Genomic DNA, 143,434 nt, shown 5'->3' on the forward strand with positions numbered 1-143,434 from the left:
ATTGCAATTACTATAATAGTATGTACATGGGTGACAGGACTGTAGGAAGCGTTGCCATTACAGTAACAACGATTGTTTTGGCTTTACCGCAGCTCTAGAGTAAAGTTTATTGTCCAGCTAAAGTTAGTTTTGATTTAATCACATCTGTCGCAAAGATCATTAGTTGTTAACATAGGGGCCGCTAACATGACACCGTTCTATCTGAAAACCCTTTATGTGCTCTGGCCCGCTCATCCGCACAACGACAGTGCATGGCGGCTCAAGAATGAAAACCCTGAAATAGGTTCCAAGGTGAAAACCTTAAAAAAAGGTTATCTCTGCACAAACTTCAAAAACACAAACCTGCGAAAACGCAGATGGCTTAGTGTTTAGTCCATAGGTACTGAATGCACGTTTAATATATATGTGCACAGGCCTGTAGTTCTTCTTTACAAACCAACCCTCAACAAGCTACTTGTCTGGCCTTAAATATGTATAATACAGAATTATTGATCGCTTCCACATACCCATGTGAACCAAAATTATCCCGTGAAGCGATATATAACTTTTTATCTGTACAGAGGTAAGGGATGGGAGGGAGGGTTTCACAGTTGACACTTCAGGACTGCGTTGTCGTTTTGTCCAGGCGAAGGTCCTTCATCAGATCTGGATATGGCCTGGATCCGGCAGACTGTGGGAAAGACTAATATAGATGCCATTCTTTTTATGATGTAACGAGTACATCAGGATTTCCTGGTTCCGACTGACTCATCTATACAGCCTAACATTGAATTATAGAAGTTTATAGTGTGTTATGTGTATGCGAGGTCAAAGAGATGTTTTTTTTTCTCATTACATTTAAAAGTAACGCATTACTTTACTCGTTACTTATGTAATCAGATTACTTTTTTAAGTTGCATTACTTGTAATGTTACCCCACAACTGCCTTTATATTATATTATGTTATATTAAGTTATGTTTATATCTCACCCAAAGGATTATTAGGAACACCTCTTCAATTTTTTATAAATGCAATTATCTAATCAACCTATGACATGGCAGTTGCTTCAATGCATTTAGGGGTGTGGTCCTGGTAAAGACAATCTCCTGAACTCCAAACTTAATGTCAGAATGGGAAAGAAAGGTGATTTAAGCAATTTGGAGCGTGGCATGGTTGTTGGTGCCTGACGGGCTAGTCTGAGTATTTCAAAATCTGCTCAGTTACTGGGATTTTCACAGTAGCTTTCATTTCTAGGGTTTGCAAAGAATGGTGTGAAAAGGGAAAAACATCCAGTATGCGTAAATGCCTTGTTGATGCTAGAGGTCAGAGGAGAATGGGCCGACTGATTCAAGCTGATAGAAGAGCAACTTTGACTGAAATAACCACTCGTTACAACCGAGGTATTCAGCAAAGCATTTGTGAAGCCACAACACGCACAACCTTGAGGCGGATGAGCTACAACAGCAGAAGACCCCACCGGGTACAACTCATTTCCACTACAAATAGGAAAAAGAGGCTGCAATTAGTGAGAGCTCACCAAAATTGGACAGTTGAAGACTGGAAAAATGTTGCCTGGTCTGAGTCTCAATTTCTACCATTCAGATGGCAGAGTCAGAATTTGGTGTAAACAGAATGAGAACATGGATCCATCATGCCTTGTTACCACTGTGCAGGCTGGTGGTGGTGGTGTAATGGTGTGGGGATGTTTTTTTTTTGGCACACTTTAGGCCCCAAGTGCCAATTTTTGCATTGTTTAAATGCCACGGCCTACCTGGGCATTGTTTCTGACCATGTCCATCCCTTTATGGTCACCATCTACCCATCCTCTGATGGCTACTTCCAGCAGGATAATGCACCATGTCACAAAGCTTGAATCATTTCAAATGTGTTTCTTCACTGCATTAAATGGCCCCCGCAGTCACCAGATCTCAACCCAATAGAGCATCTTTGGGATGTGGTGAAACGAGAGCTTCGTGCCCTGGATGTGCATCCCACAAATCTCCATCAACTGCAAGATGCTATCCTATCAATATGGCCCAACATTTCTAAAGAATGCTTTCAGCACCTTGTTGAATCAATGCCATGTAGAATTAAGGCAGTTTTGAAGGTGAAAGGGGGTCAAACACATCATTAGTATAGAGTTCCTAATAATCCTTTAGGTGAGTGTAGATATTTCAAGCCTTTCTTTATTATAATTTTGATGATTATGGCTTACAGCTATGAAAACCTTTTCACAATATTCTAATTTTGAATTTGGGGTGTTCATTAGCTGTAAGCCATAATAATCAAAATTATAACAAATAACATAATATAAAAACAGCAAAATATCTCACTTTGCATGTAATGAGACTATATGATATATTAGTTTCACCTTTTAAGTTGATTTTTTGAAATAAAAGAACTTTTGCACGATATTCTAATTTTTCGAGTTTTACCTGTACAGTGAGCAGATTAGATTTTCAAGTCTTTTCACCATGACTTGAAATGTTAGACATCTTTCAAGGCTCTGAAAATAAAGCCATGTGGTTGAAAAGGAAACTGGCTTAAATTAACTTATAGATTTCTTCATGATTTTAGGTAACTGAGAATGTGAGGTGGATGTCTTAACAGGGTCATGTTTCATGACCTTTCGTATCATCCTCAGATAAATAGTGGCTCAAAATAATTCCTTTGTAACCGGAATAACTTTATTGATGTCAGAACCTTTGGATCATGGACTCATGGAAGGAAACTCTCAGCCCCAAATTTGACTTTTGACTGTCAAGGTTGTCTTTCTGAACAGTTTTCATTGAAATGCGATACATAAATGCAGATGTTCATCCAGTGGAGCAATGAATGAGAAGCTAATAGGCATGTTTTGATCACCAAATTCAACAGAAATCCGTCGGTAAACATGAACATAATAAACAGAGAGCGATTCAGTGAAGCACTTGAAATGACAATGTTGACAATGGAATAAATAGAAAAGCTTTCCATTTTAATAAATTATTGACAGCCCTTCATTGCTGTACATATCCTACATTCAGTGATTTTTGTGCATGCGCCCAAAATGTAAACAAATGGTCAATAATTAAATGCAAAGGACAGTCCTTGTTTGATTTGTTTAACGCGTAGGCCTACTCGGTTGCGACACTGACCAAATGAACAGACAGTGACAACTGCTGTCTCTTTAAGACCTCATCTTCCCACTTTCAGTATTCAGCCTCCCCCATCCAGCCCCACCTTGTCACCACCACCAGCTCTCAGTGTAGATGTGCTGGCCATTAACTAAAGTCCCCACTGCCTATCCCGGTGCCAGTGCTCCCATCAGCACAGGCGCGCACACACACTCACACACTACAGAGGGAGCCGTGTGCTTCCACTGACCAACCTCTCACTGGTGGACTTCAACATACTAGGTAAGACTAAATGTCACTTAATACTGGTTTTGTAACTTAATTATTTAATTTGACTGGGTTTCTAGATCAGCAAGTGTGAGATGATGAAGCAGTGAGTGTGTGGTTTGCATTTCTTAACCCATGGATTGCCACAGATGATTTCATTCCTGCCACTATTGCCTAATACTTATTCGTATATTGCTCCAAAATATCACATGATAATTAACTTTAAAATTAAATTCCGAATAACTCACGTACCCGTTAGCCAAATAGTTTTTAAATAAACTGGCTCTGAAATTGATTGTCTCTCGAAGTGGCAAACTGGCAACCACCCAGTGTATCCTGTGGCTTTAAATAGGTGGGAATCTTATGCTGTGACGAGGTTTACTTACAAAAAAAATAAAAAAAAAAATAAAGAAAGTTTGCTAAAATAGTAACTAATAAATAAATTTTTAATATTTATGGAAAGTAGATAATTGTAAACATATTTGTTTATTTATTATAATATGTGCCTTTTAAAATGGCAGAGCACACTATTCTCATTGATATTTTACGAGTCTAATTAATGCATGCGTATTATTACAAATCTGTGACTGCATCCAAATATATCAAACTACTTCAGTCATTTTGATAATTGAGGAAGCTGATAGCCAGAACCATTTCAAGCGCGGGTGACTTGATTAGGTAGGCGTAGACAAATGTCAAACTCTTTTGATAAAAATAAATTAGCTTCATACTAATATACTATATAAATGAACGAGAGACACATTTTACTCATTTCTACGCTGGAAGACAGCATATCTTCTGTTAAAAACTCTGAACTGTTTCTTCCCCCCACCCCCTCCATCCAATTGTTGCCATGCTCTCAATATCAGTATGGGTGTGGTAATCGCTGTGTGAATTGCCTTGAATCTAGTAAATTTGGCGCCCTATGCCTTGTTTTGGATTTTAACGAAATGACCGCGCTAACATCGTGAAAAAGAAAACAAGTCTGCTAACCCTTACACGCGGCAGGAGGATCTTGTAGTGTTTTTACATCAGGTAATGTGTCAGTTGTGTTTGTGTGGTGGTCTGGAGTAACTGACATGATACAGCCACCGCTCGCTAGCCACCGTGCTAACCAAACTAACCAAATCATAAAAACTCTCCGGTTAACTGTACGGATGACAAGTCCACAGAGAAAGGGTCTTTTATACCTTTTGTCGCATAAATACTGGATTATATAGAGGTATCTGCCTCGTGCAACATGTGGTATTGAATTTGTTGTGAAAACAGTTGGCTAGCTTCGATTAATATGAAATGTACGGTAACTGTTAGGTGAACACCAGTATTAAATTAACTGTTACACACTACGTTTGATCGCATTAAACCCGGTGACCAGTTCAAATTTAACAGTTTAATGTTTGTCCCTATGTGGATGTTTAATTTACAACTGCGTTTTACGAGTTTATCGCGACAAGCTTTAACAAGCTTTGAGTGTCACAGGTTAACGTTAAATGGGAGATTAGCACATCTGGATTAAGGATTAAAAATCCCCGGATGTACATATTAAATGTAGGATTAAAATAGATTTCATATGCCCGAACTAGCTGGATTTACTCCCCCCCCCCCCTCTTGAGAAGATGCTCCATTATTTAAATCAACCTGCGCTTTTTGTGTGTTATTAATATTTCATATTATAATGTTGTCAGTTAATGTAACGTTACAATATTTTATGATGGAAATCTTGTTTAAACTGCATACTGATCATTGCTTTTCCTGTAATTTGGCTGCTAGGGTTAAGACAAGTAGTCTTCCTGTTTTTAGCAACACTGCTTGCAATCATGCTACTGTGCTTCCCTAAAAAACAAACAAACAAAAAAACGTATGCTGAAATGTAGAGATTTCACTGAGGTCAGGGTAGTCCTGAACAATCTCTAGGGGTGTTCCCATATGGTGTCAAACCATATTCAAAGTCATATTCAGTTACTCAGCATTTGCTGTTAGGCTGCAATAGACATTTTAAAATTATAATTTCCAAACCTTGACAATCAGACAGTCTGAGAAAGTGTCGGAAATAGAAGTTATGCTCGGCTCGAAAATAATCTGGCTAACGTTAGAAAGAATTTAGTTTGTGTTACATTTTTATTCTAAAAGTATTTTTTTTAAATAATTTGTAATATTACTACTATTTGTTGTCAAAACAGTTGGCTAACTTCAAATAATGTGGAATGTAGGTGAACATCAGTGTTATCGCATTAAACCCAGTGACCAATACAAATTTAACAGTTAAATTTTCATCCCTGTGTGGATATTTAATTTACAACTGCGTATTTTGAGTTTATCGTGTCACAGGTTAAATAAGAGATTAGCACATCTGGATTAAGGATTATAAATGTCGCCCGGATGTATATATTAAATTTTGGATTAAAGTGGTTTTCATATGCCCGAACTAGCTGGTTTGACTTTTTTCAAGATTAATTTTTTTTTAAACATTTGATACATTTATATCATTACATTTACATTTAATTTGACATGCCTTTGAATGAGTGTTGTTTTGTTTCCCTGGCTGTTGAGAATCATACTGTATAACCTCTTAATGTTTAAAAGAATTTGAGTAGCTGTCTTTTTATGTGCTGTTGTTAGCAATATCTTTAGGGAAATGAACTAGTAGGCAGTGCCAAGCAGTGTTGCCCCTCATTAAACAAAGGAGCGGAGCGTGCCCAGCTCTTCAGTGCTATAGCAGGATGGTTTGGCCCCTTCGCTGAATTATATGATACAGCCATTCAGTATTGTGAAAACATTGATGGACCACTTTCTGTGTTCACCACATATTGTATCTAAAGGCTCCATCTCAGTGTCTTGTGTGACCTGACATGACTTAGTTTCTAATGAATATTGTTTGTGTGAGTGGCTTGCATTATTGATCCATCATGAGTGCTCTGTTTTACTTCCTTGATTGACTACTTAATGTGACTTTGTGTTTTCTGTGTGTTCAGTATTATCAACGCTGGGAAGTGAGTGAAACACCTGGAGGACCATGAGTGAGCTGGAGCAGTTGCGGCAAGAGGCCGAGCAGCTGCGCAATCAGATCAGAGTAAGATCTCGTAACTTTTCTTTTCAGCCTATCAGATCAAAGTAAGATCTCGTATCTTTTCTGCTCCACCAATCAGATCAGAGTAAGATCTCATAACTTTTCTGATCCGCCAATCAGATCAGAGTAAGATCCCGTAACTTTTCTGCTCAGCCTATCTGATCAAAGTAAGATCTCGTAACTTTTCTGCTCGGCCAATCAGATCAGAGTAAGATCTCATAACTTTTCTGATCCGCCAATTAGATCAGAGTAAGATCCCGTAACTTTTCTGCTCAGCCTATCTGATCAAAGTAATATCTTGTAACTAGTGGTGCACGATATATCGGCCGCCGATATAATATCGGCCGATTTGGTCAATTTTTTACACATCGGTATCGTTCCGATGTCAAAATAGGGCCGATGTGAACAGGCCGATGATCATACCTGTGTATTTGACGTGCGTGTAGGTGTGAGTGTGGGGGCGGGGATGTTTGTTTTTGCACGCGTATTAAAAGCGCAAGTGCGTTTAAACATCAAGCCACGACTGGAACTGGTGAGCTGTTTTCTGCCAGCCTTCCTAATGCGTATTTTTGTCCCGCCAAAGCCATATTTGACCGGTAAGTGATGTAGATGAGTGACTGCTGCGCTTGTTTAACTGAGGGAACAAGAGAGAGTGAAAGCACCGGTTGCGCGCCGTCTTCAAAATGTCTTGCGCTTGTTTAACTGAGGGAACAAGAGAGCGTGAAAGCACCGGTCACGCGTGCCGTCTTCAAAATGTCTTGCTCTCTCTCTCTTCCTCCCTCCCTCCCGCATGTTTATGAATTGAGTTGACTGAATATCTTTGAGAATACACGACGGTAAAAGCTCGGAAGACCGAAGTTTTTTTTCTTCTGAACTACTGGTTGTGAATTGTGAAACCACACTTTCAATAAACCAAAAAAATCTATCTGTTGATGAAATGTTTTCTGTGTCGACTGTCGAGACCATAGACTGTAAAAATAGGTCGAGACAAATCTCGTGCGATGTTCTAAACTGCCTGGATAATCACAACGTGTGCCGTGGTTCCGTTAATGACGCATCCGATTCGCGAACTAATGACTCCTTTGAACCGATTCACTTTAATGAATGGTTAAAACAACTGATCTGTCCAACATGAGCTCAAGATACATAAATCGGAAACACTTTACAATAAGGTTCCATTTATTAAAGTGTACATTAAATGGAACCTTATTGTAAAGTGTAAGGTTAATAGATTAATAGAATGTTAACAAATTTTGTTAACATTCTATTAATATTAGTTTCTATGCAGATTTACTCCATGACAAAACTACCCCAGTCATTCTAGAATGATTCATTCTTTCCAAATAGAGCAATTCAAGTAATCTGGTGAAATTGTTTTTATATCACAATATATATCGCAGAAAAATAAAATATCACAATGTCATTTTTTACCAATATCGTGACGTGCAGCCCTAATCCTCGCTATGTGTTTTCTATACAGGGATATCGACATCGGTAAATATCGGTATCGGCCATAACAGCAATGTTAATATCGGTTATCGATATCGGCCACAAATTTTCACATCGGTGCATCACTACTTGTAACTTTTCTTCTCTGCCAATCAGATCAGAGTAAGATCCATTAACTTTACTGCTCCGCCAATAAGATCAGAGTAAGATCTCATAATTTATCTGGTCCACCAATCAGATCAGAGTAAGATCCCATAACTTTTCTGCTCCGCAAATCAGATCAGCGTAAGATCCCGTAACTTTACTGCTCAGGCAATTAGATCAGCGTAAGATCCCGTTAATTTTCTGCTCAGCCAATCAGATCAGCGTAAGATCCCGTAACTTTACTGCTCAGCCAGTCAGATCAGCGTAAGATCCCGTAACATTTCTGCTCAGCCAATCAGATCAAAGGATGGCTCCTGGGGTCATGTCGATATTAGGGATGGGCGAAACCACTTATTTTGTTTTTCGATACAGATACTTTAAAAGGCCAGTATCGTCGATAACGATGCCTCTACAGAACTTTAAATTATTACGTTTATTAAATTACTTGGAGTAAAATGTTTTATGATACCCACTTAACATGATATAAATATATTTGAAAGTCATTTTATCATTCAATACGCCAATGTTTACTGTTGTGGTAACCATGAAAATCTACAAATACTCTAGTTGAACTATGGCCACTGTAATAAAACCATGGTTCATTTATAGAATCCATAAAATGTAACCTTTTTAATCTGTATGATTTATTTTTACATTAGTTACAGGATAGAACATGATCAATATGAAACTTCACAAACTATGTCAGCTTAAATTTTGATTTGATTATTGTGAAATACCTCAAAGATGTTTCTGTCCTCTGATAAGCAATATGTTTGGGCTGTTTGAATGCAGTGTCAGCAGTGAGCGAACGCTCTCCGTGATTGATTGGTTTTCCCTTGCAGTGTTTGCTTGTGTTCAGATGAGCCTAAAAATAGTTCTACTACACAATTATTCGTTATAGTTTATTTGTCCAGTTCAATGCATGTTGAAGCCTATGCATTACAATTCTTGTTGATCAAAAATCAATGTAAAAAACAAAAACACCGTAGTATCTATTTTTTTTTGTTGAGTATCTATACTTTTGATAGATCAGTATCGATGCACCCATCCCTAATCGACATTTCTTTACACAACAACATACATATTGGTACATACATTGCCTTTCGAGAGTTTGGGGCAACCTTTTTTTTTTTAATTCAGCAAGGATCCATTAAATTGATTATACATAGTTCTCACATGACGTCACATACGGGCATTTGCCGACTCAGCGCCATTGCTGAGGGCAGAACATTAGAAGAAGCAATATGAGTTAATAAACAATGTGAAATGAGTTTCGTGCTAAAAAGTGAAAATGGTCATCTCCTGCTGGGTCAGTGGATGTTAAAATCGTGCCGGAGGTTCAGTTAAATTGGGATTTTACAGTATACCCGTCATTAGACTCCATGAATGTGAGAAGACTAAACTTTTGTCAGAACAACGGGTCACATGACATTAATTTGCCTGTGGGAACGTTGTATAGTTGGCAACAACTTTTACATGGTTACAAAGAATTACATTTCAAATAAATGCTGTTCTCTTAAACTTTCTATTCATTAAAGAATCCTGAACAAAAATGTATCACAGTTTCCACAAAAATATACTACATCTTAGATAATTTAACATATTGGAATAAAAGCATATAGAATGATATCTGAAGGATGATAAGACACTGAAGACTGGAGTAATGATGCTGAGAATTCAGCTTTGCCTCACAGGAATAAATTACATTTTAATAAAATAGACAGTACTATTGTTTTTACTGCATTTTTGATCAAATAAATGCAGCCTTGGTGAGCAGGAGAGACTTATTTTTTTATACGCATATTTTTTACCAACCCAACTTCAGAACGGTGGTGTGTATATAAGTATATTGATTAATTAATGAATTGCAATGGCCATTAAAGGGATACTCCACTTTTTTGGAAACAGGCTCATTTTACCACTCCCCAAGAGTTAAACAGTGGGGTTTTTACCGTTTTCTAATGTATTCAGCCGATTTTTTTGATATTTATAAGAACATCGGTAACCAGACAATTTCTGGTCTCATTGACTTCCATAGTATATTTTTTTCCTACTATGGAAGTCAATGAGACCAGAAACTGTTTGATCACTGATATTCTTCTAAATATCAAAAAATTGGCTGAATGGATTTGAAAATGGTAAAACCCAACTGTTTAACTCTGGGGGAGTGGTAAAATGAGCCTATTTCAAAAAAAAAGTGGAGAATCCCTTTAACCTGTTAACTGTCACCCCCCCTTTTTTGAATAGACATGAAAATGCACATTTCGAACTTAAATGGTTGTAATTCAAGAATGCTTTGGAATATAGACATATGATTGGTCTTGTTTTAAAGAAGACATTTGGCAGATTTTTGTAGAAGTGAAATAAATTAAGAAAGTGAAACAGAAAAAAAGTTATAGAAGTTTGAGTTTATGGAAATGTACAATGTAAAAATATTAATTATTCATATTTTACATAAAATATATATTTTCAAAACCTGGGCTAGTCTAAAATGGCAGAAATATCAAAGCCAAAAATCTGAACAAGTTGTGTTTCAAATTTTAGGTTGATATCTCAAAAAATGAGCTTTCAGTAAGATTTTGTTTGAGCGCAGTACCAAACATTTACACTAGGGCACAATCAGACTCCATTACTGCCCATATAAGGGCGCCTGCATTTCAATTCGTGTTTTGAGTGATATGAACCATTATTTTCACAATTTTCATACAATTTCTGAAGTAGAGATCCTATTCAGAAGTAGCATGGGAAGTTTGGCAGATTTTGATATGAATTGAACCTCTAAGAAACACATACAAAAGAACACGCATGTAAGTCATAGCTAGCTGACACGTCACAAATGGTGAATTTATTATTTTTTTCTTGATATTTCAAACTTTTCATACCTTTTTTTTCCAAAATAATTGAATGGATTCTATCTTTTGAACTTTTGGCATGAAAACAAACTGAGGTATCTACCATTTTTTCATGATTTTTCATGTTTACTGCTATTTTAAAATAAAGGTCTGAACACGCCTTATGAGTATGAAAATATTCTTGTTTTATATTGATAAATTATGGCTCCTCTGTAATATATTTTGAAAATCAGTCACCAAATATGGAAACTAGAGATTGTAAGCTTTCAAATGATATATAGTTTGTCAATATTATTTAAGGTATTTACTGAGATATTATTGTTTTAAAAATATAGTGGCAAACGTCCCACCTGTGGGACGGTGACAGTTAATAACGGTGCCTGTACAGCTGATGTAATCAAGTGGAAGTTTTCCCTAGTGCTAGATTTAACTACCTTTTCAGAAACCATCTAAATCAAGGGTTCTCAACCTCTTTTGGGCTGTGAACAAGTTTTTTTTTACTATATTAAAACTCTTACAGCTGTAGGATCTATAATTTGCATAACTGCCAAAATACATTCTTAAGAATAACCACACATTTAAATATGGTACTGTTTAGTAGTAATTGTAGTTTTATTGACTGATTTCAAGCATGAGATGCATTTTATTTATAGCAATTTGTTGCCTATGCCTATAAAATATGCGTAACCTCTTTAAAAATATACTATAAAAGAAGATAAATATTAATGTCCTGTTTCTTCATTGTTGAAGGAAGTATTTTGTTAAATTATGTATACAACTGTGCCCCTCTCTTATATTGGTTGCCCTGCTTTGCACAATATCAGCTTTGGTTACTGGGATTTTGGTTATTTTTCAAACGAACCCGAGTGCCGGCCAACAGATGTTCTTCTATATGCACTTCCTCAGCCCTGTTCAGTAGAAAGACTGCTCTCTCTGACATGCTGCTGTTCTCGTTGCAGGATGCCAGGAAAGCATGCAGTGACTCCAGCCTGTCCCAGGTAAGCATCTCTGCTGGGTCCCCCCTCCATCATGAGAGAGGCACTGGTGTAACCCAGCTCATCTATGGAGGTTCCCACTCTCCTGTTCTCTGAGCCCAGAACAGACATGCAAAATAGCCACTGACGTACATGCTGAACACGCTCATAAGTGCACTGAAATATTAAACAGCCCTCCATCAAAATTTAAACGTGCGGTGCAACCCATGCCCGGGCAATTTTTGTGACTGATGTCATCATTTCTGCTTGTCTTCACTTCAGTCCTTGCTGTTGATTTAAGATGATCACTGTAACTCTGAAATTGCGTCTGTTTGCTTTGTGGCATCACTGTAAATGAGGATTTCTTTTGTGTGTTCAGATTACAGCTGGGCTGGATTCAGTTGGAAGGATCCAGATGAGAACAAGGCGGACCCTCCGAGGTCATTTAGCCAAAATCTATGCCATGCACTGGGCCACTGATTCCAGGTCAGTTGACAGAGAGAGATTGAGGGGGCTGGAGGATGGGCCCTCTCAGAGGAACCCTGCAGCTCTGTCAGTGTACACTCAATGAATAATACAGCAGGCCTCTCTCAACCCAGGGGTGTTCTGGGATTATGAAGGCTGCCTTCTGCTCCTGTCTCTCTTTTCCTCCCTCCGTCGTTCACCTTTTCTCCGTCCGCTCTAGTGCTTTAGGGAGGAGACGCAATTGTTAGTTGGTTGGAGTTTGTACCCATAGTTGCCTGCCATGTGTTTGTCATTTGAAGAATATTATCACAAGCATTTGCGTTCCATGATGTGTTTTCATATTATAAGCTGCAGTCATTTTCTACATGTTCACCGTGTTGAATTTTTAATCTGTGACATTTTGTATTATCAACAGAGGTTTATTCTTTAACCCTTTTTCTGTGTTTGTGTTTTTTTTTTTTTACATTAAGGTTACTAGTTAGTGCGTCACAAGATGGCAAACTCATCATTTGGGACAGCTACACCACAAACAAGGTTTGTCCAGCTCAACAAGTGAATATAGATATAAAAAGCACAGTTGTTAAAGGATGTATGAATGAGATCTTCCCGTGTAATTGATCCGTCATTTTTAAAGGATAATAAACTATGAAGTCAGTGTTAAAATTCAATTCACTTAAACTTTTTTTTTAACTATAATGCAAATACCATTAACTTTAAAAGCCATCAAAGTGGGTGGGGTAGTCTGCACAAAATCATATAGTTATTCAAGTTAAATATTGCACTTTTCACAATGCACATTGTTGCAAAGATGAGAGCTGGGTGATAATGCGGTTTACATTTGGTGATGAAATAAACCAAATCAGGCTGTTGCAATTTGTTAATATACTGTATAAATCACTTTGTTATACTATTCTGTATGCATGAGCAGTGCGATAAAAAAAGTTATATTTTTGCAATGATATAAACAGTCATGTAGCCCAGTTTTGCTATACAGTATATATATCTTTACACATGCATACTGTATGTTTGCAGGTAAGATAGGATGTGCTATATATCCAACTTAGCCTCTTGCTGCTTGAAACCTGTAGGTGGAGTTGTAGAACATCCTAATCCTTGTTCTGAATTCAAAATCATATACTAGCATTACTATTTTTACCATTTCGTTACATGGCAAAAATAACAAGAATTGTTTGCTTAGTATGCTGTTCCAGATTCTGCACTGGTCTCATTCTGTATTAAAAAAGGGAATAGCAACTTTTTTTTTTTTTTCCAGATGCATGCCATTCCATTAAGGTCATCATGGGTGATGACTTGCGCCTACGCTCCTTCAGGGAATTATGTTGCCTGTGGAGGCCTGGACAACATCTGCTCAATCTACAGCCTTAAAACCCGTGAGGGCAACGTCAGAGTCACCAGAGAACTGCCTGGACACACAGGTAGACCTTGTCAACAGCAATATTAGCATCATTAATCGCCATATCCATCATGCATGGATGAAGTGGTTTTTTTACACTTTTTTTTCCCCCCCAAACTAGGTTATTTGTCATGTTGTCGCTTTTTGGACGATAGTCAGATTGTCACCAGTTCTGGAGATACTACATGGTGAGTCCATCACAGCTTTAAATGACTATTTCAATTAATTTCCCCCTCAACAACATTTTTAATTCTTTCATGAATGGATTACGTTTATCACATGATGTATTGCTGAGCTAGAGGCCATGAGAAATAATTGAAGAATTTCACAGGTGGGCATTTCATGACATTGTGTGATAATTGTTTGAATGATGCCGATTTCTAAGTTAACTGAAACAAATTTATTTGGGCTAAGGGCAGGAACTTTTGTAAATTATCTTACATTTAATGGGTTTCTCAACGTTTAGTAGTACTGTTAAAATAGTTCAGATATATGAATAGCTGTTGTGTCTGCTATTTTATTATATATATGCATATTATATATTTTTATACATACAGTACTGTCTTAGGCAAGGAAAACATTATATATACACATTATATATAGGGGTGTAACGGTTCACAAAATTCATGGTTCGATACGATACACTTGTGTCACGGTTCGGTAGCAAAAAGAAAGAAATGCCAGAGAAATGTCCATGATATAATTTTTAAATGATATTTTTATTAAAACTAACATCATGAAGTTTCATCAAGAATTTTTTAACTTTGACCAGTGATGGAGCTATACTTGACTTCTCTTAGGAGCATATAAAACAAAACAGCCCCTTGGACAAAATGAAATGTAGTATTGTATTAGTTATAAACTAAGGTTTATTTTATTTCAGATTAACATTTGAGGGCAGCAATTGTATTCATAATGTCACAATAAAACTGACGTAATGTTACTTGAAAGCATTATAGCCAACTATTAGTGTTACTACAGTAAATCCATGGTGAATGTTGTTGATCTGTGGACACTGATTAGTTCATTCATGGCACAATGTTTCTCATGGTTTCCACATCAGCGCGGTTTGATCCGTTAACGGAGAAATGTGAAATGGATTTGGCTGTGTAGTAACAGTGCTGATGATCAAGATCGCCTCGCGCTGCATTGGTCCAAACTGATAAACGTCAACCACACAATAACGAGTAGCTCAGTTTTGCTCTGCTAACATTACATCTGCCATTTGATGTTGGGCAATGTTGTCACTCTTACGTTTAGTGTGCTTGCCACACGTGACATGCCTACATTTGAAATATCGAAATGTTAGTCGGCAGGAAAAAATGGTCCAACGAACCGTTCGGTTTAAAAATGTATCGTACCGAACGGTTCAATACGAATACGTGTATCGTTACACCCCTAATATATATAAATATATATATATATATATATATATTTAATGCTGCAGTGTCAGTAGGGCATATTAGTTTCCAAAACACTATTTTTTCCATGAATTGCAATAATGAGATTTTTGTAAGCACAAGGAGTCTGACATCAGCCAGTGCTTCACACAGAGATCTGATCTCACCATCATCGAGTCTGGGAATATACTGTACATGAAGAAACAGAACACACTGAGAATGACTAAATCCAGAACTGCAACAAGGTCTCTAAGATGCTTGAAGAAACCGACCTTTAAACAGAAACCGAAAATTTACAGGATATCTTTGCTTGGGGCATTTGGAAACAAAGCCAATTGTCTATTTCCGAATGTAATTGCATGCATCTCTGATGATTATACTGTGTGTGTTGGAAACAATCACAGATTAAACACACTTGCAAGTCGCAAGTGCGACATTATAGTTTTGCTGAGCTGAGTTTTGTCGCTGTAGTGGACATGTACCGTTAAAACAATCAGAGGATGGCGGGCCTTATTTACCCAAAACAAAACTGAGCATTTCGCCCTCTTCTTAGAAGTACCCAGATGTATAACGTATATCGTCATTAAGCCATATAAAAATATATGAAAGATTTGTCCAAAGTGCCCAGCCCTACCCTATGCAATCCTGATTGTTGAGCTCTGATAAAAGAGTTCATACTGCTAAGATAAAGAGTTGAAAACCCTTTTCTCAAGGTCTGTTTGATCTTGTACTGAATGTGAACCAGCTGTCCTCCCTCTTTGCAGTGCTCTCTGGGACATTGAGACCGGTCAGCAGACCACCACGTTCACAGGGCACAGTGGAGACGTGATGAGCCTGTCCCTCAGCCCTGACTCGAAGACCTTTGTGTCCGGTGCCTGCGACGCGTCCTCCAAACTGTGGGACATCCGAGACGGGATGTGCAGACAGTCTTTCACCGGACACGTGTCTGATATAAATGCTGTCTGTGTGAGTTTCAAAAAGGAAAAGTCCTCAGCATTGTCTGATGCTGGTTTACTTCTTATTGAGCCTCTGCAATGCTTTCATAATACTTGTTCAAAATTGTGCAAATGTTTACATCATCCCGTTTTAATAGTGCTCTCGTTTTTTTTTTCCAGTTCTTTCCAAACGGTAATGCGTTCACCACGGGCTCGGACGACGCGACTTGTCGTTTGTTTGACCTTCGTGCGGACCAGGAACTCATGATGTACTCGCATGACAACATTATCTGCGGCATCACCTCCGTGGCCTTCTCCAAGAGTGGCCGTCTACTGCTCGCTGGCTACGATGACTTCAACTGCAATGTGTGGGACACGCTTAAAGGAGAGCGTGCAGGTCAGTACTTCACACAACACTTTGACCACACGGGGGGAAAAACTCATTGACGGTTACCTAATCTGTGGAACCTGTTTGAGTTCTAGTGAAGCCATTCTGCTTTAAAGCACAGTAGAAAAAAGTCAAGTGGTCTCATCTCAGACAGTCCTCACTTTCGAAGCGGCATTGAGGCCATTTGTCATGGTTTTACTTTAGTAACACACCTTGGTGTTTTCACAAATGTTGTGTTAAAGAATCTCTTATGTGAATGAGGTAGTGATATTAGAGGAGAAACTGTCTTTATTTGCCTTCAGATATTCTAGGAGATGACTTAATACCTTGAAGCGGAAGCAGAAAACTTGAGCTTGCACCATCTGTGCTTGGGCCCTAATAAACTAGATGCTTGCATTATGATGATCCTCAAGCGAGGGACCTTCCTAGAATATTTATTGGCAGCTATTGTGTAAAACGTCAATTATAGGGACCAGGTTTCAAAATTAAATCTATTTTTATATTGTCATTGTATTAAAATACAAAGAAATTATGAAGATATCTATAAAATATTTAGTTTAGTTAACTATATCCCCCCCCACCGCTTTTACTGTTACATACATATGCATGCAGTTTTCATGACACTTTTTACAGTACTTTTTGTTCTACTATGGTTGCGTAACAGTAGTGAGGAAAGTTAGTTTGTTGCAAGAAAGGGATTATTTCCCACAAAGTGAGAAATATAGGCAGATTTACTGTAAACAAGCAAAAAATAAAAAGCAGCAGCTATTTGCACTGTGTAAATAACATATTTTACATGATAACAATAGATGCTATTTACACTAAGTGACAATAGCAAGACATTCTATTTACACTATATACAAGTAGTTGTTAGAATGTATACTTATAAATATTAGTGGCCAATACTATTTACACCTCAGTATTGTAGATGAACAAGATGCAATATAACAGTGTAAATTATTATATTTATTAAAAGGGTGCTGCCTTATTGGGACAATATACAACTATTTCCAAGAATGTTGAAATTAATTTCCTATTGGTTCGAATAGCAGCAGCAGTATTGTTAAATCGACTGTCGACAAATTTGTAAAAAAAAAATTTGTAATAGTTTTTCATCAACATTATTTAATTTCTCTAAACTGATGTTTTTTACTTGTGGAAGTTCAATAAACTTGCATTTTTAAGTTGTATTTTTTTGCATTTCAAGAGGTTGTAACAGTTACACAAACACATTGGCCCTCATTTATCATTCTTGCGTAGAAACGGTCTATGTTGGCGTAAGATTATGCTTACACTCCTCTCACCGCCTGATTTATGAAGCTGTGCGTACCTTTGACATCCAGGTGTACGCAATGCTTGCCCTTGATAAATCCCGCGGCCGAAATCGATCGTCATTAGAATAACACGCCCCTAAATGTTTAAGTCTCCGCTCCCCCCACGCCCTCATTTTACGCCATGGACACACGGAAGACGGCAAAGAAGAGAAACTTCTCTGACGTGATGCCGAAATGACCTATCACAACAATGCATTATTTTACAACACGTCTTTTGAATTAGCGTTCAATTTAGAATCGCTTCACATGTATTGGGATGTACAATAGTGATGATGATGATGATGATGTGATGTGGAGTACCATTCATTCACATTAATAATTGCATGACAATTTTCAATATTCTTCTTCTTATTATTATGATTTGTATTATTAATGGCGCTTGTTATTTAGAAGAAGAATGGCGTTATTATTTTTGTATTATAATTATATGTAAAAGAAGAGGAATGTATTTTTTATTACTTTGTCAGTCTGAATTATTTTTTGGTCATTGAAAGCCTTTCATTATCGAACCCAGTCCGTGCGCACCTGCCGGGGCTTACCCTGAAACGGCAGGGTAAAGTCCACAGGCTCGCAACTGAAGGAATGCTTACTAATCAAATGCCTTGGTAAAGTCTCACAAATTAAACATTGAAGTCCATGTTGCACAAAAATAAATACTGAAGTTTATAATTACTATGTTGTTGTTTTTTACACTGGGTCATAATATATCATATATTTTAGTTTGCCAGTGCGTTTTGTGGTGGTAGGAATTTTTCTGCGCATTTCCGCACTAACTCAAAACGTGCGTACACCACCTCCTGAGCTGGTGTAGGATTTGAGCGTACGCCAACGTCCATATTGATAAATCTCAAAGTCTCCGTGGTTTTGGGTGTACGCTGAAAATTTGGTGTACGCACTTTTGATAAATGAGGGCCATTGTGTACATACTCGTTGAAATCAAAGTTCACTAAAGAGAAAACTAATCACTCTGATGGAGACTTGAAATATTACTACTTTTACAACAAAGTGTAATCAGAAACTCTACATGCAGCTAAAACATTTAAGTATGAATAACAAATATTTATGGCATAATCCCCCATGCAAAGAATTGACCGTTCTTATAACCCTGTTCGTTGGACCTGCATTGGTTTGCGTCCCATGCGTTCAGCGGTCTGTTGCTAAGCATCTAACCTTCTAACAGCGCATTTTCACGCTGTACATGTTTGGCACTGCAATGCGGGGTTAATCACTCCTAAGCAGGGGTTCATAACCCTGGGTAAAAAAGCAGTGGTAACCCCGCTTTGAAATTACAAGTGTGAAACGTTCCTCTACCCAGGGTTAAATGCAGAGTTTAGAATGAAAGATAACCCAGGGTTAAGTCTGTAAAATGCTTCTGTTATTCATGCCTGCTGTTGTGTTTTTGAAGGCGTTCTGGCTGGGCATGACAACAGGGTCAGCTGTTTGGGGGTGACCAGTGACGGCATGGCTGTGGCCACCGGTTCTTGGGACAGCTTCCTAAGGATATGGAACTGACCTCACTGGACAGTACTTCGGGGAGCCACTCTTTCTGATAACAAGAGTCACTGTAGTGCACCACTGCCACACAGGACCCCTCCCTCTCCTTCCCCTCCTTACAGATGACCTGGTTTTCTTCTCTCCGCACTATCCCACTATCCTACAGTCAGTCAAAGAGGTGAGGACCAGCAGTGAAGAGCCTCCGCTGGCTCTGTCTGTCTCTCGGGCTTCACATCTCGACTCGAGAGGTGCGGAACAGACTGTGTTGTATATATCCGCCATTCTTTATGCTTGTATGTATAACATATGCACTTCTGACAGTGTTTGGATGTTCTGGTGTTTGGATACTCGTGATGGGTGTCTTAGCTGTGCCTGTTTTTTTTTTTCCTGCGTAATTTTTTTTTCTTAGTTCCCAATCACAGTGCTATTTGCCACACACAATGCCACACCGAAGGATGATGCTGCCACAGTGTTGTAGGCCATCAGTGTTTGACCTTAAGTTTAGTTTGCTTTGGCTAGTATCGTCAGTTTTGGCCTGTTCTGTCATAAATGGTTCAGGTTGGTTGAGTGTAGTTGTGTGAGAAACACTGATGTCACTGAGCTTGTGTTCGCCATCCTCGAAGCCTGACAGAAATGTTTGGCATGTTTCATGGTATTAGACTGTATTACTGACTGCACAGAAGGACTTACCATCAGCCTGTCTGTCCCTTCTGTCTTTACTATCACTAGATATACTCTGAGATTTGCTGCTTTCCATACTGATCCAGCTGGACTTGTGTGATGCATTTATGGTTAAAGGGATAGTTACCCACAAGTGAAAATTGACGTCATTTACTCACCATCATGTTGTTCTTCTATGACTTTGTTTCTTCTGTCGAAAATAGAAAAACTCAGAAGAAGACTGTGCTGTTCTTTGTTTTCCAAGCAATGGCAGTAAATGGGGACTGATGCATTTTTGCTTCAGAAACAGGATACAGACGACTTGTGCTCTACATTCTAAGTCTTCTGAAGACGTACAAGAGACTGACTAAGAAACGAACTGAAATTTAATTTGATTATCTACATTTAACCTCTGCATCCAGTTCAAGTGGGTTGAACTCAAGAACTGAATCGGCACAAAGCAATTCATGACCCTTCCAGGAAGACCTGGTGCATTTGCCATTATCAGTAAATAACGGCTTCAGATCTGTTGTTCCTGTTTGTCGGCTTGTACAGCTTAAGATGACATGGGGTTTGGCCTGTAAAACATTTGGTCCTTGTTCATGGTGCTTTTAAATCCGTGTGAGCACAAAAAAATGATAATTATTTGGGTTTGAAACAGTTTGAGGGTGAGTAGATGACGCATTCTGAAGGTTTGGTTTAGTCATAATTTGTTTGAATTCAAACACCAAGCATGGCCTTGATGCTTTGTGACTCTTTGCCATTGGTTAGCAGGCTGGAAGTGCAACCTAATACCTAACAAGAGGCCTTGGTCACTGCCACTCTGACATTGTCTGCCTTCCTACACACACTATGAGCATCTGCCCTTCTTAGATGAGGAACTAGCTAGGACTGTATGCTTTTGCACTAGAAAATAGTCACGCAAAACAACACACATTGGTGTTTCTGCATGTATTTGAATTAATGTGCTTAGATTCTATGACAAGAAAGCTGAAAAGCTGTTGTGGACCACAAGCTACACTGTGCATTTTTCACAAATGTGAGAATTGAAGGTATAGAGCCGTCTACCTTTTTGTGTAAAACAAAACCTTACAGTCAGTAATCACCTTAATTTTGTGCCAATCAGTATGAATGAATCTACGGACTGGCTTAGTGAGCATAAAACAATGGTATATGTATTTATTTTCCTGTTTAGTTGTTTAGTTGTGGGCTTTGTCTTTTTTTTTTTTCTGATACATTACAAATACAGGCAAAATGAATCAATTTTCAATACCAGATTGCATTCAGTATTCTGAATAGATTTGTTTCTTTTTTGACATTACTGGTAAACTTTTGTAACGCAATTATTTTGAGTTTTCTGTTGAATCATCCAGTTAGTTATGATATGCAAGGATATCCGACAAATGTTGAAGTAATGTTCCTCAGTTGTTTTTTTTTAGTGTTTACAACATTTAGAATGTTGAATTAAAGGTATAGTTCACTTTGAAATTAATTTTTGATATGTTTTAGCTTACCTTAAGGGCATACAAAATCTAGGTTTCTTTGTTTCCACAGTATTTTCAATTTTGGATATTTTTAGGTCAAACCGTTCTTGTCTGTCAGTCATATAATGGAGGTATATGGGGTCCATCTCAAAGAGCATGCACAGAGAAGTCCAAATTAAACATGATTTAGTGACTTGTAAATGTAAGTACACATTGATGGCCTAAGACACACGAAACGAGTGGTTTGTGTGAGAAAACGAACAGTATTTATATCGTTTTTACCTCTTGTAATCAGTCACGTACAAGTACTCTGAGGGCGCTTCTGTCTGCGCAAGCGCCGGAAAGCCCCGGAAGTGATCTCTTGTACGTTACTCATTGTTTACACAGAGATTTTAGAAGTGTTACACTTCACTGTGAAGATCTAAACATATTTAGATATACAGGAAATTGCAGTGGCGAAAAAAAAGACGATTTCGGTATATCAACAGACAGCGTTGATTTTTATTTTTTTTGCAACCGTGCAAGAGATCACTTCCGGCACTTTCCGGCGCTTGCACAGACCAAAGCGCCGTGCCTTTAGATCAGTTGGACATGGCTGTGGTTACAAGAGGTAAAACGATATAAATACTGTTAGTTTTCTCACAAAAACCGCTCGTTTCGTGTCTTAGGCCATCAATGTGTACTTACATTCACGAGTCATTAAATCATGTTTAATCTGGTCTTCTCTGTGCATGCTCTTTGAGGTGGTGACCATATATACCACCATTATATGACTGACAGACAAGAACGGTTTGACCTAAAAGTATCCAAATTGAAAATGCTGTGGGAACAAAGACGCATACAATACATCTTGGATGCCCTTGAGGTATGCTAAAACATCAAAAATTAATTTCAAAGTGAACAATCCCTTTAAGGTCCATGAAGAACGTTGCATTGTACAATGAAGGCAAAAAGTGTATTAACCTAAAATGATTTATTAAAACCAACGTAATTCATATGAAATCCAAGCCTCGTCAAAATATAGCCATTTAGTCCTACAATTGAATTGAAGAAATGTTCCAGTCGCAATACAAGTTAAGCAATACGAACAATGCTAGTCAAGTAATTTTGGCTCATCCCTTTTTTTTTCTGGGAAAAATAGGGCACTTGCAATGAAAATAAGGAAAATGAATATAAGTTTTCTAAATCATCATTCCTGTGGTTGTTGTTTTTCTTTTTCTATAAAAGTCCTCTTCATTGAGGACTTTACATAATCGTGACAGGAGTTGATATTGGTTAAATTTGGGAAGGCAGCTTAAAAACGCTGTTAACATGAGACTAAATTTAAGTGTTATACTTTAGAAGTTGTATTTTGGTGTAGACATCACTGCTCTATTTAATTTTATTGCAAGTGCCTTTAACCTTGATTTTTTTTTGTGTGTGTTTGAAGACTAAAATGTCTCGACCTTAACTTGCATTGAACCTGGAACATTCATTTCAGATTATTTAAAAGTTCAACCTGACGTTCCCAGTTCGTCCATACATATGCATGACCATAAGGAGCAAGCTACATCCTATCCTATGGATATTTCAGCGAGCTTACTGAGCCTTATCCTATGGATAAGATCAAACATCGTGCCAGCGACACGACAGTGAAATCAGCTTGCTCCTTCAACAGGTCACAAACAACACCTGAACGGTTTCTGATTCACCTGCGCTCGTGCAAAGCTTTGCGAAGAACTGAATCATTGTGAGCCGTTACCAACTGTGAAAATCATTTTAAAGCTTAAGTGTTAGAACTACCATATTTAAATGACGCGGCTTCTGAGATACGATACGCACTTGGTGCATTACTTATGACGCGAGCCTTGAATATTTATATTTTCTGAAAACAGTTTCCCTCGCAACATTGGTTTTCCAAGTGTGCTGGCCTTGTCGTTAGAGGAAGTGAGCAAGAGCTGCATTTTTCTGAATCGGAACTAGGCCATGGTTGTTTTTGCTGAGGTGGTTGCACTGCCAAACGTCGAAATTACTGCACTGAAACCCTAAGGCTGATTTCCTTCTTGCAGCGGTTCACATCAATCACATGATCACAAAACTACACAGGAACACCCTGCCTTCAACTCTAAAAATGAAAGCGTATCAGAGGTAATGCAATGTTTGCTGTATTCAAAGGTGTTAACGTCGGTTAGCACATTTAAAGCAGTGCACCACCTTTAAAAAACAGTGTTTGTCGGGTGATGGCTTTTTCACTCGCTACATTTCAGACAAAACCCTTTTTTTTTTTTTTGTTTGTTTCCATTTGTAAACACACACGACAACGATAACCCAAGTGCAATCTTTCAAGCACAGTAACGACAGACTGTCAACAACCCTTAAAACAAATTGTGGTTTACCAAAAAGCAAGCTCGCGTGATTCATAGTGGTTTATGTATTTTTTTATAGCGATAGATCCACTTATGGATGTTCATTGTGTAAAATAAATGATCCTGGATGGTCCTGCATATGTCGTAACTATCTGATTAAAGACCAAAATGATTTAGTTCTGAATTCACTTTAGTAATTCTGAGTTCTGTGCTTCTGTCCCTCACTGTGTGTGTATTTCATGGACAAAACCAGCAGACATAACTGCCTTTTTATTCTAACACACATTCCTCTTAATTCACTTTAACTGCTTTATTGAAAACCGATTTGTATTATTTTATGTTGGTTCAGTAAACAATTATCACTTGCTGTGGAATCTTTTTTATTTTATTTTATTGTTGTTAATTATGATTTTTTTTTTTTAACACCCAGAATTTATTTGTATTTGTGCAGTGGCAGTGACACCTGTTACTATTTGTTCTCATAACCAATAAAGGCTTTTCATCAAGGAGGTCGTCTGCATATTATTAACTTGCTATAAGAGTCTTGTCAGTGAGAAATCTGGCTTCCTGAGGCTTGTATGAAATACTGAAATAAAATAAATGTAGACTCTCTTTAAACTTCGTTTTAGCAGATTTTGGGTTGTTCCAGCTCTGAACACTGGAGGACAGTCTTACTCCTTTCTTGCTGCTCTGGTTAATGTTGAATCTGCAGATACTGTGCTGAAAACGACTCCAGCTGTGACTCCAGATCAGTGGCTTTGTGCCTGAGAATAAAACGAGACCAGTATTATCGGTTAAGACCACTTAAACAGAAGTTTGTAATTTTTTTTTTAAACAAAAGTGTCACCAGTTTTTTTTTTTTCCCCAGATGAGATTCCACAAATACTTCCCTCTATCTGTTTGTAAAGCTCTTATATTAATGATTAAGCCAGTGTTACAGTGTTAGGGTGGTTGGGAGAGCAATCTCACAAAAAAAAAAAAAAAAAAAAAACAGGTTTAAAGGGCAAGAAAAGTGTTTACAGGCATTTATTGTCATGGTGACTAACACTAAACTGGTTGGGGAAAGTTTTGTTCTGGGTATGAGATTGTGAACATACTGAATGAATAAGCTGTGAGAGCCCAGTGGCAGATCTCTTATGAAATAAAGCCCTGCCACCTGTATCTCCAAATTAAATTGCACTTTAATGTAATAAGCAGCATTTTAACCATTTACTGATATTTAAATTAAATAATCACATTTATAGTGTATTTACAGTATTGTGTTTGCTGTAATTTTAAGCTGCATTCTAAAATGTTCTTCGCAGGTTATACTGAGAACAACGGCACTCGTTACCAAATAAAACTGACTTTATTATTTTTGAGGCATTTGAAAATATATTGATGTTTACAAGTACTTAAAGGAGAAGTTCACTTCTAAATTAAAACTTCCTGATAATTTACTCACCCACATGTCATCCAAGATAGTCATGTCTTGTCTTTCTTCAGTCGAAAAGAAATTAAGGTTTTTGATGAAAACGTTCCAGGATTTTCTCCATATAATGGACTTCATTGGGAACCAAACGGTTCAAGGTCCAAATGAGAGTTTCAGTGCAGCTTCAAAGGGCTTTAACCCCTTAACTGTCACCCCCCCCCCCCTTTTTTTTTTGAGAATGGGGGTTAAATGCTCTATTCACACTTAAATGGTTGTAATTCAAGAATGCCTTGGAATATATACCCAAGTTTGTTTGTTTTTTAAAGAAAACACTCAGCAGATTATTGCTGAAGTGAAAACGCTTAAAAAAATGAAAGTATGAAAAAGTTATGGAAGTTTTAATTCACAGTAAATCAAATATACTGTACTATATATTTTTTATTTTATATAAAATATATATTTTACAAAATATTTCTACTCTAAAATTACTATAAAATCAAAGCCATAAATCTAACCAAGTTATGTTCCAAATTTGAAGTTGATATCACAAAAATTGAAGTTCCCATGAGATTTTGTTTAGGCGTAGTACCAAAAATAGCCACGGGTGCCATTGAATTCCATTGAATTTAGTTGTGTACATTCTGCCTTAACAAATTAATACATTTCTGTCCAAATATCAATTTTGTCACAAAATTTGGAACCTTGAGACTCAGACCTTTCTGACAATATGTGTTTTGTCAAGATTAGAAAAGGTTTTGATCATAAATTATGAAATATAAGGATGCCCAAAAGGGGAGGAGCCTCATAAAATAAGTACCGTTTCTATGGTAACTCAACGTTCAATTATAAAATGGTTTTCACAGGATGAATTCTGAGTTTATAAGCTTTCAAATGATACCTAATTTATGATAACTACTAAAATATGTGATATAATAAAAAAAGGCGATAAAATTTTTTATTATATATTAGAGGACATTATATACATATATATTATAATTTTTAGAGGATAATGTTATACTATACTTTTTATTTTTTATTGAAAAATACTTGATTTTATGTTTTATTATGAACTTTTAGCATAAAAACAGAAGTTTCAATGATTAAAAGTGGGTGCATCAACTTTTTGTGACAAAGGTCAGACCTCCTGTTATGATGCAGATTTTTTTAGGTGCACTCTTGTCATTCATTAATTACTCTTCCTACATCATTTTTAACACAAAACAGGGGTCGAATATTTAATTAGAAGTCTTAGACCTTTCCAAAAATATATCATTTGTCATAATTTATATATTACATAATTTGTCATAAAGTTAGGCGTCCCGGTACCGGGACGGTGACAGTTAAGGGGTTTTAAACGACACCAGACAATGAAAAAGGGTCTTATCTAAGACCCTTCGAGTCATAACTCGAAAAAAGATTTGTTCATTTTGATGAGTCACGAACTCTCATCACAGAACAGAGCAAGGCGAGCATTTGTGCTTATAAAACTTAAATATTTTTTAAATGACCGATCATTTCGCTTGATAAGACCCTTATTCATCGTCTGGTGTCGTTTGAAGTTACACTGAAACTCACTTTTGGACCTTGAACCGTTTGGTTCCCATTGAAGTCCAAAATATGGAGAAAATCCTGGAATGTTTTCATCAAAAACCTTAATTTCTTTTCGACTGAAGATAGAAAGACATGGACATCTTGGATGACATGGGGGTGAGTAAATTATCAGCAAAAGTTTTTTTTAAAGTGAACGACTCCTTTTAAGGTTCTTGTGTAAAACTTTCCAGGATTTTTCTCCATATAGTGGACTTCAACGGGAACCAGACAGGTTAAAGGTCCAAATTGCTGCTTCACAGGGCTCTACTATACACATCTTGGATGACGTGGGGTGGCCTTTGAAAAAGGTTTTCAAAGTGCAAGTTTTTGTCATGTCTTCAATCTCCAAAAGACTTTGTCTTTGTATGTTAAGCTGAACGAATACTATTTTAAGTATTAAATAAATATAATCTTGAAGTCATAAAATACAGTTTAAATTTCTAGTGTTGTAGAAAATAAAAAAGCAAGCGAACATGCAATGTTGTTTAATGATGCTGCCACACCTTTCCTGTGCTTACAGAATTGCCAAATGAGAAAGATTTTCTTCCAATTACGGGTAATTATCTACAGTGAGCTGTCATTCTCTCTCACGCACACCATGACTCTTCTACCTGAGGGTTTTGGAGCGTCTCTGGACACTCTCCAGGCGCTGGATCCTGGCGCTCAGTCTGCGGATCTCAGTTTCAAGCTCCATCTCGCTCTTGTCAACCTGTTGGCACATGCGGGCGAAAACGGCCACCATCTCCCTGCAAGAACCCAGATAAGCATATCCTTCACACATCACCCGCACACCCTCATCCATCCGAGAATATCATATAAACCAATATTTCAAACATCTCGGTATGTTTGTATGCAGGTCCGCAGTTTGTCTTTGTTTCATCTGTCATCGGCTTGTAGATGAAATATTCACTTCAATAATCACTGCCATGATTAAGTGCTGCGAAAGCCAGGTGATGTCTATTATTTACCTTTTATTAAGCCCATGTCCTTCAGTGTGCAAAGTTGACAAGGACAGATTTGAATTTTAAATGATGGCTCACTTAAAAATTAAAAATAGCCCATGATTTACTCACCCTCAAGTCATCTTAGGTGTATATGACATTCTTCTTTCAGACGAATACAGTCGGAGTTACACTAAAAAATGTTCTGGCACTTCCAAGCTTTAAAATGGCAGTGAATGACTGTTTTTGTTCATAAAATTGCATCGATCCATCATAAAAGTGCATCTATCCATCATAAAAGCGCATCTGTCCGTCATAAAAGCGCATCTATCCATCATAAAAGCGCATCTGTCCATCATAAAAGTGCATCTGTCCGTCATAAAAGCGCATCTGTCCATCATAAAAGCGCATCTGTCCATCTGTCCATCATAAAAGCGCATCTGTCCGTCATAAAAGCGCATCTGTCCATCATAAAAGCGCATCTGTCCGTCATAAAAGCGCATCTGTCCATCATAAAAGCGCATCTGTCCGTCATAAAAGCGCATCTGTCCATCATAAAAGCACATCTGTCCGTCATAAAAGCGCATCTGTCCATCATAAAAGCGCATCTATCCATCATAAAAGCACATCTGTCCGTCATAAAAGCGCATCCATCCATCATAAAAGCGCATCTGCCCATCATAAAAGCGCATCTGTCCATCATAAAAGCGCATCTGTCCATCATAAAAGCGCATCTGTCCGTCATAAAAGCGCATCTGTCCATCATAAAAGCACATCTGTCCGTCATAAAAGCGCATCTGTCCATCATAAAAGCGCATCTATCCATCATAAAAGCACATCTGTCCGTCATAAAAGCGCATCCATCCATCATAAAAGCGCATCTGCCCATCATAAAAGCGCATCTATCCATCATAAAAGTGCATCTGTCCATCATAAAAGCGCATCTGTCCATCATAAAAGCGCATCTGTCCATCATAAAAGCACATCTGTCCGTCATAAAAGCGCATCTGTTCATCATAAAAGCGCATCTGTCCATCATAAAAGCGCATCTATCCATCATAAAAGCGCATCTATCCATCATAAAAGCGCATCTATCCATCATAAAAGCGCATCTATCCATCATAATTGCTCCACAGTCCACACGGCTCAGAGAGTTAATAAAGGTCTTCTGAAGTGAAGCCATACATTTTTGTAAGAATGTGTAATTTCTTAATGGTATGGTATCTTGTTTTGAATTAATTTGGCTTGAAGTGGGAATTCAAAGAATAGAGATTCAGCTTTAAGGCCTGTAAACACCGGGACGAATATTAGCGCGCGTTATTTGACAGCGTTTTTCAACGCGTTTTTTGTTCACACTCAAGCGATTTTCGGTGACGATGAGCCGAGTGAACATGCAAATTCATTCCCTGACATTAGATGGCGCCAATTTTCTCTGCAATACCACTCCATAACAGTTCTCTTTTATCAAGATGTGTGTAGTCGCTGTCGCGTTTGCCATTATAGTTCTTTATGTTCTATCACCAACGAGAACATCAGCTCTACATTCATCTTGCTTTGCATCTTCCTCGTCTTATTTCTTTATGGCTGTGAAGACGGCGACACGTATATATCTTCTTCACCGTTGCATGTGTGTGCTCAGCAAGACCATTTTGTGCTTGAGCGCCTCCAAGTTGTGTTTCACTGTAACTTCAGAAGCTCCAAACATCTGAGCAAAAGCGCCAATCTCATTGGTCGGATAATTTTTGACGTGGCGCGTCAAACTAAATAAATGAACCCGAGGCATTTTTTTTTAAATGACGCTTTAACGTGTGGCATTTTATGCGTCGGTGTGAACTCACAGACCCCGTTTACACCTGGTATTAAAATGCGATCTGTATCCAGATAAGTTATCCGGATAATAAGTACTGATTCCATTTACACCTGGCCACATAAATGTGTTTTTGCAAAACGGATATAAATCCGATCTTCACCTCCTGCGTTATATGCAGATTTATTGGATTGCACGCCACCAAAAGCAACAGATCTGAGCGGCATTTTATTGATCATCAGCTAATTTCCAAAATCAGAGACATCAATAAGAGAGAGTGGCAACAGGCCTGGTAAGATAATTTCGTTTCTTTACTTGAAGATGTGTTAACTGCGTCTGTGACTTACTTTCACTTTTATTTGCGATGTTTGCACGTTGAATAGACGCTCAGCTGCACATCTGCGGTGATGCGTGTCGCGTGTCGCATCTGACTAGGCTATAACATGACATATAGCCTATATAACACGCTCTCACTCGTTTATTTTTTAGCATTTTTGGGAGGAGTAAAATATACATATGTGGTTTCAACAACCAGATTGCGTTTACACCTAGTAAAGATCCGGACACAATGCGAGCCAGACTACCTCCAGATGTGGTCAGGCAGATCCGATCGCGATCCGATCACAACGCGTTTACACCTTGCATTAACATGCGTTTTTTATTATCCGGATAACTTATCTGGATACAGATCGCATTTTAATACCAGGTGTAAACGGGGTCACATTGGCGCCCTTTGTTTAGTCATGAGGCGTTAAACGTCAGCGAATAACGCGTGCGAAATTTGTCCCGGTGTGAACAGGCCTTTTAGGCTTCTGCTATCCTTTCACAACAGTCTTTGTGGCATAATAAATGTGCAAAAACAAGCAAAAGCCAGTTGTTTCAATTGAGTTCACGTGATCTGGAATGGTTTGGTTCAAGGTTTGGTTCAAATCAGCTCAGTTTGACAGCTTGAAAGTGACAGTCCTTCATTCAGCGTTGCACTATTCACAATAGACAATTGACTTTTTTGCTTGCTTATGAAACAACACACACGTTGATTTGATTCAGACGCCTCCTAATCATTCCATTGGGAACCTTTGAGATTGGCAATTTATAGTGAGGCTAAAAAAAATGTCCCTACGCATATTTTGAAAGTGACTTCACGCATCAAATACACTACTGGCAAGAGACATGAATCAACCTTTTTCCCCCTGAAATTTCTCCTGTGTATCCATTAGGAATAATATTTTACAAAACCCAGAATATCTCATTCAAGATTCACAAGGACTCAAGTCCCCCTGTGGTGAACATCACGCTTGTGGTGTTTTTAATATGATTTAAAGCTACACTGTGTAACTTTTTTAGTTTATTCTTAGCTAAAAACACTTAGTTCTTTCAAAAATATATGTGCTCATTAATGTATATTTACTTTGTTCAAATAATAAAGTATTCTCATGAGTGTATAATATGCCATTGAAAATACATACGGGTAAGGGGTTCTAATGTCGGTCGCCATGTTGCCTCTCCATCTTGAAAGTACATTAGCCAAAGAGGGACGTACCCATTAATTCAAGCTTCGCCTTTCGCGTTTACATTTGAGTTAACACTCATGGACGAGGTCGAACTGGAAGCCATGTTAATCTTGGACTACATTGGCCACCGTAGGAGTTAAAACGAAATCGGAATTGAGAGAAACAGAAACTAATATTCACTGGATGGTCATATACCTTTTCTCCGCTAGATGGGGGTAAAAATCACACAGTGTAGCTTTAAGACAAACCATGTGCAAATTCATATTCAAGTAAACACCATTGCGGAGTATTTTCTTCTTAAAACTGCAGTGAACCAAACACGGTTTGAAATCGCTGGTGTTTCTGACGTCACAAACTACCTTGTAACCGATCAGGGGTGCGTTTCCTGTACAACTACAGGGGTCGGACAATGAAACTGAAACACTGGCCAATGTTGGAGGTTTCACATCTATATGCCTGGTGGCCAATCTTCAGAGTGAGTCACGGGTGGATCAGTGATGGTTTGCGCTGCAATATCATGACAATCCTGACTGTGTTTGATGGACATGAGTCAAAAATCATGAGCTGGAGGATTATGAGCACCTGATGCTCAAACCGCGTATCTGCTTGATCATGCACCAACACACACAAGACTTGTGACAGAAGGGTTTGATGAAGATGAAAGTGACGTTGAACATCTCCCATTTTCTGCACAGTCACCAGATCTGAATATTATTGAGGTGTCAGAAAACGTTTTCCTCCACCAGCATCATATAGTGACCTGGACACTGTTCTGGAAGAGGAACGGCTCATAATCCCTCTGGTCACTTTGAAGGACTTCGATCTGTCATTCCCAAGATGAATTGGTGCTGTATTTGGATGCAAAATGAGGCCCTCACCATCCTAATAAATGATTGTGTTGTAAGACCAGGTGTTTCAGTTTCATTGTCCAACCCCTGTATGTATTTCGCTGCTTCACTACCATAGTACGATGCATCGTTGGAGAAATCAACTAGCTAGTCACGACTGTTTCCCATAATCAATACTATTAAAAAAAGTCCACTGGTGCTTCAGTGACTACCTCGCACAGAGAACCTGTCAATCACAGCTGTCAATCATGATGTCAGAGCACCGTTTTTATCATCACATAAATAACTAAAACCAAACTTATTTTAAAAACGAACACTTGAAATTACATCAACGTGATAGAAACTACACTAAATGACAGAAACTATCTTTGGAAAAAGGATATGTGAAGTGTAATTTAATTGTTTATTTGGTCTCGCGTCCCATTGAATAAAACAGGGAGGCGGGGATTATGAGCTATACTAGGACCGGTCACAGGGGGGCAATCGAGACGTTTTGGCTTCACTTTTGAGGGCTTGTGCGGCACGCTTGGTTCTGAATAAAAGGCACCGGTTGGACTGAATGTCTACTTGCTTATTTTGCTCAAAATAAGGATTTATTACGTCCAAATGTGGAAAACCACGTTCAAACCATACAACTTTGCAATGCTGTTTGCGAATGTTTGTTGGAACGATTGTTTCGGTAAACACCGACTCGTTGAACTATGCTGATAACGACGGAACTTGCGACCATAGTTGGCTAACGATGCTTTCGGGGAAACGCACCCATGGTCAACATGTGATCATCAACGAGTGGATCTCTGAGCTGGTGCGAGTGAGTCGAGGTGGGGCTAATTTACATATTCATAGAATGCCGCTTATACAAAATGAGGTGTGTAGAGTTACATTCAAGCCATTTTAAGCCATGAATAATTTGTTTTTCAAGGAAAAACCCTTATATATTTTGGTGATCAAAGATTAGTTTTAAGGGATACAATGGTTGACTACAGGGGGACTTTAAAGGGATACTCCACTTTTTTTTGGAAATAGGATCATTTTACCACTCCCCTAGAGTCAAACAGTTGAGTTTTACCGTTTTCAAATCCATTCAGGCGATTTTCTGATATTTAGAAGAATATCAGTAACCAGACAGTTTCTGGTCTCATTGACTTCCATAGTAGGAAAAAATATACTATGGAAGTCAATGAGACCAGAAACTGTCTGGTTACTGATATTCTTCTAAATATCAAAAAATCGGCTGAATACATTCGAAAACAGTAAAACCCAACTGACTGACTCTAGGGGAGTGGTAAAATGAGCCTATTTCCAAAAAAAGTGGAGTATCCCTTTAAGACTCTAGCTTGTGTGCTTCCATAGAAACTCATTAAAGATGTCCTTGATAGAGGGAAAAAAATTGAGAAAAAGGTGGACATATGGAATTTTGCAAGCTAATTTGCTATATTTTGCACTTTTATACACTATAATTATACACTTGCCTACAATCCTTCAGGTGTGGTTTATAAAACTGAAGGAACAGTTCACTTTCAATTCATCATTGTTCTTTTCCTCACAAAATATCATTCTGTTCCTTGACTTCAGAACACTTTATAACATGGACCACTTTGCTTTTGATTTGGATGCCTTTTGAGGCTTCCCTATTTACTGTAATTTGTCAGGAAACAACCAGAACATTCTGTAAACAAATTTTTTTTGTGTTATAGGTGAGTGGAGGATTTGTTCAGCCCGTCACTCACTGTTGCACCTGCTGTCCACAGTCACTGCTGAGGATGTGTGAGATGGCCTGCAGTCTTTGAGTGGCGTAATCCACAAACTGCTGCTTCAGGGCCCTTTCTTTCGAGCTGTTGGTCCAGATGACCCTTTCATACAGGTAGAGCAAACCATAGAGACTCACAGAGAGTACAACAACCCTCCATCCCACAGAACGCCACACCTGTCCAAAAATGTCATCACACTACTCAATTGTATTTTCTGTAGAATCTTTTTAGATGTGCTTACTGATATGTAAAGCTTTGAATCAAGTATTTCTTACCACTCCAGCAGTGACCAACACGCCCACCGATGCTCTGGATGTGAACGAGACCAGTCCTGTTGCCATGGAGATAGCCAGCTCGTCCTGGGTCTGAGCAGAGGAAGAGGTGACCTGTGCACAAAGCATATCATTTCACTTTAGGCCTGTTCACACGCGTAATACGTTTTTCATTAGAGATCATTAAATCAAGTTACTTTCAAGTTCTGGTTCAGCAGACTCAAAGCTTGTTTGGCTTTAGCTGGCCCTAGGAAACGATTCACCAAGGATGTAAGACCCAATGAGAAGTAAAAGTCGATGTCCTCCACAAAATTTTCACAGAGGCTTGAGAAGTTCAGGTCATAGGTCATGGTGAACCTCCTGTGGGGGAGGTGTAGGTGCCCTCGGGCAGCAGGGGGCAGCAGAGGACGCAAGGTGTCTGGTGTGAGGAAAACGACGGGAGGGCGGTCAATGCTAAAGTATCTTTTGCCAGAGAAAGCTTGTTTACTGGAGACTTTATGTCTGAAGTGAGAACTGTGCATGAGTGTGTACCCATGATGTCTCTCTGAGACGACATCACACAGCCGTTTATAGTGCTGGAACAGCGCAGGTCCAGATTCTTGGCCATTCTCTCCTCCGCATAGGCCATAAGCTTCTGGAAAATGCACACAAACATGATTATAGCCTATTTGCCTATTGGATACTAAATATTCTTAAAACAAGATAAATATGGGTCATTAGCAAGACTGCGTCAGATAAGATGACCTCAGTTTGCAGGCTTTATGGTGTTTCGTTTTTTTGCAATGTGTTTATGGCTCAGAATATAACTTTTATTTAATTTATGTCAAAGCTTTCAAATCATATAATATATCAGAAATATGTACGCTCATAAATCAACCCAATCTTAAGTGTCATGAAAGTGTCTTATTGTGCTTCACAAATATAGCATTAAATATCTAGTTCAGTCGTGAAACTCTAGAGGGCGCAGGCTGGTGGTCCTTCGGCAAAGATAATCTGGTAATGTGAGGCGTTAGAGGTAAAATCTGAAACTTCCCGATTCGCTCGCGGGACACATCAGGGACGCCCTGACAATGTCAACATTTTTTATATTTAGGAATTTAAATCGAGATGATTACGACTATGATAATGTCAGTACTCCCACTATAGCAAATGAAAAACAAGTCTACAAGGAGACCTTTTGAAATGGTGACGCTGTTTGAAATCGCTGGTGTTTCTGACATCACAAACTACTACCTTGTAACCAATCCGAGTGGACGTCTGAGCTGGTGTGAGTGAGTGGAGACAGGGCTAATTTGCATATTTATAGCACCGCATATACTAATGAGGCAAGGGTGAAGAGTTATATTCAAGCTATTTTAAGGCAAAAAGAAATAAACGTTTAAATATGTCATTTTGGTGATCAAAGGGAAGTTTTAGGGAATTAAATTAATGACTACAGGGGGACTTTAAGAATATCTTGTGATGCACCATAATTTTCGAATGCAAGCAGATTTCACAATTGGTAAAGATATTAAAAACCTCCTGTAGCTGATGCTTTACATGCTTAACATTGAAACAGTCTGATTTCTTGTTTGCTGTAAGCTAGTTCTGCAGAGCGCTATCAGAAAACGTTCACCTCCCCAGCTCCACCTGCCTAGATCTGCTATGGGATTCATGTATGTCTATTTATTCATTTATCCAAGCGTGTCTGTGTATCTAGCAGTAGCAAGTTTATCTCTTTGCATTGATCTCTGCAGCGGCGGTGTAGGAGGTCTGGTCCACCAAGACCAAATACACTAACATTGCCATTTTTATAACATACCAAAACTATTTTGAGAGTTGTCATGATTTAAATAAATGTACCTTTTGTGTGTCTTTTAACAGAATTTGAAGATGTCACATGCCTGAAAGAATGAAAGAACAATGTGTCTAGTCTTAAGTAACCTTTCCCTGTGCACAGCAGGACGTTAAGACACCAGCTCCTCAATCCTGTTACGCTGATCACACAGACAAGCTGTCACTCAGGTAACTCTCTAGACAGGAGGTTAGGTTATGAACGGTGAACAGACTGTGACAACCAGTGCGCTGCTTAACCAAGTGCAGGTATTTGGGTATCTGTGGTACATGTTTCAGGCTTGAAAAGTTAACTCTCCATGATTCTTTCTAATCGGACTTGAAATAAAATAACATAACTTTTGAAAGGGGTTTAACAAAACTCACAGTTTTGTATAGTGCTAAGGCATTTGGGGCAGGGCTAAAATCAGCGCAGAATTCATCCACAAGAACAGACAGGAAACAGATCTCCTCTGCCATGGCACTGGACACCTAGAAGAACAGCAGGGAGAATTCACTGGACCTTTTTAACACCGTAAAAAATATTATGTTCAAATATTAGCTGACACTGTCAACTTTTTACAGGCTAGTAGCTACTGTAATTTGAAGGAATATATACCATCAGTTTCACAAATTATAAAATTAAAATAAAATAAATAAAATAAAATAGAATTCCCTTAAAAATGGAAGAAAGTTATTTTGAACAGAAATTTTGGATTTTAACCAATTAGCACTTACCAATTTAACAATTCAGTTTTAGCTTTTAAATGGTATATTGTATAATTGTATCCATGGTTATTAGGCGTCTAAAACCATCCTCATGAAAGAGGTTTAAGGTGAATTAATAAAGTTTTTTTTTTTTTTTTTAATCTGAACGTTATGTACATCAGGGGACTACCTCAAGGGATAAAATAATGCAATATACAGTCAGGTCCATAAATATTGGGACATCGACACAATTCTAATTTTTTTTTTTTGGCTCTATACACAATGGATTTGAAATGAAACGAAGATGATGTGCTTTAACTGCAGACTTTCAGCTTTACTTTTAGGGTATTTACATCCAAATCAGGTGAACGGTGTAGGAATTACAACAGTTTCTATATGTGCCTCCCACTTTTTAAGGGACCAAAAGTAATGGGAAAATTGGCTGCTCAGCTGTTCCATGGCCAGGTGTGTGTGTTATTCCCTCAATATCCCATTTACAAGGAGCAGATAAAAGGTCCAGAGTTCATTTCCAGTGTGCTATTTGCATTTAGAATCTGTTGCTGTCAACTCTCAATATGAGATCCAAAGAGCTGTCACTATCAGTGAAGCAAGCCATCATTAGGCTGATAAAACGAAACAAACCCATTAGAGAAATAGCAAAAACTTTAGGTGTGACCAAATCAACTGTTTGAAACATTCTTAAAAAGAAAGAATGCACTGGTGAGCTCAGCAACACCAAAAGACCCAGAAGACCACGGAAAACAACTGTGGTGGATGACTGAAGAATTCTTTCCCTGATAAAGAAAATCTAGAACATCTAAAAAAAGCCGAAACAACATTTTGGAACAACATCCTATGGACAGATGAGACAAAGATCAACTTGTACCAGAGTGATGACAATAGTATGGAGAAGGAAAGGAACTGTTCATGATCCAAAGCATACCACCTCATCAGTGAATCATGGTGGTGGTAGTGCCATAGTGTGGGCATGTATGGCTGCAAATGGACTGGTTCTCTTTATTTGTACTCTTCTTTTTATTTATTGATGACGTGGCTGCTAACAAAAGCAGATGGATGAATTTTGAAGTGTTTAGGGCAATATTATCTACTCATATTTAGCCAAATGCTTCGGAACTCATTGGGAGGTGCTTCACAGTGCAGGTGGACAATGACCCAAAGCATACTGCAAAAGTAAACAGAGTTTTTTTAAGGGAAAGAAGTGGAATGTTATGCAATGGCCAAGTCAATCACCTGACCTGAATCCGATTGAGCATGCATTTCACTTGCTGAAGACAAAACTGATGGGAAAATGACCCAAGAACAAGCAGGAACTAAAGACAGTTGCAGTAGAGGCCTGGCAGAGCATCACCAGGGATAAAACCCAGCGTCTGGTGATGTCTATGCGTTCCAGACTTCAGGCTGTAGGATTTGCAACCAAGTATTAAAAAGTGAAAGTTTGACTTATAATTGTTAATCTGTCCCATTACTTTTGGTCCCTTAAAAAGTGTGTGGCACATATACAAACTGTTGTAATACCTACATCGTTCACCTGATTTGGATGTAAATACCTCAAATTAAAGCTGAAAGTCTGCAGTTAAAGCACATCTTGTTCGTTTCATTTCAAATCCATTGTGGTGGTGTGAAGAGCCAAAATGATTAGAATTCCGTCAATGTCCCAATATTTATGAACTTGACTGTGTATATATATTTATGTGTATATACAGTATACTGACACTCACCTAAAGGATTATTAGGAACATCATACTAATACTGTGTTTCATCAATTTCCACCTTTAGAACTGCCTTAATTCTACGTGGCATTGATTCATCAAGGTGCTGAAAGAATTCTTTAGAAATGTTGGGCCATATTGATAGGATAGCATCTTGAAGTTGATGGAGATTTGTGGGATGCACATCCAGGGCACGAAGCTCTCGTTTCACCACATCCCAAAGATGCTCTATTGGGTTGAGATCTGGTGACTGTGGGGGCCATTTTAGTACAGTGAACTCATTGTTCAAGAAACACATTTGAAATGATTCGAGCTCTGTGATGTGGTGCATTATCCTGCTGGAAGTAGCCATCAGAGGATGGGTACATGGTGGCCATAAATGGATGGACATGGTCAGAAACAATGCTCAGGTAGGCCATGGTATTTAAACGATGCCCAGTTTGCACTACGGGGCCTAAAGTGTGCCAAGAAAACATCCCACAAAACATTACACCTTCACCACCAGCCTGCATAGTGGTAACAAGGCATGATGGATCCATGTTCTCATTCTGTTATTGGTAAATTCTGACGCTGAAAAGAAATCGAGACTCAGACCAGACAACAGTCTTCAACTGTTCAATTTTGGTGAGCTCTTGCAAATTGTAGCCTCTTTTTCCTATTTGTAGTGGAGACGAGTGGTACCCGGTGGGGTCTTCTGCTTTTGTAGCCCATCCGCCTCAAGGTTGTGCGTGTTGTGGCTTCACAAATGCTTTGCTGAATACCTCGGTTGTAACGAGTGGTTATTTCAGTCAATGTTGCTCTTCTATCAGCTTGAATCAGTCGGCCCATTCTCCTCTGACCTCTAGCATCAACACGGCTTGACCAGGACCACACCCCTAAATGCATTGAAGCAACTACTGTACCATGTGATTGGTTGATTAGATAATTATTAATTTAAATTTAAATTTAATATTAATAAGAAATTTAACATGTGTTACTAATAATCCTTTAGGTGTATCTATCTATCTATATATATATATATATATGAAGAGTTCAGATGCAAAAGCCTCTAAATGCCATTTGAAATTTTCTTCTTTAATGATGATTTTTATCAAACTTGTATATTTAAGTTAACTAATTTCACTAAAATGGCAATGATAATTACCTATTAATTGTTATTTAAGTGAAATTACTGAACTTAAATATACAAGTTTGATAAAAAATCATCATTAAAGAAGAAAATTTCAAATGGCATTTAGAGGCTTTTGCATCTGAACTCTTCACATATATATAGACCCCTGATGTACACGATATACATAAATACAGTGCTGTAGTCAGTTATGTAATTGTAGTTAGTAATGTAATCTTGATTACTCATTCTAGGTAATGTATTTTGACTGCTTTTAGATTACTTTTGACCTGACACATTTATCAAGTTAATTTAAATAGTTACTATATTGATTTAAAAATACAAAGAGAAAGAAAATATTTCATTCTTTGTTAACAACAACATGAAATGTATGAAATATTATATTATGTCAGGGTTTCTTAGACCAAGCTATTATGTAATTAAATCATATTTTAAATAACTTTCAAATATAACCTAAATAAAAGGTTTGTAGTCACAGTTTTCACTTTCAGTGATCGGCTAATGATTAGTGTGCAATTCCACAAACCTGGAAAACCTTCTTAACGTATATATAAGCAGTAGACTTTTTTCAAAAACATGAAGTAGAATGAAGTATGAATTACTGCCATTGTTAAACTAACATGTAATCATTTAATCAATAAAAAGTGTAATATCTAATTACAAGCACAAGAATCTGATTACATACTCAGATTACATTGAGGGGTTTTCTGCAGACACAAGGCTTGCCATGGTACATTTTGTAAGGGATGATAATGCAAGTTACCTTGGCAGCCACTTCATCAGCGATGGCCTTTATCTTGTCTTTGATGTCCTCGGTCAGGAAGTTAAGCTGATTTCGCACAAACTCTAGCCGGTCCATTTGAGCCTCACGCTCTTCCAGTGAGAACACTCTACAGATTTACAGAACATTTTGATGGTTACAACAATAACGTTTCAACACAACAATGACTTCTATGAAGAATACCATTCTAAAAACAAATGTTTTCTCTCTGACTGAGAGAATCTGAGGTCTCGGTTCAATAGTGGGACCAATTATAGTGTCTTGGAGTGTGGAGAGAGACCCTCCATTACAGAGCAGACAAGGTTTTGGAACTCACTTCTTTTCTGCTGAAGAAATATTGATGGCATCCATGATAGCCTTGACCGACTCAATGATCTGCCAGGCTCTGATTGTGTGCTGCTCAAACTTGGTCTTCACGGCAGACTGGGATATGAATTCCTGTGGAATCCATGAAGCGCGTTCTTGAGCCGTCATTGTGCCACAATTATCAGGGATCACGTCATGATTAAAACAAGATGCCAACGGGTCGATTTTTATATGTACCCATCAACATGCTTTTCATGGCTGAATCACAACAGATTACTGTGAATTTTCATCCCTGGTTCCCAAGAATGTGAGGTACGCTCACCTACTCAAATCCGCTAACTTGGCCACTACGGTAAACAGCTGCCTGGAATCTAAGAGGAACACCAAGTATCTCACACGTTTGGGAGCCAGCAGCAGATGGCCTGAATCAACGCAAAAAACAGCTTGCTTAAGGAGACCGTCACCACGTCAAGCTGTCATAAATTCTCATCTAGTCTAAACAGCTTACAGACATGGCTAAGACTCAGTTTCCATCAAGCTCCTCTTAATCTTCATTGTTTTCGGCCTCGTTGTCAGACAACGATTATCCTGGAGCCAGTGACTACAGTTTGAGAGCATTCTCACCTCAAATGTTCTTTCAAAACTCTGGAACTCCATCAGTCGCTCTTGGAATCCTTCAGACAAAGCCCCGCCTTCAAATAAAAAGCATATGCCCCGTTTGATCCCTACCATCCAACAAATGAAATATCAAATGATGCATTTTGTATCATTTTTACATATATTTGTGCACTCTTCAAGTCACTCCTCAAAATCATTGGGCCACTTCAAGATTTAATAGCATCTGCCTCTGAGTGTTTTATATGGTTGTTACTCTCGTTTTTAACTTGGCTAAGCCTCGTTTTTCCTGGTCTCCCTCCAGAACCGTGTCAAAAGCAGTAGACTCGGCACTGTGTGACCCAAAGCGCTGGAGCCTACCAGTCTCTGGCATTCCCTGAGCGCGGTGGATCCTGGCACTCAACACCTCCTTGGCAGAGACAAAGAAGATGCGGTCAGGTGCCTTGTGAAGGTCCACTACCTTCAGCTCCTCCACTAAGAAACTGACACAGCGATCCATGTGCTGTTTCCGCACCTAAAAGGTTAGTGAAGTACAAACAAATGAACACAATATAACACCTCCTTTAACTAAGCTTTCAATAATCAACTTATAGTTCATAAACATATTCAATAAAATTTTATATCCATTCATCTCTTAAAGGGTTAGTCCACCCAAAAATGAAAATGCTGTCATCATTTACTGAATATGTGTTATAGAAAGCCTCGTAATAGATCAGTGGTGTGCAGAGGTGTTCTGAAAATAAAACTTTTTTATAAAATCAAATGTAAATGCGTGTCCTAGTTACCCTTAATGTTGTCAAATATAATAAATTATTATTATTATTTACTCACCCTCAAGGTGTTCCGAAACCTGTATGAATTTCTTTCTTCTGTTGAACACTAAATATGTTTTGAAGAATATGGGTAACCAAACAGTTGATGGGCCCCATTGACTTCTATTGTATGAAAAAAAAAGAAGAAAACTTAGAGAATTCAATGGGGCCCATTAACTGTTTGGTTACCAACATTCTTCAGAGTATCTTTTTTCATTTTTGGGTGAACTATCCCTTTAATCTACATGAACTTCTCAACTGTTAAGCACTGCATTATGTTTGTGAATGACATAGTAATGAAACTTATTAAGTGTTGTTAATCTCATTTCCTTGAACTCAAAAGCCTGAAATGGATGACGGAGGAATGATAGATGTTACAAAAATCTCACAAATCTCTGTGGTGGTTTTATATGGTGAATCACTTGAGACTAATGGTAATAAAACTTACATCTTCCAGATACTCTGGCTCTAAGACAGATGCATCCCAGCGATTGTTTAGGATGAAAATGTTGGGCTTTGATATGCGCTCATTCACTTTGTGGAAAAAGTGCTTCTCCTTTCAAAGAAGAATGAAATATTGAAATAAACAAAAGGGGAAATAATTAAAAGATGCAGAAAAAGTATGTAAATAATAAAAGTAAACTTTATAGGGATGCAATGTTTTGCCACAATAAATTATTTGAAATGCTACAAGTTAGTTAAAGTATCACAACATAGTAATATACACTATGAAAAAATGGATCTTCATTTTAAAATTCATTTAAAAACTTTTAAACTCAAGTTGACTGCAAAGGTAGTCTAAATGAGCGTGAAGCATCTAAATATAGGAAATGTTGGAAGTTTGAATTTTTAAATATCCAATTGATACCAATAGATGAAAAAAAAAAACAACTCTAATATTGACTGAGATAACAGATATAACAAAGATTTATTTTGTTAATGGATTTCTGAAAGTGATAAGGTTCTACTCACAGTGTTCATTATGGTGGACTCAGAGTTGGCCACAAGCACAAAGACATCAGCATCTAAACAGAACTTGTCAATCCAACTGTCCAGCTCTGATGTGACGTCTGTGCCTGGACTGAGGAGTGTGAGGGCATTAACATTACACCAAACCACACATAATGTTCTATTCTTTATTGCTAATCTGAGATCAGGGGATTTGGTGTCTTTTTTTGTGTCAGCTGTTACCACTCATGATATCTCTAGAGCAGCACTTCCAAAACCATTAGTCCTTTGATTTGCCCCCCTTTACAACACATCAAACCTTGTATAGTTCCTTGTAGAAGTCCATGTATCCAGGGTTGTGTATCCCAAAATGATTGTGAGCTAAGTTGATCGTTGTTGCCAATAGTTTTATGATCTATTGAGAAACGCAGTCCAGGTCTGTTGTTCATGTGCCAAACTACCCTGAAGAAACTATATTTAGCTCTGGCAACCCTGTAGCCTGTGTGGACGGTTCCATACCTATCCATCAGAACCAGATCATCTCTCAGCACCGCACACTTAGTTTTGGGCCAAAACACTCGGACAAGACAGCCTGAGTCTTGGTTTCTGTCCATATGCAGAGCGTGGGCCAGATGATTGACTGTCTGTAAGGTAAAGCCAAACTTTAAGCTTCAACACTTTTTTCATATCACACCACAATATGGAAACACCTGTTATTTATCTTTTTAAAATGTCAAAATGACATAGAGTGGATGATAGATCCACTCCTCTGTGGATCTTGTTGACATAAAAAAATAAAGCTAGTTTCTTAATATAAAAGTGAGATAAAACATGCATAACTTGACATGCCATCAGTTTAGAAAACAACAAATTCTACATTAAACTTCACTAGAGATGACACACTTGAATGTATCTCTTCATTTGATCACGTAACTTGCATTACTTGTAATGCGTTACCCATTAATTAGGTAATTACTGCAATTCACGTCCTCAGATTTGTCCTCATGTCTATAGATTTAACACGTAATACGCATGTGCATATGCCATCAACAAAGCGCTGTTGTCATGTAATAAACAGTAAGAATGCATTAAAAGCAGTCCCTGAGTTAATAACTAATGATTTTTACAACTCAAATTAATCAATATAAAACTTACTTAAGCTAGACAATGATTTTCCTCTTGAGCTACTGTACATCCAAAACAATCTTTGTTGCATTAATTTCCTGTTATCATTGTAAAACAGTCTATATTGTAAAAAGCGCTATATAAGTGAATGTGACTTGACTTGACTGTCGCAGCCTCTCTGAAATTGCCTACCATAGCTTTAACTAATTGGGTAACACGTTACAATACGGGTGCACTAATAAGCATTAATTCATGCTTAACTAATGCACAGATAATACTGAATTAATGTGTAACTAATGATTATTTAAGCTATTAATTAATTAGGAACTAATTAAGAGTCTGTAAGGTTAATGTATTAGTTCATTCATGAATTGTTATTAATTAAATATGTAATTGTGGATTCATTCCATAATAACTCGTTTTTTGAACTAATATGTTGATTACCAGAATGAGCCAAAGATTTGTATTTCAACTTCCAGATAATATGACAGGTACACCAATATGCATTAATACATGATTAATTGCTTCATTGTTAGTGCAAATTCATGTGCAAATTACTAAATGACTAGTTAATAATGATGTGCCCCAACAAGTAAAGTCATAACGTAATGATACCTTTGCAAATAATTAGCTAATGATTAATTAAATCAGACAACTCGAGGTTAAAGTGCATAGCTTTGACTAATTATGGTAATTTAAACATTAATTTACACTGTTAGTTAATAAAATATGTTATTGAGGAATTAATATACAATTACACATTGAATTAATAGCAATTCATGTATTACTTAATCTATTAATCATATAGACTCTTTATTAGTTGCTGATGCAGTAATCATTAATTAATGGTTTAGTTCTTTATGAGTTATACATTAACTCATGATTATCTGTGCATTAGTTAAGCATGAATTAATGTATATTAGTGCACCCGTATCGTAAAGTGTTACCAGTAATTTTGATTGATTTATATTTTCTCACAACCATGATGCCAACTTAAGCATCAAAGAAACTGTAGTTTTAGTTTTTAAAAAAGGTTTTTAGGTTTGTCCCAGTCGCAAGAATAAGAGTAATTTCATTAATTATCCCAGATGAACACCAGTTTACAAACATAAAGAACTGCGTAATATTTGCGTCATACTTCAATGCTCTTCCTCTCTTCAGAGTCCTCAGTGGTAAGGTAGGCGTGTTCCCCATCTGTGCCCTCCACACTCAGGAAACAGTTTGTGGTGTGGCCGATTCCACTGGGCAGAACCCGTTCCCTTAGCATGGCGTTAATTACTGTACTCTTTCCATTACTGGTCCTGAGAAACAACATAAAGCATCCAGTAACAAAACTGTCCATTTACACTCTCAAGAGAAGCTCAAACACAAATGAATGAGGAGGGAGGGAGGGAGGGAAGTTTTTGACGTCTTGCTATTTGTTTAAATTAGCAATACAGGTGAAGAATTAAAATATGAACATATCAATATTAATGTTTTTCTTTTAGTTCCTCAGCTGTATGCATTGCTAACTTCATTCTGGCTGGCCTTTTGCTTTACATATGACCACTGTTGCTTTACCTGCCGAAAAAAGCCACCTTCATGTGTCTGCGGGCCAGCACATCATTGATGACCGTTAGTTTCCTGGAGCAGGCCTGGATCTGCAGACACTGTTCTTCCTCGGCTACATGCTCCAGATCCTCACTCTTCCTCGTCTCTGGGCACCACACACACACACACACACTTATTAAATACCATCACAGTAAAGCGAAGGACCAAACTTAGGTGATAAAGAGATCTATGCCTGTGTGAGAGTCCATCATTCAACCATTGCTTATTATTTATTGTTTAATCCTGAAATATCACACTGCAGGCCCTTAACACAGTACTGATAGGATAGTTTTGTGTTGCATTTATATTTCCCCCATTACCTCAGTCTAAAAGCACCACCATTGGGATGGTATTGTGCAGGTGATGAGCAGCGCCTGGTTTTCTCCAGACATGATGCTTGGAACTGCAATTCAGTCTAGAGAGTCTTGTTTCTCAGAGTCTGAAAGTCCTTAATGTGCTTTTGTTTACATTTTATTTTGATAGTCCCCTTTAGACATTCTAGTTACTAAGTAACTTTGCAACTACAGTACATGTCAACTAGCTAGCAGTCATTAGAGTATTAGTAACTGTCTCCTTAATATTTGTGGGTGCTTTACTGACATTCTACTGACTATAAGTTACTTTGGAAGTATTTCAACTAATTCTACTAACCCGAACCCCAACGTTAACTTCAATGAGAATAAGTTGACATGTAGTTGCAAATTAGTAAGTTATTTGAAATGTAGTTTCCAAGATTAATGGAGTGTTGCAGTGATGTTTGTCCTTCTGAAAGCTTCTCCCACACGATTTCTGAACCGCAACCATAATGACCACCAGGTTCTCTGTCACCAAGGCCCTTCTCCCCCAACTGCTCAGTTTGGACTGAGGTCCAGCTCTAGTAAAAGCCCTGGTTGTTCCAAACGTCCAATATAAATTGCAGAGGCCAATGGGTTCTCAATTGAATTTGCCACATGTGGACTCTTGACAAAGTGTGGAAACGTCTCAAAGATGACCTAGAAAATTAGTATGCAACTGAGCTAAATTTGTGTCATAGCAAAGGGTCTGAATGCCTATGTTATTAGAATTTTTTATTTTTTTTGCTTTGTTATTATAGGGTATGTGTCACAGACATGTTTAGTTTGTCTTGTTTAGTGTTTTCATTGCCATTGTTTACCTTAGTTTAAGTCATTCATTAGTTGTCGTGGTTTATTGTTAGTTACACACCTGTTCCTTGTTTCATTGATTATCATCCTTTGTGTATTTAAAGTTCCCATGAAGTTTAAATGTAATTTTAGTATAAATATGCCATCCTTATTGTTATCTAAGTTAATGTGCTCCAAAACAGTGACAAAATTCGCATGTAGAAGATATAAGCATTCAATGATTTTGGTGACATCACTCTACACTTTGCACAGTTTCTCATCAGATTTTCTGTCCAATCAAATGCTCTCTAAAATCTGCGTAAAACTTTAAACCTTACACTATAAATAGATGCTGAAGTTGTGGCTGAAACCGGTCAATTGTAGACACATTTACTATTTTCTGTTTGATGAATGGTGCGTAGTGCACTATATCGGGGATAGGGAACTATTTAGACTGTGTAAATATGATTTTCATTACGGTGATTGAAGTCTGGTTTTACGAACCGTCGCAGCGCATATGGTTTTCTATGGTCTAGAGACACGATAGTATAGAGCGGACCAGAAAATGTATCATACCAATATGAATTCTGCTCAGGATTATATATGGATGATATATTTTAAAACAATATGGAGGAGATTAGGAGGAAACTGCAGCTTTACCAAGCTCAACGGCTCTGGCCAAGCTGGGATAAACAAATTAAGGCTATGTTTACACGGAAACTATTCTGAAGAGAAAACGCAAAAGTGGTGTTGTCATCTTTTTTTAATCTGCGTTTAGACGAGTGTTTTGTGTGGGAAATCCGCGTGCAAATGGAGACTCAAAAGTGTGTGAAATTCAATGTAGTATGCACTCAGGCGGCTAGGAGTGCATACTACAACAACACCAAGTCCACGCGCCTGCGTACAACCTTCACTGTTGAGCAGACTTTTGCATTTTTACCATTTACACGGGAACGCGGCGGTGGAGCGTTTTTAAGATTTCCACTCTGGAGGGTGGTTTCACTTTTTTGCGTTTTTGAGCCTCAAAAAAACGGCGTCGCCGTGTAAACGAAAGGCACATTCGGTAAAATATTTTTACGTTTTCATCCGCAAGCGTTCTTGTGTAAATAGGGCTAAAGTGCAAAAAAAAAATTCTATTTTTTTTAAAGGGGAGGAGCTGTTTGAAATGTGCACCCTGCCTTCCTGTTTCAGTGAAAATTACGTCAACACATTGAATAATCCTGTGGATTTTAAGGCACTTCAGTGGGCCTTTAAGCCTTCAGTTCATCTCTGTCCATTGTCTCTTGTTAAAGTTATGTTATTGGTTTTATGTTCTTTTCTGTGTTCATTAATGTCTTATATTATCATTCATTGTGTCACGCATGGACACACGCTGACCTGTGACACTATGGACTACAATGTTTTGATGTGAAAAAAAACTTTAAAGCATTTTAGCATAAATACCATGGTGCTTTAATATATATCATGGTACTAAATCATTTCCATACTAAGAAACCATAGTATTTGTAACGAACTGCTCTTACCCTGAGCTCACACTTACCCTGTTCAATAAATAATGCACAGATTGTGGATCCAAATGCAGTATTTATTGAACGGGGTAATCCAAAGACATAATCCAAAGTACAAGTAGGGTCAAACACAGGCAGGCAATCCATACAAACAAACACGGGGCAGGGAACACCTGGCAAAAGAGTAATCCAAATCCAGAGCAAACAGGCAAGAAATCCAAAACAAAGAGACATGAAACCAGGGAGAAGGCCCAAAATTTCAGTGTAACACTAAACAAGACTTTGCATATCGTGAGTGTGAAAACCAGGCTTATATGGGGTGAGCTAAACAAGATAATGAGACACAGGTGAATGTGATAATGGATGAAGAGTCCGGGCAGGGAGTTATGGGAGATGTAGTTTGTGAGGAAATGGCAATAGTCTTGCCCTATTAAAAAAAGTTGAGTGCCCTCTGGTTGCTCTCAAGGGGACTCCCTGGTGACCGCTATGAGTCTACATAGATATTGTCAAAAGTATACAATAGTCTTCACGTAAAATGCTGGGATTTTAAATCGAACCTAATGGAGGTAATTAATTTGAAGTTAAAGCGTAAGGTGTCCTTTGTAACAATAAACATTTCACTTAAAATGCTATGCTGATCCTTTCATTTGTAATGAAGAAAACTATGATAAATATATCAAATGATAAAAAGCCAAAACTGAAGCATTTTCACTAGCGTTCTCAAACGTAAAAAAGTACCTTATGTAAATTAAATAGACTAATTGCTAAATATATAATGTAAACTATGAAAGTCACAATCACAAATGCAATAGTTAATCATCTTACCCTCTACAAAATCTGATCCTTCTCTAACATACTCCAACATCTGTTGAAACATAGCACTGATTGTCCTCTTTGCAACCACAAAGTGCTGCAGCGGCGAAACATCGTCCTGCTCCATGTTTAACACTGAAAGTACAGTGAGTATAATTCACAGTTTAGATGAATAAAACCATGGTGACATAATGTTATATAAGCGTAGTGCTAGCCTATATATTGAGGCTTTGGTACTCACCCGCTCTGACAACAGAATTACAGCAGTTCAAGTGGTGCCGTTTCTCAAATGAGGTCACAGAGCATATTCGTTAACAGGGACGTGAAACCTTTTCCGAAACATCTTTTCCGGGCCTCTCCTTTAGCCACCGGAGAAGTCATTGTGTGTACAGGATATTGAAATTGTCTGATGAGATTTGGTGATACTGAGAAAGTCTTTACAGATCAGGACTAGTGACCTCAAATCCTCTTATCCAGGACTTAATTATGCAGTTAGCTTCCACTCACTATTCTCTAACAACAAACGTCTATTTCCTAAATCATTTAGATAGCATTGTCTATGTTGTTTGATGAAGTATGCTTTTGTTTTTATTTTCAGTGCATACTTTAAAGGGATTTGCTGCAGTGGTTCTAATTGAATCATTTAAAATTGCCTCTATTCTTTACTAAAATAACACTGATCCAGGATGAAAAATACTGTGCTGATTGTCCTGATCACTCTGGTGCTTTTCGGTCATTTACGTTCGTTTTTTAAGATTTTTTTTCTTCATCGAAAGGGTACGAAAATTGGAAAAGGTTTTGGCTCTTGTCTATGTGAACAAAAAACAACTGGTAAAAAAAAAATAGTCACACTAGTGCTCTTCGCGGTCAAAAATAAGCGCATTCGGAATGAATGGGAGACTTTTGGTACTGCGGGAAAACAAAATTTTACTGAAAACTAATTTTTTTGAGATATTTTAGGCTAAAATTTTTAACGCAACTTGTTTTGATTTATGATGGTTTTTTTGAGTAAAACATGTTTTTTAAATATATATTTCAAATAAAAATGCAACACATGCACAGTTTTCATAACAATAAACGTAAAATTCGGTAAAAATTAAACGTTTTTTTTTTCACATCAGCAATAATCTGCCTAGTGTCGTCTTTGAAAAGAATTCAAACTTAAGTCTGCAATATAAAGCATTCAATATTTACGACAGTTTAAGTTGGAAATGTAATTTTCAGGTCTATGCTCAAAAAGTGAATACAGCGTAAATATAATTTAATACAACAAAATACCTTAAAAATGCAGCTAAAATATAGTACATTAATTCCATTGAAAAAAACAACAACATTTCGGTCATTTTTGATTCGTTTTCATGAGCACCAGAGGTTTAAACGAATTTGCCAAAAGACTAATAATCTCTTGTATGAATTTTGAAAATAATGACATTTAATTAGGCTCACAGACTCCTGCATTTTTAAAGCTTCATTAGTTTCATCCCCAATTGTGGTCTAGTCTAAAAACCACACAGATGCTGTACTCTCAGCCAGGAAAAAGCAAGAGCAGAAGACTGATAAAAGGAGAGGTGTGGTGGTTTGTTACAAGAAAGTGTGCAATTTTCATCTCAACTGTCATCATTTTTGCATATCTGCAATACACATTTCTGCCACACCCAAAGGTCTCTCACTGCTTGCAAATTTAGGATAGAGACTAAATGAACACTATTTTTTATAATATTTCTGACATTTAACTCTTTTTTTTATTATTATTATTTCCATCACTGGAAATCATCTCAGAGCATCTCTGACCATTATATAAACCCATAAAAGAGGCACTAGGACCCTGCAGATGAGGATGACGGAGAGAAAGGGCTGGCACAGACAAACAAATGATCTAAGAGAAACGAAAGAAGGGACCAAGGAACTCAGTGTAGGAGACATAGAGAGAGAGAGATCAGATAAATTGAGAGTTCAGATAAATAGCATGGAGGCTGAAGAGAGACAAAGTGACAGGTCAAGATTTAGCGGCAGATATCAGGAGGAGTGGACAAATTAGAAAAGGAGGAGGAGTCTGGTCTGAGAGGAAGCTAAAAAGAGAGGAGCGCGAAAAGGAGCCCTTCAAAACAGAAAAATCCTTTCTGAGAGGGCCACTGATAGATGTGGAATTACCTGGAGCCTGAAGGGGACCTCAACTGGCAAAAAAAAAAAAAAAAAAAAAAAATCATCACTGAAGGAATAACTGAAAATATAAACAGACAGAACTGTGCAAAGGCACCAGGGAAAAGCTGAAGACAATCAAACACTTTTAAAACAGAGAGAAGAAGTGGAGATACCACCCACAGACTGAGTATACCACACACACAGGGTTTATCACAGGTAATCACACCGCAACTCAGCAACAGACACTAACAATCAACAAATACATTCACACAACCACACACATGTATTTATGGAATACACACCTACTCACAGTGGGTGACTATAACACATACGCTGAACATCCATAACTCAAGCTCAGACAGTTTAGACTATACTCAGGAGGCACAGAGAATCTTGGCTGTCAGAGGACAGACTGACTGTGAATGGGTAGAAGAGTAGTGAGGCCCTATGGACAACACTCATGGCTCTCTGAACTCTCCGTGCTGAGGACAATCAAAACATGAACTAATCTGAGGACCTATTTTCTTCTCCATCTCAAAAACCACCCCGGAAATGAAAGTTGAACATTGGTAGATCACAGACCAGTTCCACTATCAGCTAAAGGACTCTGTTCACACTTTGGAGAACCAGCACTCCAAGTTCTCACCTACTCTTTTTTGGACATCCTTGTTTTCTAAGGACCGATTTAATTGCGTTACCCTCAGGACTTCTGGACACATCTCTGGTTTGGAATGGAAATTTTGCATTGAGATATTAAAAAGGGGTTGAGTGAGTTAGACGTTTACCTACTGACACTGCAGGATGAAGCTCAGGCGTGGGACGAGAGGGGCACTGCTGGCCCTTCTGCTGGGTTTACTGCTGACCGCCTGCACCACACAAGAGAGTGAGGAGAGTCTGGAGCTCCAGGAGGAGGACAACACAGTCAGCACTGAGAGCCCTGTAAGTCAAATGCCGTACACACACCTGATGTACACCTGTCAAGGCTTACACGATGACACTGTGTCAAATCTTATGGGTCTGAAAACCACTAGACAAGAGGGAATATTTTTTTTTTTTAAACTTTATACAAACTCAATGTGAACCAAAAAAAGGGAATGTCCTCTCACTTTCAACTTTTTTTCCCATTAAATTAAACGCTTGTAAATATTTATATGATCATAAAAAGATTCAACGACTGAGACATAAACAGAATAAATTTCACGGATATATGAGCTTGAGAAATGTTGCTGTCCCCAGCTGCTTTAATACTAAAGTGCATCCTCATGGACTGCACCAAATTTGCACCAGTTATTGCATATGGTTACATGTGGTTTGGCACTGCAAAGACGTTCAGATCAGTTATCCTCCCGGTCTCCCGGTAACACTGGCCACTTAGGCCTCTTACATTACGGACAATGCAGTTTGTTGTTCTATTCACATCTGTAGTCCTCATGCCTCCTGCAGCACGACTATTGCATGTTCACGCAGGTGATCAGGAACTCTGGCCATCTTTCTACTGGTGCTTTTCAGAGTCTCTTTAGTGTCCTAAGTTATTGTAACTGTGACCTTAATTGTCTACCACCTGTAAACTGTTATTATATATATATATATATATAGGATATATGTATAATGATCTAATGATTCGATATATGTATAATGATCACACAAAACCTGATCCTTTCTACAGGAAGAGTTTGCATATTTGCTGTAGTGAAAGTTTGCCTACATAGTTTAAAGCCCTGAGATGCTTAACTTTTACAGGAGACTGTATCCTCTGACATAACCATCGTGAGCCCCCACAGGACATGGAAAGTCTTTAGGGACAACTCCAACAAGGGTGGAAATAAGAAACCAAAAGGAAATAAAAAACTCTCCAAGGTAATCTCTGCTTCTTACACACCATGTTAAATGTGAGTATTATTAATACATAGAATAAGTGCATTGATATATTGAACAATGTTGAGTGCATCTGAATGAAAACAGATTTAGCACAACATGTCTACTTTGAGAAAGTGTCCAATCCTTCACCTCTTCAAATGGATTTCTCTAATTGCGCAATGTAACTTGAAAACTTTCTCCATGTCTAGCATGGCCTTCCAGGTCCACCAGGCCCTCCTGGTCCCCAGGGGCCTCCTGGTCCTCCAGGCCCCCTACTGCCTCATTATCCAGAGTTGGTACAGGACTTCCAAGTCAAACTGAAAGGTATTCTGGGATTTTTGGACATAAGCCCATTCACACACCATTAACAATTGTACATCTAGCAGACCTGAGCAAGATCTAAAACTTGTTAAGATTTGATAAGTGGATTCAGATCACCAGCTTGTTTGGAGAAAGTGTCAGATAAGAGAGACATGGAAAATGTACAGAGGTGGGTCTCCAGGACCAGGATTGACAACCACTGTTCATAGTGTTCATAAACACTATTGTGACTTTGTAGGGTTGATGGTCTATACCATGCACCATCTAAAGATTCAGTGCACTTGTGCAATAGTTTTTCAGAGTGATGGATTTAAACTACACAAAGACTGCAGATGCAGGTGCACAAATTAGTTATACTATTAAGTATTACGTTTTGACATCAACACCTTTCAAAGAGTTTGTTAAACATTGGAATTTGTCTGTTTTAGTGGCCTAACAGCTGTGTGTGTTTTTGTTCGGCTAGATCACTTTCAGGATTGCTTGATGTTTGGGATGCGTGTTGTTATGCTCATTTGTTGGGGCGGCTGCAAGTCTGTTTGTGGGCTGGCCTGATCTCTTAATAGGTGTAATTTTCCAGGACGTGGATTTGACTTGGCCTGGCCAAAGAATTCCACAGATTCCAGATTTTGTGTGTGTGTGGAATGAGTGTTGGAGGATTGCCAGGAAAGCAGACACAGGTCTGTTTGTGCTCTGGTGCAGTGAGCTGCAGGCTGTTCTGACAGCAATATAAAACATAAAGGCTCTTATTCACATAGAAAAGTGCAGTGGCGCCGCACGCTTATGCATTCTAGCATTCTCATTCCCTCACACTTCCATCCACTCAGTCTGCTTAAACACACACTCAAACACTCCAAATATTTACGTCTTCTATTCACCGTGAGATTGTTTAATGAATTTATTTGCAGCCAAGTGTCGATCAAAGACAATCTCAACCATTTTCCACTGGCTGTGTTTCAGTGTTTCTGTGTCTGAGAAAGTGTAGTCTACTGGGTTATTATACTTTGTCCCGTGTTAAACAATGCAGTCAGATGGAAATTATTATTGTGCTTTTGACAAAGGAACATTACAATGCTGCTATTTTATTTCAACTCAGAGATGGTAGGAACTCACTGCTTGCTCTGCGATCAACCTCCTCGTGTGGCCACGGCTTTCCGTTGCCGACTCCACCACAACCTGCTGGTCCACCGTCGCAGTCTGCAGGAGCTCCAGCCCTTCGACACTGTGAGTGGATAAAATCCCTTTCAAACTAGAAACAATTTACTCCATTTATTAACCATGATATAACATCCCCAGAGATGAGAAATTAAATTTAATCACTTAATTAAGCTTTCCTTGGCCTGAAGTAGCCCTAACTTCTAGATATATTGGTTAAGCAGCAATGTTAGCGTTGGCTGTTGGTGAAACAGACTGGCAAAGCAGTGGAGAAGGGTTGGCGAAGGAAGAGATCGGCAAAGGCATATTCAATAATTCCATTTCTGTGTGTTTTTTCTCAAACAGCCCTCAAATACAGAGCAGTTCCATCAGAGAGGACAGGGCTTTAACGCCAGCAGTGGCCGCTATACGGCTCCAGTGTCTGGATTCTATCAGCTCACAGCTAGTCTGCTACTCGGTACGTAGTTCAAAAATCTCCCCAACATTCAGACTTGTTATCAACCAATTTTGTTAAACTTCATGCTCCAGAACTTGAAAATATGGTAACAGCCTTAGTTTATATTAAAACATTGTGCTCGGCACATTGTGCTTTTAAGATAAAATCGACATCACCAGCTATAAAACTTAAATCTAAATTTCTGTATACTAAGCGTCTTCTTTATATTGTCAAGTTGTGAAAAAAAAAAAAAAACTTTAGACTAGCTTTTCATGGGCAGTTTCTTCAAGCCTTCAAAAGGACTCCCACTCTACTTATTTACATGAAATGTATGTGTACCCTATCTAACAGAGATGGTCAACTCCGGTCTGGAGGGCCATTGTCCTGCAGAGTTTAGCTCCATCTCTAGTCTAACACACCTGAAAAATCTTACCAAAGTATTCAAGGATTACTTTTACTAGTAATTACTTTTACTATTTTATTAATTACAGGCAGGTGTGTTTGATTTGGCATGGAGCTGAACATTGCCCTTCCAGTTCAGAGTTGTCCATCCCTGCCCTAAACAATATATATTAATATGTCAAAGCTCCCCTATGCACTTTCGTCTCTCTATTGCCATCTGTGGTTGAAACATAAGACCCCGTTTACACCTGGTATTAAAATGCGATCTGTATCCAGATAAGTTATCCGGATAATAAGTACCGATTGCATTTACACCTGGCCACATAAATGTGTTTTTGCAAAACGGATATAAATCCGATCTTCACCTCCTGCGTTATATGCAGATTTATTGGATTGCACGCCACCAAAAGCAACAGATCTGAGCGGCATTTTATTGATCATCAGCTAATTTCCAAATCAGAAACATCAATAAGAGAGAGTGGCAACAGGCCTGGTAAGATAATTTCGTTTCTTTACTTGAAGATGTTTTAACTGCGTCTGTGACTTACTTTCACTTTTATTTGCGATGTTTGCACGTTGAATAGACGCTCAGCTGCTCATCTGCGGGGATGCGTGTCGCGTGTCGCATCTGACTAGGCTATAACATGACATATAGCCTATATAACACGCTCTCACTCGTTTATTTTTTAGCATTTTTGGGAGGAGTAAAATATACATATGTGGTTTCAACAACCAGATTGCGTTTACACCTAGTAAAGATCCGGACACAATGCGAGCCAGACTACCTCCAGATGTGGTCAGGCAGATCCGATCACGATCCGATCACAACGCGTTTACACCTTGCATTAACATGCGTTTTTTATTATCCGGATAACTTATCTGGATACAGATCGCATTTTAATACCAGGTGTAAACGGGGTCTAACATTTTGTGTTACTTGCAGAATAGTTCTTTAAAGCTTAAAGGTTCTTTAAAGTTCTTTTAAGTTGTGGTTCAGCGCTGCACATCTGTGCAGATGAATCTGATGGTTTAAGGAGACCACATGGTTATGGCTGATCACCATATCAGATAGGATCTGTTGCTGCACCAAGAAAGAAGAATTTCCAAAAAAAACCTGTATATCAGAAAAAAGTCATACGAGCTAGTATCATGTCTACCATTGTGTGTGGATCTTGTTTTGGCACAGGATCTGGTGCTTTCCCTTTTTGAATGCAAATTGTGAAGAATGAATAATGTAAGCCTGGAATTTCCAGCGAAATCTGACTCGACAGTTCAAAATTGAATTTATTTCATCCATCCATCGATTCTTCAAACAAGATGATTGTCCATGGTAGATCACAGGGACACTGGAGACAATCCCAGCATCTATGCTTTAGGCATAATGGAAATTCATTAATGTATAGCCAAACAAGGCTTCATAGTGCAGATTTAAGGTGTAGGGGAGGTGCAGTAGGTGTACTTTTGAGGGAACTGCCCCAGTGACAAGCTGTTGTAAGGTAAGATTCCCAACCTTGAACACTGGCTCGCAGTTCTTTTTGATGACCTTGATTAGCTTGTGTTTGATTGGGGTTTGAGCTAAACTCTGCAGGATAGTGGATCTTTATTAAGTAGTACTAAGTCATGAATATATTGTGTTTTTAAGCACTCAACTCCTTTGACACATTGTTTCTTTGCATATGTAGCAGTATTCAAGGAATGGATGTAACTGTAAGCTAAACAAAATACATTGGCAGGTAATTCATTTGTTCCATTTACCAAGGGTGTAGATTTTGAAATCAAATGTTTCTCACCATGGTCAGTAATTGATTAGGTTCCTCAGCTCAGGCGTGTCTAGTTAGTTTCTCCCTCTGTTTGCCCTGTGTTTAAGCCCTCTGTTTTAGTTAGTTCCTTGTTTTGCATTCTTAATGCATTCGAGAAATGTGGTTGTGTTTCTCATTTAATTGGTCTTCTCCTGTTTATTATTCATTAAAAGACGGTTTTGTTTAATTTCTTGTTGTGCGCTTTATTATCAGCCACATACAGTGACAGAACACAAGACCCGGACAAAGTCTAAAGTATGGACTTGCCATGAGTCCTACTAGAACTTCCTTCTGTCTTGAACAGCAAGGAATAACCCTTAAGGACAACACAAAGAATTTTTTACAACTGACATGCCTGACGTCGTTTCCCAACTGCTTATTAAAGGTATTTTACCACGCCAGCCTTACTGAGTAGACAAGAGCACGCTTGCCCATTGATGGTCCTCGGGGGACCTTTGAAGACATCATGGAGCAGGTGCTGGCCACCTGTGGATCTCGTGTCCTGAATCCACACCAGTGAAATTCCCAAGCCTGCTCCAGTGTGTGAAATTCCCAAATCCATCCCAGTGAAACAATTCCGGAGAACGTTCCAGTGAGAGAAGATCCCAAGCCTGTTGCAGTGTGTGAAATTCCTGAGTCTGTTCCAATGAGTGAAATGCCAGAGCCTGCCCTTCCTGTCTGTCCTGGTGGGATCAAATAGGTGATCCTTTCCATTTATGTTGCTGGTGTTATGTGTGTTGGGTCCAGTGATGGTTCCAGCCCCTGACCAAGAGTCCAGTGATGGCTCCAGCCCCTGACCAAGAGTCCAGTGATGGCTCCAGCCCCTGACCAAGAGTCCAGTGATGGCTCCAGAGTTCAGTGATGGCTCCAGCCCCTGGCCAAGAGTCCAGTGATGGCTCCAGAGTCCAGTGATGGCTCCAGCCCCTGATCAAGAGTCCAGTGATGGCTCCAGCCCCTGATCAAGAGTCCAGTGATGGCTCCAGCCCCTGACCAAGAGTCCAGTGATGGCTCCAGCCCCTGACCAAGAGTCCAGTGATGGCTCCAGAGTTCAGTGATGGCTCCAGCCCCTGGCCAAGAGTCCAGTGATGGCTCCAGAGTCCAGTGATGGCTCCAGCCCCTGACCAAGAGTCCAGTGATGGCTCCAGCCCCTGACCAAGAGTCCAGTGATGGCTCCAGCCCCTGACCAAGAGTCCAGTGATGGTTCCAGCCTCTGACCAAGAGTCCATTGATGGCTCCAGCCCCTGACTAAGAGTCCAGTGATGGCTTCAGCCCCTGACCAAGAGTCCAGTGATGGCTCCAGCCCCTGACCAAGAGTCCAGTGATGGCTCCAGCCCCTGATCAAGAGTCCAGTGATGGTTCCAGCCTCTGACCAAGAGTCCATTGATGGCTCCAGCCCCTGACTAAGAGTCCAGTGATGGCTTCAGCCCCTGACCAAGAGTCCAGTGATGGCTCCAGCCCCTGACCAAGAGTCCAGTGATGGCTCCAGAGTTCAGTGATGGCTCCAGCCCCTGGCCAAGAGTCCAGTGATGGCTCCAGAGTCCAGTGATGGCTCCAGCCCCTGACCAAGAGTCCAGTGATGGCTTCAGCCCCTGACCAAGAGTTCAGTGATGGCTCCAGCCCCTGACCAAGAGTCCAGTGATGGTTCCAGCCTCTGACCAAGAGTCCATTGATGGCTCCAGCCCCTGACTAAGAGTCCAGTGATGGCTTCAGCCCCTGACCAAGAGTCCAGTAATGGCTCCAGCCCCTGACCAAGAGTCCAGTGATGGCTCCAGCCCCTGACCAAGAGTCCAGTGATGGTTCCAGCCTCTGACCAAGAGTCCATTGATGGCTCCAGCCCCTGACTAAGAGTCCAGTGATGGCTTCAGCCCCTGACCAAGAGTCCAGTGATGGCTCCAGCCCCTGACCAAGAGTCCAGTGATGGCTCCAGCCCCTGACCAAGAGTCCAGTGATGGTTCCAGCCTCTGACCAAGAGTCCATTGATGGCCCCAGCCCCTGACTAAGAGTCCAGTGATGGCTTCAGCCCCTGACCAAGAGTCCAGTGATGGCTCCAGCCCCTGACCAAGAGTCCAGTGATGGCTTCAGCCCCTGACCAAGAGTCCATTGATGGCTCCAGCCCCTGACCAAGAGTCCAGTGATGGCTTCAGCCCCTGACCAAGAGTCCAGTGATGGCTCCAGCCCCTGACCAAGAGTCCAGTGATGGCTCCAGCCCCTGACTAAGAGTCCAGTGATGGCTTCAGCCCCTGACCAAGAGTCCAGTGATGGCTCCAGCCCCTGACCAAGAGTCCAGTGATGGCTCCAGCCCCTGACCAAGAGTCCAGTGATGGTTCCAGCCTCTGACCAAGAGTCCATTGATGGCTCCAGCCCCTGACTAAGAGTCCAGTGATGGCTTCAGCCCCTGACCAAGAGTCCAGTGATGGCTCCAGCCCCTGACCAAGAGTCCAGTGATGGCTTCAGCCCCTGACCAAGAGTCCATTGATGGCTCCAGCCCCTGACCAAGAGTCCAGTGATGGCTTCAGCCCCTGACCAAGAGTCCATTGATGGCTCCAGCCCCTGACCAAGAGTCCAGTGATGGCTCCAGCCCCTGACCAAGAGTCTAGTGATGGCTTCAGCCCCTGACCAAGAGTCCATTGATGGCTCCAGCCCCTGACCAAGAGTCCAGTGATGGCTTCAGCCCCTGACCAAGAGTCCATTGATGGCTCCAGCCCCTGACCAAGAGTCCAGTGATGGCTCCAGCCCCTGACCAAGAGTCCAGTGATGGCTCCAGCCCCTGACCAAGAGTCCAGTGATGGCTCCAGCCCCTGACCAGAGTCTAGTGATGGCTCCAGCCCTTGACCATAGTCCAGTGATAGGCCAGGCAAGACCATGGAGGCCGATTCCTCCTTGGCTTCCTCAACTACCGGCGCCTCTCTTGCTTTCTTTATTGCCAGTAACACCCAGAAGGCTTTCTCTCCCGCCTAAGCCGCCTTAGTTCATCTTCCTTTCTCTACCTTTTTGTCACCATGGTCATTATCAGCCACACACATCCCCGGAAGCTGAGGATTCAGAAAATTAATAAGACAATGTATTCAGTTACATTCCATAATTCATTGACCTTAACGTATGTTAATTAATGAATTCTGTAATGTCACAGGTAACTAACAATGAGAAGGAGGCAGTGTAACCGAAACTTACCTTAAATGCTTTAATGCCAATGTTACTGTCTTGTTACTTGCTATTTGAAGAAGCTATACACATGTCTTTCATTCATTTCTGTTAATCTGTCATTAACGGAAATGAACTGTTGGCATATTTGTTTCACATCAATATTGTCCGGTTTGTCCTGGTGGACATGGCACACAGCAATACTGTTAAGTCTCACTTGTGCCATTCTTGTTCTGGGCCATGTTTTCAGTCTCCTAAGAGCACTGAAACTTCTTTCAGCCTCAGCTGATGATCCTAGTGTCACGGATCCATCTGCGTCAGCACCAGACACCTTCACTCCGCCCACTCGTTCCAGCTCTCCAGCATTCTAATCACCGTCACCTGCCCGCTTCAATCACCGTCCCAATCATCCTCCCTTCATAAACTCACTCCTCACAGTCACTCACCGTCTGGTCTCGTCGACACATCGGCTACAGACTCCCGCTACTCTACTGCTTACGAAAAAGGAATACTTACCCGCTTGCATCAGTCCTGTTTGCCTCTCATCCGCTCCTGGTCCCCGGTCTTCATCTGGTCATCCGTCCGCTGCATCAGCCCTCCGTCTCTCCATCCTGCTCAAGATAAGAAATACATTATCAGACTGTTTCCCGCTTCATTACCGAACCTTCTCCATTATATACTCACCTGCTGTTTAACCATACCACCTGTCCCAATAAACCTGGTTTACCCTCATCCATCTGTGTCCTTCTAGTCTGTGACACCTAGTATGACTAAAAGCAGCCTGACAAGGGTTTCAACTTGATCAAACAGGACAAGACCAAGCCTTCAACAGACCAAGCCCCACCCCTAAACATTACCCTCACAGAAACCTCTGCAAAACAGTAGATTTAAATAGAAACATGATTTGGCAGATTTATAAGTCTTTTTAGCTTGTGAGCACACATAAAATAGCCAGTTGTCATAATCTTTCACAATAAAGGCCCTCAAAAAGGAGTGTGTACACACACTAGTGTTTAGGTTTGCCACTTATCCTGCAGTTGCTATATTGAAAAAAATGCACTCTCCCTGAATCGATACGTGACATGATTTGCCCCTTATTTCCATGCAGAAAACTGATTTCTCCCTTAATTACCACGCCTAGGTTTTGGAGGAGCTTTGCCGCTTCGCACAACCAAATGTTAGCTACGGCCACTCACAAAAAAGCCATTCGGATTAGCAATGTGGGTTCGGGAGGCGGTACTCCGTTCTATTAACTGCTTGTGTTCAAGGAATTGCGTATTTTTCACAGAACGCTCTTGTAAGAGATTTTTAATTATAAGACTTTTCCTGGTTAAATAAAGGTTAAATGAAATAATTAATACATAAAAACAGCATGACACAATCTGACAACAATGGTTATTTATAAATAAAATTTATATCTTTGATCAAAATTATTGCTAGGGACAAATCAGTGGTCACTGGATATTGGTAGGGACACGTCCTTGGGTTCCCTATTAAAATCTACGCCCCTGCCATTTAGACAGATATAAATGATAAGCTTCATAGCATAATTCTGCAAGCTGAAACACATGCAATGCCTTATTCCTAATTGCATCATGCTGTCTCATAGAGAGTGTGCAGTAAATGTAAATGTGGCCCTTCCAACAGTCTGTCCCTTAGATAAAGCTCAGTGGAACAGGGGTGGGGTGCCTGTACTACTGAAAATTGAGTTTGCCTGTCACATTCCCTTTAACTTTGCATCATGCGTCTGTGTTTGTGTTTTCTTAGAATCCAACGAGTCTCAGAAGAAGCCTAATGCCAGGCAGAGAGACAGTATCAAGACCTCCATATGCATAGAGTCTCTTTGTCAGAGTAATGTGTGAGTAGAAATGATCCATGATCACAAATGTTCGCACTGACCGTTTGAACTGTTATTATAACACCACACATTCAGTCAAGCAAATGAGTCTAAGACCATGAGTAATGTGTTTATAATGATGCAGGTCTCTTGAGACTGTGACTGGAGTGAGCGCCACAGGAGGAGTATTCAGTATTCTCCTGACCGGTACTCTTTACCTACAGGTACGACTGACTGACAAGCCTACACAAATCATAAAAAGCATATTTAACTGAACAAGAATTATACAGATTTCTGGAATTCTTTGTGCCAATAATGCTAAAAGACATCAAAGGCCTGGGAAAATTATATATTTAGGGCATCTTTTTTTCATTTGATCTGTCACAGAGGCATCTTCTGCTGCAGGTACCTTGACAATATGATTAATCCCTGTCAAAACCTGTATTACAGTATGCTTATACATTATTGCCCTCTTTCTGTAATGTGATGCTCACTTTTGGGCTATTTTTATTCAGTTTATTCAAAAACCCATTATAATTGCTTCATACATACAGTGATTTGAATACACTTTTTCTACAGTGAGCATGGTTGTAATTTCTAATTTAAAATTCACTTGGAATTTTTCTTGATGTTTAAAGTCAGGGTCATGCAACTGTCCTGATATCATAATGAAGTTTGGACTCTTTTATTATATGGCACAACGACCCAAAACCTAATGATTTATGAATTCATACCTTGAAAAATACATTTAACATCTATTTACCTGACGGTTAAACCACATGACAGTGTCATGTGTGTTAGTTACGTATACACTCTCCTTGAAAACGGTGAACCAATACACCAACTATAGCTACAAAGAGCACATATCTAATAACGTTTCTTCTTCATCATGGAACATAAAATAAACAAAATGCTTCATTAATGTATTTATTTTCTTTTTTTCACAGGCTGGAGAGTATGTATCTATTCTCATTGACAATGGGACAGGCTCAGCCCTCACAATTCTTCAAGACAGTCTGTTTTCTGGCATCCTTTTTGGAATATGAGGACACCAACGAGGCAAAAACCAATACAAAACAGGTCTCACTGTGCTGACAAAATACACATCTTCATTAGATGAGTTATTCAGGACATATTATAATAATTACTTAATGAGCATCTAAAAGAGACTCTGTGTATAAGGATCTTTACCATTGTTGCAAATAGCAGCAGGGTTGCACTGCTGCATTTCTTTCCAAAATAATAGCAACTCTAAACTGTTCATATGGGTGTATGTATTTTTTTCACGTGGTATGTTTATGCATTCCATTCTTAATAGGGTTGAAGTTTTATTTATTTGCATTTGCTTTTTTTTAAACAATATTAATATTTGTGTATATTTGCAATAAATAATTCTATAACTGCTTAAACCGTCTCATCGACCGTATCAAAGAGTCCTTGTTCCCGAGAAAAAGTGTTTCAACATGCATTTTAAGATTTACGACTGAACTTTTAGGAAAACAGAAACATTTTTTTGTACAAATATTGCTATTATTCAGCTGAAGTCAGTTCAATGTTGATTCAGTTCTGTTCAATGAGTTCAATATAAAGCAGCTCTGTGTCAGTCAAATTAATATTGATGAATAATACATTTTCCCTAACTAAGCAACCCAAACGTCTTGTGTGTATAATATAATAAAGCAACTGCTTCACTTTTGCAGGATAAATAGGGTGGACTTCGTAGGAGAAAACCCTAAAACCTGCAGCAAATTATTTAGGTCTCCACAGAGTTTTCCACAGAAGGTTTCCACAGAATTCTATCAATAAAAATAAAGCTACATTTATTACACAATTAACATAGTTAACTCTTAGTATTGTTGGTGAATTTCATTGTGCATAAACAAAGACACAAACACTACATTCAGCGATGATGAATGTAGACGAAATGTTCCAGTAGTGGATGGGGATGAGGTCATCATATTGGAAGAGTGGCGCCTGGTGTTTGGCACAGTGCCCTCTCTCTCTCTCTCTATACTACACACACACACACACAGGCATAGGCACACACACGCACACACCATCCAGATGAATGTTCTGCTATAACTTCCAGGGAAAACATCTAACATATCATTTGTGGTCAGACAGCAATACCTTACAAGGACGGATTGCTGTCAAATAATGTGCCGAAAGATAAATGAGTGTGTGGTAATGACATGCTTATTTATCCCATGATGGGTTCACTGAAAGCAGTGTCTTCATTAACAAAGAGACAAAGAAACTCACGGGCCAGTTCACACAAACACTTCACTTTTCCCCAAAACATAGTTGGCCAACTTGTTTCCTGTTAATTGCACAAGATGGCAGGCTTTTAGCCAAAGCTAAATTACACTTATTTTTCAGGATAAATTAGTGCCTTTTTTTAACCAAGACATTTCGACTCTCCCCCCTTTCCACGCTGTCTTTCTCAGCTTTCAACACATTCACCCCCCCTCCCCATGCCTTCCCTCCCCTCATTCAGCACCAACAAAGCATTGCCAAAAGCACTAAACACACATGATTAAAAGAGAGATTGCGAGGGATCAACCTGTATTATAAAGGTGACGAATGATAACCTGAGACTTTTTTTGTCTCATTGAAATGCTCACCTTGTGTCACAAGGCCAATTGTATAAGCTATAGGGATTTAAAATAATAACAATAAATGTATACATATCTATCAGGGGTTTTATGGAATGCCAAAGCTGGTGAAATAATAAATAAATAAATGCATAAATTAATACATTTACAAAGTAATGAAGAAAACAAACATAAATGTGCATTTATATACTTTTGTTGTATAATTGTATAATGTATAGTTGTATACATAAATATGTAATAATTTTATTATTTTACACCATTTATTTATTTATTATATATATATATATACATTTATTTCCACATTTATTTATAAATAGATATTTATGTCTACATTTATTTATTTCCAAAATCTTTTTTTTTACATTTATTTATTTATACATTTCTTTGTCCATATGGTAATGAGGGAGGCAAGTTTTAGTTCAGACAGAGCAACCGAGCTCAGGGTGGACAGCTTTGATTTATTTGTATATTTATGTATGTATGATTGTGTGTGTGTGTACATATATGTACATATTATATATATATATATATATATATATATATATATAAACAGTAGTCAACATTTGAAGTGGATCAAAAAATTTAATCAAAGTTGTCCCAAGACAAGAACAGGAAAAAATTGTTAAATTCATGTATAAATTTTTGATTTATAAAAGGTTTTGATCTACTTCAAATGTTGACTACTGTGTATATATATATATATAATATATATATATATATATAGTATATACACCAAATATAACAAATATACAAATATATATACAAATATTGTCAAGTAAATATAACAATTACATATCGTGAAACTCGAAAAATTTGAATATCGTGCAATAGTTCATTTATTTCAGTAATTCAACTTAAAAGGTGAAACTAGTATATAGACTCATTACATGCAAAGTGAGATATTTCAAGCCTTTATTTGTTATAATGTCGATGATTATGGCTTCCAGATATGAAATCCCCAAATACACATTTTGAATATTGTGAGTTTTTCATATCTATCTATCTATATGTCTCATTTCAGCAGCTTTGGCATTTCATAGGTTTTTAAAATTGAGAATTGAGCACATCTGAATGCAAACAGGGTGAAGAACTGCAATTTGAGTTTGAAGTTAAAAGTGCATTTAAAATGAACTGAAAATGTAATTGTGATATTTGCTTGACAAAGTCTTGTTTGAAAGTTTTAAAAAGGTTTAAGCTGCATAGTCTTAACATCATGCACATCATACTGTATAAATCCAAGCAAACTTGGCTTTAGATGAACTGAGATATAGACCTCACATGTGTCAGTCCTGAGCCTGTGTGAGTGTGATGCTCCAACAGTGTCCTCTGTTGGTTAAATAATGCAACATTCTACAATATTTCAACATTTATTCATGGAATTCCAACCAGGCCACATCAAAACCGAACAAATCAAATGCTGGCAGAAAAATCAAAGTCAAGCTGAAGTGCTGATGGTCTGATTCACTGCATGAGGTCCTGTCCATCCAAAGTGATATTTACTGCCCTTACAATATGAAAAATGACATTTAATGTCCACATTTGGCAAAAAGATCAGTTTGTTATTGTTGTTTAAAGTGCCAAAGAGGTGAATGTTCTAAGCCGTCTCAGCCTCGGTGATGGAGGACACTGTCTCGGGTTGTTCCTGGAAGGTAGTTTTGGTGTTTTTGACATTGGTACTGGGTCCAGTGGTTCTGCTAATTTCACAGTATTCTTCCCGTAGAGTTTCTTCTCATAGTTCAGAAGTTGGGTCCAGAATCCCGTGTTAAGGCGGATGTAGGGTCTGCTGTCTTTAACCCAGTTGTGTGCCTGTCTCAGAGTCACTCCTCTGTACTTCATGAGGTAGGCCATTATTAGAGCCGGCGAGCGACTCATGCCCGCGGCGCAGTGCACTAGCGTTCCTCCAGCTCTGTTGTTGTGGATGCGAGCTGAAACGTGCTCAAAATGATCCCCCAGACGGGCATTTGGGAGGTCGGACACTGCAACACGTATGCACTCCACACCGGGGTAGATGGGGCAGGTGTGGGACAGGGTCACGTTCACAATGAGTGTAATGCCTTTGCGGATCATTAGTTCCTGATTCATAGGAGCATCGGCCCCACTCAGGAAGAGGGTCGGCGTTATCTGCGATACTGACATGATACTGACTGCATGGAAAGAAAGAATATTTGTTTTTTTAAATAATAATAATAAAAATAATAAAAAAAAAAACAAGCAACAAGACAGTTTAGAAACAGTTTGGGCATTAAGCTATTCTTGTTAAGCAAGTCAAGTCCTTTCCCCCCCATCCCGTTTCTCTCTCATGCTGAAATTTACCCAAAATCTATATGGTTTAAATGTGAATATTTATCATACAACACTATACATGTCTGGTCTCATTTGAAACGTCTCAGCGCGACTGGTACAAAGGTCTCATCCCCAAAGAAGTAAAACAAAAGGTAATCAAGTTCTTAAGATTTTAGAGATATCTTGCTTACAGAGGAGGATGTGTCTTCCAGGCAAATGGCATCATGCCCTCAAAAGGTGTAAACTCTGAATGCAAATTCCTATTGTTAGCAAATATTCTCTTTTCTCTCAGAATTATATATTTCTAATGACAGCCTATGCATTTTCTATCTTTATTCCAGAGATTGATGTTTTGTATTTATTATCTTTGAACTGATTATGTCATTGGCATGATAGATTTAACAGACTAATATTTGTTACATTTGGATTTATCCTGACTTGCTCTGAAATTATTAACTTTAGTACATTACGCTAAATCCATTGTTACCACAGATCTGCGTCAGATTATTGACGTACTAGTGTCCAGTTTTGAGTGGAGCATAGGCCACAGTGTGATTTTAGAGTTCCGGCTAAAATTTGGCACTAATTCAAGTGCAATTGGTTTGCAAAGACTAAAAGGGACTTTCCGTTTAGGACAGACCAAATACTCCTCGACCAACCTAAATAGGGTTACTTTAGTTTAGTTTACGTGGGAAACCATGGCATGACTAAACCAAAGCTACAACCAGAGACGTAGTATTGGTCGGCTTGTATCTGTAGTAGTGGTCATGACCTCTGTCTAAAGAAAACGTTACAACCAAGAGAGCTATGTAAAATATCTTAAATAGAGTATTCAATCTAATACGACACTCTTAGAAAGCCAATTACATCTGTTTAGTGACCAAAAAATGAAAGTTTTTTGATCGTGGGCCCACATAATATGAACGGCCGGTGTGAGGACCCTGTTTGACTTTGGCACCCGAATGAACGAGGATAATAAGAGTAAAGAGTTTAATAGAGTTTAATCAAATTGCTGCTAAACTATTGTATAAATGACCAATAACTAATTGGCATTCCAACCTAAATTCGAGGTTGTGATAAAATGGAGTCAGATAAAAGCTTAATTAAATTACTTTGCCACACGGAAAAGACAGTAACACACAGCAAACCTTCACCCGCTCATCAGAAACTGTGGTTGGACCGATTACAACACCATGCCCTAATCACCAAGTGACGTTCTTACCAAGTTGTAATTATGAACTCTATGAAGATGTTAAGGCTTTTCACAAGTTGGAATCTTGTAATTATGCTAATTACGACATGGCATGAACAAGCCTTTAGCTCCAACCCTAATCATACACTCCTGGACAAGCTAAACTGTGCCAGAAATCGCCCCATACGTCACTATTTGAAGGGACAGCCATTTGTAGTGTCTGAAACCATAGTGAACGTTATGGTGGAAAAGCGGCTATGGACTTAACACACGTGCACAGCCATTGTAAGTCCACAAGACCGCAAGTGTGCCATTTGGGACAGGGCCCAACTCAACAGCTAAAGAATACCCATAATTCACCGATTTTTCACCTTTTTTTTCAATTAAGGTGCTAGTTTCCATGACAGACTTCAAGATAAATATTTTTATTAATACTAGTGTGTCAAATGATTATTAATCAGCAAGCACAAACTATGCAAAAGCAGCAGCCGTTCAACAGCGCACTCAGTGTCCGAATTCACTCCCTTGTGGAGTGATATTAGTGGAGTAATGTAGGGAATAGTGAATGATAGGGGGCGATGATTCTCGAAGTTACGGAGAGTGAGTGAGATCAAGGTTGGAGCTGAACTCTGCCGGAAAGTGGACCGATGAGAGTCTGATTTGATAAGCCCTCTTATGAATAGTTGACAGCAGCTTCAATTGTTCTCGAAAAATCACAAATATATACAGGTTAATGAACATATGAGATAAAGGAAAGTAAGTTCAAGTTTAAGTAAAATCAAGTTTAAAACACATGTGCCAAGTTCTTATAAATGTATGCATGTACAGTACATTGGCTTTGTAAAAACTAATAATGAACGTACGCACGAGAGTTGGCCGGCTCCGATAATAAGAGAAGTAGATGAGCGAAGGAAGGCGCCGCAAGTGAGTTTCTTTATGACAGTGTTGTGAAATATAGCTATGCCACACAGCTGTAGGGGGCGCTGATGAGAACATATGCCACAACAAAAGTGGAAATCAACGAAGATAAAACTAGAGTTGCCAAGTGCCCCTTTATCACATTAACTAATGTTAAATAATCAACCTTTTTGTAAATTGTTACCGAAATTTCAAGGAAAATACTTAGCAGTGTTTCAATCCAACAGAGATTTGTGCTTCATCAGGCACAAAACAACAGGCAACAATATTGTTTAATAGCTTTAGTCAGTGATGCTCATGATAGAAGATGAGTAGGATATAAAAGTCAGTGTATAAACTGCATTTTTAATGTATTTTTTTTTTTTAATAAATTGACCTGTACATGTGTTAGAATGAGCCCGTAAACGAAGAGTTGACAGGATGCATTCATAGCAGCAAAAACGGTAAAATGCAGAGGAATATGTCAAAAACAAAACCCCACAAAACAGCTAAAGCCCAAACTGCAGAGATAATAGAAATGACAATAGTTCAGTTTTAAATACAAGACATAAAATACAACGCTAAAAAAGGAATTCACCAGTTGCTGCAAAACAACAGTCATGTGCAATCAGCTAAATACAGACGAGTGTTTCATATGAACTTTACACTACAATGTGGAACATGCATACAGGAATACACTGACAGGACTCTACATTTATTGATTTTTCTAATTATACTATTTAAATATATTTAAAATAGTAAAGTATAGTATAATAGTGTTTCTTTATTGTGCCCAGTGTTTTAAGGCTAAACTGACCTGGTCCCTTGGTGTGTGTCTCTCTCTCACACTTGTGCTGGACACTGTGTGCAGGGAGATCCCGTCGACACGCTCAAACCCTAAAAAGGCTTTGAAGACAACTGGCCAATGAGGAGAGAGATTAATTTTAAACTCCCTCTGCATCCTTCACTTCTTGTCTTCATGACAGACAGCCTGTCGGTTTATGAAGCCAAACAAATAATTCATACTTGGACTTTTATTAACTGATGGCAAGGTTTGGAAATGTAGAAAAAGAACACTTGCGTATAGCCTACTTAAATATTAACTTGAATGCAATTAGATATAGACAGATCAAATGCTGAACACGTAGCCTAACAGAAATATAAATGAAGGAAAATAAATAAATACAAATAAAAAAAAATTCTTGTTTTTTGGAACTTTCTTTTAAATTGCTAACAACAATAAGAACCATAACAAAATGAAGACAATTAAAAATAACATATCAATATACTAAATGTTTGTATTTGTTTATTATATAATAAACTAAATATTTAACTATTTTTTTTATTCATGCTACAGAACACAAACAATACAATGAGAAATATTAATCCAAAAGTTAAATAAATAAATAAAATACTAAAACAATGCCAGAGAACAAACAATACAATAACACAATCTATAAATAATAAACAAAAGAGTGCCGCTTTATGCAATTTTTTATCATACTGCTTATCATGTTATAGGCTCTAATTGTCTTTCTTTTGACCTTTACAATTGTGTAATCAATACAACAAAGCTTGAAATCATTTTAAAAGTAAAAAAACTTGGTTTGGAGTCAGACCATTTCAATTTATGAATGTGAAACTCTCATATTAAAGCTAATATGTCGAGTCTACTCTGAACAGCAATGCAAAATTTCTACTTAATTAAACTTCCATATCAATCCAAACAATGTCTGTGCAATGCACTGTAAAAAAATATTGTTCGTTTAACTTAAAAAATGAAGTAACCTGGCTGTCATAAAATTTTAAGTTCATTGAAATGGAAAAATTGAGTGAATACAATGAAAGAGATTGATTTAATCATTAGAAACTCAAAATATGTTATCTGAACCACATAAATAATTTAAGTTGATTTGGAAAAAGAAAAAAATGTATACAAATCATGAAAATATTTTTTAGTGGAAAAAGAAGAAAAAGAAAATAAGAGGTTTCCTTTTCACCTTCACAGATATTGCAATAGTAATCAATATTTGGTTTTCCAGCACATTTTAGAGTGTTTTTTCTCCTGACCAGATGGCACAACAATTGATCTCGACACTTTTGATGACTGGTTATTGGCTAAGCTGTTTTTAATTTTGTTATTTCATCTGAATATTAAAATTTGTCAGCCTAAACAGTTTTGAGTCTCTGGAAAATAGTGAACTGTGACATTGTATTATGTTGAATATCAAATATTATCCCTGGTAGCGGACCAACTTACCCCTCTTTTAATATTTTACATTTTGTGCTATACCAAGCTAATTTGCAAATGTTTCTGTATATCCTATAATAACACATTGGCTGATGCGATCATCATCCTGCACACGTGTGTAAACTTATTTATAATTATGTTACAATTTAAAAGTAGCCTAGCTACTACACCTGCGCCAATTCAAACCTCCAAACACAAAAAATAAGCTAGAGTAAACAATGTGTAAGAGTATTTGATTAAAATTGTACTTCCATCGAGTACAGTAACGACATTAACACTTAAGACAATACTAAAGAATGCTTTAGAACAGCATGTTATGTAACTATATTATGTAATAATAAACATTTGAAAGAAATAGGTTTAATAAATTGGATTTAAGGTCATTTTTCCCCTTCATCATGCTCCACACTCCAATCCTGTAGGTGGGTTTCCTGGGTTTGCCAGCCGCCATTTAAAAGGAAAGAAGAAGAACAGAAACGTCACTGTGAGACGTCATCACAATGCCACAATAACTTCCTGTTTTCATTCCATAAATCCTTCTGAATAATGGCCGAATTAAATCGAGATCTCCAGGAATATCTGGCTCAGTCTAAAAGCGGCGCGAAGACGGTATCCCAGTCCAGTTCCAGCACTACCATAGACTTTAATGAGCCGGAGTCGGTGCCCGAGAGCTGGTTCGGTCGGTGGTCGAGTCCGTTCTCCAGAGCCAGCAACCGCGGAGCGTCGTCATCGGGCCCGGGCTCGAGCAGCGGCTTCTCGTGGCCCTGGTCATCAGAACCGGACCCGTGTTTACCGGGCCTGAGTCGATCCCAGCGGCTGGTCGCGTTCGGGACGTGTATCTTCTTCTCGGCTCTCTGCTTCGGGTTGTCGGCGCTGTACGCCCCTTTGCTCCTGCTGAAGGCGCGCAAGTTCGCGTTGCTCTGGTCGCTCGGCTCCGTGTTCGCGCTGCTCGGCGCGGCGATCCTCCGCGGACCCAGTAAACTCATCGCGACCCCGACCCCGGGCGGCGCGGTGTACCTGTGCGCACTGGTGGGCACCCTGTACGCGGCACTCAGTCTTCACAGCACCCTGTTCACCGCGCTCGGGGCCGGCCTTCAGATCGCAGCTATCGTGGGTTATATTGTGGCTTTGTTGCCGGGTGGGAGTGCTGGGATGAGGTTTGTGGGTGGCATGGCAGCGTCTGCTATTAAAAGGACTATAACTGGAAAGACAATGCCTATATGACCACGGACTAAACACACTTTTTTTTTGAGAGTGACTAGTCTGGTACAGATTGTGAAACTATGGTAGGCAATGGTTTAGGAAAACAATGCAAGCTGCACTCTATGGATGAGGATATATACATTTTGTTATTTTCACCACAAGGACCATATGACCAAGACGTCAATTACTACTTGACTTAACATTTCTGAACTGCTTTTGAAACTGAGCTTTATAAATAAACTCGCTGAATGTATCTTGTTCTGTGTTCTCGACATCATACTCTTTGGTCTGAAGGACGATAAGCCATTTATTTCATGACAGATCAGTTTTGTATCACATATGATGGTCAAACATGTATAGTAGTGGTTTTCTATCCTGGTCTTTGAGCACAGATATTTCCCATGAGTGACGCACAGTATTGTCAGGGTTCCTCAAATCCAGTCATAGAGGGCCACACACACCTGAACAAACTAATCAAGGTCTTCACTCACTCGGGATGAATCCGAAATCACCCCCTATAATAACTAATATCATTCACTATGTTTTCAGATACCACTACAAATGGCTGTCCTCTCAAATAACGCCCTATGGACAGCCATTTGTAGTGATATCGGAAGCCGATGTTATTGAGAGCACTTATGTATGCAACCGATGTACACTCAATGGCTGCCTGAACTCGCTCACTCGTTCTCATTTACAGAGTGAATAGTGAACAGTATTTGTAGACTTAGGGTATAGTGAATAAGGGTTTAGGGGGCGATTTCAGATTCAGCCTAGATTGCACATAGGGATGTTTGAGCAGGTCTCAGTTCTCCTCTGGCCAATGAACGAAGAGTGTATGATTATGATTCAGGCAACATTACAGGTCAGAAGTCAGATTGGATTCAATTTTATCCAGTAAACTGAAGGATTGTGGCCCTCCAGCACTGGATTTGAGGAAAATTTGATTTGTGTGAAGAACTTGAACACTAGCAAAACCTACATTGGGAACATTTCCAAAACTCTCGAATGCTTGAATTTCTATTGAGATGGCTGGATTTTGCTTGTAAAATTTCACCGGGCAATTGTAAATATGGCTGCATCTTAAGATCCACTAAAATAACGTATCTCTATATAGGAAAGAAGCTATTGACCTTAAGTGGTGCAGGCACATTTATAATTGCTCTGTGAAATCCAGTCATTGAGTTTTGCTTGAGGGCGATAAAATGAGGTGCAGAGGTGCAGATTTCACATGAGTTAAAGTTGACCAACAAAGCTAATTGTGTTGAAATTGAACGGTTTCTCATTTATCGCCACACTATTGACAATGGACATTTTTTGTCAAGTAATGTGCAAGTCAACACTGAAGACAAAAAATGATGTGGGACATATAACAAATCAGATATTCAGAACAGTGTGGTTGAGATCTTTGTTTGCATGCTGTCACTACCATGATGGCTTTCCAGACAGCAATCACCGTAATGGTTTACCTTGTGAAACTTCAGAGATGTGTAATATCCAATATTTCTTCCTGACTCGTTCCATTTGATGATTAATATTCATGAGCAGTAGTTCTCTGGTCAAGTCAGATATCAATGTGAGCAGTGCTATCAGGCGTGATGCTGCAGATATAGAACCAAAATAGAATTATCGTCTGGAAAAAGTGTAGTGTTGCACCGTGTCGTAGCCAGGCCCGAAACAAAAAGATTCCAGCTGCAAGAAATGTGTCTGTTCATACCGAATACAAAAATGGATGAGCTATGGCAAAAACTTGGGATAACAAAACGGTTTTCCCTCTTTACGCATTTTCCCACACTTGCAACACGTGCAACGTAAAACATAAATTTTATTTATAACTTCCAATCTTTTTCATGTGTGGGCAGAGCTAAAACCCAAAATGTGAGCAGTTCTCTGTGGTTAATTAGGACAAAAACTATGGAAGAGAGAGCTTGAGAGATTTATTATTGCTTTGTCAAATCTGGTTAGGACAGGGTCAAAGCTAGGCTGCTCTGTTCTCCTGGCGATCCACCTTCCTACCAAGTTTAGATGAACTCTAAACACATCTGAACCAATCAAGGCTTTGGAAGTAATTAAAAAAATACATGCATGTAGAGGTGGGTTGAAAGGAATGAAGTCATGCTAGACTTTTCGTTCCACTGACTTCCACAATTGCATGGGTGTGATTGGAAGGGAGAATGGAAATGCAAGCTCATGAAAATAAAAAGTAAAAAAAATAATCAAGTTTGTGAACTGACTTGCACATGACTAATAGAGGATCTCAGTCTTGTGCGACTACGCTTCTGTTGGGAACATGGATCTCCAGAAGCAGGACTGACACTCCCACCTTCAAGAGTTCATATCAGTGTAATAAAAACACAAAGGAGTGGGTGAAATCAAAGTAACGACAAGAGCAGAGAGAGTTTACATAAACTTTGCACATTCTATTATGGTTTCATACAAAAAAAGGACAAAACAATATGACAATTTTGTGACAAACTGTACATATAGGAACAAAGTCTGCAGCTTCGTCTCTCAGAGTAGCCTGGTAATGTTACAGAAATATTATCTCCATTATTTTACATGAAAAAGAAATTAAATAAACATCGTTGAGCCACTGGGGGAACGAAACATTCAAAAGACCATTTTTCTCTAGTAATAGACAGTCCTCAAGACGATGACTAGAGGCCTTTACCTAGATTGAGTTGCATTTGCTGGCTGACAGAATCTGACTGAGGAAGTCGATGGTTCACAATATGTTTTGTGTTTGATACATCAGAATCATTGAGGTCAAAAAGAAGAAGAAAAGACACAGGGGGCTCGGGTGCTGGTACAAATTCAGTTGCCATTGTCCAAGCCAATCACCAAGCAGGTCAGCTGCTCAGTGCAGGGAAGGGATTTCTCTTAAGCATCTACAGAGTGTTGTACCATGCATCACAAATACAGTTTCCTGGACCACAAACACAAGTCCATTGCAAGAGATGGTTCTCGTCACACCATGATGTGTCCCCAGTTATTATTCTCACAATTGACGTAAGGTTAGAACAAATCCCACGTGTCACAAGTACACCAATCAGGTGGCAAGAGGCATCATAAGCCAAAACATTTGGACTTGGATAACCGGTACCCACCACCTTCCGCCTGATACATCAGAGAAAAAGCTAAGCCTTAGCCACCAATTAAGGGTTCCACGCTGATTTATACTGAAGTGCTTCCAGACACCTGTCCAAGCCTGCAAAACTGTCCAGACCCTCAAGGAAGCTGATTTTGTAGCGATGTGTGGTTCTTTGTTGTCCCCCGTCCTCATTGTGGTTTTGCCTCCGTGTTCCCTGAGAAGCAGGCGTGACCACTACTACCGCCCGCGACCGCCCCTCATAACACCACGTGGAGCCCCTCGTCTGACATTCGGACCCAGATTGGGACCTGGACCGCCTGGGTTAGGCGGCCCACCACGGCCCCATCCACCTCTTCCTCCCCGTGATGGAGGCCCATATCCACCTTCCTCTCTTGGTGATGGCCGACCTATGGGGAGTTGGATAATATTAGTATACAGAATGCCGTATTCTACATTTTACTTTAAAGGGGTCATGAATTGAGAAATACATTTTTCCTTGAGCTTTATCGTAATACAAGGGATCTGTGAATTGGCCAACCTGTGATGTCAGAGAGCAGCGAAACACCGCCTCAACAAAAGAAAACCAACGCCTACTACTGTAGCCCTGCCCACCAAGTAGCGGGTGATTAGTTATGGCTAAAAAACATTGGCCTATGTGGCGCTAAACCGGACTGAGATACAGTGCCGCTGTTGTTAAACACACAGTGACTGCATAAGCTTTCTTCGTGTTCCAATTTTAGGAATGCGTGGTTGAAATGTATTCTTAATGAACTTCCAGCTCGCGTGGGTAAGATATTGTGCAAGATATTGAGGTTATTTGTAAACAAGACACAGGTTAAGGCTGGATTTGCAGACAGAATGAGATTAAAAAACAATGCTGTGCATATATGCTGTATATTGGATCCGACAGTAATCATAAAAAAACACATTTTTTACTCAAATAAGTGTGTTGCATATGTTGCTAATATAACATTGTTACAGATCGTTTAATATCTACTGATCCTGCGATTCGTGATCAGACTCTGGGTCGAACATGTATGGGCGAATCATTCTGGTTTCCATTTTTCCACATTGGAAGTTTACAAAACAATTCCCCACATGAACTGACTGACGGGGAGTCGAAGCTCATTTTAATATGCAAAACGAATATCTAAACATAGCTTCCAAGCCTATAAAAACCGAGCGTTTCAGGAGCTAGGCGCAAAACCGGTAGAAAATAGCCTATTACTTATTCATTATGATGTTTTTGAATGTAAAACCTTACAAACGTCATTAGTTGAGCTCAGACAACAGTATCAAAAATTATAAAAAGCCAGTTCATGACCCCTTTAAAACAAGTCATCGTCACTTATCCATCGCTCACCTGCTCTGTCATCAGGCACTGCACCAGGGGAGTCCATGTCACCAGTGCCTGGTCCGTCATGCCAAGGGCGTTTGCGTGGGGGCAGCGAGGCCATATCCATGCCCTGTAAAGAGGAGGAACGCTCTCTACTGGCTGGAGATGGACTGTCATGTATATTGTGGTCTGGCCGCTGACCATCCCGATAACTCTCATGACCTGAACACACATACACACCAACATTAATTTGATTGGATCTTTGATGTTAGGCTTGAACTATGCCTTAACATAATGTAAAGCTTGAACTATGCCTTTACATGAGGACACAAACTGCTTTACTGTTAATATTATGCAACATCTGCTTTCTTGAAGCACATGTTGTCCACTATATCAAGTGTAGACGACGTTTCAAGATCCACCTGAAAAGAGCCTTGAAATTTACTGTATAATAATTTCTCATGACAACGTCCAAAAAGTTTAAAAAAATTCAAGTGGCTACCACAAAGCAGTTTTAAGCTTCATGTATGTTTTGATTTGTACCCTGTGCTGAAAAATGAATCTAAACAACAAAGAAATTGGAAAATGGAGCAAGACAAGTCAGAGATGGGCACTGAGGGCTTTTCGTTCTTCATAAAGAATTATAAGTAAGCTTATGGGATGGCCACAGACTATACCCTGTTGTCACCTAATCTAATACTCAAGTTTTAAAACAGACCCCATCCTGTCATCTCCTCATCAGTCATTCACGACACTGCTCTCACTACAATACCTGCACTAAAAGATTTCCTTGTTTCAGGCAAGTTACAGACTATGTTGGAATCCTCACACCTAACTGGCCCGTCATCCAATTTGGCTTTCATCTGACTTTATTGTTGTTGCAAAAAATAAATGTCTGTGTCTGGAAAATGTGGGTTAAAATCTTTTAGTGTACTCTCAACTTTATGGCCTCAGTTAAAAAATGGGAATTTGCTCAAGCATGTCTTACTGCACTGCAGCAACAACAAGAACATTTATTGGCATCCCCTTCATGCACTTCTACCTGAATCTCGCCCTCCCTCCCAGCCCTCCTGGTTTCTTCCTCCTTCATAGTAAGAGGGATAATCATCAGGAGTTGGGAGAAGCCCCTTTCTTCCTACACCACCAAAGAAAGATGTCACGTTCAAACCTGACACCTCAGTTTTTATGGACGCAACGTGAGCTCAAGGACTGGTGAATGGCATACGCTCTACCTCCTCTTGGTGGTCCACCACGTGGTCTTCCTCTTCCTCCCCATCCTTGGCCCATGTCTTCTTGGGAATCAAAGCCCTCATCTTCGCCATACTCCTCTTGGAAGCCGCCCATTCCACCACGCCCACTTGGGCCGCCTCTCCTGTATCTGTAGAGACAATCAGACAATAAAAAAATCAAGTATTTATCAATCAGTGGACAATCCTGGTCAAAGATCAGAACATGTCTGTACAGGCTCATGCTTTAAAGAGTATACTTTTAAACGGTTGAACGATCGACTGGCAGAAAAGGAAGCATTCCTCAGACTTTTGTGTCATGTTTCAGTATTAAGAATCATTTTGAATTATTATTTCTTTCTTTCTGCCAGAACACAGTAAAGCCAATTCTTGGCTAAATCTGAGGTTGCACGCAACACTTACGAATCATCTCCACGCGGTGGCCGTCTCTGCCTCTGGTCAAACTCCTCGCCAGAACCCTCATACCCATCATACCTGTAAAGACACCAGACAAACATTTCACATTCTAATTCATATGACTCAAGACATTTAAGAAAATCAGAATATATATTCGTGTTGTGCTAAATGAAGCATACCTGTCATGTCCCATGTACTCTCCATCATGTGAAGGAAACCTTTCCTGGCCCTCCCATTGGTTTCCAGAGTTTCCTCTGTGACCTCCAGAGTAATCCTGTCCCGAACCCCCAGGGCCTCTTCTCCAGCCCTCTTGATAACCCCCATCATCACCCCAGTACTGGCCTCCATCAGAGCCCTGACCACCCCCTCCTGGGCCTTGTCGCTCCGATGGGGGTCCCATGTGATGGTTAGGTCCTCGAGGAGCATCTCCTGGTAATATCGGACAAGGAGAGCACAAACAAGCCACTATTAACTTTCACACACTAGTTTTGATTATATCATCTTGCATACGAGCTGCACAATTAATCGTTAAAAGAACACGATCTCAATTTAAACACCCACACGATCTCCATTTCTAAATGACAATGATGTGCCTGTGTCTATTAAACCTTCAAATCTGCATTGGCTTGGCGTTGACCCAGTAAAAGCATTTATCATGTGTAGGAAGGAAATAGCTTCCCATAGAGTCTTTTCAATCACACATTATCATTATTTTTGCTACAAACATTCATATCACAGAAGTACCAGGATAAAGGTTTATAGTTTGGATAAAAACACTGATGTCTACAGAAGCAATCAAAAAAGAGCAAATCACCTTTTGAAAGTAACTTGGTGCTGTAAATAGCCACCAGGTGGTGACAAGTGACTGATAAAAATGTCATTGAATTCAAAAGATTTGTTCAAAAACAGATTCATCAAGTAATGAAACAAGTGAATTATTTATGAGTGAACCCTTGAGTCATTCTTTCAAACCAAGTTTGACAAGTAAAATAATTCAGATTAATTAAACATTATAAATAGACTGCAGCAATTCATACTTTATCAGAACCTCTAGTAAATCATGTTATTTTGTTTAGTTGTCTGTTTGGAATCATGGGAGAATCGTGATCTCTGTTTGAAACCAAAAAACGTCATTCTCAATTTATCCAGAATAGTGAAGCCCTAATATGAGTAATTTTCTTCCCTCAAGAGGCTGAGCATTACCTTTCCCATTAGGACCCTGTTGTCCCATTCCATGCATCATTGACTGAGGCCCAGGATTCTGTCCCTGAAAGACATGCACAAAATTTAGCAACAGAAGCTACTCTGACATCTATTCAGTTACATCTCTTTGTCCTAAACATTCCCAGATGTGTTCATTCCAACGGTTTCTTCACCTGGTTGAACTGTCCTCGGTTTCCATCACCCATGTGTGATGGTTTGCCTTGCATGTATGGTGGAGGGCCCTGCATATTGCCTGGAGGTCCTTGCATGTTTCCTGGTGGCCCCTGCATGTTGTTTGGTGGTCCATGCATACCACCTGGAGGAGGCCCCATTCCATGCATATTTCCCATGCCCTGCATATTGCCATGAGTCCTGGGTGGAGGCCCCATCATACCCCCTTGCATGGGTCCCTGATGGCCCATCATGTTTCCATGAGGCACGGGCCCCCTCATGTCCTGATGCATCATCCCTCCCTGTGGAGGCCCCTGTCCTCGCGGTGGTGGTCCCATCATACCGCCTGGAGGTCCACCAGAACCTGGGGGCATTCCTCCAGGGGGGGGGCCTTGCATACCTCTAGGGCCAGACATGCCAGGAGGACCCTGGGGTCCCATATTCCTGTGAGGGCCAGGATGACGTGGATGTCCATGCATGTCTGGAGGTCCCATCATGCCCTGTGGAGGAGGACCCTGGTGCATAGGTCCTGGTGGACCCATTTGGCCTGAAGATATGAATGGACCAGGTATTCCACCTGGTCCCACTGGAGGCATGTTGTGCGGCATTTGTTGTGGAGGCATAGATTGAGGGAAGCCTTGTGCTGGAGGGGGCATCGGGCCACCCTGCCCTGGAAAGGGAGGCACTGGCCCTGACTGTCCTGCAGGGGGAGGCATTCCCTGCTCTTGTAATTGTGCCATTCGATCCATCTTCAGTTGCTACAGACAAAAAGTTTGTTTGTTTTTTAACAAAAAATAATTAACCAGTGTTGATATGCATAACATAGTGATGATTCACATGTTTACAGCACAATGCTAAAGCTGTACATATAAGCATATTAGCTGACCTCGAGCAACATTGGGTTTGTATACTGCAGGGCAGCCATTTCCTGCTCAATCTCAGCTTGCGTCTTCTTCTTGCCATCTACTTTCTTCTCATCCTTCCTTTCTTTTGGAACCTCTCCAGGAGCCATTGCTGGAACCTTATTCTCTGCCCAGGCCTATTGAATGAGATAAAAGTGAAGGACAGACAACTAGCCAAATTTGTATCCACAAGATCCAAACCACCATAGTATGGTGCTAAAACATATGTATAATGTGTATAAGTCCATCCATCATACTGACCTGTTGAAACTGAGCTGGAATAGGTTTTGCATAAGGGACTTTTTTAGTCGGGGGCTTTTTTTGGTCCTTCAGCATGACCTCTTCCATTCCCCAATCCAGCCCAGGGATGCTCATCTCAGGCTCCGCTGCCATATCTTTTCCTAAGCACACAATCACAATTTATCAATAATCAAGCAACTACATATACATGAATACATGTCAATAATATTGACTGTGATCATGTATGTGTGTGCTAACCACTTTGTTCTTGTTCCATGGCAGCCTTCAGCGTTTCTGGGATCCCCATGCCCGGAATGGCGGCAACATTATTGGTCTCCATGTCATCTAGAATTACCCCAGGATAAAGCATTATGAATTCATAAGTACATGACATGTACAGGACTTCCAAATTGCAAGAGGTCAAGGAACACTAACCATATTCCATCCCATCTTCTGACATTCCAGGCAACAAGTTCAGATTGTATCTGTCCCGCATCTTGTCCCCTGGCCGATTCCTTGTCCAAAATTTGCTGAGGGAGTGATTGCAGAGCAATGAGCTAAGATCTATTGCATTTAAATTTTAATTTCTTTGTTTCTGACTGTACACTTAACTGTATGGAATTTATTTAATTTATCAATATACTAAAATTTCAATCTAAATAAAGGAGTGTGATAAATAAATAGCATATTGTTTGCGGCAACATGTAACAATGTAACAATTATTATCGAGAATTGGGAAATTTCACTGTTATTGGTATTGGCAACTAAAATTTTAGTAAATGTAACAAACAACCCTGTCAACTACATGAAAGTTTGGTTACACTCACTCACCTGGTGTGGTCGTTAGACCCAGAGCACAAGATGTGGCCCAGTGGATGCCAGGCTAAACTCCAGATCATTCCTTCATGAGCCATCTCCATTCCTCCCACTTCTTTCTCCACACTAGCAAAATATTTCAACCAGATTAGCAGTCAGTCAAATAACATGCGACAAAGTAAATAATTTTGATTCAATTTTCAATTTTGACTATTATGGATACAGAAAGGATCTGAACTGATCTGAGCTTACCCTGCATTCCAAAACAGCAGCGATCCATCAGAGCCGCCACTGGCAAACATGCCTTCATGAACCGGGTGCCAGGCAACAGCTGCAACCAGAAGTCGAAAGCATGAGTATAGACTAAACTGCTTCACCACCACAAGAGCCATTCATACACATTCTCATTAGGATTATAATACCTGTGGCTTCTTTCTTGTGTCCTCTAAAAATCTGTAGCTCCTCTTTGAGGTTGCGGATGTCAAACAGTTTGCATAAATGGTCACGTGATGCCGTCAACAGCCAGTTGCCATTGAGGTTCCACTTCACCTCCATGACAGTGTTTTTATGCGCATGTCTGAGGACAAAACACAACCGAAAGATTAATAGCCACACTTAACCTGTTTTAGCTGATTAATTACTCCAACACTTGAGCATAAAAATAATTTAAAAGCAGCTAAAACCATTTTTATTGTTAAATGGCGTAATACATCGAAGTAGCTCTTATCAAATCATTTACAGTCTGCTGATTTAGCATATTTCTAAAGGCTGCAGTCCGTAGCTTTTTAGGGGGGTTAAAAAGTATCCAAAATACATATTTGAGAAAATACATAACCAGCCAGTGCTCAAAACTCTGCTTGCCTTAGCTCGATTCAAAGCGGTAAGCTTGTAATAATGTTTTTAATTCCAGTGGTACTGGTGGATTTCCGCTTGAGATTCGAGCATGTCTTTGCGTCATTACGTCACATCTGTACACACACAGAAGGAGTCTCGGCTAGTAGACTATATTGCGTGTGAGGATGTTGGAGATTGAGATTTATAGCCTTTTCTCACAGCACTTTCGAACAGAGATGACAGTGCCATCTCTGTGTACCCGACAAAGAGGAATAATTGCGTACGGCAGCTTTAACGTGTATTATTAGAACTATATATTATTAAACATATAGGAATGGTTTTATTTCTCAGTCTACAGTGTAACACTCAGAAGGCCTCAAGTCATAGAGTGCACTGTCTCCCTTTTAGTAGCTCAGAGCTAGGACTGTGCAATTAATCGTTTTTTTTTTATTTGGGCTTCCAACGATTATGAAAACAAGATAGTCAAGGTAAAATGATCATTGCGTCCAACACACCATTATTTCCTTCACAGCGGTAGGCTTGCTTTGCTCCCTAAAAGCCCAAGCGTAACATCCAAATTGGCCAAATAAGTGAGCGTTGTGACGGTTCGAGATTGAGCCGCATGCGGATATGCAAATGGCCTTCAGATACGCACCTAAACGTACACAAAAATGTCGAAATGTCTTTTTGGAGTAGCCTATTCACGTAAACGCTGTGGGTAATGTACACAGTAAATGAGTGAATGTGCACAGCTAAAAAAAATAAAACACGTGTAACAGATGGTGGATCAGTGCATTAGCTCTTAAATTGACAGCAGCCAAATATTTTGCCTTGGCTTTTGGCTTGCTTGGGGTTGGACATTTAATTATCCAACAATATTTTCGATCTGCGTTACTTCATGTGGACGATGACGCAATTCAACTCTAGAAACAAACTTCTTGAATTATTTTCATGTTATCACTGTGAAGCTGCTTTGATACAATCTGTATTGTGAAAAACGCAATATAAATAAAGATGACTAATATAGTCATACATTGTCATTAATGATAATCAAACAACAAATGACAAAAGCTTTTCAGTCAAATCAGTGAGTGATTTTCTTAAGTAGCTTTAATAAGAATGAATCTATATTCAATATGTACATTAAGACTATGCAGTGTTATTTTTCATCTGAATACCACAGTTGGTGCATCTTCCTGAAGTTAAAACACTGTTTATTTAATTTGTATTTTCATTGTGTTGTATTTATTTTTCAGTTTTGTTTGTAATACGATTTTGTTCTTATTGTACTGCTGACAGTTTAAAGTGTAATTTTTTTGAGGACCCTTTTCTTACATTAGTTAACAATAGTATTGATAACTGTGAAATTTCCCTGATAAAATTACTTATATCGTGAAATGACCCAACGAAAGACCATTTGTTGAGCAAAGTGTATACAGGTTGGAAGAAACTGCATAAAAATGAGTTTTGAGTAAAATTGTTAGAAAATCAGCTGACATCTCTGCTTTGTTGATAGAAACGAAGTATATTCTTTTGACACCTTGAACTCCTGACTCGAGAAGTTTCTACGGAGACAAAGATTGACTTCTGCCACCGCACTAACTTACAGTGTTGCCAAACTTTGTCCAGTCTTTGGGTCCCAAAATTTGATAGGTTGCTGGCTGTCTTTGCTGCCGGACACCACCAAACCCTTTGTGGGATGCCAATCAACACACTTCACGTCGGCTCCATGTCCTGGAAACATATGTAGGTTTCGCATGAGTTCGTGACATAAAAAGAGAAACATATTGTGTATTTGCAAATATTTTTCTTTAATATTTCAGGAAAACATTGTTACTTGAGAGTTTTATTGATTTTGATCACAAATTAAGCATTAAGTTATATGTATCAAATGCCATAATATTTTACTACTCTATAATGAGCAAAGCCATCCTAAGTAACAGCCAGAACAAAACACATGTTATTAGATTAAACTCTTAATCAAGTCACATGCCACTGAATTAGCTAAATAATAAAATTAGCAAAATAACAAAATTCATAGACAAACGGGACACTTTGACAATCATATTATGTGCCCTTTTAAATAATGCTATTATTTGATAGCCACAAAAACATTGCCCAAAATAATCAAGTAAGCATGAGCTTGCTAATTAATTTATATTATGTCTGGGTAAAGCTGCATGAATCCTTAGCGGTATGTTTAGTTGACAGATGAATGAACACTTGTGTGTTTGCAAACATGAGGTAAAGCAAGAAAGCCTACAGTTAAACGGAGTGAACATCCCTGTTGTAAAAGAATGCAAATTCTGTTTTTATGCAAATCAGTGAGATCTATTAAAAAGTAACTTAAAAAGTAAAAAAAAAAGAAAAAAAAGAAATGATGCTTTATTAATGATAAAAATTAGGCCCATTCTAGATGACTGTAATAGGGAGAGTGCTATATCTTAAAGACACGTAGCATTCAGGAAAACAAACAACAACAAAAACTGGAGATAAATTTAATATAATGTGAAAGGTCTTACGATGTATAAAACCTATGCTAATCACATTCATGCAATACTTTATTTGTTTACAGTCCCTTTTTTTTCCCCCAGTCTTTTTTTACTGCCAAATTGACAATATTGTGCCTTCTTTAATTCATTAATATTTAAATCATAGATCCAGTGGGTCATTAATTAGGTGAAAGTAATATCTTCTCTTTGCTTAAATTTCAGGTCACTTTGTCACTGTCTTAACTGGTACACTATTGAAGTGCACATAGACTTGAAACTACCTTAAAGTAAACTAGCATTAAAAAATATATGCATCTTGTTTGAAATATTTGACCTCTCAAAAGTACACAAAGTACTCGACTTGAATTTTTACAGGACAAAGGATACAATTTTTGAACCTACAGCCAATAACCCCTAAATCAACAAACCAAATATGTTGATTTTATAATAAACCAATTTTATATAAACTAAATATAAAATCAACATACCAATTTTGGTATGTTTGTTAATAAAACATAAAAAAAACCCTTAATGTTTTATTTTACCACAAAGCTTCCATACCCTGTCACTCACATTATAATTATTATTATTATTTTTTTTTTTTTTGCATTACTCACACATTCAGTTTTCATGTTTTATGACTTTCTATAGATGTAGTGGTTATACTGTTTATATACAAACTGTATATTGTATCCCCTTACACTAACCCTACCCATCACAGAAAACTTTCTGCATTTTTACATTTTCAAAAATATATATATAAATCACTTAGTATGATTTATAAGCTGTTTCCTTCTCGTGGATAAAAAAATGGATAATAAATGGATAATAAATCTTTGTGGGGACATTTTGTCCCAATAACACAGGACACACAAACACAAGAAAACCCAAAGAGATTAAAAGGACTGGTACTGTTATTGAACTGATTATTAAACAACAACAACAATAATAATAGACTAAAATCCTTAAGTCCCACAATGGTCATCATGTGTCAACTAATGGCATTTTTTTTCTTTCAATTTTGTATTTAAAGTAGTTTAAGGTATTCCATGTTCTTCAGTATTATTGAAGCCAAACAAGAAGCCCATTGCCATGTGATGATGTCTGTGCATTTAAGATGGATTTTCTTTTACGAAAATGATGACAGGTCAGGTTATGCATGTCTTGCATACATAAATTAGTATGTTGTTGGTATGACAAATGCCTCATCTTCACTACATTGTAATAAACACAAATATTTCTAATTATGCCAGAAGGATCAACACTTTTTAAACTAAAAGTCAACAGAAGTGAGCAGCAAAAAACAAAGTCCTAAAACAGAAAGTACATTGTAACGAGCGATACAGGCAAGTGGCGGTTTAGAAAGGCTACAGTGCTTGCAGAAGGTACGTTCTTATTAGGCATGTTGAATTTTTTTAATCATATATTTATTTCCAGGCACATTTTACCAATTCCAAATGACATTAATAATGATAACTACTATTACTTTTGTATTTAATCATTTATAAGTGATATATAATTGTTCAGGAAGGCTGGAAAATTGGAAATGAAAGTGTGCATAATTATTAGGCACAGTTTCTTTTACAGATAAAGTAAGCCAAAAAAGATTTAACTTGGGCTGAAAAGTAAAAAAAAAATAAAATAATTAAATTTCCATGAGAAGGATAAAATGCTATAAATTGCATTTAAGGCATGACCATTGGACAGTGAAATGCTCATTGGGTCAGACAAAAACAGGTGGAGAAGAAAAGACACGTTCACTGCAAAAGAATTAAGTTGAAGAATTAAGTGAAAAACCATCAGGAACCCTTAAGTCTACAGCGCCACCATTTTCCAGAACTGCAACCTCCCTCCTACCCTGAAGACTGTATTGCAGAGGTGGACTAAAAAATGAACTCACAAAACTTACTGGCAGATGAATTATTCAGTGGTACAAGAGGATGTGTTGCTGGTTCTTAAAGAGTCATTCTCAATCCGTCTGTCTATAAAGCCTATAAAAAACAGCCTCCATGTATTTTACAACACTTCAGCTTGTGATTCTTATTAAGTGGCTTTACCTAACCTACGTCTCTGAGATCCTGACACCTTGCACTTCTGGAGACTCCAGGGAGGTTGCAGTCCTGGAAAATGGTGGCACTGGAGACTAAAGCATTCCTGGTTGTTCCACACTTAATTCTTTTGCAGTGAACACGTGTCTTTACTTCTCGACCCGCTTTTGTCTGACCCAATGATTCAATTCCAATGATTTGTCTAACCAACATTTCACTGTCCATTGGACAGTGTTAAATCTTTTTTTTTTTTTGGCTTATTTTATACTTGTAAATGATTAAACAGGAAATGAATAGTAGGTTATTGAGATTAATGTGGTTTGGAATTGGTCAAATGTGCCCGAAAAGAAAAATGATCAGAAAATCAACGTGCGTAATGATTCTGCAAGCCAAACTCAAATTTGCATTTGATTCTGTACTACAGAGTGACTTTCAATAGCAACACATGATGAGAGATGGTTTAATGCTTATTCTGTTTAGCTATAAGAATCTTAAGTCATAGGACAAAAGGTTAGATTTTTTTTAAGATAACTGATAATCAGTAGATTTGATAATCTAATTTTGTAAGATAATTTCTTAATCTTTTTTTTTTTCCCAAAAAAAAAAAATATTTAAACAATATCTAAACCTTTCTACTACAATTTTTTTTTTTTTGTAGTAGTACGGCAATAGGGCACCACATTATTAGTTTTTATTTATTTTTTTAAACAAAACTTTAATACCTAAAACACATGATTATAAGATGCAATAGTTTGCCGATACAAACAATAAAATGCTCATACAGAAAGCTAATTTTTTCCCCATGTTTACATGGATTAAATTTCCACAAGAAAATGCATTAATTCCTAAAAAAAAAGGTGCACAAAACACTATTAACACAGGAAACTGTATCTTTGGCATTAATAGGTACTTTAAAAAAGGATTTATCAGTAAAATATTAGTAATAATCTCAAAACCAAGCTCTAATAAATATTAAATTGCAGACCCATAAAAACTGCCAAATCAAAGCAAAAACATGAATCTGATACCGACAGCCCATGGTAAAGTGTGCAGATTTGTGTGAAAGACAACATGAAGACTTGTGTTTGTGAACCCAGATGACAGTGTAATTTTGCTCAAAGGAAAGCATTTGTGAATATCTCCACATATTATATGACATACCTCTCAGAATTCTTTCCTCATGACAGCGGAGAAAGTCCCAGATGCGTACAGTTCCATCATCAGAGCAAGTGGCAAATTTATTATCCGTAGGAGAGAAACTGAAGACACAGCAGGGAGAGAATCAACAATGAAGGATAACATAGCAGTTCTCTGTGGGTTGGACATCTTACAGGGCCGCTTTGAGTTGATCTGACAAGGAACAATCCATCTCCTTAGCAGACAGCTCACTCTACAGAACAGTCCTATTATACTCTCGCATATTTTTTTTTCCACACCTCTAATTAAAAAAAAAAAAAAAAACACAAATACAATCAGATGGTAAAACTATGTGGGCTGCTCATAGACAGCACATATGCTTAAAGGATTGCAATAGTTAAAACTGGCCATTCATTTCCCTGTATTCTGAGCCCTGCCGTACAACATCAGAAATAGGAATGAGCATGTTAAAAATATTTACTTTAGTTCAATTAGAACACAACCATGTAGGTTTTGAACAATCATCTCTACACAGACCACTCTTCCTTCCAGAGGGCACACAAGCTGGTTCAAGCATTTGGCAAAACTGAGCCTGCCTCAGTTTACCAACTCACTCTTTGACCTCCAAAAACACACCATTACTTTACTATTTCTACAGACAAATGAAGCAGAATTATCACACCACCTAACACCATGAAGTACCAGTGCTCAAATGTTCTTAAGATAGAAATGAACCACTGAAGTAAGCAAAAGCCTCGCTTCAGCAGGTTTTACTTCAACCCATGATCCATTTGTATAAATTGGTTACACTGGCTTTAAATTTGTGGCTTCCTTTTGTTTTTAAATATTGTAGGTGAAATTGCATTTTATTGCATCAGAAAGAACTTCACACGCCCTGCATTGTGTCTGAGTTAACATAATGAAAAGGAGTGCCAGTGAATAAAAAAAAAACCTGGTTTTCACTGTATATGAAAATGTTGCCATGTGCATTTATACCCGTAAGAGTTGCATCGAAGTGAATATTATTTATTCTTAAATAAAATCTTTATTTGGAGGCAGTATTTTTATTAGGGAAGACTTGTTTTATGGGACTGACTGAGAGTGTGGCACAGACTCTGATGGCCAGTCGGGACAGCACAGCTCCTGTCTCATTGTTAAACCATTGTGAACTGAAACTTAAAATTGTGTAGGTTTCCTACAATTACACCAGCGCAAGGACAAAACAAGAGTCCAGCATCTCCAATACGGAGGCTCCATAAACCCTTCCAACAAACACGTTAGTCCCCGAGGGTCTTTTAAACGGACGTGTTTTTTATTTATTATTCTAGACTGCATGTGTCATCACCTTAGAATATAAATAATTGGAAATACTTTATTTAAAAGTGTGAGAAATACACCTTTTCTGTACAGTAATTATGTATATAAAAGATGAGGATACATAACTCATAAGCCACAGGTGACAAATAAATGCAGTGTTGCAACAACAACACACAAACGTGTCAATAATAAAGGACATGAACGTTGAGCAGCACAGGGAAGAGTATTTCAGAACAGACAGCACTGAGGAGAGCCCCCTACAGGCAGAGCCCTGCCACTGCAGGGGCAGTAACAGGCTCGGGTTAACTACAGAAAATGGTAGATTGTGTATAGACCTGGCCTCTCTAATCGCCTCCTTGTGAGCCTGGAACATCTTGACGTTATTCATGTTGGACTGCCAGTACTTCACGTAACCTCCATGGTCGGCAGTCAACATCCACATGTCATTGTGAGACCAGGTCATTGCCCTGACAGGGCTGTCATGAGCCTATGAGAACGAAGAGAAGAAAATTTGATAAGCAAGGGCCTCTTAGCAAGCTTATGAGGTTGAAGCAAGGTGATGTGCCTCAAATCAAAAACATGGTCTCTGGTTACCTGCAGAATTGTCTCAAAGTTAAACGTGAGCCCATTCCACAGAGTAAACTCCCCACTGGAGGCACCCGTTACAAGTCGCCTGCCTTCAGGAGTCCACTAGAAGGGATGTAAAAGATACGGAAATATTTAGAACAATCAAAGGACTTGGTTTTATGTGGATTATACAACAAATTAATGTATTTTACATATTAACGTACTTTGTAAAATAAAAAAATACTTACCCGCACAACAAAAACAGGGCATTTGACTTTATTGGTTGAGGTTCTGACAAACTTTGTTGTAACAGCATTCATAGAGTTGTTAAGCATACCAACTGGAGGAACAAGCTGCAAGAAAAGGAAGTATTTTATTAGATATATGAACTTGAAGGAGAAACATACAAGGACTGAGCATAGTAGTAAAACATACATCATTGTAGCAGCCTGCATCTGGTTGAATGGCACGGAAATCTCGATGATCTCGCTGCCACAATCGATTCTGAAATACAGCAATTAGCCAAATATTCAGATTGCTAAAGGAGGGATGCTCTGTTTCTGTTAGTTAATTGTTTTTCAGGACTATACCTCAAGATATCTGATGACGGATGGATTATAGTCAATGGTCTTGCGGTTGACAGCTTTCCTCATGCGCTTGCCATCAAAAGTGAGCTGCTGCATGGCCTGCTGCTGAGCAAAGTCTGGCCTCTTGTAGAACAGCTGCCGGGGAGCCTGGTGCTGGAACCGGGGCATGTGGAAGAACCGGGGAGGGGAGCCAATGTCAGTCGCCATGTTTGACACCTGAAGATGTGAAGGCAAGGACATTTACTACGAGTTTAAGGTTTATTACATCGGTTCACTTTAAGTGAACAAAACTTAACCAATTGCACAGGTCAATGGAAAATGTAACATACAGAGAGACAGAAAAGATATTAACATCAAAAATGACATCTGTGCCATAAGACCAACAACTGGTGAATAAGAAACATCGGTAACACTCTAAAATAAGGTTCAATAGTTAACATTAGTTAATGTATTAACTAACATGTACTAATAATAAGTAATACATTTGTTACTGTATTTGTTCATCTTTGTTAACGTTAGTTAATAAAAATACAGCTGTTCATTGTTTGTTCCTATTAGTTCACAGTGCATTAACTAATGTTAACAAGATTTAAATAAAACACTATTAAATGTTGAAATGAACATTAACAAAGATCAATAAATGCTGTATATGTGCAGTTCATATTAACCTGTAGCTAACTTATGTTAACTACCGACCTTATTGTAAAGCGTTACCGAAACATCTTATTCTACAGCACAAGGAAAATGTGAACTACATGTCACAACTTAAGCAACAACAACATAAAATAGATACTGCAATCAATCAATATGGTTCTTCAGGATGTGAAAAGAGTATTCGGAAAGAATAAACAGTAATTAAGTGAAGATAGACATCAGTACACACAATAGGGTAAAGACTTTGTAATCAATACAAAGAAATTAACGTAATTATAAATTGACTTCCAAATCCAAGCTATGGCATGGTGCAAGTGATTTCAAAGCAACCCCAAGTTAATTTTAGAAACCTTTTCCAGGGCAGGATAATTCTACTTATTTAACATGTCAGAGAACTAACATCAATGTTTGTTGGTACTGAGTATCTGGAAAAACAATCCATGCTCAAAATGAACTTAACCATGAATAAAATAGGGCAGCATCTAAAACAGATATTAATGCGTAACTTAAACACAGGCGAAAACGGACAGTTACCCTGTTCAACTTTTAAGAAAGCAGCACAAAGAGAAAAATCCTAGAAGATCACAGTATTAATAGTTATCCTTCTTTCAACTCTCATTAAAAACATCCTCCAGTTAAAACCATTGTGATCAATGAAAAGGTCTAAATAGTAGTAGTGCCTATTCCACTAAATTTCCAATAATAATAAACAACAGTGTACACACAAAGATGGCATTGGATCAGTGTTTTATGGAATCAAAGGTAGCTAAGAGGCTCGACTCCCAGGTAGGATATTTCATTGCAAAAAATAAACTAAATTACTTATACTTAATTATCCTAATAGCACCAGATATATATATTTTTTGTAAATACTTCAGTTGTAATTAGAATGTAAGAAATACATAGTGTGACTGCAAAAAGCTTTGTACCAATGTTGGCGAGTACTTATTCTTAAAACCTAAAATGCAAACAAACATTGCATTCTGTAACTTCCTAATGCCACATTTGTAAAAGAGGTCAGTTTCTTGATGCAACTCACTCATACAATAAAGAGATACAAAATGGATTACTTTTATCAATACAAACACCTTTGGTAACCTGTTTAGATGCCATCAGAGCTGACCGAGGTCAAGTAGCTACTGTAAGTCAAATGGACTGTTAAAACTGCTCTGTTAAAAGAGTGAATAATACCGCTGATGTCAATGAACAGGTTTCTGAGAAAAAAAATAATCTTAACAAATACTTAATTATAAAATATTATTTAATTATATTAAAGAAGACTATAATTTTGTTTCAATAAAATTGTGCAGTGGTCAGGATGGCTTAAGTCCAATCCCATTCTGGACCCCTTTATTGTCTATGGCAGTTATTCTCAACAGGTGGGTCACCAGTTCTGTATTCTTTCAGGGCAAATTAATCTGTCATTTGGTAGATACTAGTGAAATTATTATGCTGGTTGACGTTTTCACAAAGTAAATGTTTAGGTTTGAAAATAAAAAATAAACTTCTCCAGTGTGTTGTGTCACCCCTTGATATCTAATGTAAAATCTGCATCCTGAACCAATAGCATTGGCAAAGCACTGTCCCGGAGTACCCTAACCAGCTTAGAGCATGTGCAAATGATTAATTTTTGAAAAACATATTTTATTTTATTTCACCCTCACAGAGACCAAGAAATTCATACAGCATATTGTGCATCATCCAGTGTATTATTATACACACTACAGGCACTACACATACAATCAAAAAAACCCAGTTCTTCTGAACAAAGTAAATTACCAGAAATGTAAATGGGAAAAAAAAAATAATACGTTTAACAGAATAAAAGTCAGAACATTGTCTGTGACTAAATGTGTATTTTGATGCATGATAATATGGATGCTTTATGTATGCGTGATTGATTAAATTTAAATATAAATGTACAAATAATTAGTAAGAGTACACTTTAGCAGTAAGTTAGTAGGAACGAATTTTGTCCATCCAATGTCTTTTTCGCAAATACATTCCGAGTCGACTTAAAGCAATGTAAATGTTAGAAAATCTTCAGTCATGTGGGTAACATTGACGTATTTGTGAACACCAGTAAAACATTTTTTAAGTTAGTTGCATGTGTTTTCTTTAGGTGGCGTTACATCCCGCATTGATGTAATAATGCAGAACTCAATTACAAACAAATTTAAAGCCAACAAATCTTAAGTATTAAAGACATGTATCTCTTAAATGCAGAAACTAAAACAAAAACGTAAATTGTCGGTTGATGCATAATTTATACCTGTAATCTCTTGTTTGAGGTCGTAAATGTCTCTTCAGTTCGAGGTCTGTTAGCGGTTAGCCGTTAGCCAGCTAACACAATACCTGACGCTACCACGGGCCCTCACAAACACGGCACATTTCCGCCGTCTACCAAAATGAGAATAGAATCTCCTTTTAAAAAAAAAACGTTTATTTGAGAGCAGAATGTATCCACTGAGGCGGATAATTGTGTGGCTGAGAGCGGTTATTTCTTCCCTGTGTCCCGCAAAGCGTGTTTAAATGGCGCCCGGTCAATACTTGAGAAACTCACCCAAAATATCCAGTGCTGACTGAGTCTATATATCTAAATTTAACACACGACTCTTCCTTGTGGAGACTGTTGTAGTCTCTCTTTCTGAAAATGAAATGTCAACTGTCTTCAAAGTACGCGTAAATTTTATATTTTTTGCATTAAATTGCCCCCCCTGCCTCCATCTCGAGGCTTCCTCTCATTCGCGTCGCTTTGAACTCCGAAACAACGTCATGACGTCAGACGTATCGGCGGGAGAACTGCGTCACGGCATGTTTGTCATAGCAGTAAATTAATTTGGCCGTCAGTCAAACCCTATGGTCAAACCTTTACTGTCTATGAGTCAAACGCGGTGGAGAGCAATGCGTTGTTTACTCCGTATAATAAAAATACATCAGATTATTACTAAACGCTAATTAAACAGCTTACTAAATACTAATAACCCGTTATTTATGAACGAATAGAGGTACTTATTATAAATAATCTGCGTAGAGTGGACACACACACACACACACACACATTTAAAAACACACATACGCTCTCTACCCATTATTTATAATAAGTACCTCTATTTGTACTTCGACTACCTATTTTTGACTATTTATTTAGTTATTTCTTTGTTTATGTGGGTAGTTAACCCCAAAAAAATAATTCTGTCATCATCTACTCACTACCAGGTCGTTTTAAACGCATTTATTCAGTTAAAAAATAATAATAAAATGAACAATGAGAAGGTTTTTCCTTCAATGACAATGAAAGGGAAACACAGTCCATTGGGTGGCGCTATGATCAGATCAGATTACTATAAATAAACAGAAAAGCCCTTTATTTATTTATTTATTTATTTATTTATTTATTTATTTATTTATTTATTTTAATCTCAGTATAAAACAAATGAGGTACAACTGGGAATAAAAATTTATTATTTAAATATAGATTTTTTTTTCCGGACTGTTTTCATTGACAAAACGTAAGCAGAACAGGCATAATCTGGTTCAGTTGGTTGTCTAGCAAGTTTAGATTTCAAGTAACTGATCTATTTTTAACCCCACAGTGGTCAGAGCGAGAGGACAGCGAAGATTGAGAGTTCAATGGGCGGGGTCAGTCAGCCGCATGTGAGATCACTGCACGTTGTTGTTTTCTCTGCCATAGAGACTTCTGTGATGGAGGATGATGAGTTCCTGACCGACACATCCGCTTCGAGGATCATCCCTACGCTCAATCTGCAGGTCAGAATGCTTTCTTAATATGATTTTAATGTTAATGTAGTGTTTTGAAAGAGAGTGGAAGGCTGAGCATTTCACTGCTATTAAACATGGTGTTCGAGCATGCCCAGTTAACATTTTAAATGCAGTGTACATTTAGGTTGCTTTACAAAATTGTTGTTCCATTTATTATATTACATTTGCATGTGTTTGTTCTAAACAGACATTGTTCTCTCTCCTCTCTGTTTGAATCAACAGCTCACCAGACTTGGCATTAGAAATGGCATTAGGGTGAAACATCTGACCTATCTCCTTGCTGATGCATTTAGCTATATATAAAATACTCTAATATCTGACATATGCATCTACCTCTGTTATAATAACACTAGTCTTCACTGAGCTTAGTATATGAAACAATGTTAGTTGATGATAGTCATTCATAACTTATGACGTTTCTTCAAGATACATGCACAAACATATAGTCACATCACATACATGCAGGCACCATATAGCAAGAAATGCTACAGTTGAGCCTAGTTACAGACTGTTTGCTAATCAGCAATGCCCAGTCAGCCTGCAACAATGATCTCATCCAGAAGGAGGCGGTCACTTTCTGTATCAATGTGTCAAAGCAGCAACCCTTTACCACAATGCGGGTCAGCACTTTGCGTGTGCCCGTCTATGATGACCCTAATGAAGACCTGTACAAGTATTTTGATCGCTGTGCTGATGCCATAGCAAGCGAGGCAGAAAGGGGAGGCCGGACCGTTGTGTACTGTAAGAATGGACGCAGTCGTTCAGCTACTGTCTGTGTGGCCTATTTAATGAAGCACCAGGGTCTCAGCCTAACAGATGCCTTCCAGGTATAGTGTTTCATTCTGATAGCAAACAATTCTAGTCAGGATATGTGCAGTATGTTTTTTTGTTTTGTTTTTTAATATATATTAAGGATTATTTTTTAGTAGATATTTCATCCTTGATTTTTCCATGCAATGATTGTTATTGATATTTTTTTGTTTTTTATAATATACAAGTATAATTTGCTCTAACAAAATAAAGGCATCCATCCACAGGACATCAACTCATCATCATAATCATTGTTACTGGTAGCCCAATTGATAATGGAAAACCACAACATTCAAGATTTTTGTGCCAGAATATAGTGTTGTTTAACTTTTCTGTAATTCTTATTTGTTCTACCAGGTAGTAAAAAATGCCCGATCTGTTGTTGAGCCTAACCCGGGATTTTGGACTCAGCTGGAGCGATATGAACAGGAGCTGAAGATCAGGAGGTCATCTAACCCTTCTCCTTTTTAACTTCATTACCAACATTTTCTGACACTACGTTCTCAACCTTTTTTGTTGTCGTTGTTAATATTAGACCTGTTGCTTGAATATAGTTAAGGCCTTAGACACTTCACTGTTAAAGCTTGCTGAATATTATGAATCTCTTTAAATAAGGGATATGTGCCTTAAATTATTCTGCTCAGGTTTTGAAATTTATTTGCATTTTTTAATTTTAAATGTAACTATTGTATATTACTTTTTTGAATTACATAAAAATCAGGTTCCTTCCTTCCAGTATGAGTAGGCTATCATCTGTTTATTAATTAGAGATTATGTAATTTATAAAATAATATAAAATATTAAGAAATATAATCATCATAGCCTACATTTTGTCCAACAGAATGGTTGTTTGAAGAAAGTAAAGTTAGATTATTTTAGCTGGATTAAGGCTCTTTGGAGGGTCCTTTTCTAGACTTTTCTGCCCTTTAATAAACATAGAAAACCTGCAAATTTCTTCTGCTAACTGTTATCTCAGTAAGATTTTATTTATTTTTCATAGATGCAATTAAAGTGAAATATTTAAATAATGTTATAATTGTGTGTGCTTTTTAGACCAAAACCACCAAAAAAAAACACCCCTCAGGGACAGTTTTTTAGAGGTCTGTTCATTTTAAAAGGATGTTTGTCTTTATTTTCTCAGCTTCCTTTTTCTATGCAATATGCCTTTGCCCGCTATGATTTTGTTTTGAATAGGAATTAGGTTAGGGTTTGTTTACACGACAGCGATGTACTAAAAACTGAAAAGTTTATCCTTTGCACTTTTGAAAAGTTACGAGTACAGACAACAACTTTGTCAAAACGATCCCCTTTCAACGGATCCACGAAAACGATTAAAAACGCTGTATTCATGCCAGGCCAGTAGATGGCGATGTCACTACATGCGCATGACGTCAAAGGATAAGCGTTTTCAGATCAGGATCCCAATACGCAGTTGCCATTTAAATAAATGGCCAAAACGCATAAAAGTTCCCGTTTTAGTTGAAAACGGTGTTGTGTAAACGGGCCCTTTAGTATCTGTTACTGTCCATACTCAGGAATGTCTCCAGTGCATGTTGTTTTCTGGGGTGATTGTATACTGTGCTCTTTCACTTTAAAACTAAGTTAAAAACTAAATATAAATTGCCGTCCTTTACAATTTCTTAAATCATAAACAAATCTACTCTACTGTATTTTAGAATGTCTCAAATAATATATTGTAATGAAGTGACGGTGGATGAATGTGTTGTTATGAGTGGCGTGGGTGGAGTGGAGGAGTGGGTTGAGTTTAGTGAGTGTTTTCACCTGATCACTGATGAATGGGAAGGTCCAGGAAGCAGTAATTAGTGCAAATTTCAATGTCACCCGAGGGATTAAAGAGAGAGGTGAGCACAGTGACGGGGCGTCTGAGAAGCGGGCTGTTGTTGCAAATGCCTACTGCACTCAAGGTTGGGGGGTGGGTGCCGTTCGCATGCTAATTAGGGCTGCCGGCGGTGAAGATAGTCTAGCGGGATAACCGATAGATAAGGCTGGGTATAGGAGTGCGTGGGCAGTGCGCGGCTTCTCAGCAAGGGGTGCTCCGTTCCCGCTATAGTTCGGAAACCTTCTGAGCGCTGGACTGGCGTCTGCTTTTCCCCCTTGCCAACCAGCGCCAAAGCCTAGACCCCGGGGGAGGGTCTTACATCCTGGGAGAGTTAAGTGTTGAATTTTAGAAGTATTATTGTGTGTGTGTGAGTGTGAGTGTGTGATTTGTTTTAAAGCTGGTAGTGTAATCATTTCATGACGGGGTGGGAGGGTTATGATGAACTAAATCTTTGTGTAGTAGTCGGAGGGCGTCTTAGGTTTGAAGTTCACGTGCATTTTGAACGTGTGCAGTGTCCTACGGGATTGACGTGTGTGTGCTTATTGATGACGGTGTTTTCTGTGGAGCATGATCTCTTGTGGTGTTATTCGCCCCTGACTTGCATACGTGTTTGGTAATTCAAGAGCCTGAACCACTCTGAAATGTTTGGTCACTACCTGAATTGTATAAAATAAAGATTATTTTCTGTAGTTCTGTGGTGCTGCTTACTTGTGTAGAGTGAATTACTCTAGCTGTGACAATTTTACAACACTAGTCTAGGTTTATTACACTGGTGGCAGCGGTGGGATTGTGTTTAATTTTTTTTTTTTGGAATCTATAAAACCTAGACTTAGTTGTAGAATGTTACAGGGGGAGGATAATGCTAGCCCCGAAGAGGTGGACCGTGCAAGGGATGTGGGACCCTTAAGAGCTACTGCACGGCCAGTGTTTATGCCTGAGACATTTACGGGTGTAGGCAGGGAGTGGTCTGATTGGTCAGAGCAATTTGATCTAGCTGCTGATGTAAATAATTGGGATGAACCCTTAAAACTTAAATTTATGTCTCTTCTACTCTCTGGGCGTGCAAGAGATATTTATAGTGGTTTGCCCAGTGATGCTAAGGGAAATTACGTGTTGCTAAAAGCTGCTATGGCTAGATGTTTTGAGCCCTGTGACAGTAGTGACTGGAGTAGGGCTACATTTACAGCCTGCCGTCGTATGCATAATGAGACTGCAAGGGAATTCGGAAATGCCTTGAGGCGTCTTGCCACTAAAGCCTACCCCACAGCTGATAATTGTACTTGTGATATGTTGGCAAGAGATCAGTTTCTTACACATTTTGCAACTGGTGACTTCCGTATCAGCCTGCGTAGAGCAAAACCTAAAACCTTAGAAGACGCAATTGTTCTGGCTTCTGAATTAGAGCTTCTTAGGAATATGGAGCAAACCCATCTGATGTCTGATGCAAAAGTAAGGGGAGTGGTGGAGAATAACTCCAAAAGTGATGAACAAATGCAAGTGATGTTAGGAATGGTGGAAGAATTAAGGCAGGAAGTAAAATCTCTTCGTACGACAGTGAGTAACATTCAACAGTCTATGGTAAACCCTACCCCCACTCAATTTTCCAGGGAACCGGCACGAGAGCCCAGGAACAGTGGTTCACAAGGGTCCGTAGATCGAGCCAGAGGGGTGGGGGGCGGTTGTTGGGAGTGTGGGTGTACAAGACACATAAAACGAGATTGCCCATATTTGCAGGGAAACTACAGGGGGCAGGCACTGTAGGCCCGCTGCCTGCCCCCCGGCGAATTGGTACAGATGAGGCCTTTGTAAGCAACCAGGGTGGCTCTGGATACATTGGAGCCAAAATAGGTGCGTCAGACTCCCTTCTTTTGGTAGATAGTGGGGCAACATTATCAGTCATACCAAAACAACTTTGGCTTGAAATCACTAAGGGGGGAACAGAACTGTCTGGACATCATGGTGATGTGTCTGCAGCTAATGGAGGGTTGATGGGGATTTTGGGAAAATGGCAAACCGTCTGCCAGTTTGATACATTGGCATTAATTGTGGAGTTTTTGGTAGCTGATGTGCCTTCCCAGGATATTCTTTTGGGTTTTGACTTTTTGAGTAAATATGGTGCCGTTGTGGATTTTGGGAAAAAGGAGTGTCAAATAATGGGTAAAATGTTTCCCCTGATTGTTTCGGCAGATATGGATAAGCCCCAGACTGTCTTCGTCTTGGAAGACACTTTAATCCCCCCACGTAGTGAGGCAATCATTGCCGGAAAGGTGGAGAATTCCTTGGTGGCCGGTTGTGAGGGTATGTTGGAACCATCAGACACATTATCAAACCAATGTGATGTAATGATCGCTCGGGTGGTCTGTAGAGTGGAGAGGTGTAGGCTGCCTGTACGAGTAATTAATGTAACTAAAGATGTTCTTACATTAAAGGGTGGTATGAGGCTGGGAACTTTACATACTGACATTGAGGTGGGCTGTAGGGCTGAACATTTGGGGACGGGTGAGGATGAGGATGGCCCAAATGAGCCTTGGTCTGTTGACAAGCTTATGGCTCATTTTGGGTTGCATCAGAAGAATTTTACTCCATCTGACATAGTAGATATTCGGGAGCTGTAACGAAGAAATATGTCTGTGTTTAGTGAGGGGGAGGGGGATTTGGGGAGAACTCACCTGACACTGCATCAGATCGATACAGGGGATGCGAAGCCTGTGAAGTTGCCACCCCGTCGTGTTCCCCTCCATTTACAACAGGAGGTGTCTGACCATGTAAAGAAAATGTTGGCAAATAACATAATTCAGCCTTCTCAAAGTCCATGGGCAGCTCCAGTAGTTTTGGTACACAAGCGTGATGGCGGCCTCCGTTTTTGTGTAGATTATCGTAAGTTAAACGATGTAACCCGGAAGGACGCGTATCCGTTGCCACGGATCGATGATGCCCTTGACAGTCTGAGTAAAGCTTGCTGGTTCTCCACTCTTGATTTAGCCAGTGGTTACTGGCAGGTGGAGGTGGATCCTAGGGATAAACATAAGACTGCTTTTATTACTCGGCAAGGTCTGTTTGAATTTAATGTCCTTAGTTTTGGTCTTTGCAATAGTCCAAGTACATTTCAGCGACTGATGGATCTGGTGCTGGCAGATCTTCAGTGGACTACCTGTCTGGTGTACTTGGACGATATCATTGTATTCGGACGGACATTTCAGGAGCATTTAGGCCGCCTGGACGAAGTTTTAATAAAACTACGACAGGCTAACCTTAAAGTCAAGCCCAATAAGTGTAACTTGTTTGCCACTCAGGTGCAGTATTTGGGGCATATCATTTCATCAAAGGGGGTGAAAGCGGATCCTGCTAAAGTGGAGGCTGTGCGTCAGTGGCCGGTGCCCAAAAATCAGACAGAGGTCAGGAGCTTTGTGGGTTTAGCTTCATACTATCGGAGGTTTGTGAGGGGGTTTGCTGAGATTGCTCGCCCCCTGCACCAACTCACTGAAAAAGGTAGGCGGTTTAAATGGACAGAGGCATGTCATACAGCCTTTGAACAGCTCAAACTAAGTTTAATGTCAGCACCTGTTCTTATATATCCTGATCCTTCCAAAACCTTCATTTTAGATACGGATGCAAGTGACGCAGGTATTGGGGCTGTGTTGTCACAAGAAGAGGAGGGGTGTGAACATGTTATAGCTTATGCCAGCAGAGCCCTTACTAAGCAGGAAAGAAAGTATGCCGCCACCAAGAAGGAGTTGTTAAGTATGGTCACGTTCATCAGACATTTTAAACATTACCTGTTGGGTAAGGAATTTGTTTTGAGAACGGATCATAATTCCTTGAGGTGGCTGCATAATTTCCAGGGTTTAGAGGGACAGTTAGCCAGGTGGGTGGAGCAATTGGCAAGCTTCCAATATAAAATTGTTCACCGCCCTGGACGAGGGCATGCTAATGCTGACGCCCTTTCTAGGCTGCCTGCTTATCTGTCAATCCCAGGGCCCCTGGACACAGCCCCACAGATACGAGGCGGGCCAGTAATAGCTGCAGTACAAAATGTACCGACTAGTTTAATTCCCGGGTGGGAAGGGGATGAGTTGGTTCAGGCACAGTGGGAAGATGCAGAGTTGAAAAAGATCATTGATTTAAAAAAAGAGGGAAGGACTGGTTTGCAACCACCGGACGATCTACAAAAGTATGCACAGGTATGGTCCCAATTACAAATGCAGGGCTCCCGGTTAGTGAGGGTTCCTCCATCAAATTCGGATGCTGCAAACCAGGTTCAGGTGGTTATTCCCACTGTGATGGTGGCAGAAATCTTAAGACAGTTGCATAATGATGTTACAGGTGGACACTTGGGAATACAGAATCTACAAGCAAAAGTGAAAGACCGTTTCTATTGGCTGGGCTGGTTTGGGGATGTGAAGCGATGGTGCAGTGAATGTGTGGACTGTGGGTCTAGAAAAGCCGGGGGGAAACAGTGGCGAGCCCCACTCCAATCGGTGGTAGCATTGAGGCCACATGAGCGGGTGGCGTTGGATATTTTGGGACCTCTCCCCGAAACCCCCAAAGGAAACAAATATATTGTAGTTATTGGGGATTATTTTTCCAAATGGACGGAGGCATTCCCTCTTCCTAATCAGGAAGCTGAGACAGTGGCCAAGTTGTTGGTTGAACAGTGGGTGTGCCGCTTCGGAGCCCCTAGGATAATCCATACAGATCAGGGCCGAAATTTTGAATCCAGGTTATTTAAAGAAGTGTGCCAGTTGCTGAACATTCATAAGACTAGGACATCACCCTATCATCCTCAATCTGATGGAATGGTTGAAAGGTTTAACAGAACATTGGCCTCCATGTTGTCTCTGTTTGTAGATGAGAACCAAGCTAATTGGGACATCCTGTTGCCTTATGTGATGATGGCCTATAGAAGCAGCGTTCACTCCAGTACTGGGTTTACACCCTACAAAGTGGTTTTCGGGAAAGAGATCATCCTTCCTGTGGATGTCATGCTTAACCTAGGTGGTGGGGAAATATTCTCTTCTGTTTCAGAGTATGTGTCTAGATTGCTGGAGACATTGTCCACAGTAGTAGAGGCGGTAAAGGGCCATCAGTTAAGAGCCTCTGTGAAGCAGAAGGGAGAATATGACTTCAGAGCACATTTCCAGTACTACTCAGAAGGAGAATTGGTGTGGGTTCGGGGGAAGGTTAGGAAAAAGGGTCTTTGCCCAAAATTACAACGAAGGTTTAAGGGGCCTTATAAAGTCACAGAGAGGATAACTGAAGTTTTATATAGACTTGTGCCAGTTGAGGGGGGGACAGAAATAGTGGTGCACTTTAACCGACTGAAACCATGTCTTTCTTCTGTAACAGAGGTAATCAACCAAGAGGGTGCAGAGAGGCCACGGATAACTGGCATTCCACCTAAAGAGACCGGGCTGCAGACTTCAATTGCTGCAGAGGGTCGAGAGAGGGAGGTGGTAGTGCCAGGGGCCAGATCCGAAGTACCCCCAGTCACAAGCGAGGTATCAGGAAGCGGTGCTGCCCTAATGGGATCACAATGGCAAAGAGGCCGGCCAGCTCGGGACACACAGAACCAAGGTGGTCAAGAATCTTCATATACTGGGGAGATGCAAACATCCATGACTAGCCATTCTGCAATGACCGGGGAGGCCCAGCAAGGTGCATTGCTACCCAAAGAAGTGCGCCAAGGACGATCAAGGAGGGCACCAGTATGGTCCCTGGACTATGAAATGTTTTGAATTCGACTCGAGGACGAGTCTGCCCTATGGGTGGGGGGAGTGTAATGAAGTGACGGTGGATGAATGTGTTGTTATGAGTGGCGTGGGTGGAGTGGAGGAGTGGGTTGAGTTTAGTGAGTGTTTTCACCTGATCACTGATGAATGGGAAGGTCCAGGAAGCAGTAATTAGTGCAAATTTCAATGTCACCCGAGGGATTAAAGAGAGAGGTGAGCACAGTGACGGGGCGTCTGAGAAGCGGGCTGTTGTTGCAAATGCCTACTGCACTCAAGGTTGGGGGGTGGGTGCCGTTCGCATGCTAATTAGGGCTGCCGGCGGTGAAGATAGTCTAGCGGGATAACCGATAGATAAGGCTGGGTATAGGAGTGCGTGGGCAGTGCGCGGCTTCTCAGCAAGGGGTGCTCCGTTCCCGCTATAGTTCGGAAACCTTCTGAGCGCTGGACTGGCGTCTGCTTTTCCCCCTTGCCAACCAGCGCCAAAGCCTAGACCCCGGGGGAGGGTCTTACATCCTGGGAGAGTTAAGTGTTGAATTTTAGAAGTATTATTGTGTGTGTGTGAGTGTGAGTGTGTGATTTGTTTTAAAGCTGGTAGTGTAATCATTTCATGACGGGGTGGGAGGGTTATGATGAACTAAATCTTTGTGTAGTAGTCGGAGGGCGTCTTAGGTTTGAAGTTCACGTGCATTTTGAACGTGTGCAGTGTCCTACGGGATTGACGTGTGTGTGCTTATTGATGACGGTGTTTTCTGTGGAGCATGATCTCTTGTGGTGTTATTCGCCCCTGACTTGCATACGTGTTTGGTAATTCAAGAGCCTGAACCACTCTGAAATGTTTGGTCACTAACTGAATTGTATAAAATAAAGATTATTTTCTGTAGTTCTGTGGTGCTGCTTACTTGTGTAGAGTGAATTACTCTAGCTGTGACAATTTGACAACACTAGTCTAGGTTTATTACAATATTAATCCCTCTTATTATACATGTTTCTTTTACCCAATAAAGAAATCAAATAACGAGACTTTGCAAGTGTGTGCTACTTTTATATACTCATTAAAACACATAATATGTAACATTTGTTTAGTTGAACTCCTCATTTGACTTACAGCTTGATTTCCTTAAACATGCAGATAACAGGAAAATAAGAGCATCTTGCATTTATGTGTTTATTAACTGCCAATCTCTATATCGGAAAAACTGTAGTGAGTACATTGATTTGTTTCCGATTCATATTTATGTTTTCTATGATATGCAGAACAGGGTATAGGCTAGACTTTATCCCACCCCTGACGAACACTGTTTATCCAATCCAAATAGCTAGACACTTTGGTGTAGATGCCAAGCTTGTCTCTTTGCCCACAGCCTTCTCCCCAGGACACCAGACCTACGAGGAACCATGTGTCGTGAAAGAGTGTCATCATTGGACCCCCGCTGTCCCCCTCACAAGCATCTTTGTTCTGTCCCAGCACTCCCCCACATAGCATGTTCTGAGTGAGGTTGTTCATCATATGCCTTGAACACTCGTTTTTGTCCATAATAGGAATTTCAATGAAGTTGAGAGTTGAACTGAAATGATTAGCAGTCTCGTTGTCCTTCCCCCAGCCAGTGACGACCGTTATGGTACCGTTGCGATGCAGCATTCGTTCTGCCAGCTCCTGACTGGGGAGGCATGCTGGGAGTATGTATGTGGAAAATGTGGCTGGTGTAGCCAAGCGCAACAGAGCTATGTCATTGTCCACTGTATAAGGGTTGTATTCAGGGTGGGAGATTGGTTGTTTGACAGGAAGGGTCTTCTCAGTATTTTCCTTCCTTAACCGGTCATAGTCACCTGCAGAGATGGCCATCCCACTTGGTTAAGATTATTTAGACAAATTTACACTAATAAACTTTTTAATAATTCATATTAAAGTATTAACAACAATACAAGCTTCACAATTCGCAAAGTGTTTGCGTTTCCCTGAGAAACGTTCACAAAGGTTCACAAATCTTTTGTGTTCTTTGCAAGTCAATGTGATTTTTTGGGGGGGAAACTCCAAATTTATTGCGAGAGAACGCAAAGTTCCTTGTGGGACGGCTGAACTTTTGTGAGAGAATGCAAAAGCCTTGAAATATTTTTTTTTAACACCTGTCTTGGAAGTTTCTCCCCCTTTAGCCTTAAATATGGCACTATTTGAGGGGACAGCCATTTGTAGTGGCGTCCGAAACCACAGTGGATGTTATCGAGTGCACTCATTCAGTCCCATAATGCACCGCAATAACAAGCATTCAACTAATGTACTGTAAATGGCTGTAGAATACCCATTATGCACTGTGACGGTTGCACCAAATGAATTCCTGTGTCTTGCCAGAAGATGGCATACATGCTAGTGTCCATGACAGAGCTCATGATAATTCTTTTCATTAAAGGGACACTTCACCCATTTGCATTAAGCTTTGTATCTTTAGAAACCCAGTCAGATTTTTAAATGGTCATGGTTTATTCCCTTATTTTCCCCTGAGATGGGAGAAATAAGGATTTAAGTGTTTTACTTCCTGCTTATTATGATGTAAAAATAGTAATTTTGCATCATAATAAGCAGGAAGTCATTTTTCATTGGAATCTGTAGAGACTACAAAGATTACCCTACAGGCCTATTACAGATCAGTGGGTGTGACTTCACTTGCAGATAATGAATCAATATCAGCCATCTTGTGTTTGGAAGCTAAGCTAACAAGTGCTGTGGAGTTAGGAAGTATGACAATGACGGAAGAAACTAAACATGATATGATTCTGTTTAGTTCTGAAACTGCGAGCAGGAGGCGGCTGCTTGTTGCGGTCGAGGAGCCCGGAATGGCTCGAGCTGAGGCGGACTGCTGTGCATGTGCTCTCGCTGCGTGCTATGGACTGTCATAGCACGCAGCGAGAGCACATATACATATATGATCCACTTTCAATAAAGATTAATGTTGAAATGGGTGAAATTCTCCCGACTTAGCCATTGAAATAGACCACCTCTCACCCATATTTCCAATCACACGTTCTCCAAAGACACCCGGGAACCTGAAGGTATACAATTATTATTCAAAGCTTTAAGGTGTTTATGGATGGACACTTTTTCTGACTGGTTAAAAAGGTTTGGTTTTTTACAGAGATTAGGACTGCAACAGAAACAAAGTGGGATTTCTCAGGACATTTTTTTCAGTGCTATCCGTCAAGTAGTTAGGACATTTTATGTGATAATAAAATATAAATGGATAGTTCACCCCAAAATTAAAAATCCTGTCATTATTTTAAAATTATGCAAACAGTTGATTGGCCACATTCACTTCCATAGTATTTTCCCCCCATACTATGTAAGTCAATTGGGTCCATCAACTGTTTGGTTACAAACAGTCTTTAAAATATCCAATATCCATTTGTGTTCAGCAGAAGAAAAAATCATACTGGTTTGGAAGAAATTGAGGGTGAGTAAAATGATTCACAGAATTTTCATTTTTGGGTGAACTATACTTTAACATTGTATAGACTCTGTAACAAATTTCTTGTACTTTGGCATTTCTTTTAACTTCTAAAGCTTAATAAACAACATCTCTCACTGCTATAGTAGTGCATCTTCTAAAAATGTAAATCTATGGGAGGATAAAAAATACTTCAAATTGCATCACATACCCAATCTGACACTGAACCTTGTACTTGTCTCTAGGCAGTGAGCAGCAGTGAGAACCCAGTTTTCGTCAATCAGAACTCCACCACAGTGAAACTTGCCTTGATTATTTAGTATAAGAGCCTGCAAAACACATTATTGTTTATACAGTGAAGCACAAAATATGTTCTGGCTGAGTATTGGAATAAAATATGACATCTGTCAGCTCTAATAAAACATTTGGCTCTATTATGATTACACACGTATTGAATGAATCACAAATAGCCTACCTGCCAGGGACTCTCTCCCTTTTTGCCAACTGTACCTCCTACGACCCATGGCTGTAAACCTACTAAAGGCTTATTTTTATAGAATGACTTTACAATCCGAATCTGGCCACATGAAGCTTCATCTGTATATGAAAAAATGCATAGACCATAATTCATTTTGTCAAATGGCTTTAGAAAATAATTATTATTAAGGGTCAAAGAACTTTTTTCTCAAGATGAGATTTCTCTTCAGATTTCTCTTCAGAGTCCTTCCCAGTATTATTCATTAGTGGGTATTTCTAATTATATCAATTAAAATTCCTAAAGTACAATCTTGAGTACAAATGCAAATGTGCATTGTGGATACAAAATCACCAGTGTCTGTATAGTTTGTATTTGTGCGTTTTGTTGAGGTAACTTACTTTTGGGAGTACATTTTCTAGAGTTGTCTTGGAGTTGGTATCCTTCAATACAACTGCACGTGCGAGCAAGACCATCCTCTCTCTCGTGGCATTCATGATCACAATCCCCATTGTTCACAGAGCAGTTAGAGGCTGTCCTTGCTGAGGACAAAACCACAGAACTGCTGTCAGGACATTTATCACCATGACCTCAACACACACCTGCTCTTTAACTCAAGATGTCCACTATTAAATGCCCCAAATCTGCTGTGACACAGCATATCAAAAAACACTGACCAAGCAGACAAAAGTGCAGTAAGGCCAAAGAGATTCATTTGCAGCTGTCAATTGTGGTTGACTGCAGTATAGCTCAAATACCAAATCACATAAATTATCATTAGTTATGCTGCAACATGTATTTAAAGTATTTTTTGTATTTTTTGTTTAGCTATTTATTCTATTTATCTGTTTATTTATATCTATTTATGTATGCATTGTACAGACTTTAAATACAGTGCATATCTTTCTCAAAATTATTTTTTTCCTCACTGCATGTATAACACTTAGCCTGCATACGCCAAACTTACCAGTTGTATTCATATCTATATTCAGAAAGTTTTTAAAGAGTGTTTTTTTTTCATTCACCTGATTTTTATAACATTTTATTCCACAAAACATGGCGATTTATTTATTTATATATCTTTATATATGTTTTGGGGCCGTGAGAGAGGGGTGACTAATAATGAGCGATACCTGTGCGACGCAACAGTGTCGTATCCCTCACGGAGGAGCGGAAGCATACAAATAGGAGCATGACATTGAGGAGTGAGAGAGACCAGGCCTGGATTTATGTTGTGTTTTATTTTGATATATGTGACAGCAGTCGTCCGTGGGGGGGCTGCTGTCTTTTACTTTCGTTTTGAATTTATTTTATTTATTGTATTAAAGACTGTTGAATGTTCGCCGGTTCCCACCTCCTTCTTTCCACAACATCTCATTACACTGGTCCCAAAACCCGGGAAGAAGGAGGAATGTGCTGTCAAAGAGTCCTTGCCGTTGTGGGGAATCTGCGGTGCTATCGAGCATGGCTGAGCAGAGTCCGTCACCATGGACGCTCGAGGCGGTGTGCTGGAGTGAGTTGCCAGGGGGACGGATGAGCTTATTGCCGGCCGGCTGGGTCCTGGAGGGGCGGCTGCTGTCCGTGAGGGAGCGGAGGAGTCGCCGCCGTTTGCCTGAGGTCAGAGCCTGCTGTTTTCCGCCATGATGGGGAGGAGCATAGAACGGGTGACTCCTGCCGACTGCCTGTGTCCGGAGAAGCCGTCGCTGTCCACCAGGCAGCAGAGGAGTGTCGAGCCGCCCACCGAGAGCTATCCAGCACCACCGCCAGGCATCGCGGAGAAAATCACCCTGCTGGTGGAGGACCAGATGGCAGGAACCGGACCAAGATTTCGTTTTTTTCTTCTCTCCCCTCTCTCGTATCTGTCGCTCCTTATGCTTCCATCTCTTTTTCTCTCACCTCGTCTATCCATCTCTCGTCTCTTTATGGTGATAGGCCTCCATTTTTTGAATGTCGTTTAGGCCATCGTTCTACGGGCAGCAGGTTGAGCTCTGTAGGTCTCCTCCCTTTACAAGAGTTCTCTAGTAAGGTTGAATAGTTGACCTGTTTGATAGGGTTTTTATAGAAGTTTAAATAGGACCCTGAAGTTTCCATATACTTGTAGGTAGGCTATGCATACTCTTCCCATAGGCCTCTTCTGATTTAGAGTCGTCAGGCTTGTATAGTCGGAAGTGCCAGTCTGTGGTAGTGAACAGGTTGGTCTTGAAAAATTTCTATTCAGGCCACCGTTCATCCGAGCATCAAAACAGACATTTCTGTGTGAGATGCCTTCCTCCCTGTCAGGAGTTTTTGTACTGAGCCCACCGCTCTGTCAAGCTCCAGATAAAACTACAAAATCAAGCGTTGGCCACGTCAGGCCAACATATACTAGAGCAGTAGTTCTAGTTCTACTAGAGCAGTAGTTTACGTCAGGCCTCCTTGAAGGCGAGTTGGATGCTTAGCATTGCAAAGGCATTAAGTATCATGTTGCAGGCCCCATGGAGCCTCCCTGATTTTAGCCCAGAGACTGGTCAGTACCCCCCCCCCCCCCCCCATTAGGGTCCCTTTAGAGTGTCCAGCCTCCACAGCCCTTTGGAGCACTGTGTAGATCCAGGATTGAGTCCCTCCCCTCATTTGCCATTAATTGCAGTTTTTTTTTCCTATTGGATTTTGTGAGACTCTGTTTAGGAAAGGTTTTAGGAAAGACTAGCTCAGTAATTTGGCTCCCTGTTGGCATGTGGAGTTGACTTTATGTTCCCCCCAGAAAGTAACTGTACAGGACTCCTTTCGGACCCCCTGGCCATATTCCCTTAAAGGAAACCCTTCCATGGAAGCTGTTGGTTCCAAGCCTTTGAGCAGCTTTTTGACATGCACTCCCCTCAGAATGGTGGGATTGTATACGTTCCCCATAGCTTCATCAACACAGTGTGAGTTCACTTTCGAAAAGGAACGACTGTAACCTCTGTTCCCTGAGATTAGGGAACCAGACACTTCTTCGTTCACCATGCCTGCTGAACAGTCCCTTCAGACAATAAGTGGATGACATGTTCTCTGGGCACCCCTTGTATACTTCTGGGCAGTGTTGGGTAAGTTACTCTAAAAAAGTAATTAATTACTAGTTACTAATAACCTCTTCAACAGTGTAATTAGATTACTGTACTAATTACTCTCTCTAAAAAGTATTTAATTACTTTTAATTACTAATTACTTTCAAAATCCCATATCAATCTCAACCAGCTGAAACATGAATCTGTTTCTTTCAAATAAATACTATAAAATTGCATGAATTATCCTTAAACTGACCAAGGTGGAGAAGGTTACATTATAAAAACATACTTTTTAGCATCAGACAATAGGCTACATTTTGATGTTAAACCCACTATTGTTTTATGTCTGATCTCATGACATTTCACACTTTTTTCATACATATACAATAATTCATACGAATTTGTACGGTCGTAATATTTAGATTCCTCATAAAATGCACACGGATCACTGTGAGATCGGATTGATCTATACACAGTATTTACCTCAATTACATCAGAAGTAACTGTAATTAAATTACAGATAAATGAAGAGTAATCCCTTACTTTACATTTTCAAGGGAAAAGTAATGAAATTACAGTAACTAATTACTTAGTAATTAGTTACACCCAACACTGCTTCTGGGTATACACTAGTAGTGTCATTGATCACTGTGTCTCAGAGAACAGAGGTCACAGTCGTAACCAAGACGTTTTGAACCTGTCTTGCAATATAAGTTCATATTTAATTACACAATGCCTCGTTTGCATATTTAACATAACATTTCCGAAAACTTGTAATACAAAACAAATGTCCTAATTTATTGTGATTAATCAACTGGGGAAGTATGTTTATATCTATTACATGGCTCAGTGGAATACTTGATTCTGATTGGTCAATCACACCATCTACCTGTATTTTATTCTCCAATAACAACTGGTAAAAACTGATAACACAGGCTCATCAAGGTATCCGAAGTCAAATACTTTAACTCAAGTCAATATTTTGTGTCTAATTATTTACTTATGTGGCAAGTAATAAGGATAATGTACAGGATAATGTACATCCAGACAGTTGTTATCGTAGAATAAACATCTGCTTCGCAGAGTTTATTCTTGGTGTCATTTTCACTGTGTTCTGTTCTACCAGCCTTCGTTCTCTGGTTAGTTTTCCTTTGTTCTCATTTTCCCACCACTATAGTTAGTTCCCATGATTATTCATTAAATGATTAATTAGATTTGATGGAATATCCAAATCAACTGCAGGCGGTTGATCCTTTTACTATTTAGCACCAAAACTTTGGAACAGTCTCCCTAATATTGTCCGGGAAGCAGACACACTCTGTCAGTTCAAAGCTAGACGAAAAACACATCTCTTTGAACTAGCATACATGTAACACACTATAGACTTCTATAATTAAATTTTAGGCTACATAAATTAGGTCAGCTACACTTTAAAAATAACTTTATTCTAGAGCTGTCATAAAGCCAAAACAATCTGTTACTTATTTCCTATTATCACAGTAAAGCAGCTTTGGAATAATCTACAAAAAAATCCAACTTACATTTTGTTTGACAAATTCTGTTTTTAAAGTTTATTCAACAATTTAACATGAAAATGTTTGTACTCAAAAAAACTCAAAAATGTCCTGCAGCTGGTTGCCTTAAACATTTCAGTTTTCTCAACTTTTTTTTTTTTTTTTTTTTTTTTTTTACAGTGTGGTTAAAAGCACCATGAAGATGACTTGACTTGACTTAACCTGTTTGCATTTAGTTTGTCATCTTGTGTATTTAAGATCTCCGGTGCTTTCTGTTCATTGTCTGGTGTTTGCACACTATTACGCTGCTACTCAGTTTGAAATACTGCCTTTGTTTTTTTTTTTACGTTTCTTCTTCGTGGTTCAAACCGTGGACGAAAGCTGTGTCACAGATCAAATTATGTAAATTTAAATTGTACATTTTGACCAATGGATAGAAATTTGAACATGTAAAATGTACTTATTTATTTAATTGACTTTATTGACTTTTTTCCCCAGTGAAATTAATGAACTATATTGTAGTTCAATTTTTTTTATTCAATATTTTCAGGGGATTTTAGGGTACAAAATTATATTTATGCTGTAGTTATAATCCATTTATTACCTGATAACCACTTTTTGAGCATTTTACCATTCAGAGGGTAAAAAATTTTAGAAAGGAAAAAAAAATGCTAAATGCTTTGGTCAAAAATGGTCTGAAAAGCACAAGAGGGATTAAGAAAGCAAGAGCCTCACGTAGGTCACATCGTCTCCCTTCAAATCCAGAGTTGCAGGTGCAGGAGTAATCCTGTAACAGATCCACACACTGCCCATGAACACATGGATTCGAGTCACACTGGTTTCCATCTAAGGGTACAGAACACCTAATGAGTGCCACCAGTTATTATGCCCTAGAAAGCTATTCCACAACACAGACTTAACCAACCTTTATACGCTGTCCAGAATTCCAACTACAAGACAATTCGTACCATTCCGAGGAGGTAAAAAATTGCAAGACAAAAAATTAGTCAGTGGATCACAACTTAGGGGGGAAAAATGTAGATAAAAGCTGACATTACCAACCGTGGCCTCCCTCGTCTTAAAGATTTCCCTCGCTTCTTCAAAATCGCACAGTTCCTCCCTACACTCCCGCTCCAATGAAGGGGCCTTTACTTCCTCCATAAAAGTGTTGGCTCTTCTCGACCGCAGGAGCATGTGTGCTTTTGGGCTGTTAAAAAATACTGACCAAGATGACCACAGGGATTAATGTGCAAAGCACTTGGAGTGAGTTTCCAAATTACTTTTAAGCTGAATGCTTTACTTTACTTTGTCTTGCGTGCTACAAATCATTTTATTGAATTGTTTTATTTCTTTATTTTTATTAACAGGGTAATTCACTAAGAATTTATTGTGCCCACTGATGTGCCGCCATTTATTTGCACAAGTTATGCGTAATCAGGTAATGGCACAAACATGATGAGTATGCACTTACTATGTGGCAATATGTAATGTTCTAATGTGGCACAAATATTTCCCCCAAATGTTTACATTTTCAAAAGGTCACCAGCTTTTAACAAATTCATAAGAATAATACATACGCTTTGCAATAAGTGATATTGACCTCATACCTGACTTGCAAAGAGCCCAATCAGACCACATTACAACCAGCACTGAGATACAGAGGAAGAGGCTCCTCATTATGGCAACAGACCCTGTAAATAAAGCAAGACAGAAATCTAAAACTATACCTGAAGTAGAGTTAAACAGATAGTTTGGATAGAGATATGTGGATAATAACTCACATTCAGAAGAGTGACTGTCAATAACAGAGAAAAATCATTCTTACCGTATTCCAAAATATGAGCAGGATAGTTAGAGGCCAGATTTGTCCTCAGGTGAGAACTACATTCGAAAACACATGAAACAAAAACTTTGAAATGTTTTAGCTTGAATTAGTCTCTGCTCAATTTTGTCATTCTGCTTTGTCTCTAATCCAACAGGACAGCACAACACAAACAGCCTTAGTTAACTGAACTCCAACAAACCTTTCGCTGAACAAATAATGGTGGCTGAGATAAATCCTAATAGGAATTATATTTGCGAGTTCATTAATATCCACCACAGAAACGTCATGACTGCAAGACTTACTGTAACTAACCCTCAATAATTATATATATATAATAAAATATAAAATAATTATATAAAAATGCTTACTTACATTTTGAACAATAAGAATGGAACAGGAATGGAGAATGTGATGTTTAAAGTGTGTTAATGACTAACTTTATGTTTACTGAGAGTCCACAGTCTGAATGCTGCTGCATTCTCATCTGCTGTCTGTGTCCTCATACAGCTATCTACTCGTGTACAGCTACAGTTTTAATCGCATGTTAATTACATTTGTGATTTAATTACTTATGATTGGTAAATAAATAAATTAATAAATTAATTTTATTATGTCCTTATTGCATTCAACAAGAAATACAATCCCATTTTAACATTGATCTATAGTTGAAAGCTATTTGTATATTCACAGCCTAGAAAAGCATTTAAACATGAGGCTCAGGTCAAGAACTAGCTAAACCGACTGTCTGCTAGCGGTCTCACGTCAGGCTCTGGCTCTTTCACCTATCATCAAATAGAGACTGTCTGTTCCCCAAACTAGGAAATACAAAAAAACTCCGAAACCCATTTAAAAATGTAATTGATGTTCAATAAATAAAAAACAAATATAATGCAGATGAACAAATGATAAAGCTCAAAAGCACTTTTTGTTAATGATATGATTACCGACCATAACCTAGATGTGCTGGGTTTTTGTACATGACAGCAATGGAATGGAACAAATTCCCTGTTGAGATTAAGTTAAGCCAGTCAGATTGCTGTTTTAATCAAGCATGTGATGTGGCGAATGGTTGCTAAATGCTAATTAGACTTAGTTTTTATGTAGTCCTAAGGAGTATTTATCTTGATGTGTATGTATTTGTGTTTATTTTGGTTTATACAAGGTACCCTTGAGTCATCTGTAGCTTGCTTGCCATCTTTATTAGACTACAACGAGGACCACAATGGAAATAAGTTTTGTAAATTTAATGTGTTATCCTCGACAGTTCTGATAAATGTATGCTGTCATTTTGATGGCATCTTGTTATGCATTTATTTTATTTTTATTTTACTGTCTAATAAATCAAATCAAATAAAAAATACATTACTTTAAATGAGTCCATCCCGCAAGATTACTACTATAAACATAAGGCTCGTTTTAAAGAAAAAGGGGGAGGTACTGCTATTATTCATAGCAATATCTTCAGTATTACCAGACATTTAGTTTAATTCATTTGAAGTGATGGTGCTTTCTGTAATGTTATGTAGTGTAAGTGATAAATCCTGTTTGACTTTTGTGCTGGCAAGTGTATATAGGCACCCAGGGCACAATTCAGATTTTATCAAAGAATTTGCTGATTTTCTTTCAGAGTTAGTACTGGCTCTAGACAAAGTCCAAATTGATGGTCGTTTTAATATCCATGTAGATAATGGGCCGGTCAGTTAAGAGCAGAGCAGTCAGGGGAAAGGCGTACAGATGTGACCTCGGCCACGGCTGTACCATAGGGTCTAACCCCAGTGGGGCGAGCCCGATCTCATGAAAGTTCGTATCTAAAGCACGAATGTCATTTCTCGTGGCATTTATACGGCAAAAACAGTTTTTGCGTGTATATGGTACGCGTTTTTCGCGTGCATATGATATGGACTTTTTGCCGTATAATACGCACGAACCCCACGGAACTTGGGCTGGACGACCGCTCATTACCGCCCCCCACCCCGTAAGGGAAGCATCCGTCATTAGCATTGGACAGGAACCAAGTTTCTTTCCACATGACCAGAGCACGAAGGCAGCGCCACGTGAATTTGATCGTGCAGAGTGGATTTCCCCTTGGGGAGAATCCCTTGGTCCTGAGCCACCACTGTGGTTACATGACAAGGTAAAACGTTGGACGCTGCTGCCATCAGATCCAACAGTCTCTGAAACTGCTTTACAGTGAGTAGCTGGCCTCAGAGGCACTAGCGCTGCATCCATATCCATTTCGTGAAAGTGCGGGGAGATAAAGCTAGGCCAAACAGAAGAACCCTGTACTGGTATGCCTCGCCCCCGAAGGCAAACATCAGGAACTTCCTGTGTTGTGGAAGCATGGAAATGTGGGAGTAAGCATCCTTTAGATCTATTGTGACAAACCAGTCCTTGGATCTGATTTGTGACTCAATCTGCTTGACTGTGAGCATCTTGAATTTGAGCTTCCCTACTGAGCGGTTTCATATAGGTGCAGATTTAAAATTGGACGTAACTCCCATCCACAATTGCTCCATTGCCCTTAAAGAAGATTAAAGAAAATAGTTCAACGCCGTGGTACAACAAGCACACTCGGCCCATTAAGAGAGCAGCCAGAAAAATGGAGCGTAGCTGGAAGAAAACAAAACTAGAAGTTCTTTTGCATTTATGGAGAGAGCACGACTGCTTACAGAAAGGCTTTTTCAACACCCTTAGAAGAAAACGAACACAATCCAAGGTATTTATTCGAAACAGTAGCTAAATTAATGAAAAATAAAACTACAACACTGGAAGTTTTCAAACAGTAATGACTTCATGAACTTCTTTACTTACAAGATTGATAATATTAGAGAGAAAATTATATCTATGCAACCGTCTACTACAGCATCGCATCAGACAGTGCATTGTAGTCTCACTGGGGAAAAATTCCATTCATTCATTGCTGGAGAGGAAGAATTTTATAAACTCGTTAAATCATCTAAATCGACATCATATGTTAGACCCTATACCGACTAAGCTATTGAAAGAGATGCTTCCAGAGGTTATAGATCCCCTCTTAATATCATTCGTCTTTCTCACTAGGATATGTACCGAAATTTGTTAAGCTGGCTGTTATTAAACCTCTTATTAAACAAAATGCAACTTGATCCTAGAGAATTAGTCAGTTACAGGCCGAAATCAAAATTCCAAGAAAAGGCAGTATCCTCACAACTATGTTCCTTTTTAGAAAGAAATGGAGTCTGTTGGTTTATTTGTATAGGAAGCATAGTATTTACAGTCATTACGTTTCTGTGTATATTGCGTGAATGACGGGTGGTTGGGCGGATATTGTGTTTTGCGGTAGTATGCCATACGGAACCGTTGCCATTGAAACTGCTTTGACGCACCAGTGGGGCTCGACAGCCTTAGTCAAACGGGTTGGCGCGTATGGTTGGGTTGCGCGAGATTGTGGTTAGGGCTCAGCAGCAGGAGGAATGTAGAGCTCAGTAAGCTGGGCTGAGTTGAGTAGGGGACGGAGGGGGGACACTGTCACTGTCGAGCCCTCTTGAGGTGTCGTGGGCTAGTCGACTTGAAGACCTTAGAGATGTCCCCTACTCGGCTCAATCAAGACGGTTGTCGTGCTGGTCCACTAGGGAGAGCACACTGTAGTTGCGGCCGTCGTGTGTGCCGCGCCAAGGGGAGTCACACCACCATATGGAAAGAAGCGTAAATAGATGGAGAAGCATATTTACTGTAAAGCTACGTCTTAGTTTTGCTTATCTTGGCGAAAGCTGAGTACAAATCAGCATGAAGTTACTCTCGTGTAATGGAAATCATTCAAATCAGATAAATGATTATTAGGCTGCTTAGATTAAGTCAGCCAGAACCGGGGACACTTCCTACAACACCCCATGTACTCGTTACATTATAAGAAGAACGGCATCCACACTAATGTTAGTCTTTACATTTATTCCGAGGTTTACTGAAGTCAGCCGGATCTGGGTCTTATCCAGATCAGACGATGAACCTGCGCCTGGACACGACCAAAACACATCCCTGAAGTGCCAGCCTTTTCAGCCCTGTGAAGGCCTTCAACTTCAACAAACTCGTCTCAATACCGGCGTGACTTTGACCTCCAACCAGATGGAACTGGATAAATATTGTGAATGTTCTGATCCAATCTGACTTCTGGCCTGTAATGTTGCCTGAATCATAATCATACACTGTTCGCTCGTTGGCCAGAGGAGAACTGGCCCCCAGATTTTTTTTCTCAGTTCTGTCTCCAGATGGAGGTTTAGTTCCTTGGCACTGTTGCCTTGGCTTTTGGACTGCTTAGTTTGGGGACATTTAATATTCAACAATATTATTGATCTGTCTTACTTCAGGTGGACGATGATGCAATTTTCTTCTAGAAACAAACTTGTTGTATTATTTCCATGTAATCGCTGTGAAGCTGGCTGCTTTGATACAATCTGTATTGTATTGTATCTATATACTGTAAATAAAAGGTGACTTGACTTGAAAAAAAAAATGAGTTGGGTGCCTTTATGTCCATAAATGGAAATATGGAATTGTCTTGCATTAGCAGCAGGTTGTTTAAGAATATATATACACTATATTGCCAAATGTATTGGGACACCCCTCCAAATCATTCAGGTGTTCCAATGACTTCCATAACAACAGTTGTACTGTATATGTAGTAGATTGGGGATTGTCCTCCATTACTCCCCCCAGTGGAGAATGGGAATAATTTCCCCATGGACTCAGCTTTGTCAGATACCGCTGCTTAATCATTATCATGATTACACTTATAATAAAAGCAAGGTGCATGGGTAGCTGAGCTTGTGTTTTGCCATGTCTATGTATTTTCGAGGAGTTGTGTAGTTTACTTATTTTTGAGTGTAGGGTTACTTATTTTTCCAATCTCTGGTATGTGGATGAGTGTACAGTGGCATGTGATTTAATTTTGTGGGTAATATTGGTGTGTAACTAAGCCTATTCAACAGTTGTTGCAGTGCAGTGAGAGCATGTGGCATCACGCAATGGTTTTATATAGACCATTTTGCAAGATGTAAACAACACTGGTCCAGAAACACTTCCTGTTTCAGTTTGTAACGGTTTTCTTTATTTCACATGTAAAGAAAAAATCTTAAAGATGTTTGTTTAACTTTGTCGGCGCGTATGGTTGGGTTGCGGAGAGTTTGTGAGGGGTTTTCTAACACCGACTCCCGTATAATGTAAATCATTATGAACATCAGCTATGCTAATTATTTCCCATCTGCCTTTCTGCTGTTATCTCGGGACGCTTGTCCCGAGAAAAATGGCGTTCGTCAGGTCCAGTTCTGTGTCCAGCCTCTCACAGGGATTTCGGATGCCCCGCCTGTGATGAGAGGACCAACGCCTGTGAAGAGACGACTCAACGCCTGCGATATGTTATGGCGCCGTTTGATTCATAAACAATATTTATATTTAATATTTGTATTTAAACAATATGAATGTAAGCCAGAGGAGAACTGGCCCCCGGCTGAGCCTGGGTTCTCCCAAGGTTTTTTCTCCATCCAATCTGATAGAGTTTTGGTTCCTTGCCACTGTCGCCTTGCTTTTGGCTTGCTTTGAGCTTGCTCAGTTGGGGTTATTTAGGGTTATTTAGTGTTTAGCAATGTTGTTGATCTGTGTTGTACTACTTTCATGTTATCACTGTGAAGCTGCTTTGATACAATCTGTATTGTGAAAAGTGCTATACAAATAAATGTGACTTGACTTGACTTAACTTCTTGATTCAGTTTTATATGTTCTGTTGGTTGTATTTTATCCCAGCTTTTATGTAGTGTTAAAAAACTGAAACAGGAAGTGCTTCTGGACCAGTTTTGTTGCATCTTGCAAAATAGTCTATACATTGTTCTGACGCAGTGAGTATGATTTCTTTTCGGGGATTGTCTTATGCTTTGAAAAGTGCTTAAATCTCACTGCTGTAAGTGTGTGTAGGTTGGGGATCGTGTTTAACAGCATGCTTCCAGCTCCAGAGCTGTGTAATCAGCAGACGCCTGGTCCCAGACTACGCTGCTGTTTTGTCTTTATTGTAAATATATTTCTGCTTTTGTCTTTTGTATAAATATAAACTGTGTATTGTGAGTATTCTTTTAGGGAACCTGTAATTAAGTGCTGTGGGTTTTTGGCTTTAGGCTATTTGGCCCACCCGCTTTTGGGATGTGGTCTTCAACACACTTGGATTTGCTTCAATGTATTTGTAGTGAGGGTCACTAGCATGTGGGTGCAGTCTAATGAGTGGTTACAAGGTGGGTCAGGGATTCCTGTTTGTGTCTTTGATTAACCCCAGTATTATTATTTTTTTTCTCTGTTTTATTTATTTAAAATACCTTTTTCCTAATAAAGAGGTAAATGTCTGAAAGGTATTTATTAGTTAATGTGTTGTTTCTCAATGTGAAAAGAATATGCAATAAACTGCTTTTAATTGTCAGAACTGTCTTGGTCCTCCTTGGGAAGAATGAACTTGTGTTGAGTATTACATCCTTGGATGAAAGTCCTGAGGTGGCATAGTTATCTACATTGTAAATCTTATTAGAGTTTTATTAATGCAAACTCCCGGGTTGCTTATCTTAGTTAGCATCTCTCTCTCTCTCTCCTTGCTCTTAACCCCTCGCCACATATAAAATCAAGCACATAGGCATGCATACTCCTTCTAGAAAGATTTAAGAAAGAATAGGTCTCTCTCAGGAGCTCAGTGAGTCCAAGTGTGGTACCATAATAGGTTGCCTCCTGTAAACATTTTTGAAGTTTCCTCACTCTACTAAATATTCTACAGTCAACAGTTAGTGGTATTATAACAAAGTGGAAGCAATTGAGAACAACAGCAACTCAGCCACAAAGTGGTAGGCCACGTAATCACAAAGCGAGGTTTGCGCATGCTGAGGCTGAGGCTCACAGTGAGGAGAAGTTGCCAACTTTCTACAGAGTCAATAGCTACAGACCTCCAAATTTCATTTGGCTTTCAGATTAGCTCAAGAACAGTGTGTAGAGAGCTTCATGGAATGGGCTTCCATGGCCGAGCAGCTGCATCCAAGCCTTATATTACTAAGTGCAGTGCAAAACATTGGATGCAGTGGTGTAAAGCACGCCGCCACTGGACTCAAGAGCAGTGGAGACGTGTTCTCTGGAGTGACGAATCATGCCTCTCTCTCTGGCAATCTGATGGACGAGTCAGGGTTTGGCATTTGTCAGGAGAAATGGTACTTGCCTGACTGCATTGTGACAAGTATAAAGGTTGAGGGATGATAATGGTGTGGGGTTGTCATGGGTTAAGCTTGGCCCTTTAATTCCAGTGAAAGTAACTCTTAAAGGGATACTCCACCCCAAAATGAAGATTTTCTTTCTTCTGCTGAACACAAAGCAAGATATTTTGAAGAACGATTGGAACTTTGGCACCATTGATTTCCATAGTATTTTTTTTCTACTAAGGAAGTTCATGGAAGTTCAACATCTGTTTGGATCTAATCGTTCTTCAAAATATCTTAATTTACTTTGTGTTCAGCAGAAAAAAGAATGTCATACAGGTTTGCAACAACTTGAGGGTGAGTAAATGATGACAGATTTTTCTTTTTTGGGTGGAGTATACCTTTAATGCTTCAGCATACCAAGACATTTTGGAAAATTTCATGCTCCCACCTTTGTCGGGCCAACTCCATATTAAACCCTACGGGTTAAGAATGGGATTTCATTAAAGTTCCTGTGCGTGTAAAGGCAGACGTCCCAAAACTTTTGTCATAGTGTGTACAGTACACAGTAATCTAGCTGAATAAGAAGTTTCAGTAGGCCAGCCATATCAAACCAGCACACTGGTAAATTATCTCAGTATCGCTTTGTAGCTCTTTATCCTTGCAGTTTGACAGCAATTGTTTCCTTTGTCTTCTGTTTGTATTTTTCCTAAAGAATTTTAGTAGTACTTTTGAGAAAAGGTTTCTATTATATTTACCTACACATGTTCACCTACACAGAAACATTTAGCTCAGGGTGTGGAAATTAGGGCACATAATAAGGTTAGCCATTCATCTTCTTGCTCCTTTTTGTTAAGGCCTTGGATCAGTGTCTTCAGTGTCCAGTGTTAGATTCATAATGAATTGTATGAATGAAGTAGACTCAGGTTGCATTAATATGGGGAAAAATGAGCTGTTGCCTTACAATTTTCTTTGTATTAACTGGTTGACACTATGAGATAAAAGTGGTGGGATTTGTCTGTTGAATGGAGCAAATTCTTGGTGTTTTCTTTGTCTGAACACGTGAGAATGAGTTTGTATGGCCTAACGCTAACTGTCCTGTAGAGGCTGATGTCAAGCCAAGTTTGTCACACTTAGATATTGAATCACTACAGTGAACAAGGCTTAATTTTTCTTATTCATTGGTGTCATTTGTAAACATGAATTTGTTGTGTTCTGTGAATTAAAAAATAAATAATCTCACTTAAAATGTCAAGAATAGTAGGAAATGTTACTGTTTTGCATTTTCTATTGAAAATCTTATAAAACAAACCAAACTTAAAAAGAAACATGATTTAAACTTATTCATTTACCATATCTGTTTTTGTGGCACTGTTGCAATACTTTGAAAATTGATCATCAAACACAGGCACTTTTTTTCTCACCCATATTAAAGTCCTGTCTGAATGGGGACAAAAAATGCGGTCTTGCAACGGCAGTCTTCTAAAAAAGGATTGTTTTTCATTCTTCAGCATCTTTTCTTAACATCAGCCAGATTATTTTAGGAACAAGGAAGAGATGAAAACAATGAGGTAGGCTTTTGTTGGTTCGCTATTATTTTGATTATCATATTCCAGACTTGTTGTCGTTTCTCATGCAGGAGCCCAATGTTGGGTATAATGGGATATTATTTCCAGCCCCTCTGCTTTGTTTGCAGGCCTTTGGGAGAGACTCAAGTTCCCAAAGACCACTTATAAATTGATCTTTGCTTTAGTTGCACTGTTCAGTTCACATGTGCTTCAACCAGATGATGGGTCAAAAGTTCTTCCAAATTGTAAGTATATTTGATTGTCACAAAAAATTATTTGTGACAATATTGCTTTATGCTTGAAACATTGATTAGAAGTAATTTTTAGAAGTGCTGTTAGTTCGACAGACTAAAGGTTTGATGAATGAATAGTTTGACAATAACAATTTTACACCCAATGATATAAAATGATCAGGTGGATCCTTAAAAGGACCAATTCATCATTATGAATAGCTTCACCTGTTTTCTGTAGTGCTTATGCCTGGATGTGCTTTCAAGAGTAACATGTGTTCAGTTGTGATGTCTCTTTAGTGTTCATTATCTGTTTCCTCCATCCCTTTTTTTCTCAGATGATAAGAATAATTACAGGAGTCCTGGTCTCATTAGCCTTCTCATCTGGGATGACTATCGACCGAAGGGGGTTCCTGGTACCTCCACCCCCTGGCTCTCCTGATAGCCCCATTCCTCCTGATGACTATTTTGATGACTATGCTGCAATTAACAACCACATGTTTTCCTATGATAATTACCCTATAGCAAAAGGAGGCAATCCCATGGCCAGAGGAGATCAGAATATGCAATATGACAACTCATTTAATGGATATCCCTTACCCATGTTACCCATCCCACCTGATAGGTATCCCATTCTATCAAAACCTCTGTTTGGGAACACAACTCAAGGATCTCGCACAGTGCCTACGGGACAAAAGCCAGACCTTTCATACTGTGACATGCTTCTTGAGGCACCAGTGCCTCCACCTGTAGATCAAACACCCTGGTTCTGTGTTTGCTCACATTGTAAAGGGGGTCCCAGTGGTCCAAAGGGGGACAAAGGAGATAGGGGACTGCAAGGTTATTCATTTGAACCAATTTTTAGTCCATTGTATATGTATAATCGCATTGTATATGTATAATACAGTAGGAATTGAAGAGTGTATTTTCTTTTGTTTCTTTGTCTTAGGTCTTCCCGGTAGTTCAGGATTAAGAGGCTTGCCAGGATTTCAAGGTTATCCAGGGTTTAATGGTCATCAAGGACCAAAGGGTAAATACAATCACTTTATTTCTATCCTAAAGACCCATTAAACCAAGAGTTACAGATACAGTTTACTTACTATAGAGTCACTTATCTGCTTCTTGGCGATTAAGTACAAAACATACTGGAGTGTTTACATTTGATAAGAGGAACATTGCCAATTATGCTTCCTTTTTTCTTCCGAAAGGCCAAATAGGTGATATTGGTGAAAAAGGAGATCTGGGTCCACTTGGCTTTACAGGACTCAAAGGACAAAGAAGCCCCAGGGGTAAGTTAGTTAACATTTTTAGCAATTTGAACCACATTTTAAGAATTAAGATCACCAACTTGTTAAACATTTTGTCCTATAGGTGATAAAGGGGACAGTGGTGCGGTTGGAAATCCAGGACAGCAGGGCTCTCCTGGTGAGTCAGGACAGTGCCCAGCAATTTGTTACTCAATCCAGGGACCTCCAGGAGAACTTGGCCAACCTGGTATGACAGGGGAAAAGGGACTTCCAGGGTTGGGAGGAAGTCCGGGGTCGAAAGGACACAAGGGAGATTTGGGGGATCTTGGTCCAAATGGAGCTCCAGGTTTAAATGGCCAGAAAGGAGATCAGGGAGAAACGGGTGAGTGTCACTGCAAGGATGGGGTAGACGGTGCAAATGGAATGATCGGCATTCCAGGACTAAAAGGTGGCAAAGGGGACACTGGACAACAAGGTGCAGCAGGGGTAAATGGAGACAAGGGGAAAAAGGGGGATCCTGGGGTAATAGGTGCTCCTGGCCCTTGCTCTCAACCAATTCAGTCTGCTTTTTTAGCAGCACTAAGCAGCAGTTACCCACAGCCAAATTTGCCAGTTCCTTTTACTAATGTCTTTTACAACAGAGAATTTAATTTTGACCCCTTCAGAGGCATCTACAGGGCTCCCATCAATGGTACGTACGTCATTAACTACTACTTAGTTGTCTTCAGTAAACTGCTCAAGGTGGGGCTCTTCCACAACTTCAGAGCTGTCCTCAAAAGTACAGGGTCAACAGATCTTGGAACAACTTCTCAACAGGTGGTCCTGCATCTTAACATGGGTGATGAAGTTTGGCTACAGGTGAGAGATGCCGATTCCAATGGAATGTATTCCAATAGTGAGTGCAGCAGTACCTTCTCTGGCTTCCTGCTCTACCCAGACAGCTGTGATATTCCAATGTCACGGGATTTACCAGATCCTATAACTGGAACATACAGCTGGGGTGAATTAGAGGAAACTGCTACCAGTCTTGCTCCAGATGTCCAGTCTTGATGTAACCCAGGCCCAAACACCTCCCTATATTTGGTAAATTCTAAGTAAACTGAATATAGTAAGAGTTATATAGACAGTCACATGTTTAGTCCAGAAAGGGATAGTTCACCCAAAAATGAAAATTTTGTCATCATTTATGACGCTATACCTCAGCCTTTTAAACAGATGCCTTTTTTATTTTCTCAACATTTATAAGGACCAGGCAACTGTGAATCTATTTCCTTTTTGGTGGATTTTGTATATTTTGTGACCTTTCTTCTGTTCCCGTGAACGGCCCTTATGTTGTTCCAAACCCATATGAGTTTCTTTCTTCTGCTGTACACAAGAATATATTTTGAAGAATGTCGATAACCAGACAATTGACAGTTGCCATTGACTTCCAAAGTATTCTTTTTCCTATTCTTTTCCTGGTTACCAACATAAGTTCAACAAGAAGAAAAAGATTCATACAAGTTTGGAACAACATGACGGTGAGTAAATTATGACAAAATATAGATTTTTGAGTGAACTATCTAAGTAAAGCTTTTGAAAGGTAAGCTTACTCTAAACATTAAAGTAATGTGCATGTTAAATTATATTAAATGGATACTACATCTGTGCAGTGAAACTACATTATATTTTTATTAAAATATGTGGTTTATATATGAGAGCATTGCCTGCATGTGCTACCTCACATTTTCAACATGTATCATTGTGAAAGAAAAAAAATCCTTTTGTATGAGTGTCTCCTGTTGACCTGCTCATGCAATCCTCATAATGTTGAATTACGTCTGCTGAAAGGACAGCAAAATTTAGGCAAATTGTTTTCTAAGCATATATGAGCAGATGCATCTTTTTAATTAATTTTACTTATGTATAATTAAAATTATATTAATACTATTAGTTATGATTTTTTTGCATAATGCACGAGTGAGAGAGGATAAAGCCCAATGCTCAATGTACTTTATCAGAAAGATAGAGAGTAACAAACAAATGTTCTAGATGAGCTGCTCAACTGCAGTTGTTTGCTTAAAGCCACACTATGCACTCTCTGATTTTTTTGTAAAACAGTGAGCTCTAGAGCCGCTGTGGTGTATTTGCAACTGTCGTAAATAACCGTTATTCCCCTGTTACTGCATACCTACTGAACTACTGTCAAGTTTTAGACTACTTTATAATAATAAAGTTGCCTATCGCGTTTGCTGGCTTATAACGTTTTTACATGATTTCTGCTAAATCACAAGTAAATAAGCTATAGTGTAGGAGTATTATTTCATTTGTGTTTTTTTATTTTAATGTAAACATTACAAAATGTCAGATGAAATCAATAAAGTTAAATGTACGTCGCATTGTTTCATAACATTGGCCGTTATGATTTCATTAGACATGATTGACAAAATAGTTAGCAAATTGTGTCCAATTACACTATTTACAACCTCTAGGCTTATATATGTCCTAATAATTATGTGAGATATTGACTATGTTCTCATGATAATTACAGTTGGGAAGTGCACTGTTAGTCAGATAAAGTTTATATAACAGTAATTTACGGCGCCATAAGAATCAGACACAGGACTAACATTACGTTAGCGCAGCAACATACAACATAGAAGGCAGCAACATACAACATGGCAGGTTAGCATCGCAGTTTCAATCAGTGCTGCTTTTAAGCTCGCGCCAACGAGTGAAAGCCCGACCGGGTTTCTAGCACGGTCCGATTCTCTTTCCCTTTTTCTGGACATTTCTGACCGAGTTTTCTTGGATGCGCGCAGGTAGCTTTACACAGTATGTTGTTGTTGATGTGTGTGACGTCGTTGCCGTAAAGCATTTCGTGATTCTCGCGAGCTGTGTCAGGGGCAAAACTCTCAAACTTGCATGGCTGGTTTTTCCGGCGGCATCCCCCCCAAGCTTTCCTACCAGGATGATTCGCCCTACTATGACTTTGTTAACCACCGAAACGACTTTGAAGCTGTTATATTAAGGTACAGATCTTGCATAGAGTGCCTTTAATGAGGTCTATAGGAGTATGAAGAGCCATTGTAAGCAACAGTAAGCAAGCTAACAGCTGTTGAAATATATATTTACAGATTTCTCCTTTATCCTTGTGCATAGAGAAAATAAAGATATCTATGATTTTATTTACAACTATCAGTTGACAATCAACTTTACCTGAGAAATTGTGATATTAAATATCATTATTGAGATTAATATATAAAAAGTTTTATTCAGTCATTTTGGTCTGTATTGACTCTATTGAACTTTATCTGTTTTCAATAAATATGGATTAAATACATTTGTCCTTGCACCTTGCCTGTCTGTAAGGTTGAAAATCATATTTGGAAAAAATATCCAGTTACAGAAATTTAATCTGTATGAATACTGATATTTTAAAAATAAAAACAAACAAGAACTGTTTTTTTTTGTCCAAAATTTGTGGTGTTGTGGTGTACAATAGCATTTACCTTCTTTATCATGCTTTCATAAACTGAACATCTAGCTACAGTACAGTGTTTTATTTAAATACACTATTTTATTACATACATTTACTTACAGTGAAGAATGTTGCTTTATATCACAAAATGTGTTAAAACTAAAAAAAAAAAAAAAAAAAAAAACAGCTAGGTGTTTACTACGTAGTTTTATACTATTGTAGTGTAGTCACCAAATTCCAGCAAAGCAGTTTCTTTCATATTACTAAAGATATTCACCAAAATGTCAGACAGCTGAAAAAATGGTCTCTAGAGAACCATGTATTTGGAAATTGTTCAAATTGCCAATAGTTTTATCTGCTTATAACAGTCCAGAGCAGTGCTTTATTTCAGTGATGCTCTCTATATGATGCTCTCTATTTTGAACAGCCTTAAATTTGTAAATATGCTTAAAGAACTGTTTGACTTCTACATGCATTTCTCAATTCTCAGCAGGTGAAACGTTTCCCTCATCCTCTTCCTCGGCTGTGCCTTTCAAGTAGGTACGCTTAAACTCCTCAAATACCACTTCATCCTCCAGTTCGCTACAAACAGCCACACAGTCACATAAAAAGGACAAGAAGCATATACATTACACATATTATTGAAGGTACATAAAAATGAGTAATTATTAATATGTTGTTATTCTTGAACAAGAGTAAACTGTAAAAATCATGACTGACCTTTCTCTCACTTCAAGAGGCAATAAAGAGAAAAAAACTTTTTAAGGAGTTGCTTAAATATATTTGTATGTGAACCATAAAGTATTTAAGAGAATAAAAGATAAAAGAGCATGCGCATAGAGCATACACACACACACACACACACACACACATGTTCGTGTATAATAATACCTGCGTCAGGCTTCGGGTGCATAAGCTGGAACGGGAGCTCCACTCCAACCTCACTAATATGTCAAAACACAAAGCTTAAATAAAGGGATCTCAATATAGTCCAAAAGTCTGAGACCGCTAGCAAAAAAGTTGGTCTTAATTTATATTATATTATATATTATATACACCTGTATCCCACCTCAGTAGCAGCAATAAACTATGAACACAGTAAACATCCATTGTACTTATTTTTTGTACAGTGTACATAGTAGTTAAGGACACCTAATATAAAGTGTGACCAAAACGTTTTTTTTTTTTTTTACTAGATTTAAAAAACATTTTGAATGTCAGATTTTGTCATATGTTCACTCGCATAAGAGTAGTATGTCTGAATATTCGGGGAAAAAAACACAGTAGGGGAAAAGTCCTCGGTTGAACTACTACTTCCTTGGACACAATATTCTTTTGTTTCTTTCGATGGACACAATACTATCCAACCCGATCTCACGGGAATTCGTACGAATTTTACGAGGTGGCTAATTCGTAACAATTTGTACGACCTCACTCGTACGAATTAGTACGATTTAGCTAAATCGTACATATTTTACGAATTAGCCAATTCGTATGAATTCGTACGAATGACCTACCCCTGACCCCGCCCCTAAACATAACCGTCACGTGGGTTTAGACAAATCGTACAAATTTGTACGAGTGAGGTCGTATGAATTAGTACAAATTAGCCACTTTTGAATCACTCGTACGAATTCGTACGAATTGGTCGTGAGATAGGGTAGTACTATCCCATTAGGTTACGGGAGAGGATTTATGAATGGAAGTGAAGGTCAATTGTGGCAACTGTGGTCACGTGAGAGTAACAAAATGGTGGATGTAGTATGTTTGAATTCATTCATACTAAGTTCAAATGAAGTATCTACTTAGTATGCAGTTTTGGATGCAGCATCTGTGTTTGTCCATGGACTTTCTACTTCCACTTCTGTCTGCCATCTTTGCGGGCCTTTTTTAGTTTTTTTGTTCATATTGATTTTCTCCACCAGGTGTTTTGTTATCTCATTATTTTGTTAAAGGGATAGTTCACTTTGTAATAAATTTTTGGTATGTTTTAGCTTACCTCAAGGGCATCCAAGATGTGGAAAGTGAACTAAGTCCCTTTAAGCTTGTTAGCCTGTGTGTATACAGTGTTTCTCTTTTTGTTTTGTCGGTCAAAATTTGTGTGCTTATTGTTTTGTTTGTAATACATTTTAACAAATACCACTGCCTGCCATACCATATATTCAGCTCCTAGTGTTACAGATTTTCAATTAGGTCTCAGATTTTTGTAGTCCACAACATATGCACAGTTGCACACCCATTAAAGCTTTATTGATATGCAATTCTCTGACTCCAAGATTGAAGGAATTTTATATTCACCTGGATCCCATAATCCTATTGAAGAAGAAAAACAGAAAATATTAGGATGTGACACACAACAGGTATAACACACATCAAGGATGTGTGGTTTTATGGTACTGTAGTGGTATATTGTGTCTTGGGATACAAACCCTCCAACAATAAGCTTCACAACAATTCTGTATGACACCATGATTCCCAGAACTTCCTTCAGGACTCCCTCTTTGATGCTGCAATAGAGCATTTAAACAACTTAGTAAACATTTGGAATGCATTAATGAACGTTTTTTCCCAATAAACTAAAGCAACTATCATTATCTAAACATGGGACTCACATGCTTGTAGAGGCTAGATTTGTGTCTTCGTGCTTCAGTTTTCCATCCAGTGCGATGCCATGCTTTTTTCTGTTATTGGCCATGAGGGGAAGCAAGGTGTAAACTTTGTCTAGTTTGGCTCCTGCATCAACAGAGTCCCTGCACCAAAAAGGAATCCTTAGTCAGATTAATATTTATTGTTTTATTGGATTACATCTAAATCTCTGTATAAAATGATTACCCAGAGTCCTCAATGGCCACTGTCTCATTATAACTGTCATTGGAGTACAGCACCACATTGGCGATTTGTTCCACTAAAAGGCAAACAATCACAAGTGTGTTATTTTATATGTACAGCAGTCTACTTGACTTATGACTGACTGTGTACACAAATATCAGTAACACTTTACAAAAGGTTCATTAATTAACATTAGTTAATGTATTTACTGACATGAACTAACAATTAGCAATACATTTGTTGCAGTTTTTGTTTATTAATCTTTTTTTAATGTAAGTTAAGAAAAAATACACCTGTTCATTGTTTGTTCATGTTAGTTCACAGGGCATTAACTGCTGTTATAACACTTATTCTTAAGAAACCTGGGACAGACAAAAATAATTTTGCCAATTTTTGAACTATTTTAAATTTTAAATCTTAACTTTTGTCAAAAATCCTGGAAAAATTTTGCTCTTCAGTGCTGCAAACATCTCTCTTGCAATAGTTTATATGAGCAGTTACAATCAGGGTTGAAACCCCTTTTTTCATTAAGAGAAAAGGGACAACCATTTTAGACCATGCGCCGGGCATTATACCATTTTAATCATAAATTCAATTTGTACCACTGTAGTTGAGGTCCAGAAAAATATTCAAAATATTCATCAACAGTTATAATGGCCTAATGACAGCCATTGTCAAAAGCAACCACATGTCAGTTTAATGTAATGTTAACCCGTAACGCTAAGTGGTTTCTTAAGTTTGATAATTAACCTGCTATGTCATGTTTATGACAAATTTATGACAATTTATGTTGTCTTGGTAATGTCAAGTTGTCATTACCAAGACAATGACAGGTAATGATGTATTGGTTTATGTGAAGTTGTAATGACAAATACATCTCAAACAATGTCACATTTGAGTGATTGGACAGTTGACATAAACATGCATACAATTTACTTCATATTCATGACATGTGTCATGATTATGAAGGTGTCATGTTTGTCTTATGCACACCCCTTCAAATAAAGTGTTACCATACTCTGTTTGTTCAGATTGTATTTAAATCAAACAATCAAATTTATTTTTCAATAAATCAAAAAAGAGTACATTTCAAAGGATTTGGCTCATTCATTTAAACTGATATTTAATCTGAAACACTTATTTCATAATTTAACACTTTCAAACTTGCTCTTACCAGAGACAATGATGTTCCTCACATTTTTGTTGGAGTCATTCCTGATTTTGACAGTTACGTTGATGGGTTCCCCATGATAGTAACTCTACAAGAAAAAAGTCATGGTGCAACATTCCAAACGGATTCATTATATTCCATAAAATTTCATTCTTCATTTAAAAAGCAGTAATAAACATTGCCAACAACAAAGAAAGATACAATACATGCATGCTCGCCTGGTGGTCTGTTTGAAACCCACCTGTTTTTGTAAGTTTGCCTCCATATGCAGTGGTTTGTCAGACATGAGAAAGTCACGGGTGGTCTGCACACAGGGAGCTGGTCCGGGGCTCTCTGGAGCGTACTGGACCTTGCGAATCGTCAAACATACTGTGCTCCTGATGGTGGTGGAGGGGAAAAGACATATTATTCACTGCTCCACAGACTACATGAGGAAACCTGTTCTGTCTTTTGACACTTAAAGGGACAATGACTACGTTTACATGCAGCCAATTTTCGGGTTATGGTCAGGTTGAGGTCACTATTCAGGTTTCTGAAATATCCTGATGTAAACGGCGATACGCGGTAAGTGTCTTGACGTACGGACAACCTTAACACGTCATTTCCGATTCTTCTTCCTGTATCCAAAGACAACAACAACAGCAGCATGCGGATAATGAATAGTTGGGGGCAGATAGCGATCGCCTTTGTTTGCGCTTTGATGCTGGTAACGCTAACAGTTACTGACCTGGCTCCAAAAGTATGCTGTGCTACTGTGTCTCGCCATGTTTACTTCCGGTATACTGCACACGGATTTTTGTATGTGCCAAGATTCCTTGCGAATAGAACATGTGCAGAACACAAATCACAATCGGGATATGGAGATACGCGTTTACATGACCAAAAATTTGGGTTAGAAAAGGGGTACCCCAGGTATAATATCCCGTTTTTTAAAATCCGGGAAATTAGTATATTCAGGTTTTTGCCTGTGTTTATATGGCCGTTCGCGACCGGGTTATTGCCAATATCCCGTTTTGAACGGGTTATTGGCTGCATGTATAAACATAGTCATTGTGTAGTCATTTCTGACTAAGTTCTTACTAATTTCTTAAACCATCTAGCGGTGAAAATGTATTTTGCATTCAAACGAATTGTGCTCTCCAGCGCCTAGCTTTTTCAAATGCCATTATGTACCAAAAAGCTATGACAGGATGTCTTTTTAATAGCACTTCATCGAGTATTCCTTCGGGTGAACAGGTTTGTTATTTCAAACAAACAGCAACTTGACACAACGAACAAACAAATGTTACGGTATGATTACTGACTGTGAAAAACATGATCTATTAGTGGTTAAGCCTTCTTTATTCGTTATATTTTAGATATATTTTAGACATTGTTAGATATGAATAAAAATATTGATTTTAAATAGTAAAATACATAAAAAAGTACACATTGTCCCTTTAACTTGTGGTAATATATATATATATATATATATATATATATACAAGAGACCCCCATATATATATATGTATATATGTATATATCATCAAGATAAGCACATCAGGATAATCAAAGTGTTACAACTCAGATCAAGGTATAGGCCTGGACTGGATACAGCACTGTTTTCCCACCCGAATAGAGAATAAGAACAAAGAGTTGTAGGCTTGACTAACCGTTTGCGAACTTTTGCATTCTGGCTCTCAGCACAAAAGGCTTTCACCTCAAACTCAACGGCACAGTACTGTGAAAAAGTATAGATATGACACCACTCAGAGGGCATATATCACATAGATACAAAATAAACTATGTCAGAGTAGGCTGATGACATATTTGATATAACATGTTTCACCATGTCTTAAACAAAAAGTTCTTCCTAGTTTAGCAGAATAGTTTGATGTTTGACAGTAAAATGTTACCTTTGAAGCTTGTTTTGGGCTTGGCTGTATTCCTACTGAGCAGGGCAAGTTATCAGGGAACTAAAGAAACAGAAATATTATTATATCAGGTGCTTCAATATACAAAAAACATAAGACGTTGTTTTATATATCAAAATGAAAAAGCACAGATGCACACACACAATATTGTGACAAATTATCTCATTAATAGGGGATTAGGTGGATATAATAAATTTCACCCATAGGTGTGAGCAAGACTGTAAATGTACAGGCCTGTGTCTGTGGATGTTAGCCCTGCAACTATCTATACATCCTACAGTCAGAGACGATGGGATAGGCACAAGCAGTTTAGAGAATGGATGCAGGTCATTATTAAAATTGAATGCTGACAAAAAAGTATGACCTGATGGAGTTTGGGTTCTTTACCAGTGTTGCCTCTGACTTTTTGAAGCAAGATTTCATTTAAAAATATCTTTGTGTCCCTAAAAACAAGTCTTACGGGTTTGGAACAACATGAAGGTGATTCATTAATGAAAGAATTTTCATTTTTGGGTGAACTAAGCCTTTAACATTCAACAATATTGTTGATTTGACTGCATTGACTATTGGATGAGAACTGAACTGAGCTGAAACTAACTAATTTAATTGATTATCTTTACAACAGAACTGAATCAACACTGACTGAAATGATACTATTGTCTTTTACAGCTGCTGTTCAGCCAAAATGAAGCATCATTCAATCATTTCCCTGATGTACATCACTGTAAAGCTGCTTCGAAGCAATTGTATAAAGCTCTATTTAAATAAATGTTGAACTGACTGTGATGGTACCATGGTCTTTAATACACATTGAAAAAAAAAAACATGTAAATAATACCATGATACACGAATAAAGTGATGTGATTCAGTACCATAGTCTCATTTCAAATTTTCCAAGGAAAAAGGTCTAACGTAATCACTTGAAGATGCTTACTTCAAAGAAAAACGGGTAGGCATTGTCACCCAGTTTGCGCAGTAGTTTATCCTGAATCTTGGTGAGAATGCCCTGCTCTTTGTCCTGCAGTGGGGGGTAGATTTGCCGGGTGGTCATGTAGATCTCACGTTTGAATGAGATTCCCAACACGTCCGTATCATCACGGCCGTATCGAAACACGCAGGACAAGGTGACGTACGCTGGAGGCCGACACAATCACAAAGCACTTCTCATTATAATACATCTACTGTAATTTATCATCTGTTCAGTGTGTAAACTTTGAATGAATCTAGTGACCTTTTTTCCCTTTCAGCTGTTCAGGGTCAACGAGAAGGACGCCATCTGATGGAGAAGGAAAAGGTAAACGTAAATTTACAGGTTTGAAGAAAACGTGGTAAGTGCTTAAAATCACATTAAGATGATTCTCTCACGTACCCACTGGATCCACCGAGTCAACACGGTCAACAAAGTCTCTCCTCCCCATATAGACACCAACCTGATTCAAAAACACAACATATATTACTAGCCTAAACGAGGAAAGGTCTTTTGTGTGTTGTTCTTTTTCCCAGGACCACTTATCTAACATTAACAGACTAATAAAATGCATGTTGGACACACACTTTCCAATGCTTTTTTAATGCTAAAGCTCTTTATGTCATTAATTATGGAGAAAGAACCCCATAAAGAATAAGATAAATTGTGTTCAATAAATTCAAGTTACTTGCCAGGAAGGGAGTGGTCTCGTCTGAACTAATGTTAACAACGAATGTATTAGTACATTTTTTAATTAACATTAAATAACATTACTAAATGCTATAGAAGTATTGTTATTTCTTAGTTCATGTTAACTAAAGTAGTTAACTAATGTTAACAATTGAAACCTTATTGTAAAGTGTTACCATAAATCCTTGTCGTACGAATTTTACGAGGTGGCTAATTCATAACAATTCGTACAACCTCACTCTTACAAATTAGTAAGATTTTTGCTAAATTGTACATATTTTATGAATTGGCCGATTCGTATAAATTTGTGCGAATGACCTACCCCTGACCCCGCCCCTAAACCTACCCATCACGTTGGTTCATATGAATTAGTACGAATTATCCACTTTTTAATCACTCGCACGAATTGGTCGTAAGATAGCGTTGCGAAACACCTCTAAAAAAATATTTCTGCATGTCCCAGTTTTCCGTCAGCCATTTAGAATCAACTACAACCACATACAATCAAACAACAAACCAAATATACACTCGATCACACCTGCATGTGCAGCCTGAGAATTATTCTACTCCAAGTAACATTTTCCAATCAAAAGCAACATGACATTGTCATATATACTGTATATATAGTCAACTCCAACAAGAATTTTCCTGGTTTGAGTCCTGGCTGAGTCAGGAAGCCTATTGTCAATGCCTCCACAATTTATAAACATGGATAGATGAAATGGAGATTGCCAGTGAGTGAAAGTGTCCATCCATCCAGGGTATTTTCTTGCCTATGGTCCAAGAAGCTGGGATAGGCTTCCAGCATCCCCTCAACCCAACATAAGAAGTGGGTTTGTAGAAAAGATGGATATTCTCCAACTCCGTATCAAAGTTTACTCGATTAAACAAGTCTAGTATTAAATTATTGTTTATCATCTATTTAGGCATCTTCTTTTAATGACCATAACACCATTTCATCATGCAAATATATTCTCTTTATTACTATGTTAAGGTACTATATCCACCCGTATAGTTGTGGCGATTATTTTTGAAATTGTCCATAACTTACCGACTTGTCCTTGGATATTTTCTTGAAGACGACCTGTTTTTGACTCATTGTTGTTTAGAGACTTAAACAAGAACAAAAAAACAAACAACAAACAAACAAACAAAAGAAAACAACAATAAATTAATGTTTAGATTAATGTCAAGCCATTATGCAATGTAAACCTAAATGCAACAATCATTGCATGTAAGTCAACTGCTATAACAGAAAAAGTCCTTCAAGCTATACCGTACAATACTATTCTTCATATGTCATTTATTAAACATTAATCAAGGCTTTCCGACATAAGAGGGACTTCAGATTAAATAACAGTGACATAAAATCAACATTACTCATGTCCCACATAAAACCCAACAGAAGGTCCTATAAATTCTACATGCATTAGGAATTTCATACCTGGCAGTGATGATTCAACTAATTTGTGAGGTCTGAGGCTTGAGGACAGAGAAAGCAGTGACCCGTGGGGAAGAGATGGTATTTGTACTCAGGATGTGTATTGCCCAACTAATCAGGTTAGGCAGGGTTATAGCTAAAATCCCCTTTACACATTCTCCAGCTTTCCAAATAGACAGACGGATATGGATAGATAGCTTGTTGTGCTTTCTGCATGTGCTATACCTTCCTGAGCGGATTGGGTTGGTTCGCTTTAGTCAGCATTGGGGGAGATTACTAGGCACTGACACTCTGTGCACAAGCAGCGGTACTTTATTTGTCAAGGCCAAGTCTCATGCCGAGAACTGTGGTCTCTCGCATGGGCTTTGAGTGTAAACAGCTCACTAGTTTTATATAGGCTGGGAAATTTTCGCTTGTATACAAAATCAGAGTCAAAAATACAATTAGATGTCATTCTATAAAACAAATGCATTTGCACATTGCAACATTGAAATAATCGATGTAATCAATCAAATAAACAATGTAAATAAAATTTTCAGTAACAGTATATTATACTTACAGTATAGTTTATTTGGGCGGGAGTGTTTATCATTAAACTAAACAAAACCCTGAAACACTTTATTCGATGGTCCACTTTACACATTCTAGTAACTAACTTTGCAACTATATGTCAACTAGCAGTCATTAGAGTATTAGTAGACCCTCTGCCTATTATCGGGAAACACTTTATTTTGATGCTCCCCCAAGAGACATTACTGACTATAAGTACTTTTGCCAACTACATGTCAACTTATTACCCGAACCCTACCAGTCTACTAGTAATACTCTGGTGTGAGTTAGTAGACATATAGTGGATCATCGAAAAAAAGTATAACCTAAAACTCATGATATATATGGATATACTCATGGATATATAATACACCCATAGAGATTTAATCAAAGGAGACGATGCTCAGGGGTATTAATCATTGATAGTGCCTCAGTTATAATCCCAGTCTGTCAGTGTCAGCAGTGTAAACACCTAGGAAGCTGAGGAGGGATTACCACCATGAAAGAGGTGTAGTCATTGTTATTCTGACCAAAGCCTTGAGAGGGCAAAGGCCTTATTGTTTTCCTTAGGATTATTCATTCTTCTTCTTATTAGGGCCCAAGCTCCAAAGGGGCGGAGGCACTATAGTTTTCTAAGGATTATTATTATTATTTTTAAAAATCCCGACTTCTCTGGCACTTTTGGGGCCCTTATCATGTGTAAGAAATTAATGAAAATCGGCACACATGTTGGAATTGTCTGCCATTAGGGCCGCACAGAAGTACTTGGTACTTGGGCGTGGCCGGGAGGCTCCACAGCGCCTCCTTGAATGCGGCCCAATCACTTGGTTCACATATCATACACACTTGCACATACATGTATGAAACTCAGTACACATATAGACCTCATTATAAGCCAAACAGCTTCCGCACTCATAGTCATAAGCTCCGCCCAACAGGAAGTGGGCTATTCCGGATTTTTGGAAAAGCGCATGCAGGAATGAGTTCCTAAGGAATTAATACAATCGCAACCAAACTCAGTTAACCTGAAGCCAAGACATTGTGGATGACTTTTTGATATCTCGAACGGTTTGGCAGTGGGAAAGCAACATGTTTATGGTGAAAAAAGGGAAACAGGAAGTGTGTATTAACCTCTGCACGCTTTTGGTGATTTTGATAAAACCTCAGCTGTGTGTTCGTTGTAGGAGACCGATCACATGGATGTAACTATTCTGAGTCATAGTCATAGTGCCACCAACTGGCAGCAGGAAGTGTTTCACTTTAAAAATGCTTCAAAATGACCCTCTTATTTTTACCTGATTTGCTTCAAACCTCACCAGTATAATGTCAAGACACTACAGATGTAGACCTGCAAAAGGATTCTTGATATACTAAATACTGTTGCCATGGCAATGGATCAAACTTTAATATTATTTTGGGTGTTTTTGAGACTCTTATCTCCCTAAAGCCTCCGGGGTGGGGGTGGAGGCGGATTTTGGACCCATCATTGCTGCTTGCAGCTATATTTTCATTGGCATCACTTCAAGCCATATAGCCATTTGTGCACATAAAACCAATCACATATTTAAATAAATAATCTGAATATGGACATATATGAAGCATAAATACGTTTAAATGTTAACCATAGCATGCAGTGATAACTTTCTGCATTTTTAAATATTTGGTAACACTTTAGAATAATGTTCCATCATTAATAAATAACAACACAGGAACAAATGAGTAATATAGTATTAACAGTCTAATAGCTATTAACTAACAAAAAAACTCTTTTATATATTATACTGTATATTCCATATATTGTTAATGCCTCTATCTGACCACAGCCAAGTGTATGGTTTCATGTTTCGTTGTAGTAATTGATCCAAATATGAGACTGCATGCAAGATTTTCATGAATTATTAACATATTTGTCCACCAGATGCATTGTAGATATTGAATTACAGGGGTTGGACAATGCAACTGAAACACCTGGTTTTACAACACAATAATTTATTAGTATAGTGAGGGCCTCATTTTGCATCCAAATACAGCACCAAGTCATCTTGGGAATGACAGATAGAAGTCCTTCACAGTGACCAGAGGGATTTTGAGCCGTTCCTCTTCCAGAACAGTGTCCAGGTCACTATATGATGCTGGTGGACTTGCTCCAAAACACCTCAATAATATTTAGACTGTGCAGACCATGGGAGATGTTCAACGTCACTTTCATCTTCATCAAACCCTTCTGTCACAAGTCTTGCTTACTGTATGTGTTGGTGCATGATCATGCTGATACACGGTTTGAGCATCAGGTGCTCATGATCCTCCAGAAGGGTTTGGTAGTCCTCGGCAGTGTCGTGTCCATCAAATACAATCAGGATTGTCATGATATTGGAGCTCAAACCATCACTGATCCACCCGTGCTTCACTCTGAAGATTGGCCGCCAGGCATATAGATGTGAAACCTCCAACATTGGCCAGTGTTTCAGTTTCATTGTCCAACCCCTGTAGCTATTTTTTACAAAACATGTAGATATTTTGAATTGCGATTGGGACAAATTCTTTAGAGGCTTTTTAGGTTTGATTCCTGAAAATATCACACCATGAGGAGCAACCAATGATTATTCAATTAATTTCCAGCAAGGAACCATGAAAGGTTGTGCATCTAACCAAGAGTTTAAAGACTTTAACTAAAAAGACCAATAGTACAACTTAAAGTCCGGCAATGACAGGCCACCCAAAGACTTAGGACGTTTTAGGGTATCAAATTTGATACAGGGTTTTTTGTTATTCCGAATGAATTTAGAAGTCATCCTCTGCATATCTGTGAAATAATCTTTAGGTGGAGAAAATGGCAATGTAAATGCCCAAGTATATTCATCTTTACTTAAAACAATCCTCCCTTGTAATGTCAATTTCAAAGATGACCATCTTTGAAAATTTGCCTGTATTTTACTCTTAAGTGTGACCTAATTCTTAAAGCTGACATTTAAAAAAGGGAGGAATACATATACCAAGGTGAGTAAATTTTGAGGTGTGCCACTCAAGAGGTAAGCTGTCAGGGAGGGGAGATTTCTTCGCTGGATCATTTAAGGAACTAATAGGGACATCTCCCAATTTATTTTAATTTCTGAAAAGGAACTAAAGCTAGAAAAAAATGTCATGGTCTGTGGAAGGGAATTAGTAATATCAGAAAAATAAAGGATTATGTTATCAGCATATAGTGAAATTTTATGACTTGTATCTTTAATAATTATTGGGCCAATCATGGGGTTTTGTCTTATGGCCTGTAATAAAGGTTCTACGGAAAGAGCATATAAGATATATAGTGGACAGCCTTGACGAGACCCTATTAAGAGGAAAAGGGTTGTAGATAACCTGACCAGTTTGAACCACTGCCTGAGAGCAGCTGTATAGTGTTTTAATCATCTGAATACAATTACAATTAAAGCCAAATACTGCCATATACAGTACACCTCCATTCAAGCCTGCCAAAGGCTTTTTCAACATCTAAGCTGAAAAGTGGAGCTGGATTATTAAATCTTTCAAGGATATTACTATGAAAGTAAAAAAGTCATCTGACGTTATCAGAAGCCTGTTTCTGCTTTCTGCTTCCCCTCACGTCACCATCAATGGCACAGTGCTCTCCATTGTCAAGAAATTAATCTACCTCGGCTCAACCTTAACAGCAAACAACAGCCTTGATGCTTAACTGAATACCAGGATCAGTCGTGCCTCAACAACCTTTGAGCGGCTTCAGTTTTGCGTCTTGAACAACAGCCACCTTTCTCTCAAAGTAAAGGTGCACGTATATGAGTCCTGACTGTCGTGAACCCTGGAGTTTAGAGATGAGGAGGACTCAAATGCAGTGAGGAGTAGTGAAAAGTTTATTTAGAAAACTTTGGGAACAATTAATTCCGTGACACAGTGAATAATTGTGAAGCCTCTCCGATCAGTGGTTCCGGTGAGAAATAGCCTGCAATACTGCAGACGTGAAGAGAAGCAGAGACCACCGTCAGAACAGAGAGTCCAGGAATGCACAGCAACTGACGAGGACATGAACTAGCAGATGCACAGTCCTGCACCGATCCACACGTCTAGGAATCCTGAACACAGATCACTGGTAAGTAGCACAGCAAACACAAACAGGCCAGACCAGCACACGCAACATAAAACAATCCACTGACAAACACTGGTAAACACAGCTGGGTATATAAAGGGTAGAGAAACGAGCGACAGGTGAGGAAGATCAGCTCATGATAGTGCTAATTGAAGATCAGCTCACGATTGTGCTAATTGTCACCCTAACATGCTGCAGCAAAAGACAGGACCAAAACAAACAACAGAGAGGAACTGGTGACACACCCTGACCCGTGACACTGACTCCTGTGTGTCCTCCGTTCTGCTATATGGAAGCGAAACGTGGCCTACATACTGTACCAGCGGCAGGAGCACAAGCTTAATGCTTTTTATTTCTGTTGCCTACGACAGATCCTTGGCCTGTCATGGCAGGATCGGGTCCCGAACACTACCGTGCTGAAGTCCATCTTCCATGGGGAGTTAGCTGTGGGACACCGCCCTCGTGGCCGACCCAAGCTCTGCTTTAATGATGTTGTCAAACGGGACATGAATGTCTGTAACATCAACCCTGACCGTCACCTTGCGGAAGACCGGGCAGCTTGGCCTTCTGTGCTGACAGAGGGCATGACTCTATCCTGCCATGCTTAGACCAGCTTTTGCACAGAAAGATGGTACGTCAGACACCACTCAGCTCGGCGCTTGCGCTGCAAAAGGCCTTGATGATGTATGACAAAGACTCGCCTTCCTTAATTTTTAAAGCCAAAAGTCTGTTTGACCGTTCGTTATAATAATAGTTGTTGACTCTAGTTCTATGAATTATAAATTCTGCTATATCTCATCCCAAGGCATCAGCCAACTGACGCCTTGGAAAGCATTTGACCATGCTTCAATATCTGATGGTTTAGGCACCCTATAGCATCAGTTATATGACGCCCTAGGATCGCGTGTAACCCTACCCCTACCCCAGACCTAAACCTACCCGCGTCATCTGACGCTTTTCCTTTAGCGTCAGTTAGATGACGCTTTAGGGTCGCGTAACTGATGCTAAAGGGCGCCTAAAGCGTCGAATATTGAAGCATGGTCAAAAGGTGACGCCTTGGGGTGAGAACCCAGACAGCAAACTGACATTGAATCAACGTGGAAACGACGTCTCTCATGACATTGAAACAACGTTGATTTTGAACCAACGTCAGACGCGGCATTCTTCAAAGCTAAATGAAAATCGAAAATTGGTTTGCTTTCATAACGTTGAAACAACGCGTTGATTTCAAGTTGATTTTCCGTTAGTTTTGAAAGAATGCCGCGTCTGACGTTGGTTCAACGTTAATTCGATGAGCAAAATCAACGTTGTTTCAATGTCATGAGAGACGTCGTTTCCACGTTGATTCCTGTTTTGATGTCATATTTCCACGTTGATTCAATGTCAGTTTGCTATCTGGGAATGCGTTGCATATGTGTAGCCGAGTTATATTCTTTTTTTCAGTGCTGTCAGCTGTTTCTCTCTAGATTCACAATATGCAGATTTTTGCCTATTTTCTATTAGAGAGATCCAAGTTTGTTCTTTTTCCTAGACGAATAGAGACATGATTAAAAGGAATAGCACTGCCCTGTAAAAAAACATTTAGATACTTCCCACATGGATTGGGGATTAGAAAAAGAATCCTTATTACGAAGAATACAGTCAGCAAACAAACATATAATCAATTTGAGAATATGTTTTGTAGCGGGATGAATGAAACGAATAATCCTTAATGGCTAAGTTTCTTGAGAGATACTCATCAATGAGCTCTTCCATGAATATATTTAACCAGGAGGGTGCGCTATATCTACCGCCTGACCTGAAGATTTACCAAGGGTAGGATTACACACTTACTTGACTTACGGATCCAAATAATTAGTAAGTAATAGCTCACAGATGAAAGTGTTACTAGATACTTCTGTGGGAATTACTAATTATTTGGATTCGTATTATAAAGTGAAGATCATTGGAACTAACTAGTAATTACTCAAGTGTTACTACATGATCTAGTCATGATTTGTGCAACCGTTTGAGATTTTTGGTGAACTTTAGTATACTTTTAGAAAATGTCTTTAGTAACACTTGAGTAATTACTAGTTAGTTCCAATGATCTTCACTTTATAATACGAATCCAAATAATTAGTAATTCCCACAGAAGTATCTAGTAACACTTTCATCTGTGAGCTATTACTTACTAATTCG

General features: G+C 38.9%; 10 protein-coding genes across 15 annotated transcripts; 5 read left to right on the plus strand and 5 right to left on the minus strand.

Moving 5' to 3' along the window:
- The first annotated feature begins 3,227 nt into the window (after positions 1–3,227).
- Positions 3,228–24,272, plus strand: gnb4a (guanine nucleotide binding protein (G protein), beta polypeptide 4a). Of its 2 annotated transcripts, none has more exons than XM_039649514.2 (10): positions 3,228–3,378; positions 6,336–6,433; positions 11,835–11,873; positions 12,229–12,335; positions 12,785–12,848; positions 13,588–13,750; positions 13,850–13,916; positions 15,893–16,094; positions 16,244–16,460; positions 19,191–24,272. In XM_039649514.2, the coding sequence occupies exons 2-10, from the start codon at positions 6,377–6,379 to the stop codon at positions 19,295–19,297; spliced, it is 1,023 nt and encodes a 340-aa protein (XP_039505448.1). In that variant the 5' UTR covers positions 3,228–3,378; positions 6,336–6,376; the 3' UTR covers positions 19,298–24,272. The 2 variants fall into 2 exon arrangements, with proteins under 2 accessions (XP_039505448.1, XP_039505447.1); XM_039649513.2 differs by lacking the exon at positions 3,228–3,378 and adding an exon at positions 4,218–4,398.
- On the minus strand, positions 23,411–49,024 carry mfn1a (mitofusin 1a). The gene is made up of 17 exons (XM_039649507.2): positions 48,910–49,024; positions 45,426–45,561; positions 45,004–45,166; positions 43,260–43,384; positions 42,765–42,873; positions 42,241–42,348; positions 41,341–41,494; positions 40,990–41,057; positions 40,376–40,497; positions 40,042–40,168; positions 36,099–36,203; positions 34,431–34,533; positions 34,097–34,317; positions 33,903–34,013; positions 33,607–33,803; positions 27,381–27,515; positions 23,411–24,532 (listed from the first exon to the last, which is right to left on the minus strand). Exons 1-17 carry the CDS (start codon positions 49,022–49,024, stop codon positions 24,463–24,465), a joined length of 2,169 nt encoding a protein of 722 aa, XP_039505441.2. The 3' UTR covers positions 23,411–24,462.
- LOC120461360 (erythroferrone) lies at positions 41,393–63,393 on the plus strand. Its single transcript, XM_039649508.2, has 9 exons — positions 41,393–41,501; positions 51,840–51,978; positions 52,780–52,896; positions 53,106–53,220; positions 54,311–54,438; positions 54,715–54,826; positions 61,915–62,005; positions 62,130–62,208; positions 62,932–63,393. Exons 2-9 carry the CDS (start codon positions 51,841–51,843, stop codon positions 63,028–63,030), a joined length of 879 nt encoding a protein of 292 aa, XP_039505442.2. The 5' UTR covers positions 41,393–41,501; position 51,840; the 3' UTR covers positions 63,031–63,393.
- Positions 63,394–65,802: 2,409 nt separating this feature from the next.
- Positions 65,803–71,417, minus strand: LOC120461343 (dual specificity protein phosphatase 14). The gene is made up of 2 exons (XM_039649493.2): positions 69,789–71,417; positions 65,803–66,743 (listed from the first exon to the last, which is right to left on the minus strand). Exon 2 carries the CDS (start codon positions 66,733–66,735, stop codon positions 66,169–66,171), a length of 567 nt encoding a protein of 188 aa, XP_039505427.2. The 5' UTR covers positions 66,736–66,743; positions 69,789–71,417; the 3' UTR covers positions 65,803–66,168.
- A 42-nt stretch (positions 71,418–71,459) lies between these two features.
- On the plus strand, positions 71,460–72,678 carry sft2d3 (SFT2 domain containing 3). The gene has a single exon (XM_039649504.2). It carries the CDS (start codon positions 71,769–71,771, stop codon positions 72,444–72,446), a length of 678 nt encoding a protein of 225 aa, XP_039505438.1. The 5' UTR covers positions 71,460–71,768; the 3' UTR covers positions 72,447–72,678.
- A 2,146-nt stretch (positions 72,679–74,824) lies between these two features.
- Positions 74,825–94,234, minus strand: wdr33 (WD repeat domain 33). Of its 3 annotated transcripts, XM_089130993.1 has the most exons (23): positions 93,736–94,234; positions 90,813–91,025; positions 90,658–90,726; positions 90,471–90,575; positions 90,250–90,345; positions 89,991–90,142; positions 88,363–88,460; positions 84,269–84,395; positions 82,250–82,404; positions 82,080–82,158; positions 81,843–81,953; positions 81,447–81,541; positions 81,270–81,356; positions 81,033–81,172; positions 80,756–80,908; positions 79,872–80,627; positions 79,699–79,762; positions 78,675–78,924; positions 78,502–78,573; positions 78,085–78,230; positions 77,895–77,987; positions 76,880–77,074; positions 74,825–75,923 (listed from the first exon to the last, which is right to left on the minus strand). In XM_089130993.1, the coding sequence occupies exons 2-23, from the start codon at positions 91,014–91,016 to the stop codon at positions 75,754–75,756; spliced, it is 3,417 nt and encodes a 1,138-aa protein (XP_088987119.1). In that variant the 5' UTR covers positions 91,017–91,025; positions 93,736–94,234; the 3' UTR covers positions 74,825–75,753. The 3 variants fall into 3 exon arrangements, with proteins under 3 accessions (XP_088987119.1, XP_039505436.2, XP_088987118.1); XM_039649502.2 differs by lacking the exon at positions 77,895–77,987 and having other exon boundaries at positions 94,027–94,234; XM_089130992.1 differs by lacking the exon at positions 77,895–77,987.
- An 865-nt stretch (positions 94,235–95,099) lies between these two features.
- On the plus strand, positions 95,100–103,391 carry dusp28 (dual specificity phosphatase 28). Of its 2 annotated transcripts, none has more exons than XM_039649586.2 (3): positions 95,100–95,234; positions 95,469–96,073; positions 96,414–96,680. In XM_039649586.2, the coding sequence occupies exons 2-3, from the start codon at positions 95,729–95,731 to the stop codon at positions 96,525–96,527; spliced, it is 459 nt and encodes a 152-aa protein (XP_039505520.1). In that variant the 5' UTR covers positions 95,100–95,234; positions 95,469–95,728; the 3' UTR covers positions 96,528–96,680. The 2 variants fall into 2 exon arrangements, with proteins under 2 accessions (XP_039505520.1, XP_088987121.1); XM_089130995.1 differs by lacking the exon at positions 95,100–95,234 and adding an exon at positions 103,243–103,391 and having other exon boundaries at positions 95,581–96,073; positions 96,414–96,502.
- Positions 103,392–104,646: 1,255 nt separating this feature from the next.
- proca (protein C (inactivator of coagulation factors Va and VIIIa), a) lies at positions 104,647–114,351 on the minus strand. Of its 2 annotated transcripts, XM_039649585.2 has the most exons (10): positions 114,272–114,351; positions 113,900–113,955; positions 113,682–113,765; positions 113,137–113,294; positions 113,000–113,024; positions 112,810–112,920; positions 107,939–108,079; positions 107,538–107,659; positions 107,274–107,391; positions 104,647–105,452 (listed from the first exon to the last, which is right to left on the minus strand). In XM_039649585.2, exons 3-10 carry the CDS (start codon positions 113,749–113,751, stop codon positions 104,893–104,895), a joined length of 1,305 nt encoding a protein of 434 aa, XP_039505519.2. In that variant the 5' UTR covers positions 113,752–113,765; positions 113,900–113,955; positions 114,272–114,351; the 3' UTR covers positions 104,647–104,892. The 2 variants fall into 2 exon arrangements, with proteins under 2 accessions (XP_039505519.2, XP_088987120.1); XM_089130994.1 differs by lacking the exon at positions 114,272–114,351 and having other exon boundaries at positions 113,900–114,019.
- A 6,565-nt stretch (positions 114,352–120,916) lies between these two features.
- LOC120461460 (uncharacterized) lies at positions 120,917–127,471 on the plus strand. The gene is made up of 5 exons (XM_089131682.1): positions 120,917–121,123; positions 123,226–123,727; positions 123,837–123,917; positions 124,096–124,176; positions 124,259–127,471. The coding sequence occupies exons 1-5, from the start codon at positions 120,917–120,919 to the stop codon at positions 125,182–125,184; spliced, it is 1,797 nt and encodes a 598-aa protein (XP_088987808.1). The 3' UTR covers positions 125,185–127,471.
- Positions 127,472–127,682: 211 nt separating this feature from the next.
- On the minus strand, positions 127,683–137,572 carry saga (S-antigen; retina and pineal gland (arrestin) a). The gene is made up of 16 exons (XM_039649654.2): positions 136,609–137,572; positions 136,216–136,276; positions 134,877–134,937; positions 134,739–134,783; positions 134,442–134,641; positions 133,490–133,549; positions 133,247–133,314; positions 131,836–131,971; positions 131,598–131,682; positions 130,427–130,499; positions 130,207–130,344; positions 130,024–130,101; positions 129,893–129,907; positions 128,486–128,538; positions 128,315–128,324; positions 127,683–128,176 (listed from the first exon to the last, which is right to left on the minus strand). Exons 2-16 carry the CDS (start codon positions 136,261–136,263, stop codon positions 128,074–128,076), a joined length of 1,173 nt encoding a protein of 390 aa, XP_039505588.1. The 5' UTR covers positions 136,264–136,276; positions 136,609–137,572; the 3' UTR covers positions 127,683–128,073.
- Positions 137,573–143,434: the final 5,862 nt, after the last annotated feature.

The sequence above is a fragment of the Pimephales promelas genome, chromosome 5 (genome assembly GCF_988280905.1).
Source record: "Pimephales promelas chromosome 5, fPimPro1.hap1.1, whole genome shotgun sequence".
In the NCBI taxonomy this organism is placed as follows: domain Eukaryota; kingdom Metazoa; phylum Chordata; class Actinopteri; order Cypriniformes; family Leuciscidae; genus Pimephales; species Pimephales promelas.

Excerpts from the sequence above, each read along its gene's own strand:
- gnb4a (XM_039649514.2), top strand. The coding sequence starts at position 6,377 with ATGAGTGAGCTGGAGCAGTTGCGGCAAGAGGCCGAGCAGCTGCGCAAT. Across the intron at positions 12,849-13,587 it reads ACAGCTACACCACAAACAAG|ATGCATGCCATTCCATTAAG; the intron begins GTTTGTCCAGCT and ends TTTTTTTTCCAG. Across the intron at positions 16,095-16,243 it reads CTGATATAAATGCTGTCTGT|TTCTTTCCAAACGGTAATGC; the intron begins GTGAGTTTCAAA and ends TTTTTTTTCCAG.
- mfn1a (XM_039649507.2), bottom strand. The coding sequence starts at position 49,024 with ATGGAGCAGGACGATGTTTCGCCGCTGCAGCACTTTGTGGTTGCAAAG. Across the intron at positions 43,385-45,003 it reads AAGAGAGGAAGAGCATTGAA|ACAGTCAATCATCTGGCCCA; the intron begins GTATGACGCAAA and ends TTTACCTTACAG. Across the intron at positions 36,204-40,041 it reads CTGATGAAGTGGCTGCCAAG|GTGTCCAGTGCCATGGCAGA; the intron begins GTAACTTGCATT and ends CTGTTCTTCTAG.
- LOC120461360 (XM_039649508.2), top strand. The coding sequence starts at position 51,841 with ATGAAGCTCAGGCGTGGGACGAGAGGGGCACTGCTGGCCCTTCTGCTG. Across the intron at positions 51,979-52,779 it reads CAGTCAGCACTGAGAGCCCT|GAGACTGTATCCTCTGACAT; the intron begins GTAAGTCAAATG and ends TAACTTTTACAG. Across the intron at positions 52,897-53,105 it reads GAAATAAAAAACTCTCCAAG|CATGGCCTTCCAGGTCCACC; the intron begins GTAATCTCTGCT and ends CTCCATGTCTAG.
- LOC120461343 (XM_039649493.2), bottom strand. The coding sequence starts at position 66,735 with ATGTCAGTATCGCAGATAACGCCGACCCTCTTCCTGAGTGGGGCCGAT.
- sft2d3 (XM_039649504.2), top strand. The coding sequence starts at position 71,769 with ATGGCCGAATTAAATCGAGATCTCCAGGAATATCTGGCTCAGTCTAAA.
- wdr33 (XM_089130993.1), bottom strand. The coding sequence starts at position 91,016 with ATGGCGACTGACATTGGCTCCCCTCCCCGGTTCTTCCACATGCCCCGG. Across the intron at positions 90,346-90,470 it reads GCCCTGTTTTTGTTGTGCGG|TGGACTCCTGAAGGCAGGCG; the intron begins GTAAGTATTTTT and ends CATCCCTTCTAG. Across the intron at positions 80,628-80,755 it reads CAAACCCAATGTTGCTCGAG|CAACTGAAGATGGATCGAAT; the intron begins GTCAGCTAATAT and ends TTTTGTCTGTAG.
- dusp28 (XM_089130995.1), top strand. The coding sequence starts at position 95,729 with ATGCTACAGTTGAGCCTAGTTACAGACTGTTTGCTAATCAGCAATGCC. Across the intron at positions 96,074-96,413 it reads GCCTAACAGATGCCTTCCAG|GTAGTAAAAAATGCCCGATC; the intron begins GTATAGTGTTTC and ends TTGTTCTACCAG. Across the intron at positions 96,503-103,242 it reads CAGGAGCTGAAGATCAGGAG|AGGTAATCAACCAAGAGGGT; the intron begins GTCATCTAACCC and ends CTTCTGTAACAG.
- proca (XM_039649585.2), bottom strand. The coding sequence starts at position 113,751 with ATGAGGAGCCTCTTCCTCTGTATCTCAGTGCTGGTTGTAATGTGGTCT. Across the intron at positions 113,295-113,681 it reads TTGGGCTCTTTGCAAGTCAG|TATTTTTTAACAGCCCAAAA; the intron begins GTATGAGGTCAA and ends CATCTTGGTCAG. Across the intron at positions 105,453-107,273 it reads AAGGTTCAGTGTCAGATTGG|GTGACTATGACCGGTTAAGG; the intron begins GTATGTGATGCA and ends CCATCTCTGCAG.
- LOC120461460 (XM_089131682.1), top strand. The coding sequence starts at position 120,917 with ATGGCCGAGCAGCTGCATCCAAGCCTTATATTACTAAGTGCAGTGCAA. Across the intron at positions 123,728-123,836 it reads AGGAGATAGGGGACTGCAAG|GTCTTCCCGGTAGTTCAGGA; the intron begins GTTATTCATTTG and ends TCTTTGTCTTAG. Across the intron at positions 123,918-124,095 it reads TGGTCATCAAGGACCAAAGG|GCCAAATAGGTGATATTGGT; the intron begins GTAAATACAATC and ends TTCTTCCGAAAG.
- saga (XM_039649654.2), bottom strand. The coding sequence starts at position 136,263 with ATGAGTCAAAAACAGGTCGTCTTCAAGAAAATATCCAAGGACAAGTCG. Across the intron at positions 134,784-134,876 it reads TGACTCGGTGGATCCAGTGG|ATGGCGTCCTTCTCGTTGAC; the intron begins GTACGTGAGAGA and ends CTTCTCCATCAG. Across the intron at positions 130,102-130,206 it reads AATCTAGCCTCTACAAGCAT|CATCAAAGAGGGAGTCCTGA; the intron begins GTGAGTCCCATG and ends GCTCTATTGCAG.